Here is a 142,250-nt window from a genome sequence, read left to right as displayed (position 1 = left end):
TATTTCATTATCAAACATTTTTGGGTCTCTGTCACAGTCTTGTGTCAGCTATGTTAAGATACCTCAGGCTTGGGCCATCATCTTTTGAATATTCAATGCCTCCGCTCATGTGTTTGAACACTTGGTCCCCAGTTGGTGATGCTACTTTAGAAGGTTGTGGGACCTTTAGAAAGTAGAGCCTTAGCCAGGCGATGATGGTACACGCCTTTTAATCCCAGCACTCGGGAGTCAGAGGCAGGCCTCTGTGAGTTCAAGGCCAGTCTGGGCTACAGAGTGAGTTCCAGGACAGGCTCCAAAGCTACACAGAGAAACCCTGTCTCAAAAAACCAAAACACACACACACACACACACACACACACACACACACACACACACACAGAGAGAGAGAGAGAGAGAGAGAGAGAGAGAGAGAGAGAGAGAGAGAGAGAGGAAGTAGAGCCTTGCTGGATGAAGTAGGTCATTGAAGGCAGCCCTTCAGTTTTTATAGTCTGATCCTACTTCCTGCCTATTGTGATGAGCTATCTCAGGCTCTTACCACTGTGGGTCACTTACCCGGACTGTATCTTCCTTCTTACATGGTGTTTCTCAGTTACGCTGTCACCACAATGACAAACGTCATGGACCACAGAAAAGTGTTGCCCACAGTTCGGGAATGCTGGAAGTTTGAGGTCAAGGTACTAAGTCACTGTCTGTGGAGGAGGAGGTGCTTCTCATTGGTGGTACCTTCTAAAATGTCCTTACACAGACTAAAGGCAAATATGCTCCCTCCTAGGTCTTTGCATGTGCATACACATGAGTGTATGCACCTGCATGTGTGCAGGAGCATATGCAAGTGTGTGTGTGTGTGTGTGTGTGTGTGTGTGTGTGTGTGTGTGTGTATGTACATATGTGCGAAGGAATGTATGCATATGTGTGTGCTAGAGTGTTAAGCCCAGAGGTTTGCTTTCTGGGGCAGTTTGTCACTGGTCCAAATAAAAGCCAAGTGGACGAGGCTGGATCTACCTGTCAATCTTCCTAATGCTTAAGATTACAAGAGGATGCCACTATACATAGCTTATGTAGGCGCTGGGGATCAAATTCAGGTCCTCATGCTTGTGTGTGTGACAACCTCTTTACTGACTGAACTCTCTCTCCAGTGCTCCTCCCATCTCTTACCTAAGAACAAATTCCAATCACAAGGGCATGAGCCCTCATGGTTCAGTCACCTGCTAAAAGGCCCACCTCTTAATACTAGTGCATTGAGGAGGAAGTTATCCACCTCCTCTCAAGCTTTGTACTGGCAGCTTGAGCTGGCAGTAGAGGGGCCCTGGCTCCGGACCCGAGTAGGATGCCCCCTGCTGTCTCTTGCTGCAGGGTGAGCAGAGGGCTTAAGTGGTTTTCTACCTTCCTAATGCTGTGACCCTTTAATACAGTCCTTCATGTCGTGGTGACCCCCAACCATAAAATTATTTTGTTGTTACTTCATAGTTGGAATTTTGCTAGTTAGGAACCAAAATGTAGAACTCTGATATACAACCCCTGTGAAGGGGTTGTTCCACCCCCAAAGGGGCTGTGACCCACAGGTTGAGAACTGCTGCCTTCAGGGAAGTCCCCAATATCCTGCTTTGACCTATGATTGAGATGTGGCAGGTAAGACACATTGCTTTTCTCCTGGTTTTGTTTTGTTTGTTTTGAGATGGGATCTCACCATTTATACCAGACTCCTTAGACTCCCAATCTTCCTGCCTTAGCTTTCTGAACACTGAGACTACCGGCCTATGATTAGGTCTAGAAATTTCTCCTTAGTTCAGAATGTCCAGGCAGACAGTGGTCTGTCAGGGTGAGAAGTCTTGCAGATGTGGAAGAAGCTTACACTGTTCCAGAGCCCCAAAGATGCTTGATACCTGATTTTAGAAGTAAGCCCCAGCCAGAGCTTTCGGCTTTCACCCCTCATTTGTGCCCCACCCCCACCCCAGCCTATTTGCTCAGTATTAAGTGAGACTTCAGTTGTTTAAAGCTTCCAGCTGTTTTAAACTGGGGAAGAGGGGCATGGATGGAGGAAGTGGAGGGCATGGGCGAGCTTCCCCAGAAAAGCACCCCAATCCAGTTGAGACGCCTGAGGGAAGGCATGGCAACACTGTGTTGAGATGTGCACCAGATGGGATGGGCAGGCCGGGGGCATCTGCCATCTGTGCTGGGAGAGGTTCCATTAGGGGGTGAGGCTAGGAGTGGAAGACCACTATTTCCACATCTGGGACTTAGCTAGAACACAAGTTTGCTTTTGCTAGATGAAACTATCATTGTGGGGAAGGCCATAATAAATGTAAGCCTGTCAGGATGTAGTTCTAAAACTGTTGAAGTTACTCAGCCCTTACTACAGTGGAGAGGCTGTGTGGAGGCACCCATCATCTCTGTATACTGGTATCTAACCCTTGATGTAACCCCTTTCCCTTGAAATGTAACTTGCTCCCAATTAACAAAATCGCAGTGTGGAACACAGTGTTCAGACCAACTCCCAGATAGGTACAAACTGAGAGCCACCAGCTGATACGGGAAGCCCTGGGTGGGCCCATGCCTGCTTTGCCATTTGCTTTGAGTTTTGGGCAAGTCACTTCGTATTTCTGAACCAGAGATTCCTTCACTCACAAAGTGAGTATGATAGGAGAAGGGGCTGGGCTTGAACTCCAAGGTGCCTTCTTAGGCCAAGTCCTATGTTGACATGAAGTCACAGACACGAGTTGCCGGTTCCCCAGACTGCTGGGAGCTGATGCTTGCATGGATTACTATGAGGCACTGAGGTCACGGATGCTCAGGATAGGTTGTTACCAGGTAGAAAGGAAATTATAAACACATTTAAAAAATGGTACTTAAAATCACACCAAGCATGTTTAGGGAACCATGCCTAGGAGGACATTATGGTAAGAGGGGAAATGCAGGCGAGGAAAGGTTTGGAGAAGTTTTAATTCTCATTAAGTGATGGTTTGGTGAAATGGCTCAGTGGGTAAACGGAACTTACCACCAAGCCTGACAAGCCAGTTTAATTCCCAGGATCTACACAGTAGACAGTACCAACTCCCACAAGTTGTCCTCTGACCTCCACACATGCACCATGGTATACACATGTGTGTACACATAATAAACATTTAAAGCTGCTTATATCAAGTAGTGGGTATATGGGTATTATATGCAATCTCATTGTTTAGTGGCGTGACTTACATGCTACTTAGCGTCACAAAGGCTATCTGAAGACATTCACTGGGCTGTGTTCCCATCTGGGAGCTCGATGGGGCAGGCACCCACTTCCAGACTTACATAGATTGTAGGCAGAAGTCTTGCTGTCATAGAACCCAGGGGCCTTGGTTTAATAGGATGTTGGTGGAGGCCATCCACAGCTACTCAAAACTGCCTTCTGTCTTCATCACACAGATTTTCCAACATGGATGCTTCCCTTTTCAGGCCCATAAGGAGAATTTCTAGAGGGAAATAGATCAAGCTCTACTCAACCTGATGTCATGAGGCATCTTATCCCCCTTTCCCGATTCTATCAGAAGCAAGTCAGAGGCATTGCCTACATTCAAAGGTGGAGGCCATTATACAAAGTCATGAACACCAGGAGGTGAAGATCACAGGGACCCCTACACCTCCCTTCACAAGGTGTTTTTATGTCACTTTGCATGTCTGGATGCATAAAAATCACCGACAATAAACAATTGCTGTATTCTGTTCATCCTGGCAGAACACAGAGGAAGAGTGCTCATCTCTAGCTAATTCTTAAGGAAGCTTCGAGGAGGAGAATACATTTGAGCTAGTAAAGTATGGGAATTGTAAGATTATAGTCACGGGGGCTCTTCCTGACACCTGGGGTCCACATGACACTTGGCTGAGCGATCCCCACATCTGATCTTTCTAAATGCTTTCATGACATCCATGACACTTAGAGACACAGACACATCCAACATGCACACTCACAAACACAGATTCCCCTGTCTGGTGCAGCACCTCAGACTGTACAGTGGGGTTGACATTGTAGTCTGGTTTGAAGAAGTGAGCTGAAGTTCACTTTCATTGTCAGGGCCAGATCTGGCCTTTCTGGTTCAGGCTGCTGGAACTGAGGTGACCCAGTCCAGCCCAACCCAGCCAGTCTTGTCAAAAGATCCTGTGCTACACAGTCAAGGACACAAAGGGAAGACTTTGTAGAGCTAAGTGAAGGAACTGCTAGAGCTATAGAAATAGGTAGAATAGTTTCTCTCTCAACAGCGGTACAGGGTACAGTCAAGACAGAAATGTCCCGTGGAGACCCAGGCATGTGAAGGGTGTCACACCTCTACAGTGGTCCCAGCTGGACTTTGCCAGGTGCCTATTCACATATATCAGCTCACACATGTCTGCACATGGAGCCCCTGCTCTGTGCACACACATTCTCAGAGGTGTGACAAGTTTGCTTCTGGATGCCTGGCCTGGCTTGGCTCATTATTCTTGTGCTCTGGGCTGGGGTTGGGTGGCTGCCAGTCTGTGGCAGGGGAGTGGCCAGAGGGCAGGCTGCCTTGGATCCTGCTGCCAAGCCAGCTGTCACTCACTGAGGTGGTTAAGGTGGAAACTGTTGCCAAACCCAGGTCCTGGTGCCCTCTGGAGCAGATGGTCCTCCCTGCTGGTCACCTCCCACTCTGGCTCCCTTCCTTTCCTGGGTCACCTTCCCTTCTCCTGTCCTTTCCGCTTTCCTTCTTGGACCTCTTCTCTACCACGTGCACATGCTGCTGTCCCCTTTGACCCCATCTGGGGCCGATTCGACTGCACTCTGTGGCATCTGGGTGCTTCCTCCAGCTCTTTCTGTTTCTTGCATCCCTTTCCACTCACTCCTGCTTACCTTCTCTTGCTTCCCATCTGTTTGAATCCATGTAGTTACCTTTCTGTTAAATATTGGCATCCAGGCATAGCACGCATGCCTGTAATCCCAGTGCTCGGGAGGTTGAGACAGGAGGATTACTGCAAGTGTGAGACTAGATTGAGCTACACAGCAAGTACTAGGCCAGTCATGGCTTCTGACAAGACCTCGTCTCAAAACAATAGCAACAATAAAACAATAGCAACAACAAAAGACAAAATAAAACAAACGGAGACACTGCCAGTAGCAGCTCTCTCTATGCGTCTCTTGTTTATTGCCCTAGACTTTTTTTTTTTTTAAACTTATTTACCTATTTATTTTTTGGTGTTTTTGAGAACTTGGCTAGCCTGGAAGTCACTTTGCAGACCAGGCTGGTCTCAAACTCACAGAGATCTGCCTGCCTCTGCCTCCCAAGTGCTGGGATTAAAGGCATGCATCACCATTGCCCAGCAATTGCCCTAGACATTTTTAGGGCTGGCAAGGCCAGGGATCTGGAACGTATTACCTTTGTCCCTGACCCTCTGCTTCCATCAATGTCTGCAATTCTAATTCATAGGCATATAGACCCAGCCTAGTACCAGGGTGCAGTGAGAAATGGTTTCTTTTCATACATACATATGCTTGTTAATACATCCCCATCTCCAGACATCACACACACACACACACACACAAAGGGTACAGACATCTGCATATACAAGGTCTTCACAAACAGCCTTGTGTCAAGATGAGCAAGCAGGCAATGAGGTGAGAGTCCCCGGCAATATTAGTCAGTGCACCTGCATGGAGAGAGCCAGGACAAGCCATTCTCCAACACAGCAGCCAGTGTTTTCATCCGGGGTTCTTATTCCCTCCTCAGCTTTGCTCTGCTGGCCTTGGGTACTCTCGTTTTCTTGACTCAATTCCTGGATCCTTCCTACAGGCCTGCTTGGCTCCAATAGGCTTCTGGGTTGTAAATCCCAGTCTAGAAAAGCCTGTAACCTGAGGAGTCAGCAAGAAGCCCCAGTCCCCTGAATGGCTCCTACCTGCCCCTCCATTCCCTCTGACAGCATTTCCCATCAGGGTGATTTAAGGGCTCCCAGGCTGCCTTTGGCAGCTCCCACTGCCCTTGAAGAAGGGTGATAAATCTGAGGTAACTACTGTGGGCCGCCTGGCTATAAACCTGCCACAGCCCACTGCAGCAGAGGCGGGCCGTGGGGCTAGGCAGGTCTACCTTCTCAGCCAGCAGTCTTTGGATGGGTCCCCCGGGTGCCTGGACCTGGAGTATTATTTAGGAGAGTCTCAAACCCTGGGATCAAAGCTTCCGCCCCTCCAAGAGGTCAAGGCTCTGGCCCGTGAAGCTCCCCTATGGGCCTTTCCTCTCATCCAGACCACCTCAGGCCACCAGTGCTGCTTAAAATTGAGCTGTAATACACTGGGAAAAACCTCAGTCCTCCTGGGTTCTCTGAGTCTCTTCCATTTTATTTCTTTTTACCAACTCTAGGTGCATCCACCTGCACACATGCATACAAGAGCACAGACTCTGTGGAGCTTTGGTGGTGGGGTTGCGGGGCCATGGCTCTAGCTGGGGCAGCTGTAGTCTGGCTCATCAGGCCCAAGGACTTGGTCTCAGCAGGTCTGTGGCTGAACTCATGGAGCCAGGTGTTATGCTCATCTTATGCTGAGTGGTGGGGGGAATCTCTCCAGACTCAGCTTTCTGTATTGTCTGAGTTCCTGGAGCCATCTTGGTCCATGCCTTCTCTTTATGCATGAGATGGAAGCCCATGGGGCAAGCAAGACCAGTGGGGTCAGAGAACAAGTCTAATCTTTAGAGTTCACCTGGAATCCAGGACCTGAAGGCTTATGATTCTGTCTTAAGATGCTTCCTGTTGGTGAGACTTTGGTCCCCTGCTCACATGGACTCATCTTTTTGATAAAGACAACACTACTCCTGTGGGGTAGTGAATGGAGCCCATCAAAATGAGATGTGTCAACATTTTGTAAATTCTAAAGAACAAGCAGAATTCAGAATTTTTGTTCTCATCCTTCTAGCCCCATGGGTCTCTATTGCACTTAATAGAATCCACCCTGTCCAAGCACATAAGAATCTATTGCAGAAAGTGGTGGGTTATAGGGTCTGTGATGGAGTCAAGGATCTAGGCTTGAACATTTACCTGGATCACTGTGGCTATGAGAAATACTGAGACATATCACTGCCACCCTGCTTGCTGCATAGCCCCTTCGGTTCCAGAAATGAGTTTCCTAGACTCCCATTACCCAGGAACCCCAAAGTGCCTATCATTACTCTGTAGACACATCTGTCATAATTTCAACCTATAAATCATATGAGTGTGTTTGCTTTGATGATGCCAGTTTGTAGTGAAATCTTACCTGAAAACGAGTCTTGAAGAAATATATTCCAACAGTTTTTTTTAAAAAGATTTATTTTTTATGTATACAGAAGAGGGCACCAGATCTCATTACAGATGGTTGTGAGCCACCATGTGGTTGCTGGGAATTGAACTCAGGACCTCAGGAAGAACAGTCAGTGCTCTTAACCTCTGAGCCATCTCTCCAGCCCCATCCAATAGTTTTTATAAAAAGCAAGATGGTTGGATCAATTTAAACAGTGACTCGATATTTGATGGTACAGAAAAATCAGTATTGATATTTAAACCATGAGATGATACTGTTGTGGTTATGCTTTAAAAAGTCATCCCTGGGGTGAGAGGTGGTTCAGTAGGTCAAAGGCTTCCTCTGCAAGCATGAGGACCTGAGTTCAGAGCCCAGAACCTATGTAAAGAGCCAGCCATTGTTGGGGGCCATCCCTTACCCCCACATTTCCCCAGAATGTTCTTGAGTAGAAGCAGCAGGAAATATTAGTTAGAAGGCTAGAGGGGAGAGAAAAAGATAGAAAATATAGGGTAGCCTTGAGAGGGCCTGGATCCTAATCCATTGGGCTCTGTCTGTCTCTGCCCTAGAGTATTTAAAGGAATGCCAAGGGGTGGAGCAAAAGACCTCCACCAGCACAGCCAAGTGCAGACCACCTCAGACACCTGCACTCGGCCCCGTGGTCCAGTCATCCTCTTTATGCAGACCTGCTGGGTAAAGCCTAAATGGGCTCCAACCAACCATGACATCATGTGCCTATAATTCCTGCTCTGGAAGACAGAGACAGGAAGATTCCAAAGTCTCACTGGCTAACCAATCTAGCCAAATGGTTATCTCTGTGTTCAGTGAGAGAGCTGGTCTCAAATAATAAGGGGGAGGGCTACCAAGATGGCCTAGCTGGTAAAGGTGCTTGTCAAATCTCATGACTTGAGTTTGGTTTCCAGGACCCAAATGGTTGAAGGAGAGAACAGATTCTCAGTTATCCCTTGACCTCCACACATATAGTACAGCACATGCACAGACAGACAGGCACACACGTACGCATGCACATGTGCATGTGCGTGTGCGTATGCGCGCGTGCATACACACACATGACATTTTTTTCTTTCCTTTTTTTTTTTTGGTGTGGCATGATAGAGGAACACGTCTATCAATCTCTGGCCTCCACATATATGCACACACACACACACACACACACACACCACCCCCACATGCACACATAAAAAGCCATCCTTTAGCAATGCATAGTGAGGTGGTGATGCATGGGATGAAGTGATGCATTCCATTTCCTTTGGAATAGCCCAGTGAAGTGGGAGGAGGATGGGCTGGCTACAGGCCATGCTGAATGGTGATGCCATTACTGGAAACTGGGGCCTGGGGGTTGCTCATTACTCAATTTTGTGTTTGTTTGAAATACTTCATTATAGTTTCCTAAAAAAAAAAAAAAGTTTACTTCAACAGCTGCTCTCAGTGTGCAAACACCTTCCTCCAGTGACAATTATATGGTGGCCTCAGGTGCCGCAGGAACATTCGTCAAGATGAGCCACCTACCTCCTCTGTTGCTGGCCATTTCACTGTTGCCTCAAAATGCTGAGAATGAGTTCCAGATCCTCATTTCCTTGGGGGCTTCTTGCTTGGAACCTCTTCTGATCTGAATTACTCTTCTAAGTTGGGAGTGACAGATGCCATTCTGGCTAATGTACACAGACAGGAATTTATTAGAGGACGTTACGTTGTTTCTAGAACTTTCTGAAGTGCCAGGAGATGCATGGTTTGGAGACAAATACCCTAGAGAAATCCCACCAGAGGGATCTGGGAAAACCATTACCCTGCTGCCCATACTCTGGGGACACTAAAAACCTCAATAGCTGGCCCAGGAAACTCATCCCCTCAGCCTGTCTCTAAGGGTTATGTAAGATCTTCCTTGTGAAGCTGGGTCACATGTGGATCCTAGCTGTAAAACAGTTGGTCTCGTGTGCTTCCTAGTCTCTTCCCCTCCCCTCCCCTCCCCTCCCCTGCCTTCCCCTCCCTTCCCCTCCTCTCTTTGCTTTTTGGAACACTTTTTCTGTATAGCCCTGGCTGTACTGGAATAGCTCTGTTACAAGACTGGTCTTAAAATCAGTGATCTTCCTGCCTCTGCCTCTTGAGTGCTGGGATTAAAGGCATGCACTACCATGCCCAGCTCACTTTCTAGTCTCTTTAACACAAGAAAACAATCCCCCCTCTCTGTCTCTCTCCTTCCCCACTCTCTTCAAAAAATTTCTCTGTTTCAGGGACCAGCATATGCTTTCTGAATGTTCAGTGGTATGGGAGACCCCAGACTCTTTGCTCTCCTTGGTTGGGTGGGCAAGGAGGCTCCACACCAAAGTTAAATTCCCTCTGGGTGGGTAGGATAGAGGCTTGGCATGGGCTACATTTAATTTGGAAAAAGAAATGTTAACAGCTGGAGCTGCTTGCACAACTAATCACCAAGCTGAGACAGGAGGATTGCAGGTTCAAAGCTAGCCTGAGTGACTTAATGAGACACCATCTTAAAGTTTCAAAAAGGGTCGAGGATTCAGCTTAGCAGTGGGAACTCACCTAGCATGTGCAAGGTCCTGGTTTAATCCCCAGTACTGAAAAAAGAAATGTGATTTTCTTTTATGTCATGGGATTTGTTAGGCTAACATGGCCTCAGAAACCCAGGTCTCTTCCTCTGGCCTTTTCTGATGTTCAGCAAGAGGTAAAAGGTCTCCTGTCCTTCTTCCTCTTAGCAAAATCTGCTTTGTGTGAAGATATGAAGGAGTCAGGTACATACCAAGTCAAGTCTCAGCTGCTTGTGAGCTTGAGTACGTCACCCCCCCCCCCAAAAAAAAAAAAAAAAAAAGAAAAGAAAAGAAATGGCTAGATAGGTGGGTTGGAGTTGGAGTTTAGGAGTTTGCTGCTCTTCCAGAGGACCCTAATTCAGGTCCCAGCACCTATAGTCGGGCAACTCACAACTACTTGTAACTCTACCTCCAGTATATTCAACACCCTCTTCTGACCTTAGATTTCCCCCTCACACATGGTACACACACACACACACACACACACACACACACACACACACACACATAGACAGAAATAGAGAGACAGAAACAGAGACAGGGAGACAGAGACAGGGAGACGACAGAGAAACAAAGAGGGGTGGTAAGTCTTAAATATTACATTTTTGAGTGAATTAATTAAAATCCCTACAAATAAGCTGCTATAATGTTTGTGCAAAATGGTGGCATTCAATTGATCTTACAGACTGTGACTCAGCACTCCGTGTGACTACAGGTGTCTTTATGAAGTGGGTATGTGATGGCTTCACTGATGTTAGGCAAAACCACACTCCCCAGAATTCCCTTTCCCATGTGGTTTCACAGATAGTAGGCAAGGTGTGATAGACTCTCATGGGACTTGGGGGACACAGCAGCTGAGTCATTTGTCTCTCACACACACATACATGCGCACACACAGTTTATTTTGTAAGGGTTTTGTGCATGTATAGTTTATGTTGAGTGTATTCTCTATCCAACTTTCCTACCCTCCTTTTTATACCTCTCCCCTTCCCAGTTAGTTCTCTGTGGCCCCCTGACACTTTTATTTCTATTTCTTGTTTTTGTTTTTTTGTTTTGTTTTTGTTTTTCGAGACAGGGTTTCTCTGTGTAGCTTTGCGCCTTTTCCTGGAGCTCACTTGGTAGCCCAGGCTGGCCTTGAACTCACAGAGATCCACCTGGCTCAGCCTCCCAAGTGCTGGGATTAAAGGCGTGTGCCACCACCGCCCGGCTTTTTATTTCTATTTTTATGTTACATACATATATGGTTTTATGTATCTGTGCAAAATATAGGAACCACAGATGAGAGAAAACACACAATATTTGTTTCTCTGGATTGACTTAGATCACCTTAGAACATTGTGGGTTGATTGATTTTAAATTAGGGAAGTTATCTTGAGTGGGCTTGACCCAATCATTTGAAGTTCTTTAAGAGAAGGTGTAGGTGTAATTTTCTGTCCCACCAGCCAGCTCCTGAATAACCATACAGAGACTTATTATTAATTATAAATGCTTGACCAATAGCTTAGGCTTGTTTCTAACTAGCTCTTAAGACTTAAATCAACCCATTTCTATTAATTTTCTTGTTGCCACATGGCTCATGGCTTATTACCTCATCTTGTATACATCCTTCTTCCTCTGGTTCTGACTGGTGATGCCCCCTTCTTCATCCCAGCACTCTCTCCCTGTCCAAAAGTCCTGCCTAACCTCTTCTTACCTAACTATTGGCCATTTAGTTCTTTATTAAACCAGTGAAAGCAACACATCTTCACAGTGTACGTACAAAAAGATTATGCTACAACAAGAAGGCTTCAGCCTCCCTCGAGAGGGACAAGTACCTGTGAGGTTTCAGTTCATGACTTTCCCGCCTTGAATGCTGCACAGCCAGGTCCCACTCTGCTCATTACTAGGTCTAACCCCATGGACCTCTGCAGGTGCTGCTTCTCCTGGATGCAGTGCTGGGGATACTGATGCCATGCAATCAGCTGTGTTTGGTGGATGAACCCCCTATCTCCTTTAGGGACAGAGGTAGACACAGTGCATCCTACCTCTGTCTGCACACAAGTGGCATTTGTACAGCTTCCTCTATCTGCTGGCTTAGTGTTGTAAACACAGGGTCATTTTAACAAGTGGGTGAGATATATGGCGAACTCTACTTTTCAGATGAAGAATTGGAACTTGGTAAGCCCAGACACTAGTCCAGGACCTCTCAGATAATTAGGTGATAGGTGGTAGAATTGAGATCCATTGACTCCAGGGACCCTCACAGCCCCCAGCTGCCCTTTCTACCTTGTCAGTTGTGTTTATGTTGGTTCAGAATCTGTATGTCAAGGGTCTCTCTTGGACCAGTCCCTGAATTGGGGCTAGGAATCAAGTAGGGGCCAACAGATTCCTTCCTGCCCTTCTGCAACATCTCTTCGGGAAAGCCTCTTGGGGCCCATGAGGCTGGGGCAGAGTTGGTGCTGAGTTACAGGTAAGCTGCAGTTTGCACACAGTGTTCCCAGGGGAGTCTGGTTGCCCTGGGCATCGCACAGGCTCACAGCCTTGAGGGGAAACCTCTACAGAGGAAGGTGTTCCCTTCTGCAGGAAGAGTGGGACCTCTCAGCACACCAGTCGGGCCCTGGTGTCAGTCCCTCGGGGTCTCCTGGGCCTTGTTAGAGGCACAGATGTCAGCACTAATAGGTGCTATCCAGAGGGAAGCAGAAAGGGAGAAGGTTTTCAGGCCTAGGGGAGCACCTTCTACCTGCACACTACCACCGAGACTGAATCTCTCATGCTTCATTCAGCTCTGGGTGAGCCTTCCACAGATGTGGAGGGATGAAGGCAGGTGGATGCTCCATGTCAGCCACGGTGACAGATCTCTATATGCCACAGACCCTGGGAAATAAAAACAAAACCAAACAAAAACAAAACAAAAAATGTCAAAACCACATCCTACAGCCAAGCTGGTAACTTAAAAATATTTGGGTGTAAACCTTTTAAGAGGTCAACTTCTTCTGGCCATTTATGCAAACCAGACCAGTTTCTGTACCCTCCCTACATCCTAGGCTATGCACAAACCAGCTTCTTGCACACTAGTTCAATTAAATTGCTTAAGGTGCCACCATATGTCCTGCACTCGACCCCACCTCAGGCAAGGTCCTCAGAACCAGCTGAGTATCTTGCTGAGGGCAACAGGAACACATACCTGTCGTGGTAGAAGGTGGTTAAGACACCCACTATGGCTACCTGGTCAGTTGTAGAAACACCTGTGTATGTTTATAATTCCCACCAATCAACGTTTTTAAATCCTTACCTCTCTCATTCTCCCTCCATCTAATACAAGATACCTGCCTTAAGGTTTCTATTGCTGTGATGAAACAGCATGACCAAAACAACTCGGGGAGGAAAGGGTTAACTTCGGCTTATACTTCCAGATAAGAGTCCATCACTAAAGGAAATCAGGACAGGAGCTCAAACAGGACAGGAACCTGGAGGCAGGAGCTGATGCAGAGGCCATGGAGGGCGCTGCTTACTGGCTTGCTTCCCCTGGCTTGTGCAGCTTGCTTTCTTATAGAACCCAGGACCACCAAGCCAGGGATGGCCCCACCCACCACGGGCTGGGCTCTCCTCCATCAATCACTAATTAAGAAAATGCTTTATAGCCAGATCTTATGGAGGCATTTTCTCAATTGAGGCTCTCTCCTTTCAGATAACTCTAGCTTGTGTCAAGTTGACATAAAACTCTCCAGCAAAATGCCCCATTAGGATTGACTGTATTTCTGAAGCTAAGTTACAGGATTTTAAGTAGGAAGAGTGTGATTCAATTAGAAGAATGAATATCGAGCATGAATTTTCCAACTTTATTGAGCTTACATTCTAATGAGGAGAGAAGCAAACAAAATACATAGGCATTAGTTATGGTAACTAAGGGAGGAGGGAGTAAGCGTACATGTGTGCATATGTGTGTTCTACATATGTGTGCACATTCGTACAGGTGTATGTGTGTGAGGGGGGAGTGTGTACTAGGCCATTCAGAGACCTTGGGCCTTTGTGTTTCCTGGGATAAAGGAATGACTAAGGAGAGCCTGCAAAAGTAAGTAGGTGGAGAAAATGAGGTTGGAAAGGAGGTTCCCTGAATAGCAATGGATGTCAGGGCTTGGTATGGCCAAGGACCTGCACCCTCACCTCTGGGCCTCACATCTGGGTTCTTTGGGACTTCTGAGTAAGGTTTGGGAAATCGAGTCCTCACCACACTATGGCTCAGCCAGAAAAGTTCTAGATAGGCCTCAGGGGACGCTGGATCCAGGGTTACTCCCCTCCCCCATTCACCCACTGCCTTTCAGGGTCAGGCACAGGTTGCTATGAGGAGTGTGTGCTTGTGAGGAGCTGAGGGAGGGACTGCAGGTGGTCTGTCCAGGGCAGTCTCTGAAGTGTGAATAGGAATTTCTCGGCAAAATTCTAGAGGCTCTGAGGCTCTTCCTGCTCTCCGGAGACTCTAAAAAGCTGGGACTTACGTCCCTTCCGTGCTCCCACGTCTCTGTCTGGGGAGGGCAGCTCGGTTTTCATGGGCACCTCGTGACTTTCCAGACTGTATTTTCAGCCTCGGTTTGACGTCAGGTTCGGGCTTGATCCCGAGGGATGGGCTTTGTACATTTCCAGGCTGGCAGGGCTGGAGCCTCCTCCTATCCCCTTGAGCCTTTCATGCGGTCCTCACTGCTAGCTCGCCAGCTCCCTGGGTGGTGGACCGGAGGAGAGAAGCCCCGATGAGCAGGGATATTTTGTGAGCCAGACAGTTGGGAGGGGGTAATACGGGCTGCATAGAGGGGGTGGAAGGCAAGAGGCAGGCAGGCAGCCAGCCAGGCGGGCTGCGATGTGAGGTGGCACGTTTGTCTCCCGCCTGATTCTCTGCAGATGCTGCTGGGAATGGGCTCTGTCTCAAGGTCTTGGAAGGTGGCAGAGCTTGTAGAGAGAAAGGAAATAGAATGGCATGTGAAGGCCAGCAGGTAGTGGCAGAGACAAAGGAAGGAATAACGGGGTGGATCCATGGGGCAGCTTCCCGTTTACCTCCTTAAGCCAGCTACCTTGGTTTTTCAGAGAGAGAGAGAGAGAGAGAGAGAGAGAGAGAGAGAGAGAGAGAAGAAGAAGAAGAAGAAGAAGAAGAAGAAGAAGAAGAAGAAGAAGAAGAAGAAGAAGAAAAGAGAAGAGACAGAGAGAGAGGTGTCTCTTGGCTCTCCGTGTCTTAGTCTCAGCCCATCTCTGCCCAAACTTCAGTTTCACACTTGAAAGGCCAAAAGCTGAGTGCCTAAATAAAGCAGGGACCCCAAACACTGACCATGGCCTGCACTTAGGAGCATCTCCATCCTCATTCCCCTCCACTCGGTCCTTTTTGAGACAGGGCCTCACTGTGCAGTCCCGGCTGGCCTTGCACTGCCTATATAGTCCAGACTGGCCTCAAACTTGTGATTCTCCTGCCTTAGCTTCCTGAGAACTAGGATGACCGGCATGTACCATCATGCCTTGCTTTCATCCTCTCTTGGAGTCTAGACCAGGATACCATCAGTGCCAGACTCTGCAGATACAGTCAGAAGACTCCAGTCCCCATTTCTGCCTTGACCTACTTTTCCTGTGACTCCACTGTGATCATCATTAGTTTCTCTGGGCTTCAACTGATTCATTGTTTTGATCCCATTAATTTAGTGTTTGCTAAGCTAAATATGGCTTTTCTCTGGTCCCCATGGGGGGGCCCAGATCCCTTCTGGTCATCATTCCTGTCTGGTTAATGTGGTCAGTGCTTATTCCAGACCTCAGCCCAGTCAAAGACCATTGCTGCTGATAGTACTTCTGAAACCTTAGGGGACCACTGCCCTCCTGTGTGTCCTTTGGTCAGGGCTGTAGGTACCTTCCTGGCCTCTGTCTGGATGCCCTTCACCCCTACAGTTCATTCTCTGGCTTAAAGTCTCCCAGTTACCCATAAAGGGCAGCGGTGGAGGGATGGAGTGGACCAGATGTAAAGCCTTGTTGTTGGTTGCTTCCGAAGAGGAGCTGGTTCTTTTTCTGGTTTGGGTTCCACTCTCCTCCTTTGTAGCATATCAAATGATGTGACATATGAACAACTAGCCACACAGTGGGTTTCCTGAGTCCCCTTTTCACACCTTCCAGTGGGTGAGAGCTTTAACGCAGTTCCTGCCATTCGGTTTTCACCATATGGCTTAGGTTTACGCGACAATGTAGGGCTAACCATGTGGGGTTTTGCCTGCAATCTCTGATCTGTCACTATCTAGCTGTGCAGCCGGGAGTAAGTTACTGAACCTCTCAGTGCTCAGCCTCCTCACCTGTAAAGCAGAGATGATATCAGGCACATGTTTCATTGGCTTGTTATGAAATTAAATGAATCCTACATGTAAAGTTCTAAGAAATGGTGCTTGGCAATGGAACATTCAGCAATACTAGCTTTAATAACTGCCTGGTCTATAGTAATAACCCCTTATGTAGTCTCCTCACTCCCCATTCTGTCACCTGCAACATATCCTCTCCTTAGAATCCAGAGGACTTTCTCTGCCACTTCCATACAGGCTTGCCACATGAAACACAGGATGTGCAATTCCGGTTCTAATTTAACTGGACGTCTGGCATTCTCCTTGCTAAATCTGGCACCTCTGCTACCATGCCTTCTTCACCACCTTTAAAATAAAACATTCAAGATCTCAGTGATTCAAGCTATTGCCCTTGAGGTTTAATCATTCACCACCCTATTTCTGACCAGCTCCAGCCCCCTCATCTTATGCTCTAGGCATCTCTGTCTCTTTGGAACCCCAGTGGGTGAATCTCTTATCATTTGGGGGCTAGGTAGAACATTGCTGCGATTTCAGATGAGAAAGTTGGGGGTACAGAGGTTTTAAGGATCTGTCCCAAACCACAACAAGTAGGAGAAACCTTTGGGATCAGCTAAGGTGGCAAGTTTTGATTTTGAAATAAGAAACTCATGCTGGGCTAGAGGAGCAGCAAACACAGAGTCAAAACCCACAGCCCCAGAATCCAGGTGCTTTCAGTTAAGGGTTGGAGCCAGTTAACTGGCTTAGAACCATTTCTGGGGAATGGCATCATTCGGAAGTTTATAATGTCATAGAGGCTTTGGAGGGGCAGGAGAGATCCCTGGGAGGCTTGGGGGCTCAGGTGCAGCTAGAGCACAGCAGAAATGATGCCTTTCCTGGGGCTGAAGGAGCAAGGCCATGTTTTCAGATTGTACTTAGGGTTTAGTTGGGAGTGAAAACTTGTTTTCTTAATTCCAGGTAGCTGAGAGCAAGGATGTATTAAGCTGGGGGTTTACAAAGCATATATTTTTACTTCACTTATTTTGTGTGTGGGGGGGTGGAGCTGTGCGTGTATGCGTGCCATTCCGAGAAAAAGTTGTGAGAGTCATTTCTCTCCTTCCAACACGTAGGTACTGGAAATGGAACCCAGGTTGGCAGACTTGGTGGCAAGTGTCTTTACTTGCCGAGCCATCTTTCCATCCTAGAGTGTTGATTCTAGAATGTGCTAAATATTCCCAATCGATTCAGTGCTTTCTGGTGACCTCAGAGGAAAACAAAATAGAGGCCATCATGATGGGAGTAGAGGCAGGTCTCACCTCTCCTCATGACCCAGAGCATCAAGCCCAAAGCAAATACAGTTTCCTAGCTGGATCCCAGAGACTGTCTGGCTCTGTTACAGAAACACTCGATGAAAATATCTTTGCTCAGTGCTGAAGCCTTGGTCTCGGTAATTGACTTGTATAATGTCCAAAGATTCTGTGCCTGTAACCAGCCCCAAGTGATGCATCATCTTTAGCAGAAAGATTTATCATGGAATCCGTGGCAACCGCCCATTTGTCTGTAGCAGAAATAGGAATGACTGTCCTTGCCAGGACTCATCCTTTGTCTTCAAAGCAAATTCCTCCATGGTTGGAGGCTTTCTGGCCAAGATCCCACAGTCCTAGCATCTCTATCCCAAGGATCTCAGCCATAGGCAGCAGGGAGCAAGGGAGAAATTGAATCTCTGGATTCAGGAGCCCTGAGCAGTAGGACCGATGGCTACAAAATGGCCTGTGCCTTGGGCAAGTCTCTTGATATCCTATGTTAGAGGCTGGACCACAAATGTTTCCCCAATGGCACAGTTGGTAAAGTCTAGCCTCCAGTTAGACACTGTTGGGAGTTGTGAAACCTCTAAAAAGTGGTTTTAGTGGGAAGCCTTCAGGTCGTTGGGGGCATGCCCTAGTGGGGAATTATGGGGCCCTAGGTTTTCTCTTTCTCACTCTTGGTTTTTAAAATAGTTTTGTATTACATTTATTTATTTATTTATTTATTTATTTATTTATTTATTTATTTATTTATTTATCTATCTATCTATCTATCTATTTATTTGTGTGTGTGTGTGTGTGTGTGTGTGTGTGTGTGTGTGTGTACACTTTGGTGTACATATGGAGGTCAACCAATAGGAGTTGGTTCTCTCTTATCATGTGGGTTCCAGAGATCAAGTCAGGCTGTCAGACTTGTTGGTTAGCACTGTTACCTTCTGATCCATCTTTCCAGCCCCTCCCTGAGCTAGGCAAAAGAGTAGAGCTGGCCCTGGTGGTGTGAGTGTAGGAGAGCCAGACCCAAGGGTGTGAAAGCAGGAGAACTACCCCTGCTCCTTGCTGCCTGCTGCATTGGGTGAGCTAGCTGTTCAGTGCTGGAGAGCTCACCCTGGTGGTGCTGATGAGGGAAAGCTGGTGGCTGACCAACTCAGCTACCATTCAGGCCCAGAACCAGGCCCAGAACCACCCCAACATCCACCTCATCTATGAGCTGCTGGAGCATGTGAAGGGGCCGGACCTGCAGATAGATACAAAGCTACAGGATCCCCCACGATACAGGACAACAACAGAATATCCAGGAGGAGGCTCAGTCAGGGCCCAGTATCAATAGAGTAGCAGAAGCTGGAGGCCCTGAGTCAGACCAAGGATCCATCGCAAAGAACTCTTACAAGTAAGGATATATGGACCAAGGGGTACACTGTGTGACTCACTGGGCCACACCACAGCTTCCACACTGAGATTTTCTTTCTTTCTTTCTTGTTTGTTTTTAGGATATGCTTTAAAATTTTGGGTTTTTTTTTTTTTTGGTGGGGGGTGGTCACAAGAGCAGAGGGCAGAGGTGAAAGGATGGGGAGATGAGTGGGATTGGGATGCATGCTGTAAAAACCACAAAGAATCAATAAAGAGTTAAAAAAGTTTGAACTATCAAAAAAAAAAGTTTCTTCATGTGAGCATAGGGTCCACTAATCATGGCCTGGAGGCTCCAAAACCTAAACCAACAAAATCCTTTTCTTTTTTAGCTGAGGACTGGACCCAGGGCACTCTACCACTGAGCTAAATCCCCCCCCCCCCCCCCTTTTTTTTGAGCTGAGGATCGAACCCAGGGCCTTGCACTTGCTAGACCAGCGCTCTACCACTGAGCTAAATCCCCAACCCCCCTTTTCTTTCTATATGATGGTTAACACAATATATTGTTATAGTTACCAAAAGCTAATGATCAGACTCTCTGGCTTTCTCATGAGATAGAATCTGGGATCCTGCTTGAACTTCCTCGAAGAAGAAATGCATGAGGAGTCACCTGTAAGCCCCAGACAGTAAGTCCCAGGAATCGTGGTTTAGAAGCTGAGCTTTATGATCAGATAGATCTGGGGCCAAATCCAAGGCCTGTTCATTATTTGTATTTGGTTAACACAAGTTTCCCAGTCTCCTTGAACTTTGCCTTTGTAGAGGAGATGCCAACAGTATGAACTTCTTCAAGGTTATAAGAGACAAAGGGAAGGGTACATGGGAGCCTTGAAGATGTCGTTTGGAGAGCGCCTCCCTCTGACCTGCAGTTTTCATTACACACAGCTGCATAGCAACAAAAAGGATAGATGGGTAATGCTTACTATAAGACAGGCCCACTATAAGACAGTGGCATATCATTGCTTGTTTGTTTACTTAGAAATAGTGTTTCATACATCCCAGGTTGGTCTTGAATTCGATGTGTAGCTGAGGATGACCTGAAGAATTCTGCCTCCGCCTTTACCTCCAGAATGCTGGGATTACAAGTACATGCCACCAGGCTGAGTTTTTGCAGAGCTGGAGATTGAGACCAAGGCCCCAGGCATGTAAGGCAAGCACTGTACCAGTCAAGCCATATCACCAGCATTGTGATGGTTAATATTGACATTAACCGGACCCTATGTAGAATTACTTAAAAAAGAAGTCTCTGGGCATGCCTGTGAAAGAATGTCTAGATTGCTTTAGCCTCTGGCTATGACTGTGAGGGACTGTTTTGAGTAGGTGATTGAGGTGGGAAGACCCATGCTAAAAGTACATGGTACCATTCCCTGGGCGTGGATCCTAGACTTCATGAAAAGGAGAAATCTAGCTGGGTACAAGTCTGCCTCCTGACTGAGGGTACAATGTGACGAGCTGCCTTAAGATCCCACCGCCAGGGTGTCCTGCCGTGATGGACATATCCACAAACTGTGAGCCTTTCTCCCTTAAGTTGCTTTGATGAGCTATTTTATCACAGCAACTACAAAAGTAACTAAAACAAGCATCTTTTGAGGGCTTACTTGGTAGCTTAGGCTGGTCTGCAACTCACTGTTCAACCCATGCTGAACCTTGAACTCATAGCAATCCTGCTTCAGTCTCCTGAGTGGTGAGATTAGAGGCACGCGCTGCAATATCTTATCTTTTAAAACCTCGACAACTCTAAATGAGGAGAGCAAGATATGGAGAGGTAAGGACCGACTAGGGTCAATCCATTTGAGGTGGAGCTAAGCTTTATACCCAGTTCTGGCTAACTCCAAGGTGTATGGATTTTTTGGGTCATGCCCATGGACAGCACAAGCAGCAGTGAAGGACAATATGCAGCAAGCTGTGGAAATAGGTCAGCTCCTTGGGTTTGAATGGGAAATGTCTTCCACAAGGCTCAGGGGTTTGGCCTTTGGCCCTTAGCTGGTAGCGCCATTTTGGGAGGTGATAGGACCACAGGGGTGTAAGACTTAGCTGAATGAGGTGGCCACTGAGGATGGGCCTTGAGAGTGATATGCCCACTCTCCTTCCCGTCTAGGCTCTCTTTTTGTGTCTCTTATTACCATGTGAGCAGATGTTGAAAGTTCCACCAAAAACCTATCTACTTCCAATTGTTCGATCTTTCCCACCATGATGGACTGCAACCTCTGAAACGTGAGCCCAAACAGACTTCTTCTCCCTCTAGTCGTCTCTGATTGATAGTCTACAAAAGTAACTAATACAGCGAAGGTGGGCTCATATCACACCTGCATTACCTTTCAGCTGCATGACTATGGACAAGTCATTTATTCCCATTGTCTCATCTAGGTAGATGCTCAGTAAATGGGGTTCATAGGATAATTCTCATTGTCACTGCTATTAAAGGTAAGCTGTGTTGTGCACCTCCTCAGAGGGGGTTTCATGGTCACTAAAAAATGCAGGCATAGTTGACTGAGGGACATCAGGGAGGGCTGGAGGTAATCAGCTAAGACAGAGAAGGATCATGGTTGTGGGGTGTGTCTTAGTTAGGGTTTCTATTGCTGTGAAGAGACACCATGACCACTGCAGCTCTTATAAAGGAAAACATTGAATTGGCTGGCTTACAGTTTCAGGTTTAGTCCATTATCATCATGATGGGACATGGTGGCGTGCAGGCAGACATGGTGCTGGAGCTCAGAGTTTCACATCTTGATATGCAGGCAACAGAAGCAAACTGAGACACTGGCTGTGGCTTGAGTATATCTGAGACCTCGAAGCCTGCCTCCACAGTGGCACACTTCCTCCAACAAGGTCATGCCTCCTAGTAGTGTCACTGCCTTTGTGGCTATTTTCTTTCTAACCACCACGAGGGGTGGGGAGTGGGGGGTGGGTGGTGGTGGTGTGTGTATGTGTGTATGTTGTAAGTATGCGTGCGTGCGTGCATGCGTGTTGTGTGTGTGTGTGTGTGTGTGTGTGTGTGTGTGTGTTTACAAGTGTGTGGATGCACAGTCTTCCTTCCTCCATGTCCTGTGGTAGAAAAGAAGCTCTTGCCTTATCGGTTCTCTTTCCTGTGCCACTGTGACTGCCATATCTCACCACAACTTCTCTTCAGGGTAGGGACACATCCCTTTTTACAAGGGAGGCAACTGAGGCTCAAAGACTAAATAAGCTCTGAAGGCCACTTGAGTAAGGGACACAGCTGGGACTCAGATTCAGGCCTGCCTCCAAAGCTGAGCAAAACGTCAACATGTCCCAGGCCTTCCTGCGTGGATGTCCACGCCCCCTGTTGTCAGCCAGAGGAGCATTTTAGACACTAGTGCAGCAGAGTCTGGGGACTCCAGGAGCTGCCGTCCTGGTTGGGTAAACACAGGTGGCAGTGCGCAGCACAGATGAAGCTCCGCCTTTCTCAGAGGAAAGGGATGCTTGGTCCCCTCCAGGTTGGGAAGCTAGCTGTTGGAGTCCCTCCATTGGCTGGGTAACAGAGGTGGGTGGGGACAGGAGGGACTGTCTGATTCCTGTCCTGAGCTATAGGAACATGACAGGAATGAAGAGAGGCAGAGCCTCTGAGCCTCTGCCTGGGTTTCTCTGGGAGCTGCTAAGCTGTAGCACACACATGGTTGTGTGTGTGTGTTTGTGTGTGTGTGTGTGTGTGTGTGTGTGTGTGTGTGTGTGTGTGTGTATGTACCTCCCCAGAGCCTGCTGAGCATCTGTCCCAAGACCAGGTGATGACAGAGCCTGTAATTGCTGCTGCTGCTCTTCCAGTCCCATGATGATGTCTTCATTTGTTCTCAGTCCCTTTCAGGAAAAATTTAACACAATGTTTCTTTGTTTTATCTGGATTCATCACCTCCCAGACCCTCGATGGTGCTCCTACAGCCTGTGTGAGGGAACCATGTGAATTAGCACATGGCCAGCAGCTAATTCCTTTTCTGAACCTTGGTCACCATGGTCACACTCTCTCCTCTGCCTTAACTACCCAGCCTGTCTCTGCCCTAGAACATTTCCTCTTGTTCCTTTCAACCCAAGTTTCAGGCTATATTCTCTTCTTCACTTCCTAGAAGCCCACTTTGACTTCTGTGGTTCACCCTACTTCCAGATCTGAGAACCTCCCTGGAGCATAGCTAATGAATTAGCAAGAGTCTCTTCAAACTGGGTATGGTGGTACATACCTGTAATCCCGGAATTTGGGAGGCTAAGATAGGAAGATCAAGAATTTGATCAAGAATCAAGCGGCATTCTTTCTCTTTAACAAGCTGGCTGAGCAGACATCAACATGCAGATCTTCGTGAAGACCCTGATGGGCAAAACTCTTGAGGCTGAGCCCAGTAGCACCATCAAGAATGTCAAGGCCAAGGTCCAAGACAAGGAAGGCATCCTACCTGATCGGCGGAGGCTGATATTTGCTGGCAAGCAGCTGGAGGATGGTGGTACTCTGTGGGACTACAACATCCAGAAAGAGTCCATCTTGCATCTGGTGCCCTGCCTGAATGGGGCATTGTCGAGCTGTCCCTTGCTTGCCTAGAAGTACAACTGTGACAAGATGATCTGCCACAAGTGCTACACATGTCTGCACCCCTGGGTAAGAAGTGTGGCCACACCAACAGCTTGTGCCCCAAGAAGAAGGTCAAATAAAGCTGAGGCCATACCTGGCCCATGACCCTGGGACCAAATAAAGTTCCCTTCCACTGACTGGAGTAGAAAAAAAAAATTGAAGACAGCCTGAACTATATCCTGGCTCAAAAAAGAAAGTCTTTGATTTGCTTACCCCTAACACCTAAGCACAGTGACTGTGTGCTCTGTGTGGAAAATGTTCATTCCATGTCTCTTCATTTCCCTCCAGAATGAAGCATGGGCAGGTGCAGAGCAGGGTGGTATTTGAGAGTCCCCTGGATGCAGTTCTGAGACATTTTGATCAGAGATCTCCATAGCTGACCAAAGCTTTTTTTTTTTTTTTTTTTTTTTTTTTTTTTGACTTGGCTTTCTTTGCTAATTGCAGCGGGACTTTTCGTGGTTTACGTTAATCATTCCCTCCCACATTTATCAGTCAGGGTCAGGGCTGATCTGGCATAGACTAAATGAATTCTGTGCTCACTCATGGTTCCAGCCAGGTCCACTAACACAGGAGCAAAGGAACCCCGTGTCCCGATCATCAGAGGTCATACTTAGATCTCTACAGGCCACAGCACACCTTACACAGAGGGGAGCCCTACTTAGGTGGAGAGGAATCAAGAATGACATGCAGCTTGGTGACTGTTGTCCCAGTTCTGCAAAAGACTTCCTGTGTGACCTTGTAGAAATTGCCTCACCTTTCTGGGCCTTGTTCTTCATCTATACCAACAACAGTAATGGAGGATTGTTTCCAGCTCTGAACCTTTGATTCTCTGACTCAAAGGCAAAGATATTTACTTCGACCTGAATAAAATTGTTCCTCCTGTGATAGCAGCCTGGAGAGATCAATAATTCTGTCAGAGCATCCTCACAGTCAGGCTGGAGCACGGCCGTCTCCCCCAGGACCGGAAACTTCTTCCTTACTCATTGTTCATCCCTGTTCCCTTCCCCTCTCCTTGGTCCTCCTTCTGCCTCCCTTAATCACCCCACCCTCAATCCAGGACGCAGCAACCTGCTATGAATGAAGACTGGCTGGTCACGGGGCCAGTCACCATGGTGACGGATCCCCGCAGCTGAGGTTGGCATCAAAGTCACATGAGAACCCCGGAAAACTGGCTGAGGTATTTATAGAAACAGCTGCTGATGCTTTTATGGAAACGGGTCTATATTTGAAGCTGGGCCTGAAACCTCCATGCCTTTCCTGAGCTGAAGGGAGGCGGGTTTTGTACCTTCAGTTCTCCTGGTGCCTGGTGGGACAGACATCGCCCTCCTATTCCAAGAATGACCTGGCACATCTTCCCAGCCCCCTCCTGGCTGATGCTCTGGTCCCACTGAGCATTATTTACATTGAATGACAATGCAACCACCAGGCTGAAGTCAAGGCAGTTGGAACGCCTTTTTCTCCTCCTCGGGTACAGAGAGGAGCAATGTCCTTGCTGCTAGTAGAAAATATTGCTTGCTGTTTCTCTTCCTGAGCCTAGGGAGGGAGTGTGTACATGTGAGTGCAAAGTTCAGTCCCTTCTGTCCTTCCTGGCTTTGTAACTGTTTCCAGAAAGGCTGTAAGCAGTAATCGTTGTTTACTGAGTGAGAGTTGTGTGTGTTTTCTTATTTACTCCTCACCAGCTCCTGTGGCCTCTCCGTCAGCCCCACTGTGCAGACAAAGATGGGAAGCTCAGAATCAGAACCCAGCTGGTCTGTCCCAAGCCCATGCTCTTCCTACTTGGCCCAACCACTGAGTAGGACCTGGAGGGACATTATGGTTGGTTTAGGGGGTCACTTCCTTCCGCTCTGCCATGCACACAGAAGCCCACAGTGATCTGTGGAATGTGGTGGTGGAGACATGGAGAACACAACACTAAAAGGCAAATCTTTATCCCACACCTGCCCCCGTTCACACAGTGCCTTGGCACAGAGGAGGCGTGATTATCAAACTGTCATGAATTGATCCAGAGATATCTCTGGCTCTACAGGCATACACAGCCATGCCCTCTTTATCTTTTCTGCATTTAACAGCCCATCTTGGAGAGGTTTCTAGGTCAAACCATAAAGAGCAGCCCTGCTCGTTTGAATGGCTACTAAGAATGTCACTGCATGGAGATGCCATAAATTATCTAAACAACCCCTAAATAGTAGATAATCAAGATTTTTTTTTCCTTTTTATCTATAACAGACAGTGCTCAAGGAGTATCTTCAGTTGAGTGTCTTTAACCAAATACCTCACAAATAAATGAGTGTATGTCTTCCTAATTTTTATAGACATGGCCTAATGGTCAAGGGATACACGGCACTGGAATTTTAATAACTATAGCCTAATTCTCTTCCACTGAGACCATACCATTTAGGGTCTTCTGCTAGCAACTTGAGTGTTCTCAGCCCTCTTCCCCATGTTTAATTATTTGCCATCTTAATAGGGAAAGTGGCATCCCATTGTTTTCAGATTGCATTTCTCCTATTACACATGGAACATCTGTTTACATTTGTAAAAAGTATCAGAGGCAGTTAGTTACATTTTCATTTTTAGGATTTCCCCAATCACATTCTTCTCTATATAACCATACATTTAATATTTTCCTGCTGATATTTAGAGACCATGTAGTAAATCAATCAACTGATCAATCAATCAACCAACCTCTCAATCCATCTCTCTGGCTCTCTGTCTCTCTGTCTGTCTGTCTGTCTGTCTGTCTCTGGCTCACTCACTCGCTTGCGCTCCTTCTCTCAGTGATGTGGAACTCAGAATCGGCCCTCTGCCCTCTGAGTGCTGAGTTCATGGCTGTGTGATGTCATCTGGCAAAGATCTCTGCTGTGCCATTGCTTGTCCACATCTTTCCCTTCTCATACTGTCTCCAGTGTCTCCTTCCTTCCGTCTGTTTGGGTCCGCTTTGTAGTTCTTTTCCTTGGGTTTGAAGTGGTTGCTCGCTTCATTGATTTCCAGCCTCCCTTCTTTACTAATAGATCTATTTGAGGCTAGAATATCCCTCTCGGTCCTGCTCATGATGTGCTCCTGTGGCTTAAGTTTTTACAATCATCAATATTGATCCATCTATTATTTATGTTGATATAGGAATCAAGGTAAGGATTCAGATTTATTTTTGCTTCAGATGGCCAACCAATATAATTTATTAAAATCTATTTCTGTTTTAAATACAATCTTTACTATAGCCTAAAACTTTTTACCTGAGGTTTTCTGAGCTTTATCTCTGCCTCATGTATTTCTCCTGATTAGGATGACATTCGTTTCAGTAGTTTTAGAATATGCTCTTGCTTGGGGGCTAATTCTTCCATTTTCATAATTTGCCTGGCTAATTTTGTTTCTTCCTTTTTCTCTCTGAACCTCAGAATCAGATTGTCAAGAAAAAACATTGTTTTTTGTATTGTAGTTGTTTTTAAATCAATTACTTTCGAGAGAATAAACATGCTTGCTATGTGCTGTCTTCCAGAAACATTTCTTTCAAAGACCAAGGTCTTTTGTTATTGTTTGTGTTTTTGAGACATTGTCAATATGTAGCTGAGGCTGGTCTCCTGCCTTTGGCTCTGCTTCACTACCTCCGTAGGTGCTGAGATCAAGGATGTGGACCATTCAACCATCCAGTCATTTCCTCCCTTACAGTCAAACCATCTTTTGAGCCTCTCAGTTGTATGTGGACTCTTTCTTCATAATGATTTTCTATGTATCTTTTAATTTATATTCTTGTGTTTCTTTTTAATTGTTGTTGCTATGGTAACAGAATTTTTTTTTTAAACTCTCTGCCTGGTGGCTGTGTATCTGAAGGTTACACACTTTCAGTTTGCTAATTTTTATAACCAAATGTTACTGAATTGTTTCTATTAGGTTTCTTAGTTATGTTACTCTTCAAATGAAGCTTTTAGCCTTCAAGGGGAGCATTGCTGTACATTTTAAAACTCCCAGAGCAAATGGCTACTCAATGATTTAATGAGTTGCTACCATTAAGTGTTAAGTTGCCCACAGCAGTGCAGAATGCATCTTATAGGCTCCTACTAACAGCAGCTGTGGCAAACTGCCTTGAGTTCACGCACTTCTATCTTCCCTAATCCCTACAGCATCCAGGTGAACTCAGAGAACAGATAACTATTTCCATTTCTTCCTCATTATGTGTGCCCATGCCCATGAATGTGTGTGTGTGTGTGTGTGTGTGTGTGTGTGTGTGTGTGTGTGTGCCTGCGCACATGAGTGCACGAGTGCCTAGTGCTCCTGTTGTGTGTGCAGGGGACAGAGCAGAGCATTGGGTGTCCCTGTCCTGTCACTCTCCACCTCAAGTTCCCTTGAGAACTTGCTGGCCAGTCATCCTCCAGTCTTCTGTTCCTCTAAGCCCTGGCACTGGTTTCTGGTGTACATGTGCCTAGGTTTTATGTGGGTACCCCGGAACTCAAGCCTTCATGCTTTCACAGTATGTGCTCTTAGCCACTGAGCTGTCTCCCCATCCCATTTCCATTTTTCACATAAAGAGTCTGAAGGTCACAGACATTGAACAATCTGTCAGAGATGGTCCAGGCAGTGTTCAGGTAGTGCTAGCATCAGAACCTCATTTTACCTAGCTTTTCATTGCAATCTGGGGGAAGGGAGAGCGGAGCAGGTCCTTTCCTGCAGTGAAATGTTTGCCTAGAATCCTGCCCTAGAATGTTTCCAAAGGTCTGCTCTGGGTTTGGTTACCGACCTTGATAGTGGCATGTTGAGTTGGGATGCCTACAATGCCCAGAAGGAACTCTCTGGAATCAGGTTCTCTTGGAGTCATGTTTTCTGCCATTGAGTTCCAAGACACAAACGAGCCAGGTCACACAGCCTGCGTGGTACATCTTGCTCCTGTGAAGGGCTGTGCATTCATAGTCTCCATCACCAGCACAGTGGCCTTGTGTTGCCATGGGAGACAAGGAACAAAGCCATTCAGAGGCTCCTCTGAGTCATGGGTGGAGGGATGTGAAGAGGCAGGCAGGAAACAGAGGCCTCCATTAGTTCTCTGTGTGTGTCATCCTCTGCTGTCTTTCTCTGTTCTCAATTCCCTCCCATTTCTCTGCCATTTGCCCCACACTTGTTTGCCACTGGAGTCCATTGGTTTTAGGAATCTTACTCAGGCCCCAAAGTGAGGCTGTCATGAAACATACAAAGCCAGCAATGAAGAACTTCCTAGAAGCAACTGAGTGGACTCTAGGACTAGAAATTGATCTCTCTTCTAAAAAAGCAGGATATTTCTGAAGGCCTCTGGGGTCACCACCTCTAAGCCTAGATAAGTCATTGCCATGATGCCTTTTACTTGCTCTAAAACTTTTAATAGCTCTCTATTATCTTTTGATACTATATCAAAAATATCCTCTGTGGTAGTTTGAATGTAATTGACCCCTATAAGCTCAGAGGAGTGGTACTATTAGGAAGTATGGCCTTGTTGGAGAAAGTATGTCACTGTGGGGGTGGCATCTGAGGTCTCGTGTACATATACTCAAGCCACACCCAGTACCTCAGTCTACTTCCTATTGCCTTCTGATCAAGATGTAGCCAGAACCATGTCTACCTGCACAACACCATGATAATGGACTGAACCTTTGAACTGTAAGCAGCTACCTCAATTAAATGTTTTACTTTATAAGAGTTGCCATGGTCATGGTGTCTCTTCACAGCAATAGACATTCTAAGACATTCCCTTTGTGTTTGTGCGTGAATCCACACGTGGATGGTGTATGTGTATGTGGTATATACACATGTGTACATGCTAGTATGCTCATACAGAGTCAGAGGAGGTCAAGTGTACAGTTGTACCAGTCTCTCTTATGTTTCTTGGAGACAGGGCATCTCATTGAACCTGGAGCTAGGCTAAAGGCCAACACATTCCAGCAGCAATCTTTTGGCCCCAATGCCCATAGCTCTGGGCTTACAGGCATATGTGATTTTTCAGTGGGTGCTAGGGATTTGAACTAGGGACCTCATGCTTGTGTAGCAAGATCTCATACCCAGTGAGCTATCTCCCTATCCCCTAAGCAGAAGCTTCTAGGCCTGACATGTCACATTTCTGTATTAGAGAACTGACTTCATCTTCCAGCTTTATTGTCTGCTTGTTCCTTAAGCCAAGGAATGTAAATGTCCCCATTGGACCCAGACCTGCCAGTGAGTTCAAGGATGAAGTTGCTGTGGAATAATCCTTTTTTATACTGTAAACACCTATCACTTGAATTGGTTTAATGAAAAGCTGACTGGCCAGTAGCCAGGCAGGAAGTATAGGTGGGACAATCAAACTAAGGATGCTGGGAGTCAGAGGAGATGTCAGCAGATGCAGAGGAAGCAGGATATGTAGAAAATGAGGTAACAAGGCATGAACCACATGGTAGAACTTAGATAAGAAATATGGGTTACTTTAAAAAATGTAAGAGTTAGCTAGTAACAAGCCTGAGCTGTTGGCCAAGCATTTACAATTAATATCAAGTTTCTATGTCAGTTATTTGGGAACAGGTAGGCAGGAAAGAAAAGTCCACGCACACAGAGTAAATTCCTTATTGCACTCACTTGTGCTTACTTCCAGAGACAGACACCCAGGAGGATTTGTTCTACCTCTGCCTTCACCTGAAAGTCATAATTACACTAAGAAGCTCAGCCATAAGTAGTTACGTGCTGTGGTTTGCATTTGGGATACCCCTCCACCTCATAGCCCAAGTTAAAGGCCTGGTCCCAGCTGACCGTTGCTGGGAAGTGATAGAAATTATGAGATGGGGTCTAAGTAAAGAATTACAGGTCATCTAGGTGTGCCCTTTGAGGGATCTATGGGACCCTACCTAGCCGGTTCTACTCTGCCACAGTTTCCTGCCTAGATGCCATACCACAGGCACAAAGTTATGAGGCCAATGGACCATGAGCTAGAACCTCTACAAATGAGCCAAAATAGGGGTTTTTGACTTTACAGGTTGATTATCTCATATATTTGTTATGCTAATAGTCATATGGCTTGGCACTGTTTTATCAGATGTTTCACACCATTATCTTTTTTTTTTATTTAAAAAATGTTTTATTCATTTTACATTCCAACCACAGATTCCCTCCTCTAGCGCCCCCCCCTTCTCCCTCAAACCACTCTCCATCCCCTCCTCCAAAAGAGTAAGTTCTCCCATGGGGGGATAGCAAAGTCTGGTACATTCAGTTGAGGCAGGACCAAGTCCCTCCTCACTGCATCAAGGATGAGCAAGGTGTCCCACCACAGGTAATGGGATCCAGAAAGCCAGCTCATGTACCAGGAATAGATCCTGATCACACTGCCAGGGACCCCTCAAATAGACCCAGCTGCACAACTGTTTCAGTATGCAGAGGGTCTAATCCGGTCCCATTCAGGCTCCACAACTAACACCGTTACCTTAGCTTTTATCTCAATATAAATGAAGACTCTAGGTTTCCATGTTTATTTTCATGATCCATGCTGCTGCTGACATCTTCGGCAGAGGTATTAAGATGACTGCAGACGCAGAACTGAGAATTAGAGACACTGAAGGCTTCTGTGCCAACCTCCCCTACCACCCAAAAGAAAATAGTCCACATATGAGCTATTGAAGAGAGTCCTTAAAAACTGTGATAAATATGCAGAAGTGTAGCTCTTCACAGCTGATGGCTTCTGGTGGGGGTGGGGTGGGGTAGGGAAGGACTCAGTGCTCTTTAAGGGGATAGTCATTGGGAGTTTGACCATGCTCCAGTGAGTATATGGGCAACACAAATTGGACTTGATTTTTTCTTTTTGGGGGAGATGGGAGTGAGGTGGGCTGCAAAGATGGGACCTGGGAGGAATGGAAAGCAAGAGTGTTCAGAGTGCATTGTATGAAATTCCCACATAATTACTAAAAACATGATATGGGGGCGGGGAGGGAATAAATAAACCCTTTCTTGCCAATCCCCTAAGATTCTAGGTTCCTATTTTCTCTAATCTTAGCTGTTGAAAATTTCAGAGCATGGTGGTGACACTGTGGGACTAACTTATACATCTTTGCTTGGGAGGTGGCTCCAAGCTCCCTAAGAAATATCACGATTTCTGAGAGGAAATCTCAATTTCTATTTCTAGGTTCCACCTTAAAGAGAAGGGAAAAAAGCCTCTAGCGGTGGTTTGTTTGTTTTTTGTTTTGTTTTGTTTTTGCATCAATAATGATGGAAACAAGAAATATCAAGGGGAGGGGAATGAAAATAAATCAATTAGATGTCCTTCTGAAAAAACAGTACTCAGAACAAGGGTCGAATGGAACACCCTGCCCCGACCACCACGTGCTGACAAATACCCTGTTTCCTGCAACTGGAAACATTGCCTCTCTTGCATCTAGGTGAAGTTCAGCATTGTCTTCCCGCCACACAGCCTGCTTTGGGACATTTACAGAAGGAAGCACCCCAACCACCTCCCGGTTGTTTCTGGCTGGCGTGTAAGCCATTTTTTGAGATATGCCAGAAACTGAGCACATTGTCTGGCAGAGAGATTTTCCCCAAATGCAGTTTATTTGCGTTTGAAACCCAGAGTACTATGTGGCAACAGGAGAAGGTAAGTGTTGAGCCATAGGAAGAACTGCCATCCCCAAGGTTGGTCCCCGGTGGCCATGTGAGGAGGAGTAAGTAGCTGCCGCTCTATGAAGTGCCCTTTCAACTGTGGATAGGTGGCCTTTGGAACATTCTGGTGTACAGGCCAAGCTCTCTCCCCTCTCAGAATTCCATTCCATGTACACAAGGTCACAGGATGAAGAGCATCCTCACTTCTAGACCCTACCATGTGCTCACCGTATTGCCACCCCTGCAGCTGCAGCATCTCACATGTATGGAAGCCTCACGATGCACCCACTGCTGTTAGAAATGTATTGCTTGGGGGAGATTTCATTGACACCCCAGCCAGCTATGAAGGGGACAGTAGTGTCATCGCCATTTCATGAGCAAGGGCATTCGGATACTAACCCTCTGAGTCCTGGAGCCAAGTTGTTGGTTTTTTGTTTGTTTCTTCTTGAAATGGGGTCTCATCGTCTTTCTGAGTCCTCCCAGTCTTCTGGGCTTAAGCATTCTTCCTGCCTCAGCCTCGTGAGTTTCTGGGACTACGGTCTGCCTCATTGGCCCTTGTTAGGTGGCCAAGTTTCCCACTATGAACTGTGTGCTGTTCCACACCTCCATCCTCTGTAGACTGAGAACAGGGACCTGGTGACTCTTTGGTTTCCTTCCCAGGCTGAAAAACTTGCTTCATCTCTTCTCTGGATTCCAGCTGATTCCTCTGTGAGAGGGTGAATCCAAGGTCATTAGGCATTGTTGCAGGTCATTAGGGAGAGTGGCTAAGGATGGGCAAAGACAGGGAGTTAAGGAGACCAAGGTGCCTCAAGCATGAGTTATCCTGAGGGATACATGGAGTTTATGTTTCAGGGCCCAGTGTCTATAGTCCCATGAAATCGCATGACATTCGCCTTTTCCTTCAGGTGAAACATCACATAGCCACTAAGATTGGCTATGTCTTCTGAAGCTACAGCAGGATAATCATCTTCCAGCCCAGAAGTGTAGCATTTAAATTTTATTTTACAGGTTCAATGACACAGTAACAGCAGTAGAGAGAGACATCCTTATTAGCTATGCTTTAGATCTAAACACTACTTGTGTGAGATTTGCTAATCTTTACCAACTAAACTTAATCTGAGGGGATGAGTTCCTATGGAAGAGGCCCAATTTACTAAGTCGGGGTGAAGGAGTTCCCTAAATCGAGAGTAGCAGGTAGATGACAAGTGGTCACTGAACATCTACCTACTTTTATCCACACATGTTGATGATTACATGGCTTTTCTGGTTTTTTATTGTTGCATAAGAAATCTCCCCCAAGTGGTTAAGAGCACTGGCTCTTGTTCCAGAGGACCTAGGTTGGAGTCCCAGCATCCATAGGGCAGCTCACAACTGTCTGTAACTCCAGTTCCAAGGGATACTATACCCTCTACTAGCCACTGTGGGCACCAGGCATGCATGTGGTGCACAGACATATATGCAGACAAAACACCCATGCACATAAAATTAGATAGTGAATGAATGAATAGATGAATGTAACAGCTTAAAGCATTTGTCTTTTCTGTCTCATGAGTTCCGTGGACCAGGTGTCTGGGAATAGCTTCTCTGGGTCACGTATGCTTTGTGTGGAACTGACACCAGGATCTAGCTGGAGTCTGGAAGATCCACTTCCTGGGTGATCTGCTCACTTGGCTGATAGGGTGTGGGTAATTTTAGGTCAAGAGTCCAGTGAGGACTGACTGGGGTCTGGGGGCTTCAGCTTCCCCAAGGGTGGGCCTCTCTGTGTGGGCTTCCTCACAGGAGGATGGATAGTTCTAGAACAGGATTCCAGGACAGAGATAAGGGTGGCAATACGTTCTTATAGCCTTTATTTAGAAACAGGCATGATATCACTACTCTTGTTTAAGCTGTCATGGAGCCCGGATTCAAAGGGAAGAGATACAGACTTCATCTCTTGAAGAAAGTGTTGTCAGAGGATTCAGGAGCCATATTTTCAAACACTTGTATATACCTTTCTGACTGTAGAGAAAAATAATGCCAACCTCTTGGGTGGATTATCTTGCCCTCTGAGCTTTGTCACAACTGTGGTGAGGTATTTAACAGTGTGACTGGCTGCTTGGGGGGGGGTCCCCTTGGTTGATGTGGAAACTCCACAAAGGCATTGGTCATGTCAATCATCAACACATGATGGAACCTCCACAAATACTTGCTGGAAGAATAGGAAGGGGTGCTTAGAAATATGAGTGAAAAGGCCAGGCAAGAAGATTGGAGACCAATTCAGAAGTCCTCACCACAGAAGATATAGCTGAGACTATCTAGAGGAAGGGATGGTCATTTCCAGAAAGGGAAATGACAGTAATTGTGTCACTCATAACGAAGGAGATGTCATTATCTTAGTATCTCTGTGTCCAACATACTCAGAAGTTACATACATGAAAGGGGACACACAATACAAGTCCCTAAACATCAACAATGAGAGCAAAAGCTTTAAACACGGGATGAACTCTGTATAGTTAGGTGGACTGACTAACCACACCAAATCTTAGCTTCCCCATTAGGAATAGGAAGGCACTAGTCATACCATCTTCAGAGTATCACACAGTCTAATTTTAATACTATGCTATGTGTTACGTAAAAGGAAGACTTTATTCAGGATGATCAGAGGAGAGATGGCCATTGAGAAGACTCCATGGCGCAAGTCTACGGCCCATTTCCACCTCAGCACCTGCACTGTGCCTTCCTGCCATGTTATGAGCCTGCCCACCAGTGATACATGCCAGTGACACCATGGATTCGCTTTCCTTCTAGAAACGTCTGTGACACACACTGTTCCCCCAACTCTTGCCTCCCTGTCTTCTTTTCTGACCCTCCTTGCTCTTGCCTTAGAAGTCAATCCTCCCACTGAAGCTTTCTCCAGCTCCTCGCCACTTTTCTGCTGGATGGTCTTGGCCATGTCTTCTGTGGTGAGGACTTCTGAAGTCATCTCCAGCCTGCTCTCCTGGTCTTCCCACTCATATTTCTAACCACCCCTTTCTATTCTTTTAGTAAACATTTGTAGAGAGTCCATCATGTGTTGATGATAGACATGGTCTCTGCCTTTGTGGAGTTTCCACATCAACCAAGAGTACCCCTCTCAAGCAGCTAGTCACATTGTTAAATATCTCACCACAGTTGTGACAAAGCTACAAAGGGGAAGAAATCCACCTGAAAGGCTGACATCATTCTTCTACACAGTCGGAAGGGTATGGAGGATTCTGCTGAGTGAGGGATGAGGAGGAGGGGCTTTAACTGATTCCTGGCAGAGGGGGCAGATGGGCCGAAGCTTGAGCCAGGAAAGCGTGGGAAGAGTGGGGAGAGCAGAGAGAAGGCTGAGGGAGCAAGCAGGCTGTAGGAAAGTCAGAGAGGGAGGAGTGGCGGATGAAGCTGGAGACGGGAAAGGGCCTCAGGGCACCATGGGCTTGAGAAGGGTACCATTACGTTTTCACTTGTAAAAAATTCCTCTTGTAGCCAAGTGTGCTGGTGCACAACCTTAATCCCAACACATGGGAGGCAGAGGCAGGCTGATCTCTGAGTTCGAGGCCAGCCTAGTCTACAGAGTGAGCTCCAGGACAGCCAGGACTACATAGAGAAACCCTATCTTGGAAACCCATTTAAAAATTGCTCTTTTGTGGGGAAAGGGAGTGAACCTGGAATTTGAGTCATGAGATTATGAGTGTCCAGGTGAGTAATGGTTATTACTAATGGTTTGTGTTGAGACTGTGACAGTAGAATGTAAGAGAAGGGGCAGTTAGGAGCTAAGGCCTTCAGGATTTCTTTAATGATGCGTATCATGAGGGGATGCAAAGGAGGGGGTTGCAAAATGACGATTGCTTTTCTGAGAGGGAACTTAGACGTGGAACAGAGAGAAAACTGTTGACTGTTTTGCAGGATGGGTTTCTGGATAAGAAGGTGGTTCTGAGGGGTCTCTCTGGACAGGTGGAGGAAGTATTTGAGTGTGCAGAGCTCAGGAGACTATGGAGCGAGGATAGCAGCCAGAGAGAGGGTGGTGTAGAACAATCACAGTGACAGAGACAAGGATCTGGGAAGTCCAGTATAGAAAGGTCAGCAGGAGAACTACAGGGATGACTAGAGGGCAGAGGGAGACAGGGAGTGGGCACTCAAAGAAGGAGAGAGGTCCAAGCAAGCGCTGTAGAGGGTCAATAACAGGAGGACTAGGAAAACGTCCTGCAGGGTTAGTGACTCAGAGGTCAGTGCTGAGAGCCATCTTGACATCATGAGAGAGCAGAGGTGACTAGGGAGTGAGGGGAGAGGATGATGAGCTAGGAGAGTCTGGGGTGGTTGATGCTGTCTGAGGCTGTCATGAAGGTGTGGGCCAAGGGACCAGGGCTGAGTAGGGCCTGGATTCTGACAGTAGGAACTGGAAGTGGGAAGAGTGTAGATGCTCAGGTAGGTGTAGATGGGCCGGTGCAACTGCTCTGGGTGAAATTCAAGGAGCTTCTGAGGACTGAGGCAGTTTCTGAGAGACCAAGGAGGTAATGGATAGGCCAGAAGAATGGTTGAGAGAATAGAAAGTTGGGGTGGCCTTGGCTGGAGAGAGGGATAGATGGATCATATAGCCACATAGAGGCACTGGGAAACAAGAAGCCCATTCAAGTCTGGTGACCGTGAAGACAGAAGGAAATGGATTCATAATGTGACTTTCCCCCCAGAGAACTGAGTTCACTCAAGATTCGGTCTGTCAGCCAGCAGATGTGATACAAGGACCTTCATACCTGATAGACATGCTGTTTTCAGTATGCCTCAAATCCAGGAGCGCCTTTCCTTCGTTCCCAAAGCTCCTCTTTCTAGGTTGTCTTAGTGACAATACAATTACCTAATAACAGTCATTTATCAAGGGTATGTGATATCAGATAATTTAAAACAATCATCTCATGTGATCACAACTGCATAGAATATGTATTTTCTGCAAGTGTGTACCTTTTTACAGATGTGGAAACTGGGGCTCATTGGGGTATAGATCTTATTCCAGGTATGTAAATAATGACAATCTAGAAAAAAACTTAGGTTCACCAGACTCAAAGTTCCCTTCCCATCACGACACCAACTCTAAAGCCCATTTCCTCAAGACCATCTACATCTGAGGCTTTCCTTCCTCTCACCCCTTACAACACATCAGCTGTCACACTGTATTTATTCACCTCCACCATAGCTCTTATATCATCTGCTCATTTCCTGGTTAAGCACACCAGGATGTAAGTTCCATAAGGGCAGGGATCATGATGGGTCTTGTCTGTTATGTCCGCAGGATGGTAATAGTGCTCAGCAGACGGTAGACTTGCTAAATACTTGTTGACTAAAAGCATCATCTATGGGAAGAGATCATTCTCAATGGGCATCTTGCCTTTCCAGATGTCTCATAGGCAGAGGCACTGATGGCTTCTTGTTCCAATCTGGTTCGGTGGATCTTTGCATAGTAAACTGCCTCAGAAAACGGAGATAGTGGAGGGGAATTTTGTTTGCTGCCCATTATGATAAAAATTCTCTTGGTGCAAATCACCAGCAGGTTTTCTTGCTATGAAACATTAGGCTTCCCTAAACTTGAAGCTCCTCCCATATGACTTGAGGTTTAAGAGAAATGCTCTGAATATGAAGTGTACAACTCACTGTGTCCAGAGTAATGCAAGTCCATCGTCTCTGGCTCTGGAGTTCTGTCTCTTCTGTCAACATCCATAAAACTGTTGCAGGACAACTGGTTAGACTGTAAGTACAGAGTCTCAATCTCTTCCGAGTTCTCGATTCTGGTCTTTATCAACTTCAGCTAGGATAATGAAGATGATCTCACCTTCTCCATCTCACCCAAACAGGTACCTGCCTGTGATATACCCAAGGTCCCCTAGAGCAGAGACAATCATTTCAGACTCCCCAAACAACACTTCCAGCCAGCCAGCTCCCATCACCATGTCTGACTTCACCTCTTGTCACCCTCCAGCCCTGCTCCAGCTCAGGCAACCACCTGTCGGCACACATTCTGCACTCTTGCATCTGTCCTGGGCATGCTGTCCCCTTCACAATGGCTGCCCTCTGTCCTTGCGTCTATACATTATTTAAAGCCAGCATCCTTCAACAACTTTTTGGTACCCAGTTATAATCTCCCCTCCCTCTCGCTGCCCCCCCATTTCACTCATTTGCCAGGGGTCTGGGAAACTGTTGTGCAGGGGTTGGCCTTGTACGGTGGTAGGATGGAAGAATGCTGGAGGAAATGGGCAAGCCAAAGGAATAGAGGCAACATCCATATAGGGATGCAAAGAATAACCACGGGGTAGGATTGGAATCCTGAAAGAGGGTCAAAAGGAGGTGACTCTGTAAAGACAGGTGAGGTCCAGGGCTCAGGTGGCCTTTGGCCATCAGGGCCATTTTCGCGAGGACAGATGCCCTAAGGAGAGAGAGCACTCAGGTCTCAAAAGGCTGCTCCCGGTAACCCTTCTTCTGCTCCCTGCCCACCCCTCTGCTTGGGTCGGCCATCTGAGCCTCGCTCACGGTCCAGGAGCTTGACGCGGGCCCGCGCGTGAGTCAAGCCTGCGTCACGGCGCCCCGCCGCCAGGGTGGCCTTTCGGAAAGCGAGGGAACAGTGCGCGCCGCGCTCCGCCCAGCTCCGTTCCGCTCCGCAGAGCCAGTGCGGACAGGGCGCGGGGAGGGCGGCAGTCGGCCGGGGCCTTCGCAGCCACGCGCTCCCTCCGCTGCGGGACCTAGGCCCCGGGGTGGCTCCCTAGAGCCGCGAGAGGGCGAAGGGCGGGAGAAGGGTTGGGACTGACGGCGAGGGAGGGGACGAGAAGCCAGCTGAGCTGCGTGCGCCGGCGCGCGCAGCTCCGGGTCCCCTAGCCCGGGCCCGGGCCCGTCGCCGCTTGACTCCAGTTGCCCTCGGGAAGGACGGTGCACCCACGATCCGTCGGGGACCACGCCACTCGGCGGTAGTCCTGGGGCCGAGTCCACGCGACGGCCCACGCGGGACAGGTGAGTCGCCGTCTGCTCCCCGTCTGGCGTACCCGAGCCAGCCACGGCAACTTTGCCTGCTGCGGCCCCGCCCCAGCCTGGAAGGCCGGAGGCCCCTGGTGCGTGGCGGCGCTCCTCCTGGTCCGCCCGACCCTGCGCTAGCGCGGGGGCTCCTCCCGGCGCTCCAGCCGCCGTTGCCTGGCGACAGAGCCCAGGGGCGGCGATGAGCTGGCGTGTCAAGGGTGCTTGGCAGCTCCTGCACAGGTTGGACTTGGGCTTCAGCTTCTGGAGCTCAGGATGCCCCAGAACTCCGGAGGTAACAGGACAGCTGCAGAGGCGAGAACCAGCGGAGGATCAGGGAGGCCAGCTCAGTGGGTCCCTGTGCCTGGAGCGCGCCCAGGGCGCAGCTCAACCAGGAGGCTCCGGCGCAGCTGGGGACCCCAGCCCCAGCCACTCGGCCTTGGGCCCGTGACCTTGACGGTAACATTGGCTAGAGAAGCAGTACGTTCGCGCCCGAGATAAATATTTAATTCCCAGTCCTGGCTGCTCCTCAGTGAATTTGGAGTTAGAGTGGAAGAGGCCCTTCCTCCCCCGAGGGAAGCGCATCTGGGGACCGAAAGACAGAGATAGGAGGCATGCACTGGGGGCCACAGTCTAGAGGGGCCCGCTGTCTGGAGAGAGGCCTCTGCCACATTTATACCTGTGCAGACGCTATGAAGGGATGTTCGCAGTATGCCACGGCTGCTCCCCCAGGGGCGCGGCCGCCTTGGAAGGAAGCCCGATGCTTCAGTTCTCTTGAAAGCCCAAATATCTCTGCCAGGGGTTCAAGTTAAGAAGTTCTGAGGCTACTCGGACCCAGTTGCTGTCAAGTGGGCTTTATTCTTTGAAAATTTCCCTTCCTCCCTCTCCCCCCACCCACCCTCCCTTCCTTTCCTCTCCCTCCCTTCCTCCTCCCTCCTCTCCCTCTCTCCCTTTCTCCCATCCTTCCTGTCCCCTTCTTTAGAAACAGTTTAATGGACCGTATGACTTAGGAAATTTCTAAGTAGAGCTACTTTGGGAGGTAGTTTAGCTGTGAACAAGAGGCAAGTTGGGTTGGGTTGGAGCAATGAGGATGAAGAAGAAAGATTGCCATTGCCCATTGTTCATTGTTAACAAGAACTTCCAGGGTCTGAGACAATCCTGGACCGGCTCTATAGTATCTGTCGAGCTTAGTGGGTTTCTGACTGGGTGGAGCGTAAGCATCTTGTACAAGGCCTTCAGCGGTTCTCACATTGTATCATGTCCAGTAAGGTAGATCCATCTCCTGGGAGAGAAGGACTTTCAGGTCACACCTGGTTGCCCTTGGCTGTGGACAAGGCCATCAGAGGTTGTGGCTCCTGTGTTGTCTTTTCCTCTAGTGGAGCAGCTGAGGCTAAGTAGGTGGTTGAGTTGAACAGAGAATTTCGGCAGCTTAGCCTACAGTGACTCAGTGCAGGAGGTGAATCGTGCCCACCAGCTCTGATTGGAGTGTGCTCAGCCTGAGTCACATAGAGTCGTGTGTCAGCTGTTTGTGAGTTCGGTGCAGTTCTTCAGCAGGACTCGTGAGCTGGAGATGCCTGAGCTTTGAGTGACTTGGGGGAAGGGGGGAGGGCTTGAATCTTCGGAGTAGATCTTAGTTTGCCTGCTATCAACAGGGGCTGTTGAACTCTGTCCTCATGGGGATGGCCAACAGGGTGAGGCTGCAGAGGGGGCCCTGTGTTTGTCAGTTTGGCCTACTGCTCCATCATATGCCAGCGTGGTGATCTTGGGCAAGTCACTGCATCATGGACCATCTGTTTCCAAAGTTGTTAAGAAGGATGCCTTTGGTGCCATTTTACACAGTCTTACTTTGTGACCAGTGCTAGACACAGCAGGTGCTGCCAGAAATCGGGTTCCCACCTCTTCTGTTGTGGATCTCAACCAGAGATGATTTTCTCCCTCTCCCTGCTGTGCTCCTGAGCATGGTGATGTGTGTGTATGTGTGTGTGTGTGTGTGTGTGTGTGTGTAGGCATAGGCATATGAAGGAGGCCAGATCCTGTATGACTGAACCCACAATTCAGCTTCAAATGGACCTAATTCCAACTCTCAAGTCTTCCCTGGATGGGGAAGCTGGAACAAGAATCAGGCTAGTGTCAGGTAAGTGGTATGGCCACTTAAATAGCTTCTGGATAACTCCAACAGCAAGATCTTGACTCGCTGGTATTTCTTATGACTGTGGCCTATCCCCAAGCTGGGACACCTGCTGAGTAGATTTCAGGGGCCCTTTCTCTTTGAATGGGTCTTGCCATCTCCCTGTCCACCTGCCCCATCTGTCATGGAGTTGGAAGCTTCAAAAGAGCTGCTCAGTAGAGCTGTTGCTGGCTTTTTCTAGAGAGGAAAGAGAAGAACGGGTCTCCAACCTTTTTGAGGGATTCTGGACTTCTTGTCCTTCCCCTTTGTAAAATGTCTAGATCTAGGACTTATCTAAGGTATATTGACTTCAAGAATCAAGAACATAAGATTCCCCCAAGGTAGCCAGAAAAAGTCCAAGCTGACCCATGGGACTCCAGTTGGCTACTATGAGAAGGGGGGAGGGGTTTACACTGCGTGTTCACTCTGAAGTCAATGCCTTCCCTATTTTATCTGGAAACATATTCCATGACCAATAAAGACGGGGATGAGAGGATTCCAGAGCAGGAGCACCACAGAGCAGGAGCACCTGCCTGGTGCTCCCCCCTCCCCTCAGGCTCTCCTGTCCAGTTCTGCTGCAGTAGGAGGATTCATCATTAATCCCTCTAAAACCGCTAAGATAAGCAGAGAAGAGTTTAAAAAAGAAGGTGGATTGGACACCCCCCCCCCCTCACTCCCAGGCAAAGTCTAACTTATCACTGGCTTCCAGGCTATGCTGCAAGAAATCCTGACAGCCAAGCATCTGAGAACCAGGGTGGGAAACAAAACCAAACCCTTGCATCTCAGACCCTGTGCCAGCCTCCCCTGAGCAGCATCCTAGGCTATTAGAGGTCAAAAGCACAATCCTGGATTGCTGGTGCACTATCCCAAACACAAGTGAGGCAGTGCTCTGAGGGAAATGCCTCCTACATTCCAGTCCCTTCCAGTCCCTCCCTCCCTCCCTCGTTCCCTCCTCCACCCGTTTTCCCCTCAGATAGTGTCTTAGGTAGCCCAGGCTGGCCTCCTTACTCACCTTGTAGCTGAGAATGACCTTGAACGTCTGAGCCTTCTGCATCCCAAGTGCCAGGATTACAAGTGTGCAGTAGCACACACATGCTTTTAGCAGAGGAAAATGCAGTTCTGGACTGCACACTTCATACTGTGGCTGGCACACATAGATAATACCCAGGGTTTTTTTTTTTTTTGTTTGTTTGTTTTTTCTATTGAGGCCTCTGTGCTTTGCTAAGTACTCTCTAGGCAATCTCCAATCATCCCTGTGATCCCAGGAGATAGATATTGCTATCTGTAGTTTATAGATGTGGATTTTGAGGTTCAGAGAGGTTAACTAATTTGCTCAAGGTCACTCAGATTAGTGATTGCTTCTGTCTGACTTCAAATTCCACGTTCTTAACCACTTTGTGATGCGTTTCCAATAACAAGTTCTTAATGAATGTGGCTGACAGTATAGGCATTTATCAAAATGAAGGTTTATTAAAATCGGGGGGCTCTGCTCTTCAAACTGGTGTCCTGGGAATGGGAAAATCAGATCTCTACCAGTGGAAAACTGGTAGAAAATGACCAGACCCATGCTGCCAAGGTTTAAGGAAGATGACATTTGGTCCCTGGTGAGTCAGAATACAGAAAAAGACCCTCGACTCTATCTTGGTGCATTATATCTTATTCCTGTCTTTCTCTTCCTGGCTCTACAGCTCCAGATTTCACTCCCTTCAAGTTTGTCCACTCAAGGCTGGTGCCTGGAGAAGGGAGGGATGAGGCGGAGGAGGTCAGATGCTGCCCTGAGAATCTCTGCATCTGCAGAACCAAGGACAGCCAGGAGCTGATGGGAGCTCTGGTGTGTCAGGTTTCCCTGCTGGATGGTCTGTGCCAGGGATTTGCAGTCTTTGATGAGGCCTGGACCCCAGAGCCAAACTGCTGGCATAGCAAGGGTATTTACTGTAGGTGCTGGCAGGGGCTGGTGAGGGGGGTGCTGCTTGTTTCCTCGTCAGATCCCACGGAGACTCTCCTCTTATCAGGCTTCTACCACTTGTGTCCTTGGCTGTTCTGGGAAAGCTGGCATCTGGTTCCTCTTGTCTGTCTGTCTCTTCTCTCTCTGAGAAGTTGTCATTCCCAGAGGAAAAGGCCTATATTGTCCCCGCCTGTCTCTTATCCCCAAACCACCAGAGACCTTGAAGGGGGAAGTTCCTGTAAGTAAGGATAGATAACTGAAATATAGGCATTAATGGTCCCCTGCCCCAGCAGACAGAAGCTACCCAGAAACCTTTGCTTCAGGGGCAGCCATTTTGTGGAGATGCAATCTGCTGATAATCATTCTTTCTATCCCTCTTTCCATGAGTAGTTTTTTTTTTTTTTAAATACTAAGGCATTCATTTATTTAAAATTCAGTTATTTAAAAACACATGATCAGATATCACTGTGCACAGGTGATGCCCTGAAATGAATGTGGAGCGAGCACATGGGAGAACATAGGCTCAGAGGCAGTATGAATATTACTGTGTCACAGAAGTATTCTTATCTCAGAACAGGGTATGCTTTGTTAGGGAATGGTTCTGGGCCCAGTGAGTATCAGGCTGCCTCAGTCTACATACAACTTGGAGTTGAGGTGTAAAGACCTGTTTCTATTGTAGTTCTTGTGGGATGGGAGTGAGCCATACTAAGGGCCAGAGGAACCTCCGATCTAAGCCCTGGCACTGAGCTTACCCAGCAGTTCATCTGAAGATAGAACTCCATCACTTATACTTACTGGTTTAACTAGAATTTCTTATGTGCTACTGATTTGCCAAATATTCTTTTGCTCATAAATAGAATTCACTGGCCCGCATCCCCAAAACTCTGTCAATGATACTTTTCTCTGTGTAAGACTCCCAGACCCCTGTCATTTAAATACTAGCAGGAGCTGTAAGCAGAGAAGGGCTGCCCACAAAGGATGTGAACGTCATCCAGTAGGTGATCCCAGCAGGTGCTGCCAGGTGAGAAGTCAGTGGGGATTTAGATTATCTCTTCTTGTGGGATCTAAGAGAAGGAGAGTTTTTTTCTGCTGAGCTGCTGGGCTGGTTTCCAGAATGGCTGGTGGGCGCTGTCCACGGTCCTGCCATACCGGGACACCAATTGCCTGCTGATAATCTGAGACTTCCTTATAACAGCTAGGAAGAACCTGCTTGACCAGTGTCCCAAGAGTAGTATGCTATTAGTTTTGGAGAAGAACCCAAGGGAGTAAGGAAGTTCTTGACCTCAGGGAGAGGCCATGGTCCGTGAAGTTGTTCTACTTAGCATGTGGAGGTGGATTTGGGTGCACCATTCTGCAAGGCAGCAGGACACACTACAGATCTTCCCAATTGGTGCCAGAGGGTGCATGCGATCCAGAAACCACAATGCCCATATCTCTTGGAATAGCTTGGGGGTGGCCCAGGGTTGTGAAGCCTCCTTCATTTACCATAGTATTCCAGACCAGTATTAATTTTTCTCTATACCATGATTTGTGAACAGTTGGAAAATATCAGCACATGAGAAAGAGTCTTCATTACAGAGCTTGGTAGATTGCAATTTAAAACTCAGCTCTTGCACTTAATGGCTGGGTAACCTTGTGCAGGAAGTTTAGAGTTTCTTTGCTTTGGAATCTTCATTTATCAAACAATGATTGCACTTTCCTTAAGTCATTGTGAGCATAGTGGGTCTTAGTTGTGACTTGTCCCCAGTAAGGAATACTTTCTTGCCCAGCTATCCAGCAAGCTGCACAGAGAGCAGGCAAGGAAAGAGGTCCAACCCTTCTTGTTCCCAGGAAAAAGACTCCATGTGGAGATCATAATTAAAGGTTTCTGATTACTATTCCTTCAAGTGCTCTTCAGAACTCTGCTGGCTAACTCAGGTAATTGGACACTTAGATCCTTCTGTGTTTCTTTGAAACAAGAGAAAATAATGCATTTATGGAAATCCAGGTCAGAAGATTTGGGCAGATGCTAGGATACCCATCTGCCACCATCCTGAGTCCCCATGGGTAAGGAAAGAAGAGAGTAAGGCCTTCAGTCAACCACTTTTGTTCTCAGATCTAATTTTAACCTTTTTCTTTCTTAAAATTGGTGTACACATAGACCTTTTCTCTGGGGCCTGGAGTGTCCTCCACCAGTCTGGCTCCCTGTTTTCCTCTCTTCAATATGTATACCTCTGCAGCAGCCTGGTCCAGGTCACCACCATCTTTCATCTACCCTCCCAGTTTCTCTAGTTGTTAAATTACAAGCAGCTATTGATCCATTTGAAAACAATTGTGTCAGATCCTATCTCAGCTCACAAATCTCCCAGACCTTTCTGCCAGCCTCAGAGAAAACCCAGATTATTTCCCATGGCTGTGGGTCCTGCCTGCTCTGGACATTGCCCATCTTCTGGCCTCAGCCCCTCTCAACTTCCCTCACTGAGGGTGCTCTGGTCATAAACCTTTCTGTTGCTTACAGTCACCAAGCACCCTGGTCCTGTCTCAGAGCTATTGTGCTTTCTGGCTCCTCTCTCCTGAATGCATTCCCGGGATATCTGAATGGCTCATTTTCTCTCTGTTTAGGCCTTTGTGTTATCTTATCTGAGTGTGTTGTCTTAATGCCTCTATATCTCATAACATCCTTGCCTCCAACTCCACCTCCTCCTCTGCATACTTTGTATTATATATCATGTATTAATTTGTCGTCCCCCCCCCAACAAATGTGAGAATATAAATCTCACAGGGCAGGAACATAATTTCCTCTGTTTTGAACAGGGCCTGGCACATAGTGTATAGTGTATATTTATTGAAAGAAATAAAGGAAATGAAGGAAACAAAAAAAATAAGAATGTATTTTCAGTAGTACTTCTAACTTATAGGAATCTGGGTTCCATTCTTCTAGACCAAGAGGACAATGGGAAATCATTTTAGCAATGAGCACTTACTTGTCTCCACCAGCTCACCATGTCAATGGCCCCTGTGTGCTTGTTCCACATTTATTCAGGGCATCATAGAAATGCAGGTGGATTTTCCTGTGGGTTGAGCCAAATTCCTGTATTTTCTGAACTAAAGGAGGTGGCTGGTGTTGGATTGGGGAGGGGGCTCTATTGACCACAGTCCTTATGTTTTTATACACATGAATTAGGAGTTTTCATCCCCATCTTTTCAGGTCCAGAATCAGGAATCATAAGAGGCTACATATTCTCCCAGAGATTCACTGCTGATAGATGGCAGAGCAGGACATATAGTCGGGTTTACCTGCCTCTAATCCCATGTCTTCCTATGATTGCAGCCAGGTTGGGAGTCAGGCCCTGGAATCAGACCATGGTAGTATAGATCCAGTGGCCTCCACTTTTGACCTTAAACTAGTTGCTTTATTCAATGAGTTCCAAAATACATGTTTATGCTCACTGATACATCTTAAAAGCAGGCCATAATGTGCAATCAATGTCCATTTCAAAATGGCAGCTGGTCTGTGGCAGAGGTGACCTACTTCCATTGGCCTAAGATCAAAGGATCCTGAGCTCAGTGAAACAGAGGCAATTCCCCCATAGCCTGTACTTCTTCATTCGTAAAATGGGAATACCAGTGGTATTTTCCTGCTGTAACTATGGAGGGATTAGAGGAAACAATGGCTGAATGGCGTTAGCACCCTGGCTTCCACAGAGGTGGGACTGAAGCCTGTGTGCTGCAGCTGTTGATGTTACTGCTACACCCTGCTCTATCTTCAGAAGTCCCCCAGAAAACAACTCAGCACCAAATGCTGTCAGAGTGCACTCACGCAGAGACACCGCGCCATCCATCTTACATACGGGGCATGCATTTCCCCCTCATATGAAATGGTACAAAGGAACTAAAGGATCTTGTTTGCACTGACCACGCCTACATCCTCCCGTGCCAGTTCCTCCCGCTCTGGACCATCTGCCTCTTTTCCTGCTTCTTTTCTTTCTTGACTAAGAAGACAAAATATTAGCCACACAGAACACATTCGGCAAATATGACAGGAAGGAGGGGGGAACACTGCAGGAGTTACAGTTGACTCCTCAGCCTCATTTGTTGTTGGGGACCATCCTCCTCCTACCCCCACCCCAGCATGTCCTGTGACACATGGTGCCCATCCACACTTACTTCTGAGATGAGGATGAATCCCATTTGTGAGATAGAGAAGGTGGAGCACTAGTCCTGGCTCTTTGAAAGAGGAGAAAGCCAACGAATCATAGTCAGGCTTCTTGGTGCACCTTAGGTTTTTTGTTTTTTGTTTTTTAGTTTTTTGAGACAGAGTTTCTCTGTGTAGTTTTGGTGCCTGTCCTGGATCTCACTCTGTAGACCAGGCTGGCCTGAAACTCACAGAGATCCGAATAGTTCTGCTTCCTGAGTGCTGGGATTAAAGGCATGCACTACCACCGCTCTGCACACCTTGGTTTTTAAACTACCACCTGAGGACATCCTTGGGCCATGACATCAGAATATTACATCAGAAAATGGAAAACTATTTAAGCTAGGAAACTAAGTGCAGGACTGGAAAAAAATTAAGGGGCATTTAAAATGCAAGTTCAATTTTTTTCATAGCATATTTATTGAACATGCATTAATAGAAAAACATCAGAATTTGGTCTTGCCAAGGAAGAGACCAAAACACAAACCCAACAAGCCTGTGAAATGGAATGATCAGAAAAATCACCATTCCTTGTATTTGACTTCTCAAGGAGTTTCTGCTCTTTTTTTCCTTCTAGCCATGTGGTAGCCAGATGCAGTTGGTAGGTAAGTGGTGTTCTCTATTATTTTACAGATGAATAAGGAACAGAAAGCTGGCTTCTGAGTGCTGGGTCCTCCCGACATGCTCAGAGAGCTGCACTTGATTAGTACCCTGGCAGGCCCTGCAGGCTTCTGGTCGGGCTCCGTGTTTACCTGCTCAGCTCTGCTCACTCTTCACCCTGCCTCTTTGTTTTAAAGGCAGCAGTTGAAAGTTCAACATGGAAAGAAGGTTGTTCTCGGAGGGTGGGAAAGCAAGGACTCCAGAAAGTCCATGTTTCACCCACAGAAATTTGTAGGAGAACCTGTGGGTAACAGGCAGGCGCTGTACAAGGAACAGCGAAGGTGGACAAAAAGCTACACCTTGGTTCCTGCTTTCGAGGAATGTCCTGTTTGGAAAAGGAATGGAGCATGTGAACAGCTGACTATCCTGGGAGCCAAGGTAGCCTTACAGAGTATGCCGAGGCGGGAAGAGAAAAGGGCCACTAGTGCTTACACAGTGACTTATAGAAGGTGTCACTGAGGTAAGGTGAAGAGGCAGACATAGAAGGCTTCTGGAGGCTGAAGACACGGAAGGGTTACTGTAGAGGGAGGAATTGAAGGCCAACATTTATGTGGATGTAGAGGGGATCAGATGCCGTAAGAAGAGCTATAAGGCTGGGCATGGGTGGAGCACGCTTCTAATCCCAGCGCTTGGGAGGCAGAGGCAAGTGGGTCTCTGCGAGTTTGAGGCCAGCCTGATCTACAAAGAGAGTTCAAGGACAGCCAGGGTTGTTACACAGAGGAACCCTGTCTTGAGAAACAAAACAAAAAACAAAAACAAAGAAAAGGAAGACGAAAGAATGAAGGGCTATGGGTGGGTTCTCTTCAGAGGGCTGTGTGTTTCTAGCAGGTGCTTCTGAAGGCTACATGTAAGGGCCAACAAGATGGCTCAGTAGTTAGAGCTGTTTTCTGCCAAGACTGGTGATCTAAGTTTGGCCCTGGAGACCCACATGGTGGACAGAAAGCACCAACTCCCACTAGTTGTCCTCAGACTTGCACATGCATGCACCCATACATATTCACACATACTAACACAAACATATACGTATATAAACAAAAATGTAACGGCCATAAGTAGGATGGCTAAGATAAATGAATAGGGAGCCTACCAAAGGTTCCTCAGAAAACAGAGGGCCTGAAGCAGAGCAGGGTGGTGGGGTCAGGACAGAGATGGGCACTCCTGCAAGATTTCATGACCACTGGACGGAGTGAAAGAGGGAGGAATTCAAATTGGAGCTGGGGTCCTTGCAGGTGCATCCTGGGAGAGGAAGTCCAAGGGAAGCTGCCTCGAAACCATGCAGGGCATGTCGGCTTACCTTCGGTGACTGTCAGACGTTTGGAGACAATAATTAAAAATAACTTGGAGGACAATTGTGTTTCTGATAGCAGTCCAACATGTTTTGAGCTGTGTGAAAGCCCCGAGGTACTGAGGAAAACTGCTGGGCTCACACCCTCTGTCACATGGGAATCAGGAAGCTACTACGCATTCTCCAAGGGAAGGGATCGAGCCACATTGTCTTTCCACCGCCAGATAATCTTGAACTGGACCTTGGCCTTGAGGCCAAGATGCTGGAGCTCTCAACTCCTGCTTAGAGTATACCTCAGCTTTTCTTCAGAATGGCCAGGTCACAGGATGATTTCCAGGGCCAGAAACTTTAGGGAGCAGAATTGGGCACACCACAGATGGGAAAATGTGTGCACTGTAGTGTGAATAGTTGGGCTAGCTGCCTGCTTTCCCAAAGATAGCATCTTGTTCACTCAGCTTCTCTGGGGAGTCCATGCCTTAAATGATCTGATACAAGAGATACTCCAGATCCAGAGGACCTAATCTATCATTCCAGAAGAGCCTTTCCTCTGTATTTAGTAGCTTTGGGGTAAGGGAGTCTGGGCGTGGCCCTGCTCACAGGGTGAGAACAGCCATGCCCTGCCTATGGCTGATTACCGAGGTGTTGTGCTGAGCATTTGTTGTGGAGCCATTAGAGCGCTGGCAGAAGATATTTTTTACCTGTCTGCCTCTTAGTCTCACTATATATTTTTTTCTCTCTCCTTTAAAGAAGATTCACAGTTCACTGCTCAGCCCTGCTTTTCTCACATGAGCTATTCTGAGCTCCGAGCCACACACACACACGGGTTGCTAAGTGACAAGCTGGCATGGAGGTTGCTCTGCGCTCCAGCCCCTCCCTCTGTGTTGTGCTTTAAGTAATGGAGGCGTTCCTTTCAGAGTACCACGCCACTTCATCGTCTGATGTGCTGCTCGTGAAAGACTTCACAACCTACCCCAACTACTACAGGGGGGATAACTAGAGTATAGTTAGGCTGGTTGTCAACACCTCCTCACTACACTCCAGCAGGATCTCAGCTGATGGAGAGTGGTAGGACAGACAGACTGCAGAGCCTGCGACACCCAATACCTGAGTGGTCATGCTTTGTTCATGCACGTGGTGTGCAGGAGGGACACACTCTGGATGTATGCTGGGAGGTTGCACAGATTCTTCATTTCACACAGGGAAACTGAGGTCCTGCAAAGTTAGGGTGCTGGTCACATATCTGGCTCATGGATGGTCCTCTGGGATGTAAAGGCAGAGCAGAGAGATGTTACCCTCTCAGGATTCTAGTATCCTGGTGTTTGTCCCAGGCCGTTTTAGAGCCATATGCTAGGTAACTGCAGATTTCCACATCCTGGTCTGAAAGCTGGCAGTTAGCCATAGACAACAAGCCAGAACATGGTCTCCAGACTCGGGGGCAAGTTATGAGGGCTAAAGTTAAGAAAGGTCATGTCAAGGGGCTGGTACCACCTTCCTTTTAAAGAAGCTGTACAAGGCTGCTGAAATGGTTCAGGAGGTAAAGGCAATTGCTACCAAGCCTGATGACCTGAGTTCAATCCACCCTCACGGTGGAAGGAGAGAACCAACTCCCACAAATTGTCTTCTGACCTCCATGTGTGCTGTGGCACACACACACACATAAATGCAATAAAAATTTAAAACACATTAAAGACGGGAAATAGCCCAGAGAATGAACAGGTAGAGGAGTAGACCTGTGGGGTGTGATCTTTGCTCTGCACTACTCCTTCTGGGTGCTCCCGTGTGTAGATGACATGCATGCAGTTTACTGCCTGTTTCTTTGAGCTGGAGTGGAGCTCAAATGAGAACCCACAGAGAGAAGCATTGGGGAGAGCCTCTTAGTCTGTGGCTCCTGTCCTGCATGATGTTCTCAGTGTTGTGAGGGGTGCTTTAGAACATACCCGTGACAGATGAGGGAACTGAAGCCCAGGCAGTTGATACACAGTGATGCTGGCATTTGAATCCAAGTCCAGCATAATCAATACCCCATACTATACCAGCATGGTGTGTGAAAAATGGTTTCAAAATTACTTTAAATGACCATAAATGCTATATATGAGCTGCTTTTATTGTTAATAACAGTGCTTAACTTTTATAAATAGTGTTGCTGAGGTTTTGGATCCATACCTGGAGCTGCATACTTGGTTCTTCTGGGCTCTAGGGTGTGTTGAGTGTGGTGCTGGTGAGAAGCCTTAGGAGGGTATAGTTCTTGCTATGAAGAATGAACATTTCTGGGCTGTGGATGTAGCTCAGTGGTAGAGCACTTGCCTGTGTTCACAAGGCCCTGGGTTAGATCATCAGCACCACAAGAGAAAAAAAGGTGGGCATTTCTGAGGTGGCCGAAATGTTCCTCTCAACCACCTGCCTCCACTGGCACCCCCTGCTCACTCTGGCTGGCTGGCTTTCTTTTCTTTTCTTTTCTTTTCTTTTCTTTTCTTTCTTTCTCTTCTTCCTTCCTTCCTTCCTTCTTCCTTCTTGCCTTCCTTTTTCTTTTCCATTTTCTTTTTCATGTTTTGGTTTCTCTGTGTATCTCTGGCTATCCTGGAACTTGCTTTGTAGACCAGGCTGACCTCAAACTCATGGAGATCCATCTAACTCTGCCTCTTGAGTGCTGGGATGAAGGCATGCACCATCACGGCCCCACTACTCTGGTTATTTCTGAGGAGAAAGAGGGGAATCATATAAGCAAATATACATGAGAACTTACATAGTTTAGTGTACAGTGATGAACACTGCCAGGCCTTCAGGCTGCAGCTGTTGGCAGCTGGATCCTTCCTTTGTGCCTCCTCGGTGCTGGGCACTTCCTTCCAGACATGGGCTGCATCTCCCAGCAGATTTCTGGGAGAGGGGGCCTGTCATTAAATAGAACCATTTTCATCATGAGGAGATCAGCCCTTGGGTAACAATGGGTCTTTTCCAGGAGCACACAGCTGGTATGTGGCCAGGTCCTCCAGTGGTCAACACCTCATCAAGAATGCCCATCCACGTCCTTGCTCCCCATCATGCCTTTCCTGCTCTTCCCCCCACCCCTTGCCCTGACCATTTAGACCCCATTGCTGTTCTTGAATTACTAACACTATTTCCTTTCATAAGTGTGTGTGTCTGTGTGTGTGTGTGTGTGTGTGTGTGTGTGTGTGTGTGTGTGAGTGACTCTTATCTCTGCTAGTGTTCTCTCCTGTCATTTAGGCCTCTTCATCCACCGATGCCGTTTCTCTTTGCAGCACACATCACCCCTGGCCATTACATTTGATTTTTATGGCTTTAGTATCTAGCCCTCTGAAAGAAATGTGAACTACACCAGAGGGTCTGTTTTGCTCACTGCAGTATCACTTTCCCAGAACAGATCCAGGTATGCCTGGCTCCTTCCTGCAACCCCTCCCCCCAGATCAACAGTGTTGATCCTGACAGGAGGACTGAATAGGCTGGGTAATTGATTTCCTTTCTCTGAGCCTTAGTTTTCACACACACACACACACACACACACACACACACACACACACACACACACGCATGGACCCACGCTTATGTACACACACATATATATATATATATATATATTGGGTGACATTTAATCTTTTCCGAATATGCTTCTGTCATCACCTGAAAGTATCACTGGATTTAGAACTTCCTGATTGCGGTTTCAGCCACCACTGCAGCTTGCAGACTCACATCATAAGCTTGCATCCTGCAGTCGCAGTGGTTCAGAGGTCCCTGGGCCCCTGTCCCATAGAGTGGAGGACACTCTGAGTAAGTGACATCAGGAGGGGAAGGCCATGCAGCACTAGTGTGGCCCTGTGGCTGCTGGGCACACAGCTGTGGCTGTCCTCTGGCTTTCCAACTGTGTGCTGCCCTTGTCCTTGAATGTTACTAGCTGAAAGTGGTGGTGCTTTTTTTTTTCCTTCACAATAGTGACTACAGCTGCTACTCACCAGGTGTTTATGGGGAAACATGTGCTCTAGTTGGTCAGCACCTAAGTGGATTCTGCAGCTGGTGGGGATCTCCCCTGGCTTTCTCCACTTTGAGCTTAATGATCAATAGATCAGACCTAATGCACTGCAGAACGTTCTGTGAAATCCTATGTGGGAGAGGTAGCTGGAGAAAAGTCTAAGCCAAGGCATCCCAGTGATTGCAGCCTTCAGACCCCCAACCATATCCCTGGCTCGAATCTGCAGTAAAAGCTTTCAAGGTTAGCTGCAGGGGAGGAGCAGGTTTCCAGACAAGGAGCTCTTGTGAATGCCTTAGGCTTCCTCCATTTGAGTGCCATGGGGTCAGACACTTCTGCATGTCCATGACTCACCCTGACATCCCAGGCCCAGACACCAGCCTCCCTATTGCATAACTCCTAGAATGCCCTTCACTGTGTAGCATGGGCCATACAGCAGCTGGGAAGAGAGCCCTGAGAGCTCAGGAGCCCTCAGACACACAAGTGCCACCCTGGATACCCTCTGGGACACAATGGGATGTTCAACTAACCCACTGTGCCAACTTGGGGCATCCTCCAGGATGCAGTGGAATATTCAGCTAACCCACTATGGAGTCTCAACAGAGTGTCTTACTGGGAATTCTGAGATCTTTTAGGCAGGCTGACTCTGCCCTAGTTCCTCCAAAGCCCAAGACCTTGATGTCTTGTTCCTGGGGTGGAGAGGACAGTTGCAAAAGATTCACTGCTGTTCTTGAACAAAAAGAGCAGGTTAATGTCACCTGCTGATGTGGCCCACAGCCTGGTCTGGGTAGAGCTAGCCAGCCCCTCCCCGTCATATAGGCCTCACAGCCTTATCACATTTTTAGTAGGGATGGGCTAGCCAGTCAGGTCCTAGCTGGAGTCAGCCAGAGGGGTTGTACCAACTCCAGAAGCAAGAATGCCTTGTGCCATTCTGCCACACAGTGACCTTGCCTGTGCTTTTCAGGGGGCATAGACACATGAGAAGAAGAGCAAGCCTGGCTCAGAGACAGCTTGTTCCCTTAATAAAGTAATTACAGAGCTGGCTAATTTACATCCCTAGAAAGATGCAGGGCAACGGTAGGCTGGGGTGTGTGGATAAGTGTGTGTTTAATTTTAAATCTTCCAGCCTCTCCTTAATGAGGAGGTGCCTTGAGATACAGCAGAACACTGGGATTCTTCAAAGCACTCATTTTCGTGGTGCTTTCTTTCTTCAAGGGAAAGTGTAAAAGACAAATGAGGGAAGGCAGCAGCAGGGGAGGGTTAGCCTCCCCCCTCCCCACCCCTTGTTGTGCCGACATTATCTGCCATAAAGCTGTCACTGAAGGATGGAGAACCAGCTCTTGGCTGCAGTGGCCCTCAGATAATGTCAGTGCTGAGCAATGACCCAGGGTTTGTTGGCACCAAGAAAACATTTCTAGGGCTCTGGTGCCAGAATCCATAGCTGAGCCCGGGCAGCTTTCCTGCCAGGAAAATGAAAGGAACTTAGTAGCTACTGTCCAGGAGCCCCTTTGTGAGACCCAGGGAGTTTTCTAAATCGTAGGTGGGCTCTCAGTTCTACCGAACTCCTGGTGACTCTTTGGCCCATGGATTATGTTTTGAACAGGAAGAATTTGGAGAAGCCAGACGCTGGCTTCCTGTATATATTAGTTACTTTCTCATGGCTGTAGCCAAAGACCTGACAAGAAGCAACTTGAGAGAAGGACGACTTTGTCTTAGGGTTCCTGTTGCTGTAAAGAGACACCATGACCATGGCAACTCTGAAAAAGGAAAAAAAAAAGAACATTTAATTGGGGTGGCTTAAAGTTTCAGAGGTTTAGTCCATTATCATCATGGTGTGACATGGTGGCGTGTGGGCAGACATGGTGCTGGAGAAGGAGCTGAGAGTCCTACATCTCAACCCACAGACAACAGGAAGTGAGTCTGAGTCATTGGGTGTGGCCTGAGCATATATGAGACCTCAAAGCCTGCCTCTGCCATCACACACTTCCTCCAACAAGGCCATACTTCCTCCAACAAAACCACACCTCCTAATAGTGCCCTTCCCTATGATCTTATAGGGGCTAATTACATTCAAACTACCACAGTCTTCTTTTGCCTTATAGATGAAGGAAACACAGCCTTCATTCATGGGGAAAGCATGGCGGTGGGGGCAGCTAGGGGCACTGGTATAAGGAACATGAGACTGCTTGCTCAAATCTATCTCCACAGGCTAGGAAGCCCAGAAGGGACTGCTAACTTATTTTCTCCCTCTTACCCTTTTCACCCCATCCGGGTCCTCAGCCCATGGGATGGTAGGCACACATTCAGGGTAGATATTATCCCCTCCCTTCCTCCTCTCTGGAAACGCCCTCTTACAACACTCAAAGGTGTACTGCATGAAGCTATTCCTTAATTTAACAAGTTGACAGTTGAAATTAACTACCATCCCAGGGTCCCACCAGGTGGTTTTGGCTAAGTAGAACACAGCAGGGGTAGGTGTGAGCCACAACCACGCTATTTCAGAAGGGGAAGGGTATGGGTATCCCCAGAGGTCTCAACTACTCTAGGCTATGCATTCTAAAAGATGGGTGCCATGGCAGATGATCTGTATTTGGGTTTGGCATATGGTTTTGCTGGTTCTGCCCCATTAGATTTCCAGCACCTTCTAGTGGTGCCCAGGTAACACCTATAGCAAAACAATGTGTGTTTACTTTCAGCTCTCCAATGAGCATCCTGGTGGGGACAGAGGTGAATGCTTGGGAACCTGGGGCCAGTATGGGCTTTGCACCAGGGTCTTGATTTGGGTTCTGTCTGTCTACTTCGGGCTTGTTATTTCTGGCATTGCCAGCCGATCCTCTGCTGCTTATCTGCTTTCACAGGCCTTTGGATGAGAGAGAGCTGACAGAAGCCGATCCCCACCTTCTCTGCGTGCTGGGGAACAGGGCTACACAGCCCCAGTGGCACCCATGCCGAAGAACAGCAAGGTGACCCAGCGCGAACACAGCAATGAGCATGTCACTGAGTCCGTGGCTGATTTGCTGGCCCTCGAGGAGCCTGTGGACTACAAGCAGAGTGTACTGAATGTGGCAGGCGAGTCAGGTGGCAGGCAGAAGGCAGCGGAGGAGGAGCTGGACGCGGAGGACCGGCCAGCCTGGAATAGCAAGCTGCAGTACATCTTGGCCCAGATCGGCTTTTCTGTGGGCCTGGGCAACATTTGGAGGTTCCCCTACCTGTGCCAGAAAAATGGAGGAGGTAAGAGGTAACCAGGATTGATTGAGGGTACCTGGAAAATGGGTTGGGCTGGGAGAGAAAGCACCATGCCTTTGCTGTGGCAGAACTGGAGTCCTTGGAGATAGGAGTGCAGAATTCCAGAACAAGACTCATAGAGTCACACAGTGGCTTGTAGGTATAAAAAGTCTGGAGGTCATGATAGGAGTGAGCGTTCTGGCTCCAGGCTGCCACAGTTCAGAACCTACCCTGGCCATAGCCAGTCAGGCCTGGGATCTAGTACAAGCTGCTGGACTTCTGTGCCTGTCACTGCTTACTCTGCAAATTGATTGTAAGAGCACTTCTTGCCTACTCGAGAGTTGGAAGGATTCAATGAATTTTATACACTGCCTTGATAAAGAACAACTGTTGGCTGTTACCATCAAACACTTAGGAGATACAAAGCACTGGGGCTTTTTGTTGTTGTTTGTTTTGTTTTGTTTTTTGTGGGTTTGTTTGTTTGTTTGTTTGTTTTGGTTTTTCGAGGCAGGGTTTTTCTGTGTGGCTTTGCACCTTTCCTGGATCTTGCTCTGTAGCCCAGGCTGGCTTCGAATTCACAAAGATCCGCCTGGCTCTGCCTCCCGAGTGCTGGGATTAAAGGTGTGAGCCACCACCGCCCAGCACAAGGCACTGTTTTAAGTACTTAAATGGATGTTGGGCTCGACTGCTTGAAACTCCTGTTTGAACATCTTGGAACAACGAAAGCACCAGTTTCACATAGTTCACCAGTGGGTTCCTCCCAGTAGCCTTGTTTAAGGAGAAGGTCGTTGTCTTTACTTCAGAGACTATAAAACTGAGGCATAGATAAGTTGGGTAATTTTTCCAGGTCATGTGACATGAAGATTTAATGCTAACGATGGGGTTCCACCTGGTGGGTGTGACCTGTGCACTTCATAAAACATGGCTGGCTGCCCGTATTGGATCCTCACGCTGCACCTGGATGCAGATTCCTCTTGAGCATATGCCCTGCTATAAAACTGTCATGAGTGCTGACAAAGCACCCAGAGTACATAGATGTCCCTAGGTACTATCTCTCAGGAGTATGGAAGTTTACCAGAACTTTCCAGAGGCAGACTGGCTTGAAATGATGGGAAAAATTACAGAAAATAAAGAAAACCATAGTAGGCTTGTGTTTTAGTTTCCTTTCTATGGGTGATAAAATACTCTGACTAAAAGCAACTTCAGTGAGGGAAGGGTTTATTTGGCTTACACTTCCAGCTCACAGCCCATCATCGAGAGAAATCAGGGCAGGAAATCAAGCAAGAACTTCTCAAGAAATCATGGATAAACACTGCTTGCTGGCTTGCTCACGGTATAATGCTTAGCTAGCTTTCTCATATAGCCCAGACCACTTCCCCAGAGAATGGTGCTGTCTATAGTGGGCTGGGCTCTTCAAGATCAATTACATATCAAGGAAATCCCCAGAAGACATGCCCAGAGGCCAGTCTGATCTGGTCCCTTCACCAAGTTCCCCTTCTCACTATAGTCCCCCTGACAGTCAATGTTAACAAGGGAAGCTAGAAGCTGCATTTCTAAGACCACACTTGTGTTCCTGAGAAATCCCTACACCATGGAACTTCATAGCTCCTGAACCCCCTGCTCTGGGACCACCCCACTCCAGCTTGTTGGATGGCTACAGCTTTCTAGGCATTTTGACTTAGCTCCTTCCTGCCTTCTCCAAGGGGTTCCTAACATTGTTGCCTCTCCCAAAATTTCTGCTCCATTCAGAGAGGGACACCCCACCTTTGGATTGGTTACTTTTTCCGTTACCGGAACAAAATAGCTAGCAGAAGACACTTGAGAGAAGCCACACTGAGTTTGGTTCAGGGTTCCAGGGCAGCTCAGTCTGTCAGGGTGGCAATGTGAATGAGTGTCTGGAGTCAGGGCAAGCACACTGGGGAGCTCGCCCTGAGGCAGAGCAGCAGGAGGCAGAGAGAAATACAGAACCAGGCACAGGCTGGAACTCTCAAAGACCCACCCAGGACTCACTCTGCCCTCCATACCTCTTCAAGGCTGTGCAGCAACACTCTTCCTTAGTCTCCCTGTTCAGAGCAACTCACTCCTTCTTCACAGCACCCTTTGGAGAGTGGAGGAGGGCGAAGTGACATTTTGGTAAATAAAAAATGGGTGCCTATCAGCTGTGTCCTTTGGTTTTGTCTAATATTTTCATCCTGTCTACATAGATGACAAAGTAACAGCAAAGAGAGATCAAGTAATTTGTCCAAAGGTGCAGAGTAGGTGGCAGAGCCCAGATTCCAGTCTTGATCTGATTCATGAGTCTGGTCTCAGCTCCTTTTCAGTCCGTATCTCAATTAAAAGGGGCCAAAAATGGGCTTTTAAGCCCCAGAAATAAATGGGCCGTGCCAAAAGTCAGGTGTGGTGTATAGACAGGGATCTGGGAAACTGCAGAGAGCCAGGCTCTGCTCACTAGGGCTGCATTCTGCTAACTGTCCTGATGCCCTGAGTGATGCTCCCAGCTGCTTAGTCCTAAGACTCCTGAGAGACACTGAGGCATCAGAAGAAATCCAAGTCGTGTTTTCCAAGGTGGAAGAGGGTGCTGCATGATTTCAATGATTGACTCACAAAAGTGCCTTTGATTAATCATGAATTCAGCTCATCTAAGTGTGCTGGCTTTAAGCCCTCTGGCCAGACTAAACTTCATGTGGTCATGACTTGCAGTCATTCATGACTAGGACAGAAGGAACCTGGGCCATGGGAGGCCAATCCACAGTCTTTTGGCCACAGATCACTTTTAGAGGATCTTCCCCAGGTTTGGGGAAGAGGAGAGACACATTTAAAGGAGATACCAATGTGTTCTGACACCCTGACACTCATCTCCCTGTACATCTTGTCCTTCCCAAGAACACTGTGGTAAAATTAAAAATGAACAAACAAACCAAAAAAAAAAAAAAAAAAAAAGCGAGGCTTCTGTTTCTCTCTAGCAAAGACCAAGACCGACCGGCAGGGGGGGGGGGTCCCATGCCCATGATTCTTTCGGCTCCCCCTTTTCTGAGCACTTGATGGGGCTGCTTGTGAGGAATAAGATGAACGAGTGGATCTCTGCACATGCCTCCATGCATGCGTGCCTGCATGTGTGCATGTGCATGTGTGTTTTAAGATGCGGCTGCTCTATGAGGCTCAATGGGAAACTTCTCTTGGAAGGCTCTCCCCATGAGTTCTCTCAGCAGATGTGTGCTCAGGTGGTCCCCTGCGGTGTGACCAATCCAGGATGTGTGCATACACATGCCTGCTGACATTGTCTAAATGAACCTGAGGAGCATGCCTCCCACGAGGTCTCCCAGGATGGCATCTGGGCCTTCTGTTTCTCCTGCATCCCCCAAGGCCTGAGTCTGCCATAGAGGAGACCCATGTTGCTGACTGACAGATCTGGTGTCCAGTAGTATTGCCTGACCTCCAGTGTTCATTGGCAGATTAGGCATGTGCCTGAGAAGGGTGAGTGACAGGGGACAGAGCAGTGTAGCTGAGGCTTTTGGGGACACCTCTCTTGAGAGGGTTTCCCTGAAGGCGCTAGGTAACCCAGGAGACAGGCGCCAGCAAGACAATTTGACAGGCAGGGCCTGGCCGATAGTGTTGCTAACGGGGCTATGTTCTTGGCACAACTCTAGGTGGGGTGCACTCATCCATGTCCAGCCGCAGCTTTAATTCTCTTGCTAAATGCCCTGTCACTTGGAATTGAGATCCTGTCTGCAGCTAGGTTTAAGACAGCAAGATGAATTTGTTATCTGTAATCTTTAGCAAGATCATTCTATCCTTTATGATCCCCTTATCACGCTACCCTGAACAACTAATTTCTCTTCCATTCCTCCCAATTAGCTGCAGATTAATGGTGCTGCTGATCAGACCCTCTCTCTCCCTGGAGAGTTTCCAAGCTCAGCTCCTCTAGAGTTGCTCAGTCTGCTGTGTCAGCATCTGTCTCAGATGCCAGCAGGCTGGACCACAGAGTGGGAAGGTGGGTGGGAGTGAGCCCTTGGGAATGAGGGAGCAGGACCTGTGACATCTGGGAGGGTTGTGGACAGGTGTCCACAGAGTACTATGTGAGGCCAGCGTCTGTGACTTGACATGTGGCTCCCTGAGAGGCAGGGAGGTATCTGCTTCGCCTTGAAAGTGGAAGGCACTGGCATCCATATGCTCCTCCATTTCACATCTCAAGTCAGAGGATCAAGGAGAGGGAAGGTCTGAATGGGCCAGCATTGGAGAGATCACAGCCATGAGCCATACCATTTGCAGAGAAGCTCCAGATGGTCTAGGATGTGGCTGAGTCTGTTGAACATGGCTGCCACCCCTTCCCGTACATTGTTGTCACTGCCCACACACTATAGCTAAGACTGTAGGGCATGGCTGCCACCCCTTTCCTTTCCTCACACTGGCACACGGATCCAGACCTTCTCTAACAGCCTTTCTCTTCTCCGTGCAGGTGCCTACCTGGTGCCCTACCTGGTGCTGTTGATCATTATTGGCATCCCCCTCTTCTTTCTCGAGCTGGCTGTGGGCCAGAGGATCCGCCGTGGCAGCATTGGTGTGTGGCACTACGTGTGCCCCCGCCTGGGGGGCATCGGCTTTTCCAGCTGTATTGTGAGTTCAGAGCTGGGGGCTGGCACTGTGTGGGAGGCAAAAGGGCCACTTTTGGATAGTGTGGAGGAGGTCACAGAGTCCTGGGCCAATGCAAGGGGAGCGAGAAGGAACATCAACAGAATAACTTACAGCTGGTGTTTCAGGGCCATAGTCACCATATTTCCTAAACTGAAAGTTGACACTGCCAGAAACCATATGTGACATTCATAAACAATGCAAAAGAGGGAAAAAAGCGGGGCCATGTTCACAGCGATATCTCAGTCCTTATTAGCTGGGGACAGATGGACTATCCCAGGTCCCCACCACTCCTTACCAGCCTTCTGCTCCTCATGAATTCTTCTCCCTTTCCTTGGGAAGTGAGTTTCAAATATCTGTGGTTTAGGACCCCTTGCTAGAGTGCCAAGCAAATGAACAGCTGAAATATTCAGACAGGAGCCTAATGGTCAACCTAGGAGGCATGAGGTTTTGGGACTTCCTGGGCCTGGGGTGGGGACTTCTAGGCTCATCTGTGTGGCTGTAGGTGAAATAAATCTTGCTGAGAACTATATATGGCTGAGGAAACTGAGCAACCCTTAAAGGTGAAGCCTGCAGGTGCCTGCTCTTATACTTGAGGTAAAAACTGGAATTCACTTCTGGAAGGGACTGAGGATTCTATCAAACACGGTGGGAGGATTATCCTAAGTCTGTTCCATCCTGTTGTCAAATGAGGCATCACCTTTGCTCAGCTTACTGAGGTCAGCTACAGTGTAACTGCCAGGCTGGTCGTGTGTGCACATGAGGGAGTAGGTGAACCCTCTACTTGGATCCAAAACACCACAGTTAAAGAAATGGATGCTTCTCAGTGTGTTTATTCCAGTGCAACCCCCTCCCTCGTTCTCTCTGTGTTTGTGAACACATGCTCCTTCACACAGTTGCTCACAAGAAAGGGAAGAAATCAAGGCCCTCTGCATTCACACTAATGAACAGTCTCAATTGTCTGGGACAGCCAGGCCTCTGGAAGGGACCCCTGAGCAACAGGGGCAGATGCAGCCGAACCCTGTCTATTAAACATTGCTTAGACCTCCAATTTTAATAAAACACTGCCAAGCTTAGTTGCTGTGTCTCTAGGGGTGGGCTGCTTGCAGTCCCAAAGAAAGAGCAGCACCCGAGAGAAGAGCAGAGATGGGAAAACCAGTGAGCCGTACAATCTCAAAAAGCACCACCATCTGGGCCTGTAAGGACCAATGCTGTGGTGTGTCTCTATGATCCTGGAGGGCATCTCTAATTAGAATCCTGAGTCATCAGGAAATAAATGATGGGGGAAGGGCTTCAAATGTCTTACAGGAATTTTAAACTGGAAAGGATTAACATTTTAAGAGTTTATTGCTTAAAGGAGAAAATTTTAATATCCCAGGAATTCCTTTGTGGACTGCCTGAGTACCAGATGAATGGAGAAGGACTGGGATCAACCCCTGCCCCCACTCCATCTTATCCCATACCCACACCCCCACATCCTCCATCATGGCTGGTTTTGAGCTGCTGGGCCTTGGATGGAGTGAAGTGGGGAGGGGGTTGGCTTTTCCTTTAGCCTCCTCCCTGATCTTAGCCTGACGCTTGTCCTCAGGTCTGCCTCTTCGTTGGGCTGTACTACAATGTGATCATTGGGTGGAGTGTCTTCTACTTCTTCAAGTCTTTCCAGTACCCCCTGCCCTGGAGCGAATGTCCTGTCATTAGGAATGGGACTACAGCAGGCAAGTGTGGGGCCCCTGAGGAACCCCAACTGTGGTCTCCAGCTAGCCCTATCCCAGGAAGGAGTCTAAACTGTTTAGTGCTAAGATTTGGGGTTTCATTGGTTCATTGAGTTACCTTGGAGAAATCACTTCACATCCTTATCTTCATTTTTTTTCCTCCTTCTCCTAAGAGAATGACCTACTGGTCTCCTGCTGGCCTAGCACACACAGGTCTCAGGGACTGAATTTTGTTTAGTTATTATGAACTACTGTGTTACTCCAATAGCATGTGTTTAAGAACAATTTTAATTTGTGTGCAGCAGACTGTCCCAATCCACAGATGGGAAAACAGATCCTGAAGCTGCTTTCTCACTCTCAGACTGTCCCTTTAACCAGTGATCTGAAATCTGAGTTTCCAGCCTCTGTCTCAGGGCCTCCCCCAAGAACCTTTAGACGAGTTTGGCACTTCTTTCTTTTTGTGAATTAATGAGCAGGAGATGGTCTAGGTGGGAACTCAGCCACGTGATTGTGGCCCAAAGCCCCATAGGTCCCATCAGAGACTCAGGATTCCTCAGGATCTGCCAGATCATGGCACAGCTCACCCTCAGCTACCCACTCACCCACTGCTGCCTGGGCAGGGTCCCACACAGGAGATGGCCCACAGGGCTGGAAGCTGAGGCCCTGTGGCCTTTGCTGTGGTTTCAGTGGTGGAGCCTGAGTGTGAGAAGAGCTCAGCCACTACCTACTTCTGGTATCGAGAGGCCTTGGACATCTCCAACTCCATCTCAGAGAGTGGGGGCCTCAACTGGAAGATGACACTCTGCCTCCTCGTGGCCTGGAGCATCGTGGGCATGGCAGTAGTCAAGGGCATCCAGTCCTCTGGAAAGGTGAGCTGGGAAAAGGCAGCAGGGACCCAGAGAGCAGGAGCTTGGATCCCAGGCCACCAAGGAAGAATACTTGAGTGACAGCATTGGCCTCTTGGGAGGGGTAGGAGCATTATCACCACAGACAGTCCAAGGATGAGCTTGCTGGAGAGTCATTCCTGGGACCCCTATGTGCCTTGGTGCTCACAGCTCAGGCCTGTTCTGCAAACATTAAGGAGCTAGAGGTGTTGACCTTGGGGTGCCACCTGTCTAGGTAGTGTCTCCTTAAGTTCTCGAGACAAAGCCCTTGCATCGGGTAGTCTAAGAAGCTTATGATGAAACTCTGCCCAATGCTGTCTGCCAATAAAGGGCTGTTAGAGCAGCTGAGAATTTTGAGGGCCCCAAACAGTCCAGTCAACGAAGCCGAGCCCTATCCTCCTTTCCCAGCAGTTCCAATCTTTATTATTGATGACCTAGCTGAATTCTTGGACTGCCAGGGATAGAAAGGATGACAGACATCCAAGAGCCCCCATTCATGTTCTAGACAAGGAAACTGAGGTCTATATAGGGGAAAGTGCCTCATCTAATGTCTTATGGCTAGTCAGTCTGGGCTGGAACTGGAGCCCTGGCTGGTTGGCTGAGGCTCTTGGTTCTTTGTCAGATGGATGAGTAAGGAAGCTGAGTTGTAGAAACACCAGTGGCACCATCTCAGCCTCCAACCTCCTCCCTCTCTGGAAGCCAAAATAGCAGCTGACACTTCATGGCATTTGTCAGAACTGTCACATTTGCACATCCTTGGCTCTCACCAACATGATAAGTTAGGAATATTACAGCCCTTTAGAGATGGGGAGATGGACGCATACTAAGTGGGTAGCCTCAGGATTCGGTGATGGTAGCTGAAAGGTCAGTACTCATGCAGATAGTTCAGGAAGCATCCTCTTGGCCTTTCTGCTGTCCTGCCCGTCATATCCCAGAATTTATTTCACTGCAGCCGAGGTCCCATGATTCAATTCTTTGTGTATGGTTCTGTACCAGGCATAGGGGCTGTAGAAAGGTATGTGACATATACCAGCTGGCAAGTAGTACATAGTTCAGGTTCTGGATCTTTAGGAGCTAGGCCCTCTTCTGATGGGTTCTGTTGGGGAACAGTGTCAAGACCTCCTAGATGCCTTCTGCTATAGGACCTCTAAGGACAGTTTGATCCTGGAATGGTCTACTGGGGACATGAGACCGGGACAATGAGGAGGAAAGCATAATGTTTGTTTTACCTCATAACAGCCCTTACAAGTGTGGACTGCTGGTTCAGTCCCGCCAGCCCTTGAAAGGCAGACCAGTTCCAGACACAGCCATGCTGACTCCAGCTTGTTCTGCTCCTGCCTGGGCCAGATGGATGGTGGGTTTGGCTCAGTGCCTGGGGGCTCCAGGCTCCACGTTCTGCTGCCTGATATCAGAGGAGGATCATGGGCACCAGCTGTGAGCCAGGAAGGGGTGGGGTGCCAGCTGTAGGAGGGTCTCTGCCTGACAGGGGCCTCTGTCTTCTCTGCAGGTAATGTATTTCAGCTCCCTCTTCCCCTATGTGGTGTTGGCCTGCTTCCTGGTTCGGGGGTTGCTGCTGCGAGGGGCGGTTGATGGCATCCTGCACATGTTCACTCCTAAGGTAAGGGTCTGTGGTTTCCACATGTGGGGGAGCCCTGGCAGATCCACTGGGCCTGGTCAGCTTCATGCGCTTTTACACCCAAACCCAACTGTGTGTCAGGTGCTTTGCTAGCCCCTGTAGAAAGGCACAAGAAAGGGGCATAGGCTCTGCCCTCATGTTTCAGGGAGAGGGACATTGCTTCAATCTGAGTAAAATCAAAGGCTCCAGAAAAGAGGTGGCATCTGAAATGAGCCTTGCAGAGCAGAAAGGGCTTCAGTGAGTACCAGGATGATTTATTAATCAAAGAAACCACGTGAGCAAGGATGTGGAAAAGCACTGAGCATGCTTGCAGCAATGGCAGAGGCATATTCTGTTTAAATGTGAAAAGGGAGCTTTACTCGTTCATTTGAGAGGTAGCTTCATTCCGTGTATCTGTGACAACAGGCGCCAAGAAGATGAACTCTGCTCAGGAATTTCAGTTTGTGCCCAAATCAGGAGAACAAGGAACTCACTCAGCCACTCTCCTAATCCAGTGACTAGCTTGGGAAGGGGCTGTGGGGGATCTTTGTTCCTAGAGGATGCAGCTGAGAAACAGGTGTCCTGAATATGCACACTTAGCCTTCGGGAAGGTGGTCTGTCCCCATCTTATGGCCATGACCATTTAGACCACTGGGCACAGCTATGTAAGTCAGGCCACTGGGGAATAATAATTTCAAATTGCCCTAAACAATGTACATCAGCGCCTCCAGCTGGTGAGGCTGAGAATTTCACCTCCAAATTCCCCTGATAAGTAGCAGCCAAAAGGAGTCTGCTAAGACTCTAGCCCACTGGCTCCAGGTCAGACTGGGCCAGACCAGCTTGAAACCTCAGGGCTCAATAGTGCCACCATACATGTGCATACAAATGCACACACGCACACTCCCTTACACAGGTAGTTCACATGGGGTGATAAAGCAAACCCCAGATTATTGTTTTATTTTTGCTCTTTTGGGGGCCCCACCCCAGATCCCACATGAATCACACACAGAGGCTTATTATTACTTATAAGTGTCCAGCCTTAGCTTGGCTTATTTCTTGCCTGCTTTTCTTAACTAAATTATCCTGTCTACCTTTTGCCTCTGGGCTTTTCCCATTCTCTTACTTCTGTAAATCTCACTCTTACTCTGTGGCGGGCATGCTGTGTGGCTGGTGGCTGGCCCCTGGGTCCTCCTCCTCCTCTGGCTTCTAGCTCTAGCTCCTTCCAATTTTCCCCTTCTGTATATACTCTCTGCCTGCCGGCCTCATCTATGTCTCTCTCCTGCCTTACTATTGGCCGTTCAGCTCTTTATTAGACCCTCAGGTGTTTTAGACAGGCACAGTAACACAGCTTCACAGAGTTAAACAAATGCAACATAAACAAAAGTAACACACCTAAAAACAATATTCTACAACACCAGATTCCATGGAGTTTGAAGTCCCCAGGTCTCTGACTCTAATGCCCAGCTATTATGAGTGTGTGGAGGATGGCCATGGTTAGGACCTAGACTACCCATAACTGCACAAGGATGCCTTGGCATCCTTGCACAGAACAACCAAGATTTCTACAGACATACTCACAAAGACTCGCCTTCTAAAGCATGAAGTATGTCTCCTAAAGCAAACCATAGGGCTGTTAACATGTGACATCTGATAAGAGAACCAGTCTGCCTCCTCTGGGGTGAGTGATCATGAGAAGGCCATCAGCCTCTGTGAACTACCTCAACAGTCATCCTAGTCACAGAAAAACCTCAGATGTCTACTTGAGTCTTTGAGTTAGACTTCACTGAGCTATAGGAGGATATTATATGCTCTGACGATGCACATGAACATGGAGACTCACATGTCTCCAGAGAGGCTACTGATGGACTTAAGAGTCATTTGTGTGAAGATCCTAAAGTTAATGGCAGAGACTCACTGGGCTTGGCTACCAGCCCCAGCGCGCACAGAACTTCAATTTACCTCATTGGATTCAGACACCCATTACAATGTCTCTTTAATTCTGAAGTATCTCAAGCTTATAATTACATATCTAGTAGTGTAATAGGCATTTTAGAGAAGTAAAACATAGCAGATGCCAATCAGGTGTCTTTGAAATGCTTTGTGATATCACATTCCTTTCTCAAAGGCAGCCACTGGCAGTCTGCTCTTGCCGCTATAACAAAATACCTTAGACTAAATAATTTATAAGCAAAAGAAATGTGTTGCTCATAGTTCTAGAACTGGGAAGGCCAATTGAAGGCACCAGAAGATTCCATTATGAAAGGGCAAAGGAACCAGCTTCAGCCTCTAGTGTAAAGGCCCCGATCCCATTCACAAGAGTGGATTCCTCACAGTTTAATCACTCCCAGGGAACCACTCCTGAGTATTAGTTTCCAATATGCAACTTGGGGGTTATAGAAACTGTTATCCTGAATTTGGGATTTATCTTGCTAATGCATTCTTTGAGATGTTAGACATATTTCTATAAACAGTGTATAGCAATTGTACATCTTAAAGTTTATGTGTATCTTTACAGGTATCCTTCTATGACTTGCTTTTGATTTTTAATGACACAACTCTTTCTTCTTTCTTTCTCCCTTCCTACCTTTCTTTCTTTCTTTTTTCTTATACTGATATGTAGGCTATAGCATATCTATTTTCAGTGTGGTATAATATTTCACCACAGAAAAAACTAAAATGTTCTCTACTTGGTGAACATTTAAGTTGTTGCCAGTTTTTACTATTGCTGATAAGGCTATGTTCTGGTTAGTTTTCTTATTGCTGGATAAATAGCATGACCAAAAACAATTTAAGGGGAGAAAGCTGATTTCATCTTATACTTCCAAGTCACAATCTATCACTGAGGAAAGTCAGAGCAGGAACTCAGGCAGAATGCTGCTTGCTGGCTCAGAGTCATGCTCAGTTGGCTTTCATATTTAGCTCAGATCTATTTGCCTGGGGATGGTGCTGCCCACAGTGGGCTGGGCTCTTCCATATCAACCATTAACCAAGACAGTCTCTTATAGGCAAGTCCACAGGCCAATCTGATATGGGTGGGATTGAGATTCCCTCTTCCTAGGGGTGTCAAGTTGACAATAAAAATGAACTAGCAGAGGCTACAATAAACATTATTATACAAATCTTTGTACAAGTTCCTCTAGAGTAAATACAGTAAAAATTGAAATTGCTATCTTAAAGGGTATGCATATCTTCAGCCAAAATACTTTCCAAGTGGTTGTATCCGTGAACACTCACACCAGGCATATAACTCTCATCAATCTGCATTTGACAGGCTTCATTTTTGCCCATCAAATAGATGCATATAGCTTATGTACTCATTGAACAGCAGGGACATCTCCTTTCTCAAACCATTTACAGAAGCCATGTAATTCTACCTTGGCATTTTTAGAGGCCAGAATTGTCTGAGTTGACAAATTAAACCTAGAAGCCCCTAGAGGAGCCACGTCCCTAAGAACCAGCACGGTACAGCTCATGGCTCATCTGACTCATTGGTCTCCAGGTCAAGCCTTTGTGACCCATCTTGACATTATGTCCACTGAGCAATTTCATGGTACAGTTCTTGCCCCTGACTTTGGAGGATTGAATTGAGCAAGGGGTGGTGGCTAACAAGACTTGAGCACTCCCATCAGGGGCACCCAGGCAGCCTGTGCCACTGTTCATCTGGAGTGTGGTTTCTATTTACAGATCCCTCCAGATACTGGGCAGAAAAAATGAATCCACTCTCACAACAGCCATCTTATAGTCCATGGAGGCTGAGGACCATTGCAGAGAAGTGACTGCTTTAGCTCAGGACCAGGAGATATGCAGTCTCTGGGGACATTTAAGAGTACTAAGTGACTGTCCAGAGTTTCCCAGGATGGACATTGTTTTATTCGTACAGGCTACAATATTAATAATATCCTAAGGGGTCATGCCATTCCACATCCTGAACAGAATCCAAGGAAATTTTGACCAGGGCATCTCAGACTCTTTTTCAGACTATGCTAGATGATGTGAGAGGTCCTCCCTCCTTCCCAGACTTCTTTGAACATCAGAAAATAGCCAAGCTATAGGACTATTCTTTCTGTCCATGTCTGCAAGCAGAATGCTAGTGGATCTGATGTGCTGTGTGACCCTGATGCTATGATGGCTCACTAGTACCCCTGATGGGATAGCAACTGGTGTTAATGGCTAATGAACTACTTGAAATTCCCAGACAGCTTTTCCTTATCATTTCTTCTATCCAATTACAAAGCCAGATCATCATGGGATGCCATGCAATTCTCATGTAATTTGCCCAACATATAATGGTGAATTTTGCAGGGTTTTTTTTTTTTTTAGCTCTATAAGCTCTCAAGCAGTCAGAATTATGAACATTCATGTCCTTTGGCCCAGCAATTTCCCTTTGGGTATTTTCCCAACAAATGCAGTAATATATAAACAAAGTGGTTAGTACTCAGTATTGGTTGCTACAGCATTTGTTTTAGTAGCAAGACTGGCATGCTCCAAATACCCAAATGCCCATCATTCATGTTTGCATTCATCCAGCAAAGACTCACTAGATGCCTAGCACTGGTCTAAGACCAAGATTCAGCCCATGAATACAGCAGACAAATTTCCCAGCCCTCAGAACGGACGATGTAAGAAAAGATGAAGAATTGTTACTGACCAGTGTGACCGAGGGGAAGAAAAAAGCAGAAAACAAAGAACTGAGGTATCTAGGGAGAAGAGTTGCATTTTTGTACAGAGTGGTCAAGGAATGCCTCATTGAGGAAGGACATTTGAATGGCAGCTCTAAGGAGGTGCGGGTTCCTGTCTATGCAGATCACACCTTCCATTATAGACATAGAGACAAGGAGTGAAAGGAGCTTGAGGCTGGAGCAGCCTGCAGATTCTAGGACGTGAGCTAGAAAGAATGGAAGGGAGGAAGACAGGACTGTGGTCTGACTGGGCTCTGAGGGCCTGGGAGGCCATAAAGACACTTGAACATTTCCTGTGTGTAAACTCTGGCCAGTGGGAGGTTATGGACAGAGGAATAAGATGATATGGTCAGCCTCTTAGGAGACTACCATAGGGAGTCTAAGAGGAGAATAAAGAGATTGGCTGTGCGGGTCACTGGGTGAGAGGCAACTGTGAGCCAAGTGGCGGTGGAGGGATAAGAGTTGGTTGAGTTGAAGAAACACTTAGGAAAGCAGACTCAAGAGGGTTTGTTGTGGTTTGGATATGAGGTGTGGGAGGAGTCAAGAGTGACTCCAAGGTCTTTTGCCTGAGCAGCCAGAAGGATGAAGATGACATTTATGGAGATGGGAAGGACGGCAGGAGAAGCAGAGTTTATGCACAACACCCAGAATATTGTTTGGGAAGTAGCAGTTTTAAAATGTCACATAGGCAGGTGGAGAGGCTGTGTGGCAATTTGGTCTATAAATCAGGAAGTAATGGGTGAAGGAACATATTTGGGAGTTCTGGGGAGTGGATTGAAAGCTATGGCGTAGTTTGTAACTCCTGGAGAGCATTGTCAGGAAGGAGGACTCAGCTCAGAGCCCCAGTGCTTATAGGTTGAGGGAAGGGTAGCAGGTAAGGGAGGCAGAGGAGAAGAAAGAGGCATACATATCCAGTGCCCCCAGGCAGAGTGGGGGGAATGTTTGAATAAAGGCGAGATGGGCAGATGATGAAGATGGCCGATGACCAATCATCTGGCAACAGAAGTGTCATTGGTGACCTTCATAAGAGATGTTTTTGTAGAATATGGGGACAAACTCTAATAGTAATGAACTAAAAGAAAATGCAAGGTGATGCATTAGAGACAAGTAGGAGGAGCATTTATATCCAGTAGTTTCACTATAAAAGAAAACAACAAAAAAAGGAGAAATGCAATACTAAGTGGAGAGGGCCCTTATGTCAAGTATATTATTGAGAATTTATATAATGATGAAAACAATTTGTCAAACACTGACAGGCTAGAATTGAAAATGATGCAAGAGCTTTGAAAAAGCCTGGTGTCTCTGTAGGATGCAACAATTCTGCTCTTAGACTTGTATCCCCAAAAACTCAGAATGTGTATTCATACAAAGTTTGAACATGAATGTTCATAGCAGCATGGTTTATAATAGCCCCAAAGTAGAAACAACCAAAATGTCAATCAGCTAAGAAATGGAAAAACAAAAGGCAGTAAGTAGGTGCATCAAATGAAGTAGTATCCAGCCATAGAAAGGCATGATGTACCAGAGCTGTGATAATGGCACGGTCAGCATAGTGTGTGCCACGCAAGCACGAGGACCTGAATTTGATCCCTAAAACCTACATAAAAGAGACAGACATGGTGGAATGTCCCTGTAACCTAGCTCTGTGGATGTGGACAAGATCCCTGGGACCAGGTTCTATTTAAGTTCTATACTAGCTGTCAGTGTTCAATGAATTAGTAATCCAGTGAGATACCCTGTCTCAAAAATAAATAAATAAATGGTGGAGAGCAACTGAGGAAGGGACTCAGGGCTAACCTCTGACCTCCACTGGTGGACACACAGAAATAGACAACCCTCCCCCTATGAACATATATATGCAGCACACAAGAATAGAGTACTGATCTGTGCTACAATGCAGAAGCATGGCTGCACACTGGAAAACATTAAGAAAATTGAAAGAAGCCACACACAAGAGGCCACAGAGCGTGCAATTCCAAGCATATGAAATGTCCAGAACAGGCAAATCCATGGAGATATCACACTAGTAGTCACTTAGGGCTGGGCATGAGGGGACTTGAGGGACTGTTAATAGAAACGTGCTTCTTTTAAGGGCAAGGAAGAGGCTCTAAATTGATAGTGGTACTGATTGTTCAACATTTATGTGCTAAAAATTGTTGACCTGTACACGTTAGGAAGATCCAGATGGCATCAGAGAGAGGCCCAGGGTCCTTGAGGGAAGAGTTGGTGTTAGCTGGATCCACACACACCCACAAGGGAGAGGGCAGCCCCTGGCATGGTGCTGGCAGAAAGAAGCTGTGGGGAGGGATTCTAACAGTGGGAGTTCTCCTCTGATGGTGGCATTTCTCAGTGAGGTAGGAAACCAAGTGGTCAGCTAAGAATAAGAATGAAGGAGAGGCACTGAGGGCTAGGGAGGTGTGAGTGTGAAGTCACTGCCCATTTGGGAACAGTAGACAGGCATGGCCTTAAAAGCCTTAAAAGTAGATGTGACTCTGGAGTGGGCGTGGCCTCAGTAGCATGGGTCACCCCTAGCTCTCAGCAATCTGAGAGGCAGCTTTTTGCAAATGAACATTCTGGGAGCACATTGCTTCCCCTGTCAGTGAGGTGTTATACTCCTCTTGTATACCAACTATTGACACCTTCTAATGCCCTTCAGGGCAAGTGTTCTTATTACTGCTGTTTTCTAAAGGAGGCAAATTAACTATGGAGTGAGGCTGTGAGTGGAAAGAGCAGAGCAGCTCACTAGGCACCCTGGGACTCTTTGGGATGCCACACATTGAGGAAGTATGGAGACTAAGAGCAAGATGGTGTGCTCCAAGAATGGGAGAGCTCCATACACGTGTCTATATATATATGTTGTAACATGAGATGTCTATCTCATGTGCTGGTATCTGTCTAAACCTCACTGGAAGAATACTCAGGAAGCCAAACCACAGTTACTTATTTCTGGGAAAGCAAATTGAACTTCTGGGGTTGAGAGGTAAAGAAAAGGAGCCCAAGGACCATGAGTATATATATATATATATATATATATATATATATATAGAGAGAGAGAGAGAGAGAGAGAGAGAGAGAAAGAGAGAGAGAGAGAGAGAAAGAGAGAGAGAGAGAGAGAGGGAGAGAGAGAGATTAACTCTCACAGAAAAGCAGAGAGGTTCCTGAAAGTTCTAAGATCCCAAGAAAACAATATAGTCGTGGGACTTCTTGACTCCCATTTGAGCAAAGACCTCTTGAAGAAGATGCCCAGCTTTGTGACCTGTGACCAGCTCATCCCCCAGCTTCCACTGGGGAGGTTCCTTAACTCTTGGCGTCTACTTCCACAGCTGCAGGAGAGAGTGCAGAGTGATACCCCTGCACAGAGCTGTCAGCGGAGCTCAGAACTGCTCCTGGCAAGTGGGGAACACACGGCAAGCACAAGCTATTATTGTCCCTGTCCCTGGTGAAGGTGACACTGTTCTTCGGCAGCGGGAACTCGGCACTCCAGTGCCATCTGGTGTCTGTGGCTCAGTCTGGCTCTGCCGTGGCAGGTGCTAGAGAAGCACTGAGAAGCAAGGGTGGGTGCTGCTGCCTCACGTGGGTGCTGCTGTCTCACGTGGGTGCTGCTGAAATGTGTCACTCAGGCTGGTGCTCAGCAGCTGCTTGTGCATTCAGAAAGCATCTTCTATGCTGCAAAACACCTTGTTCCCTTGGCAGGAAGTGACTTAGACTCCATGAAAAAGAAACAGCAGGAAGCCAATGCTATTTCACACTGGGCAGGAATGGGCTTCTCTCCAGAGTAGAAAATCCCTTCCCACCTCTCCTCTTGTAGTCTTATCCCAATATTTGGAAGGGACATGGAACATCCCCTCTCGATTGACTTCCATTAGCACATCTTGAAACCACATACTGTCATCCCATGAAGCCTGACAAGAGCCTTCTTTAAAGTCAAGTAGCATCCGGTGTTCTGTACTGATGCGTTCACCTCCAGATTGGCTTTGGAAATCTGTTCATCTCCATCAACAGAAGTGTCCCCATTCAAGCTATGGACCAGAAGCAAGGGTGTGGGAGAACACCCACACAGGGCAATCTCCCCTCCAAGGGTAAACTCTACTGTTAAGTGATTTTATGGGGCCTCAAATATCAATGTGTAGCTATCAGTCTGCTTCAAAGTCATCTAGGGCTGGAAGTGGAGGTGGGGATTTGGAAGAATGAGACTGGTCCCCTGCTGATGGTTTCTGAAACTGAGTCACGGCTGCAGTGGGGCTTGCTATACTGCACCTCTGTACTTTCGTTCATTTTATAATATATGGGCCATATTTAAAAAGAATAATGATAGCTATGATCTTAATAAAAGAAACAATTGTTTCTAACCAAAATAGTTACATACACCTCAACTCTGCCCTGTTCTTTGAGATGTTACTCAAGCTATTAGATCAGACTCACTAGACAGTTTGGGACTGGGCTGTCTCCCTGAAATAGCTGCTTTCACTTAAGAAATTTAGACCTAAACAGTGATGGGGCTTGGCGTGTAACCACTTCTTGCTTTAGCTTCAGGGGATGATGGGAATCCTAACAAAGTCCCATGTTTGGGTCTCAAAGATAGGCGAAACCATCACAGTGGCCACCAGGAAACGCCAGTGATGGCCAGCATGACCTCAAAGTATATGTAATTGGTGGTGAATTATTGTGTACTCTAATAAAATTACCCAAAGATCGGAGGACAAAACAAGCCACTAAATTAAACATAGAGGCAGGCAATGGTGGCACACACCTTTAATCCTAGGACTCAGGAGACAGAGATCCGTCTGGATATCTGTGAATTCAAAGCCACCCTGGACTACATGAGCTTGACACAGTCTAGGAGAGAAAACAGCCAGGCTTCGATGGCACACACCTCTAATCCCAGTACTGGGAAGCACACACCTTTAATCCCAGGAAGTGATGGCTGTGTGGAGAAAGGCATATAAAGCGTGAGGAGACAGGAACTAAAAGCTTTTCAGCAGAAGCATCCCTTTCAGCTAGAGGCTTTTTCGGCTGCAGCCCTTTTGGTCAGAGCTCTTTCTGGCTGAGGAATTGGTGAGGTAAGAGGTGGTGGCTGTGGCTGCTCTGCTTCTTTGATCTTTCAGCTTTCACCCCAATATCCGGCTCTGGGATTTTTATTAAGATCATTTAGGAATTTGTGTTACAGTAATCCCGCAACCCATTTCTGGGTTTTGGAGAGTCACTGAAAATCTGTCGCCTGAGGGGGTAGGGGAGGAGTGTGTCCTTTCTCAGAAGTAAATGACTGTTTTCTTCTCCTCTTCCCTAATCTCCACTTCTCTATCAGGCCCAGTAAAGGCCTCCATTTCTTAATGCCTTAAAAAAACACGCTTCATTTTGCTTTTTGCTTTGGTTCCTACAGAACTCCTTTGGAGGGAAAACAGCCTACACAGATGCCAGGCTATTTATAGTCTTTATTGATTCACTTGGTGTGAAGATTCATATTGTGTTGCTGAAACCCTGAAGTGTTTGATTACAGGGTTCTGCCCTGAACCTTGCTAGGGGATGTTAATATGGCTGTGTTTCATAGCACCATATTACTGTCTTAAATTAAAATTAGAAGCAAAAGCCTCAAATCCAAACCAGTTTGGCCCCAAGGTTTTACATAGGAGCCCTGGCCCTGGGTTACTTCTGTAAGAACAAAACACAAAACAAAACAAAACTAAAACCTTTCATCTTCCAGCAAAAGCCAAACCTCAGTGTTAGGGATGAAGCTCAGAAGTAGAGCAGGATTCTAGCATGCAGGAGGCCCTGAGTTCCACCCCTCATGCTGTGCATTTATACACAGACACACACAGACACACACACACTCACGCACGCATATGCACACATGCGTGCTCACACAGTGAAAATGTGTTGGACATGATAGCGCACACAGGAAAAGCATGAGCTCTCAGCAAGTCTGAAGTACACAGTGAGACCCTTTCTCAAAAGACAAACATCAGCAGAAAGCAGACCTTCCCCTGTACACATGTGGTGGCCCACAGCAGTGCAGGAAACCCCGTCCCTATTTCCTGGACTATTTGTCTCTCAGGCTCCTCCATGACCACTGATACAGCAGCGTCTATGCTTCAGCACCCTCCCTCTTCCTTTTCAGGGAAAGCAGGGCTATCAAGTCATGAGCCCCTCACATGACAGGCAGAAACTGAATGTATAGACCAGCTTGCACCTGTCCTGTCCTTCACCCTCCTCCATTGCCTTTTTTTTTCATTTTTCTTTATTAAGAAATATTCTACTCACTCCACATACTATCCACAGATCCCCCCTCCTCTCTGCTCCCACCCCCAGTTCTCTTTCCCAAGCCACCCCACATCCTCACATCTCCCAAATCAACGTCTCCCATGGGTAGTCAGCAGAGCCCAGCACACTGAGCCTAGGCAGGTCCAAGCCCCTTCCCACTGCACCAAGGTTGCATAAGGTGTCACACCACAGGCACCAGATTCCAGAAGCCTACCCATAGATGAGGGACAGATCCTAATCCCCCTGCCTGGGTGCCCCTCAAACAGTTCAAGCCAAACAACCGTCTTCCATATCCAGAGGGCCTAGTCCAGTCCCATGGGGGTTCCACAGCCACCAGTCCACAGTTCATGGGCTTCCACTAGTGTGGCCAGTCATATCTGCACATCCTCCCATCATGATCTCAATGTCCCTCACCTGCAGTATCTCTCCTCTCTCTCATCAATTGGATTCCCGGAGCTCAGCCTGGTGCCTGGCCGTGGATCTCTGCGTCTGCCTCCATCTGTCACTGGACAAAGGCTCTATGATGACAATTAGGTTATTTGCTAGGCTGGTCACCAGAGTAGACTGGTCCAGGCACCCTCTGGACCTGCCAGCAGACCAAGGTGGGGTCAACCTTGTGGATTCCTGAGAGCCTCCCCAACACCCTGTCTCTTCCTGTTCCCGGGATGTCCTCATCTATCATGGTATCTCCCTCCCTGCCCTCCCACTCTGTCCCTGTTCCAGCTTGACCCTCCCATTTCCCTATGTTCTCATCCCCCACTCCTTGCCCTCTGCCCCCTTCCCCTCCCCCCACACCCAGTCCACTCATGTAGATCTCATCCACTTCTTCACACCCCCTTCATTTCTAATGAGTAGTTCAAAAGGCTCTTGTGGAAGATAACTCCATGCCCTATCCCTACATCCCTGCATCCCTACATCCCTACATCCCTGCATCCCTACATCCCTACATCTCTGCATCCCTACATCCCTAAATCCCTGCCCCCAACTAGTTTGTGTATCTGGATATCAAGCCTTAGTGCCTGAAACAAACAAACAAACAAAAAAATGACAATATAGAAAAACAACATTGATTTCACTGACTTTTCCCAATAATGCCCTTTTGGCTGCCCAAGGCTGGCCTCTCCAAGGACCAGCTTATATGCCTGGACTCTCTACTTCTTCCCATACACTTCCTGCCTCCCTCCCTCCACCTGGCTCCAGGGCCTCTGGATCCCTGAACAGCTAATCCTACCTGTGACCTCCTGACCTCTGACTTCCTCTCTGGGGATCTGTCCCTGGGAGCACAGATCTTCCTTCTACAGTGTACCACCCCCAGGATTTCCCCCTTATGCATCTCCTGCTCCCTTTGAGATGACTTCCTCTCCCCAGCATGAAACTCTAGAGATGGAGCTGGCCTGAGGATCTGTCCCCTCCTCACACTCTATCTATAGTTTTACTTCCTACAGGGACACAGGATAGTCACAGCCTCCATCTCCAGCTGTGCTCTCTGCAGCAAAACAGTCCAGCTCCCTACTCAACATCTCCCAGCACGTTAAACTCAGTCTCTCTAAACCTGCTGTCGAGACCTGTTCTGCCCAGCACCATGGACCTCCTCTTCCCTCAGCCCCATCTCCAGGCACACCACGAACATGGCCTCCCAGTCTAGCATAGCCATCTCCAGTCCACCTTTAAGGTCTTCATCTCTCCCTTTTAAATCTCTCCCTCAGCACCATCTGGCAAAGCCACTATCACATGCCATTTGGACCTCCAGAAGGTGTTTCCTTGCAGCTTCCTGGCTACATACACCGGTTTCTTTTGCGAAGCATCTAACAGCAGCCTTCTTTCTTCAGCCCCTTAGTGTATCCTGGATCAAGTGTTTCTTAGGATGAATACAGAGATCTCTATAAGCCTTTGACTCTGGGTTTTCTCAGCACCACTTGTACTAGCCTATCCACACTATCCCACCTGTATCTGCCTCACCTGTGCTGCCTCACTGTCCCTCCCCAAACACACCTGCTGACTTGTACTATCTCATAAGAACCACCTCACCTGCACCACTGTATCTGCATCACCTCTCCTGCCTACATCATCCCACCTGTACCACCTGATCCATTTCACCTGCATCACCTCTCCTGTCTACATCATCCCACCTGTACCACCCTACTTGCTCACCTCACCTTTACCCCTACCTGTGCCAACACATGTATACCACTTCATCAGTCCAGCCGCACCCCCACACTGTGTAACCACCTTAGGCACTTCCACGTCCCTTTACATGCCACCCTATGCTCACACTGACCCCTCTTCCTCAACATTCTTCCCACCTCTGCCGTCATGGTCAGATGACTGGCTTGAGGATTCCCTGCCCTGGGCAGCATCCCTCACCTCCTGATCTTCCTGTCGCAGGTGTTCTGAGCACTGAGCACCTGACTGTCCAGACCCTTGCCGTATTTGCAATTTTGCAGCTGTTGGTGGGATCAGTTTCCTAATGTCCATCTCTCCAACTAGACCACAAACCCCAAGGATTCTGGAATCCTGCCTATTTTGTTCTCCTTGGCTCCTACCTTGAAGAATGAAGAGTGAAAGAACATTTGATTTGAAAAAGGCTTTGGAAAGCTCCATGCCACCCCAATGCTCTTACAGTTTACTTCCTGTGTAAGCACTCAGCATTTTCAAATGTTTGAGGTTGACACTCTCATCCGTCCTTTGCACTTGAGGAGGCTAAAGCTTGGAGGAGTTAGGTGAATTGCCCAGAATCTCACAGTCACAGATACTTAGTACCAGGCCATATTGCATCAACTCTGTTGAGGCTGAGGAAAGGATGGGGATGGTGGGCACATGAGTAAAACCATCATCTCTTTGTCTTTTTCTTTGCTCCCATGGTCACCCCGTAGCTGGACAAGATGCTGGACCCCCAGGTGTGGCGGGAGGCAGCCACACAGGTCTTCTTCGCCCTGGGGCTGGGCTTTGGAGGTGTCATCGCCTTTTCCAGCTACAACAAGCAGGACAATAACTGCCACTTCGATGCTGCCCTGGTGTCCTTCATCAACTTCTTCACCTCAGTGTTGGCCACCCTCGTGGTGTTTGCTGTGCTGGGCTTCAAAGCCAACATCATGAATGAGAAATGTGTGGTCGAGTAGGTGGCATGGCCCCACTGGTCCCTCCTTTTCCCTGCCTGCCTCACACAGGGGTAGCAGGTGGGCCGGGCAGGATGACAGGCCCCCTCCATCCCATAAGGGACGAGATCATTATCTTCCTCAGCCCTGGCCCACAGTGGCCTATGGGTGCCCTGCCTGGGTTTCTGGGAGGGGCCTCTCGGGTCCACTCCTACCTTCTTACCTGGTCCTGCCCTCTTTACCATGCAGGAATGCTGAGAAAATTCTAGGGTACCTCAACTCCAACGTCTTGAGCCGGGACCTCATTCCACCCCATGTCAACTTCTCACACCTGACCACCAAGGACTACTCAGAGATGTACAACGTCATCATGACTGTTAAGGAAAACCAGTTCTCAGCCCTGGGCCTGGATCCCTGCCTCCTGGAGGATGAGCTGGACAAGGTACCAGAACAGACTGCCCTTCCCAGGATAGGCAGGAACTCGAAGATAGGCTTAGTGTCTGGAGCTTGGGAACAGGCTGTGAAAGCCCATAGAGCAGTGATTTTCCACCTTCCTCATGCTGTGACCCTTGAAGACAGTTCCTAATGTTGTGATGACCCCCCCAACCATAAAATTATTTCTCTGCTACTTGGTAACTGTAGCTTTGTTACATTTGTGAATCCTAATGTGCATATCTGATGCACAGGATGTCTCACATGTGACCCCTGTGAAAGGGTTGCCTGACCTCCAAAGGAGTTGCAACCCACAGGGTGAGAACCACTGCCATAGGGTCATTCCTTTACTAACAAGCGAAGAGTCACTGTGTACACAGATGGAGAAAGGCTGAAAGTGTCAGCCAAAGCTGCCCAGAGGGAAGCTTATGATTAGATGAAGGGCCAAAGGAAACACTGAGATCACAGGAGCCCTTGTCAGCTTGAGTCAGCCTCCACATTTATTGAGCAGGCTTCCTGTACACAGGGCCTGTGTGTACAGTTCACTTAGAGCAGCACTTGGGAAACAGGTAAATGCTACTTCCCTCTAGTTCCCATTTTCTTTTACCCTGAGGCAGCTCTGAGTCGAGTAGGAATATTGTTCCCATTTTTTCAATAAGCAGCCTGTGGGTTGGGGGAGGGGGTTAATCAGGTTAATCAGCATCTCACAGCTAGTTAGTGAGCAGGAAAAAAAAAATTCCAGGACTCTTGTCCTAGAGTCCTTGTTCTGCATCACCTCACACCTTGAAACTTCTGCCCTCACATCCACTGCCACAGCGACACTTAGCTCCTGGGCTGAAGCAGAGGGTGCTGCCTCCTCAGTAATGCTCAGGTTGAAGTGGGGTAACTTCCCCGTGTTTACATTTGCACCTCTGGACACTTCCAAAATGACTCTTCAGCTACAGTGGTAACAGGAAACAAATCCACAGATCCTGGGACTCTGGCTAGAGCCAAGGCTCATGTTGGGGATAGCAAGCCCCATTAGCCCCTGAGTTCTTCATGAGACCAGAAGCTTCCTGTAGAGGTGTCTGAGCACCATATCAAAGGCTGCTCCATTGCTTGGAGATGCAGGTTTGTTGGTAGAGTGCTTGTCTAGCATCCATGTGGCCCTGGGTTTTATTCTGTGCTCTTAAAAAAAGGATTAACAGAAGTAAAGCATAAAGACAGTTTCATTGGACTATGGGAGCTGCATCCCACCATCTCTGGCTTCTCTCCTGTGGTCAAGAATGAAGGAGCCCAACTAGCCGTTCCCAGGCAGCATCCTCTCCTTCCATGCCCCATTCTCATGGGCATTATCTGATCCTCTGAAAAAACTACATTGTGTGAAAATACAGCAGGTTTTTCACACAATGAAACCTCAAGAGTATCTAAATGATAATTCAGGTGGGATCATGTGTTCCCTTCATATCACAGGACAGTTATAAGTGACGTGAGCAGGCAGTGTGTGGGCAGGTGTCTGTGAGAAGAGCCTCTGTATTAAAGCAATGGCTCCCTACTTGGGCTGTCCATGAGCACCCCCCCCCCCATAGCTGTATAAAACCTCACTCCAGCTTAACCCTAGACCAGTGAAAGCATTGTCTCTGCAGGAGACTCTGACATGGAGCGAGTATTTAAAGAATCCAGTTGCTTCCATTGGACAGCTGAGCCTGAGTGTATTGCATTAAGGTCTGGAGTTCAGCAGTTCAGAACCGGGAGTGGTCATTGTGGTTACATCATCAATGAAGATGATGTCTTAGATGTATGGAGTCTCATGTTGTGTGTGTTTCTAGATTGGAGCGTCTTCAGCTGGATCACTGGGGTCCTTAAACACCTGTAGATTCTAGGTCCCCCAGGGAAACTCTCAGGGACTTAAAAAATTTGTTTTGGTTTAGTTTGGTTGCTTTAAGACAGTCTTAATCTGTAGTCCAGGTTAGCCTGAAACTTAATGTGAAGTCCAGACTGGCCTTGAATTTATGGTTCAGCCTCCTGAGTGCTGGAATTACAGGTGTGAGTCACTACAGCTAGCTTTCTTCAGAGATTTTGATACTCACTAAGGTTTGAGATCCATTCTCTCAAGCTAAAAGGGTTCAAGTGGCAATGGGGATCCCTATGAAAGAGGGAACAGTGATTCCCATTTCTCCAGAGGGAAAGGAGGCAGGGGACTTCTGGAGTAAGGGTGGCTCCCATTCTCTGCCCCATCCTCAGTCTGTGCAGGGCACAGGCCTGGCCTTCATCGCCTTCACTGAGGCCATGACACATTTCCCGGCCTCCCCCTTCTGGTCTGTCATGTTCTTCCTGATGCTCATCAACCTGGGCCTGGGCAGCATGATCGGGACCATGGCAGGGATCACCACACCTATCATCGACACCTTCAAGGTGCCCAAGGAGATCTTCACAGGTAACTAACTCCCTGTTGCTCTGCCAGACACCAGCCCAGCATGCACATGACAATTAGGTTCTGAACTGATTGGGCAATTCAGCACCCCATCTGCAGAAGGCTCTTCCCCCTGACTGTAGACAGTTGGACCTGAATGTGCCATTCAGCTACCCACACTGTTAGGATACTTGTCTACCTCTTCCCTGCATCCCTGGGGAGTAGGAGTCTGGTAGAGTATCTTCCTACTCTCAAATGGGAAAACTAAGGTTTCCTGGGGAAGGATTGTAGGACCAATCAGTTGAATCATCTCAATTCAATTCAGTGTTTAAGTGGAGCAGCTCTCTTGAGCCTGGGGCTGTGCCAGGAGCAGGGAGCATGGGGGAAGAATACAGAGTTTATGCCTTCCTCAAGAGCCTCCTGCCTGATCTAGGGGAGCTCAGAGCCTCAGCCTGCACTCTCCTTCAGGACTGTGTCTGTGGATCATAGCGGAGGCAGGCTACAGGCCTGCTTGGGAGCAGTGTGGTGGGAGGTGGCTAGGTCTCCCAGAGTCCCCAAGGCCCCACCCACCCTGCACCTGTGCCCCCACACCGGCCTCTCGGCTCTCTGTAGTGGGCTGCTGTGTCTTTGCATTCTTCGTGGGGCTGTTGTTCGTCCAGCGCTCCGGAAACTACTTTGTCACTATGTTTGATGACTACTCGGCCACCCTGCCACTCACCGTCATTGTCATCCTTGAGAACATCGCTGTGGCCTGGATTTATGGAACCAAGAAGTAAGGAGGGCATAGAGGAGTGGTGGGGACAGTTGGGAGGGGGGCTTTCTGGGGAGTCCTGTGTTCTTGTGGCTGCTTGTGAAAGGGGTAAGAGATTATGGGCTATCAGAGCTAAAGGACCCCTTGGCACTGGGAAACTGAGGCCTATAAAGAGGACATGAACATTGGAGACTACTTTGGCTAGTAAGAGACAGAGCCATGCTAAGGACCTTGGGAATCCTAGGTTCAGGTCCTGATGTCAGCCTAAACAATTAACTTCCACAGCCCTTTGCTGAATGCCAGCCTTTTGATGACCACTAAGCTTGTTTAGCACTTGGTTGGGATTCCAGGCCCCTGCCCTCAAGAGTCGGTAGACTTCAGCAGCCTGCTTTATAACTTTAAGGTATGGTTTTTTGGCCTCACGGGGAAAGAGGATTTAGCAATAAAGTCAGATCTGATTTCAAGGCCAAGGCAGGTCCCCACTTACTGTCAGCTCTTGTTTATGGTCAACTCTGCATTCCCAGGGACTTCCGGGACTGCCAGCTTTCTACTTTCTTAGTGTTTACTGTGTCCACTGTCCTTGTCCTCAGAGGGACCCAGCCTTCCACTACTCACTCAGCATGACCCTCCTGGTTGTCCAGATGGGTTTGGAATCCAGCATCTCTCACAGGGGACATGGGCTTCCTGGGAAAGCACACACAGGAGGAGGGGCAGGAAGCTTAAGAAAAGGAGCCCCCAAGAAGGTGTGATGACAAATGCCTATTATTCCATCACATGTGAGCCTGAGGCAGGATTGCCATGAGTTTGAGGCCAGCCTGGGGTACAGAGTAAGCCCCTGTTTAAAAAACAACAACAGAAGGGAAGGAAGGAAGGAAGGAAGGGCAAATGGGAAGGAGGGGTGAAGGGAAGGAGAAGGGAAGGGAGAAGACTCCACATGCACCCCACAAGCCAGGGCTGGAAGGCTCTGCTGGAAGGACTCTGACTGTGGGCGCCATGGACTCCTGTGCAGTTTGTGGAAGCCCCCCTGCTATTCTCATAAGTATTACTTTTAAATGCATATGATAAACCATCTATACATAATTCTACAGAAAGCTCATTGTCCTGAAAACTGACCGGATATTGTTTAGTGTGGTTTAACGTGTGCTCTATTTTTACCGCCATAAGTCTGGAGATCTAGTTGTGGGTCTAGTCATAACTGTAATTTAAAAGCAGTGATGGATAGAAGTGTTTCTAGGTATCTTCAATAACTGGCATATGATAGGAAAATGTCTGATTCAATGTACTGATGGCAAAGTCACAAGTACTGTTTACACTCTTGAGGTTGCTTGCACTTATAATAGAAGGAATGCCCGGGTTCAGTTAGTGCAATTGAGGTAAAGATGAGTTTTGTATAGCACACACATAGCCTGCCTGCCTCCTGGAATTCTAGCACTGAGTCTGGTTTAGAGATCCTGGGGTTTGGAAGCTTCTTCCTTCCCATGCTAGGTAGGTGCAGTACTGCCTCTCCTCCAGCAGAGGGAGGCTTGAGCACAGCAGGTGGGAGGCGGCTGTGCTCTGAGCATTCAGGGCTTTCTGTCATCTATCCACTGGTCCTGGGCCCGTCCAATGTACCAAATCTGGGGTGTGAAGTAGGCAGAGCAGAGCCTCCTGGAAACCACTAGAGCGTCACACTGTGAACACTGAAGGTAAAGGCTGGCAGAGCCCAGGATTGGTCAGAAGCCGGTCACGGTAGGGGAAAAGGAAGGCTCAGTGGCGAAGGTACCAACGGTTGTTGTCTTCTGCTGTGCCTGGCAGGTTCATGCAAGAGCTAACGGAGATGCTGGGTTTCCGACCCTACCGCTTCTATTTCTACATGTGGAAGTTTGTGTCTCCCTTGTTCATGGCTGTTCTCACCACAGCCAGCATCATCCAGCTGGGGGTGTCGCCCCCAGGCTACAGTGCCTGGATTAAAGAGGAGGTGAGTGGTGGCCCCCACAAACCCCAGAGTCCCTTGTATCTTCTCGGGCCTTTAGCATAGCAGGTGACTGGAGCAAACCTTTCTAGGACAGCTGCTCTGTGACAGGTCTCGCCAGGTGCCTTGCACTCCTTCCTAATGTACAGTCTTTATGAGAACCCTAAGAAGTTCCATTATTCCTCTCACATAAATGGGGAAACTGAGGCTCAGCAAACTCAGCACACTTCTTGGGTGATCTAAGGCAGTCTCTTTCCATATCTGTGGAGTGGAATTTCCTGCCCTTTCTACAGATGTAGACACTGAGGTCCCCTCTAACCAAGGTCACTTACTGAACTCAATTGCACTCCCCGGGGACACCATCATCTTCTGCTGCTTGGTCAGGGTGGAGGGAGGAGAGGAAGGGAGGCTATGGGCAAGGGTGGGAAAAGATCCCACTTGGGGGCGGGGCATTGTCTAGTGCCCTGCAGCATCCTGCCCGCTGTCAACCTTAGGCTGCTGAGCGCTACCTGTACTTCCCCAACTGGGCCATGGCACTGCTGATCACCCTCATTGCTGTGGCCACCCTGCCCATCCCTGTGGTGTTCATCCTGCGGCACTTCCACCTGCTCTCCGACGGTTCCAACACCCTCTCTGTGTCCTACAAGAAGGGCCGGATGATGAAGGACATCTCTAATCTGGAGGAGAATGATGAGACCCGCTTCATCCTCAGCAAGGTGCCCAGTGAGGCACCCTCCCCCATGCCCACCCACCGCTCCTATCTGGGGCCTGGCAGCACATCACCCCTGGAGACCAGCGGCAATCCCAATGGACGCTATGGAAGTGGCTACCTCCTGGCCAGCACCCCTGAGTCAGAGCTGTGACCACTGCTCCATCCTGCCTGCCTCCCCTCAATACCCAACCTGCCCACTTGGCTGGGCCTGGCCTCTTCCTCCCTGGTAGCCACCAGACCCAGGCCAATCCAAGGAGAGAGGATCTGCCCTGCCTTGTTCCCCACCCAAGTCCCAGCAGACTCCCTGCCTATGAGCAGGGGACTGGGGACAATCCCATCCCCTATTCCAGGCCTCCAACCCATGTTACTTTTTGAGAACTCTTGCCAAGTTGCAGCCATGTAACCACAACAATCCCAGTATGTGGGAACTTCAAGTGGGCACCTTAGGAGTCACCACCCCCTTCTCCCTGTAAACCTACCACTTGCAGTTCTCAGGTCTTGATGGGGGGGGTCACTTTGTGCTTTGGTCATGGTGGTGGTGGGCAGAGGCCTTGGGGCTGAGGGCACAGGAGGCAGACTTTAGCTCAGTCTGTTGTAAGAACAGGGTGCATCATCTTGTCCAACCCAGCGTGGCTGCTCCTGAGCTAAGATGGCGGATAGGGACCCGTGTGTCAGGACTCAGGCTTTGACTTGGCAGGAGGTGGACGGAAGCTCCTTGATTCTGTCTTATGAGATAGGTGGTACCCTCAGGCTTGAACATGAACTTTGGCATTGTGAAAGGAATGAGTCCGCAGCCAGCTCATGAGATCTTTGAAATGTCTCTGTTTTCCCTGCTGGGGCAAATGGGGTATGTTCCTGATTCTGCCTGGGAGCATGGCGAAGGGGGTCACCTTAAGTAGGGTTTAGCCATTTTTCAATCTCCGCTATCCAACCTGGAGCCAGGGGCAGTGGTCTTTGCCTCTGTCTTGGAGAGAAAAGGGGCAGTGCACCGTAAGGTTTCCAGAGCACACTTTGAAGGTTCCCAGCACAATCTAGGTTTGGAGCACAAGTGAAACTCTCTCCCGCTCTCGTCGGGAGCTCGGATTTTCTCTTTAGTGGCAGCTTCTCCCCTGGAATAGGGGTTCCTGGAGTTCAGGGCCCTGTCACCAGGAACTCTTGTTTGTAGGGGAAGATGGGTAATTTCACTGCCCCTTTGGGCTGCCACTCACTCTCCTTGCTGCACAAGCACAGCCACCAGTGTGCATGTCATTTGCACCTTGGAAACCTTTCCCAAACTCCCTAGCCTGGTCAGAGAAGTGGCACAGGTTAATTCTGCGCAGGAGGCTACAGGGGCGGGTTGGGGTGGGGGTCAGGAAGGTGGGGGCAAGGCAGAGCCTCTGGTCGTAGGCCCTGAAGGAAGATGCAGCCTCTGGCTGTGTCTTTGACCTTCTTTCAAAGCTCCCCCGGGAGAGGGGCTGTTTCAGAGCAGCCTGTAAGGACTCAGAAGCTGACCGGAGAATCTGAGAATCTCCAGAGTATAACCTCAGAGAGACGGTGTATGAATATATATAGCCGGCAGACTATGATGGACGGATGGATGGGTAGGTGGATAGATGTCTCTATCTTTGAAAGTTCTGGTGGGCAGCAACAGACCTGGGCACCTTTCAGAGTTTCCTGGGTCATTTTTGTGGCCCTGAGTTCCCTCAGTACTGAGGGGCAGTCTAGGACCATGTGCCCACGTTCTGCTCCTAGACATACTGGTAACCTCCCTTCCTAGCCTGAGAGGTCCCCCGCCCCCCCATCGGCCTGCCGGCTCTTTTCCCTCAGTTCCTCACATCTTCTCTCACTTCTAGCCTGCTTAGTCCCATCTGTCCTGGTCTTTAAGGTGAGAGGGAGTCCGTATCTCCCTAAAGAGATGAGCTTTTGGGTCACAGCATCCCCTTATCGGCCCCCTCACCTGACAACACCTCCTACTTGGCCCCATGCCTAGTCCCAAGCAGAATTAGAAAACAGGAAAAGCAGGCCCCAAGCCGAGACTCCACGATCTATACTCCTCTCCATGCTATTTCTATTGTACATTCAATCTGTACATGTGGGTGTAAACGCTGTGAAATGACAAGCCCAATATTATACTGTGGCTGGTGGACTATTTTCATCCTCAGTGCTGTACAGATCTATTTTCATTGTATATTTGATATATTTTTAATTTTGTAGCGTGGCTGGGCCAGGCCCCCAGCCTGTGAGCTTGCAGTGAGTGGGGGGAGGGGGGCTGAGCTAGGGCTGTTTGCGTATGCATTGTGGGCTCTGTAGTCTTTGTTATAGTCTTCTGCAGTAGGCCAGAACCTGCCCCCCCCCCCTGCACCTTTGCTGTGAGTTGGACATAGGACCCAGCGCTCTGTGTGTGTGTGTGTGTGTGTGTGTGTGTGTGTGTGTGTGTGTGCAACATTGGTAGGTGTGAGTGATAAGGTGCTGATCTGTGACACCCCCCCACCCCCCACCCCCGTGTTCACTTCTGAAGACCCGGGTCTTTCAGCTCTCTGGGGGGAGGCCTCAGGACAGGTGCTTCTGGGAGACTAGCTGTGGGGAAAGGCATGTGTTTCTTGCAGGTGACTCATTGTCACTATACCTTTGGTGGGAAGGAGGGCCTTGGGTGGGGAGAAAGCCCCGTGTATTTTCCAGTCAGCCTTCTGTTGCCCACACTGGAGTCACACAGTCTTCGGCAGACAGCACTGGGTAGCTCTGGGCCCTTCTGCCCTGCATTTCTCCTGAAACAGTCCTGAGCACCCAGAAAACAACAGGGGCTCCTTAGACCTCTGCCGGTTCCTCTGGAGAGATGAGGAGGAGCCAGCAGACCATTGAAGACGGAGCCTCCATTTCCTTGGAGGAACTGGCGGCGAGGGCCGGGTCTCCAAGACTTTGCCAAGGGTCCCCACTGCCACCAGTTGATGCTGCCCATACAGTGCCCACCAGGAGACAAGGGGTTTCAGGGGCTGTGAGTCAGTTGAGCTGGGGCAGGGCAGAGATACACCTAGGGATTCCTCGTTCTGCCTGTCTCCCAGCCCCAGTCACCAGCCTCTTGCTCAAGGAACCCTCAGCCCTCTTCATGAGATAGCGTGAAGCTGGAGGCCCAGTTTGGGTGGTGGCGGGAGACACGAGGCACAGGAGGTAATGTGGGTGAGGTTGGCTTTTGCCATCAAGCAATAAATCTTCAGGGGCTGCTGCTTTTTAAGTGCCAGGAAATGCCCTCCAGAGGCAGCCTGTGTGAGCCCTGTGGCTGTGAGCCAGACCCCATGCAGGCCTGCAGTATTACAGGCAGGGACTGCCCTTCTTCCCTTCCTCACCATACCCCTCCCCCAAGCAGCATAGGCCCCACTGTGAAAAGAGCAGTGTGAGAAGAAAGCAATACACCCGACTCTGTGCACTGCTGGGTCCCTCCTCTTAGGTCTGAAATGCAGGGAGCGGGGAGGAGGGTCCAGGGTCATTTCTCATGACAAGTCCTGCTCTGTACAGACCTATCAGGTGGTCACTTCAGGTCCTGGCACAGGTTCAGAACAGTTAAGTCCATGTGTCCTGGATTGGTCAGAGCCCTGAGTCAGGATACTCAGCCCAGGAGAGGGGATGAGTCCTTGTCACCCCAGGGCCCCTCCTCCATCTCCCCTACCCTGGTGTACAATAAAGTGTCAGTTCTTACCACCCTCTCTTGCCTTTCTTATACTTACAGGAGTGAGGGGAGCTGAGGGAGGTTTGGGACAAAGCTTGTTTTAGGGTGGGGTCAGGGCAGTATTCTTGTGGGTGCTGGCTGAGAAATTGGGGATGGATATACAGTCAGTTTCCTAGGTATTAACAATGTGCACACTGTGCTTGGCCTTACTGTGTCTCAGCAACTCTGGACATCTGAGATCTTTTCTGTGGGGGAAATGCTTGGAACCTGTTTTTCCAGGTAAGAAAAGTGAGGCTCCGTCTACTATGAGGATGGTGTTTGGTGTCTTCTTCCAGGGCTTTCCAGGAGCCATTCCTATCCTGCCTGACTTCAGGAAAATACTATATAAGCCCACTCTCCAAGGATGGGGTACCAGAGGTCCGTGGGGGAACACAAGAAAGACAGAGGCCTGACTTGGTCCTTAGGGAAGTGAGCTGGTTCACAGCAAGTTATGTTCTAAGTTCTGAAAGAGTTACCCTTCACTTCAGATGTTGTCCTTTGGAATCTCCAGCTCAAAGTAAATTGTAACGTGTGATAACCCCAAGTTTTGATGCATAAGTCCTCACTGAATGCAGGGCCATGAAGAACAGGGTGAGCTGGTGGCAGATAAGCCCTCTTCCTGCCTCCACTAGGAGCGTAGTCTTCAGAGGAGCCTCACTCTTATCTCTCCCCATCCCGGTCTAGATCAACGCTGTGCCATCTCAGGCTCATTAGAACCTTCCATTTCCTTCCCTGCCACCCGTTGTTCCAAGAGCAGCCACCAGGTGGCAGGAACCCCTTTCTGTTCACGCTTTTAGCCTGGGAAACCCCCTCTTCAAGTGTTACTTATTCTGGGGGGTATTTACTGAACCGACATTAAGAACACACTGTGCACAGTCTCCATATTAGCCATAGGCACCCCCCAAACAGGCAAATCAGCACCCAGTGGTGCCCTGAGTTTGGCCAAGGGAGGCACCTCTCTTTCCCATCAACTCCCTCTACTTCTCTCAAACAAGGGAATGCCCTAATGCTGGACAAATCATCCCGTATACAGCTACTCTGTTTTTTGGTAATTTTGGCTGAAATGGAAGTCATCCTTCTGGGAGGGGTACGTAGACACTAAGACACAATATAGTAAGGGCTTCACGGCAGTGGCGCTCTGAAGCCAGGTACTCCTCAAAGTCAAGTTTAAGTTCAAGTGCCAGCTGGGTCTTGCCTTTCCTGAGAGACCTTAGGAATCTCTCTGAGGGGGGGAAAGGAGGGGGGAGAGAATTGTTTGAAGGAGATAACACACCCCAAACCAATTATTTCTTGCAGTGTTTCAAGTCAGTCCAAATGTTAAAATAGCCATCGTATCATGATTTCTGTGAGTGAGGAAGTCCAGTATGGACTGGAGCAGCAGATCGGGAGCCTAAGGTGGTGTTCAGTTGGTAGGAGAGCTGGTGTGGAGTCCCAAGGAGCTTTTCTCACACTCATTCAAATATCTAGTTCTTGGGTGAAATGGGTAAGAGTGGGGTTCAGCTGGGCCTGCTGGTCAGAGTGAGTTTCTGTAACTGACCTTTCTAACACAGTTTATTTCTAGTGACCCTGACCAAGTTCTTACCCCGTGACTCCAAGTGCCCAGGGAGACCCTTTCAAGAGAAGAAAAATGGAGGCTAAGCCAAGAGCTGCCCATTTCTTAATGCTGGGGCTGGGGACTATATCACCTCCACCATAGTCTATGGGTCATCTGTTCACAGGACACCCAGACCTCACTATAGATTGGAAATGGGAGCGTGCCCTTAGAATAAACCCATTCTGTTGCATTGGATGTCTCCATCCTCCACCTTTGGCATCTTTGTGGAGCTTTTCCTGAGAGGATATCAGCTTTGAAGCATAGCACTGAGACACACACTAAATCTGTTCTAATGAGGAGGTGAGCGGCCTGAATGGAGGCAATAAGTAGGCAAGAAGATGGTAAGGCCATGCTAAAGGACATGAGAGACATCGTCTGCCTCATCTCACCCCAGGGGGCAGGCAGTATGAGGTTGTTTCAATCATGACTCTGTCACCAGCCTTGGGGAGGCCACTTAACCCTCTGAACGTGTACAACAATAAAATCTCTTCCTTGAGATGCTGGAAGGAATAGATGAACTCCGGAGGTACCAGGTGGAGCCTAGCATAGAAGCTTTTCCACAGGGGATCTAATATATGCTAATTAGGTATATAATCTAATATATGCTAATTAAGTTTCACCCATGTGATGAATCAGCACGCTAGGACTATTGTTAAAAGACAGTCTCAGCCTAACCCGAGAAGAAGCCAAGGAAGGAAGAAAGAGAAGGTCCCCTTTCCAGAGAAGCAGGTGCTCAACAATCCAGTCACTGTCCTGTTTCCTCCTTAGCCACATCCAGACACAGAGCTTCATCCAGCCCTAGCCACAGGCAGGGGCTAAAGAAGTCTATAAACTCCAAGAATGTGGTGGTTTGTTTGTTGGTGAATTTTCAAAGGCAACTCCTATTCTTTAAATCTTCTCCCATGGGGAAGATTCTGTCTTTCCTCTTGAACCCCGGCAGTAAATCCCTCCTCTGACCAGCAGAAGATGGAGGAAGGGACGCTATGTGACTTGCAAGGAAGGCCACGTCAACATGGGCAGTGCTACTTCCTCCGAGTGTTCTAGGGATAATAGTTTTGAGGGGGGTTACCTGCTTCGTGACGTAGCCCAGGTACCGGAGACTACAGGGCTAGAGGCTGCTGCGTCTTTGCCCTTCTGCTGACAGCTTAGCCGACAGCCTGTCAACCACCAGAACGCGATTGTGCCATATTGAACATTCAGCTCAAGAGCCTCATATATTTGCAGTACCAATGGCCGTGTGGTGGCAACTGCCTGAGTTCCAAGTACTGCTCCACTGAGCCCTTCCTAACTTCCTGGTCCATAAAGTAATGAATGAAAGAAAATGATGGTTAAACTTACATTTGAGGGTCAGTTCGTTTCTCGGTAAAAATAACCAGGAAATGAAGCTGAGGGCTGATCTGACCTAATCACCTCATGGAACCGCTGAGGAATCAGAGGCCAGGGCTAAGAATATCTACAACCAAGCAGAGGGGAAACCGTGGCCAAAACCTGGTTTCCTGACTTCCGATCAGTGTATTGTGTACCACACTGCAAAGCCCCGATGGAAAGGACCCCAACTGTCTCCTCCTTCTAACCTTCCCCCACTAATTCCTTGCATCGAGCATGACGCAGGTTTTCAGAGTGTCTAGAACAGTGCCAAACACTGAGAATCCGCATAAAGGCTCAGGTCAGACAGAGTTCCTTGTCTTGTACACAGTCACAATGAGACTTCGTGTGCCCACCTCCCGGTGGGGCCAGGCACACTAGCTTAGGTGGGAAGGAACCTGGAAGATGGGGAGAAGACAAGTGAGTCAACCGAAAACATATCGTGAATGAGATCACTCCGTGTGTAGACCGAGTGCTAGCTGCAAAGCCAAAGGACCTGGTAGGGGTCTCCTCTCGGGCTCCCAGGGCCCTGGTTGGCAAGATAAAGTAAGTGCCTTCCCTCTTGTCCAGAGCTAACCTAAGAGGAGCTGATCCTTGCACTTCATGATTACCAAACAAAAGCCTGGGTTTGAGTTGCCTCTCCAGAAGCTGCTCCCTTTTCTCCGGGATCCTGCTGGAGGGGATAGGACCCATCAGTACTAATTAACTACTCTACTGGAATGAATCTGGTTTTTTGGAACTTAGCCCAGGTAGGAGGAATCTGTACTTTTCTAGATGGAGAAATGTTGAGTGCCAAGGAGTCATGCCAGCTGGGCCCTGCATTCTGTGTGTGTGTGTGTGTGTGTGTGTGTGTGTGTGTGTGTGTGTGTACACTCCTCAGCCCCAGCTGCCTCCCAGAGCCCAACAACCTTGAGGGAAAAATGCCTATAGGGGGTCCCTTAGGCTGACTCCCCTGCCTCCGTGATTCTCCAAAACACTGTCCTACATATGGAGACCACATGAGACTCCATGTTTTCTCTGTTCTTGGCCCAAACCCAGCTGGAGCTTCATCTCCAAGGTTTGCTGCTGCTGCATAGGCCTGAAATCTCCTAACAGGAATATGCCTGTGAGGTAGCACCAGGTCCCTCCCAGCCCTATGACTCTAAGCCACTCCTTCCAAAAGCCTGAGTTCTGAGCCAGGCCTGAGCTTTCGATCTGCATCTTTTGGCCTCTCCTTTCTTAAGAGATAGAAAGGCATCAAAGGGCATCTGGAGTTCCCTGAGATTTTGAAAGCAAAACAACCCTGACTGTAGCCCTTGTCAGAATCAGCAAAGCTGACCTCCACATTGCCCATAGTGCTCCGGGCCATTGTCTTAAGTAGATCTAGAACCTTCCTGGGACAGCTCTCACATTTGATTTGGAGCCTGAGAGTCTGGGGGTGAGCGTAAAAGAATAAAATGAGCTGTTGAGCAAACACAGTCCCAGTCTTCTCTTGCCCACCCTCCTCATCCTACACAGAATAAAAGGTCTACCACATGTGCCTGGTGATGAGGTCCGATAAAGCAATTCAATTTGCCGGGCTGAGAGGGAGCAGGGTGTGCTGGGAAAAGATGCTGGCTCCTTGGCCTGGATCTGAAGGAGGGGTTGGTCCCTGGCAGAATCTGGAATGCTAAGAAAGAGGTGTGGGAACCAAAGGATATAACTTTGCCCCAATAGCCACAGGCCAGCTCCTTGTCCTGGAACCCCTCAGAAAAAGGGGATCCCAAAGGAGTGTGGAGAAGTGATAGAATAGCTCCTGCCACCCTAAAGAGGGAGACCACATACATGCCCTTAACAGGGGAAGACTTTAATTTTAGCCTTCAGCTTCCCTTTGGACTCAGGGAGAGGCTTCTTCAAGAGCCCTACAAGGGAGACAGGACCCAAGAGCCTGCACCAGCAGCACTCTAGAGTTCAGCTTTGCTTTCTGTCCTTCTTCGGCTACCCCCTTAATTCTAGCTAGGAAACTTAATGATATCTCTAGATGCTCTTGCCTACCTACACCCCCGCCCCCCAGGCAACCCCAGGTGAGAAAAGTAGAGAAAAGATGAGGATGGGGAGAGCAGCAGGGTTTGGGGGTAGGCTTGCTTACTTTTTATAACCTGTCAGGATCTTGGGGAATGGAGAACGGAGAGAGTTGGGTTGGGGCTAAGCCCTGAGGTCTAGGAATCAACAGGAAACCATGCATCAGCTGCTGTTAGGAACCAGTAGCAAGCCGCCGGTTTTCTACACGCCTAACTGCATGGAGCAGAGGACAACCCAGTTAAGAACCACCAGGGGGCAGCACCCACCCACTCACAGTAGGGCAGGGGGGTCTCACATTTTCCAGAAGTGTGGGTTTGGGAAGAGAATAGCATTACCTCACTCACAGAGCTGAGGGCAATACACCTCGAAGTGCCAACCTTAACATACTTACTCTCCCAGAGACAAAAGGCCTATGAAGCAGGCTAGTTCAGAGCTTTAGAATAAACTGTCAGTAGGAGCTGGCCCTCCTCCTCCCAAAATACCGTTACCATTTTTTCTCTTGAACTCTTCTTGGGAACCCCCCCCCCCCAGTTCCAGACCAGCTTTCTCATCTCCCTCCCTTCTTTCGTGGCCTCTTTTTTTGTTTCCTCCCGGCCCCTGATTCCTTCTGCACTCTCCCCAGACACTCATCACCACCCCACCAGTATTGCAGAATAAAAGCACAAACTGGGGATAGAGACGGGGGTTGTTTTATTGACGGCTGTGTGTCCGGTGTCTGGAATAGCTCCTGGAAGGTAGTGTGTGTTCAATGAAGAAATGGATCAAATTTGGGATACCGTGCTGTGTTTTCTTTCTGCCTCACACCAGGCCCATCCATGTGCCCATTTTCTCAGGGTGAAGAATGGGAAGTGAAGAGACGTTCCGAGGGTTTGCCAGGACACAGTCCTGAGAGAACTTGAAAAGTCATCATGACAGTCCGTTCTGTAATGTTCTCTTGGTAATTCTTCCTTTCTCACTCTGGCCCTGGCCAGCCCTGGATCTTCTCAGTCATGTTGCAATATTTCTTTCTGCTGCAGCTAAACTCTGTAATACAGACAGCATGTCTAAGGTATAAAAGGGTGCATGCGCACAGAGGATGCCCACAAATGAGTGTTTCTAACTATAGTTAAGATGGTGGTCTTCCTCTGCATGTTAGTACAGACCATCAAAGATTATCATTTGGTTTGGTTGTTTTTTTTTTTTTTTTTTTTTCCACTTTATTCATGATGAAACCATTGGCACACGCCTTTAATCCCAGCATTCAGGAGGCAGAGGCAGGTGGATCTCTGTGAGGTCGAGGCCAGCCTGACCTACAAAGCGAGTTCCAGGAAAGGTGCAAAGCTACATAGAGAAACCCTGTCTCGAAAAACAAAAAACAAGACAAAACAAAATCCCTTGCATTTATGTTGGACTTTTAACCTCTCTCTGAGGAACAGGAAAGCCCCAGCCTTGTGGATAGTTTGTTGTTTTGTTTGCCCAGTATGGATAGGTGCTGCCTAATCCAGAAGTCAGATGGTACACAAGTAGTATCAGGTATGATGTGTCAATCACCTTGTACTTCTGTTTAAAAATCCTCTTTCTATCACCCAGAGTGCCTGAAGCAGAGAGAGGCAAAGGAGCTGGAGAGGGAGGGTATTAAAGATATAGGTGGTTCTGGGCTTTAAAATAAAAAAGCTAAAAACTCATGAATCTGGACATTGCTTTTGGGACATGGCCAGTAAGATCCAATGCTTCATGTTTTGGATATGGCAGCTTCTCAATTACTTAGCAAATGGGTCCTCAGAGGCGCGCACTGTGGGTGTTATCAAGATGAGAAAACACAGTGCAGCCAAGAAGAACCCAGAGTCAGGAAGAGAAGAACAGCAGGAAAAGACAAAGTGCAAGGAATGGGGCAGTAACAGAACCATAAGATGGCACAAGGCAGGGTGCGGCGCTTCCTATGTTCCCTTCATGGCAACAGAGAGCCAGGCCTTCAACCTGATGATCTTCTGGGCCATAGAGCCACACACAACACATTTCTCCGCGGAGAGCCGCAGGTCGAGGGCTTCCCTCCACTTAGACCGGAAGCACTTCTCTGCCCAAGGCCATGCTGTCCTGGCTCCAAGGTGGAGGCTGTGATGACTATGGCAGCCAAGATATGACCCATGGTAGTCAGAAGGCCCTAACACTGTTTCTGGAGGGGGAGAGGACAGCCTCTTCTTTAATGAGGCTTACCACTCTATTCCATCCTGGCTTCCATTCAGTCACAATGAAGCTTTGAAACCGCAACGATACGACCGGCTTAGCTGCAAGGGAGACACAGGTTAGGTTCTGGGTGAAAAGGCTTAGAGAAAGAGAGAGGTTAGAGGTCAGGAGTCGAGAGCTCTTGGGTGTCACCAAGGGCTGCAGTGGGTGGAGCTGAGGGCTAGGGAGAGGCGGGGAGTGGGGCCGAGAGGGGATGGCGGCGGAGGCGCGCAGGGGCGGCGCGCGGCGCTGGGCACTAGCTGCGAGCGGGTTACGCGCCTCGGCTGGTTTGGGATGCGCGGATGAAGGCTGACCTCCGCCGCCCCAGCTCCGCAACGCACCTAAACGGCCAGGCGCCGCGCCGCGCCCACCCCGCCCCGCGGAGGGCGCGCCGGGGTCAGGCGGGGCCGCGAGGAAAAGGCGCCACTTGGAGCGCCGCATCCGCTGCCATCGCGGGAGGGAGACGCAGAGCCCTGGGAGCCCTATTCCTCTTTCTCTGGCTTCCAGGCTCTCCCTCCCCTTAGACCACCTCGCGCCCGCCCCTAACAGCGAGCCAAGGCCGGCGCCCCGCCCGGAGATGGGCAGGCGCGTAGATGGCGCGGCTCCCGGCGCCGCCAGATCGCAGGAACCCGGCGCCGGGGCGCTGCGCTGAGGCTCCCTCTTGGCGCGGCCCCGGATGCCTGCAGGTGTCCTTGGCTATTCGGCCGCCGCCCGGGATACTCCTGCGCCAGCGCCCGGTGCTTGGCTCTTCAGAGCAGCCCCGCCCTCCAGGCTCTGCGCTGCGCAGGACGCCCCGTCTGAGCCCCCCCCCCCCCCCGTCCCGCCGCTGCCCCCGCAGCGCGGCACCCAGCCCCGCGCAGCTCCCGGCCGCGGACGCAGGACCGGGGCTCTCTGCTGCGGGCGTGCTTGTTTTCCTCCTGCTGCCGCCTGGTCCTGCACGGCCCCCGCCCGCTGGTCCCTCTCGCTCGGATCAGCCCCGCCCGCCATCGATGCCCCGCGCTGGATTTATGAATGGGGGGAAGAGGCCACATGCAGCCACCGCCGCCTCGAGTTGACCGCACACTGCCCGGCCCCGCAGAGCTCCGACTACCCTAAGAGCATCCGCCTGGCCCCGGGTAGCCGCTCCGAGGACTTGTTGCTGTTACGCTGCAGCCGCTGCCGCCGCTGCCGCCGCCACCGGGAGAAACCCAGCCGCCTTCAGGCTCAGCGCGGTCTGGGAGCCAAAGGGTGGCCCGCGTGAGTGGGAGCGCGCGCGCGCCGCGGACCCTCGCAGCGCTCTGGGACTGTGCGCTTCTCTGTCTTTCTGGGGTTGGGGGGCGTGTCCCCGGCCCTGAGCATCCTTGTGCTTGCCCCTACCTCCCGGGACCCCTGGCTTGAGTCCTCGACCCTGGTCTCCACTTCCTGCCTCCCCTAGGCTCTGCCTGCCCAAATCCCAACCACCTGTACACCAGAGAAACCCAACTCCTCCTGCTCCGCGCCCTGGGGGGGAGGGGAGGGGGGAGGCAGGGGCAGAGCCACGCCGCAGAAGGGGCCGCCACTGCCTCCTGCCTCCTCCTCCTCCACCTCCTCCTCCTCCTCCACCACCTCCTCCTCGTCTCCTCCCCCTCCCCGGTCTGACGCTGCCTCCTTGGGAAGGGTGTTTGGAGGGCAGCGGCCGCCCCAAGCCGGAGCCCCGCAGCGCTTCTTATGATCAGCTCGGTGTGTGTCTCCTCCTACCGCGGGCGCAAGTCGGGGAACAAGCCTCCGTCCAAAACATGTCTGAAGGAGGAGATGGCCAAGGGCGAGGCGTCGGAGAAGATCATCATCAACGTGGGCGGCACGCGACATGAGACCTACCGCAGCACCCTGCGCACCCTACCGGGCACCCGTCTTGCCTGGCTGGCAGATCCCGACGGCGGGGGTCGGCCGGAGTCGGATGGCGGCGGTGCAGGCAGCAGCGGCAGCAGCGGCGGCGGCGGCGGCGGCGGCGGGGGCTGTGAGTTCTTCTTTGATCGGCACCCGGGTGTTTTTGCCTATGTGCTCAACTACTACCGTACCGGCAAGCTGCACTGCCCCGCCGACGTCTGTGGGCCTCTCTTCGAGGAAGAGCTCACCTTCTGGGGTATCGATGAAACTGATGTGGAACCCTGCTGCTGGATGACCTATAGGCAGCACCGTGATGCTGAGGAGGCACTGGACATCTTCGAGAGCCCGGACGGGGGCGGGGGTGGCGCAGGGCCCAGCGATGAGGCTGGCGACGATGAGCGGGAGTTGGCCTTGCAGCGTCTGGGCCCCCATGAGGGAGGCGCGGGCCCTGGTGCTGGATCCGGAGGCTGCCGTGGCTGGCAGCCCCGAATGTGGGCGCTCTTCGAGGATCCCTACTCATCCCGGGCAGCCAGGGTGAGTGTCAGAAGCCAGGGTCTCCTCATCTTGGTATCCAAGGGGTTCTTGATGCTGGTGTTGGTGGGTTGGATGGTGGGTGGGGTGGAAGGAGACATACCTGGCAAGCTATACCTGCCTACCTCCCAAATCCCTCCTGGGCCCTTGGAAGTCACCCCCTCCCCCCTTGCATGCTCCATCAGGAGATTGCACACACTTGACTTTCTACTTGGACCTAATCCCAGCTGTCTGCCTCTCCACATAACCCTCAGTGAGTGGCATGCTTCAATTTGGCTTTGCTCCCTCCTCTTTGGTCAGCACAGTTTGCCCTGAACAGGACCATAGTCCTGGAGAGCTTGAATTTGGTCTTTTGCAGAGGTAAGGCGGGATGAGGAGAAGGAAATCTTGGATTGTGATGGACACTTACCTGTTTCCATCTCGCCAGCAGCTCTGTGTGCAGGCAGCTGTGCATTTCATAGAAGGGGCATAGTTTCCATAACGCCCAGCTCATAAGAGGCAGAGATCCCCAGAGCCCAAGCCTCCCTTCCTGACTGAGGATCTTTCTTCCAGGGAGCAGGCCATGTCCCAGAGCTTTCTGTACCTCTGTCATAGCCTGGCCTCTCTGAGATGATGTGGAGAACTAGACAGGAAAAGCCTACTGTTTCAGGCTCTTCAGGATCCCAGGACACTGGCCAGCTACAGGCTTCCTGGTGATGCTCTTTTCTTTCTGCTCTAGCACAAAGTGGCTTCCCAGAAAGCCCTGGTTCAGGTTACACTGGAAATGGATGTGTGGGGAGACGGGGAAACAGGTTGATAAGACCTAGTCCCTACCCTGAAGGTCGGAGGGAGTGCTGGAAAGATAGGTATTCATTCACTGCATCGTGCTTGGGCAGCTAAAACCCCCGAAGAAGGCTTTAGAAATTTAAAAATAGAAAAGCCTGCAGGCTGGTATCTGCTCTCATGGCCTTAGCCTAAAACCTGGTGGAGATCTGTCTAGGAGACAGGAGAAAGAAAGAAAAGCAGTGTGATTTGCTGTGTTTGAGGTCTGCTTCTGTGAGCTGAAGCTGGACTGATTGGTTCCTTTGGCATCCCAAGTTGTCATGCTAATGAGTCTCAGAGCCTTGGACTCCATCTCTCTTCAACACCCCATGGGCTAGTCCTCACCCTAGTCATGAGAGAAAAAGTTCCACTTCCTACCCAGGGGAGAGCGAAGGGTTGAAGAATGCAGTGAAAGGGGTGGCTTAGGCTGGTATAAATACCAAGCCAGGGCAATGCATCTCCTGCCTGGAAGAGAAAAGAGGCAGAGATCTTAGCAAGAGGTCCCACGAAGGGCTGCGACTTGAAGTAGCCACTGGAGATCCGGAATCGTTTCCAGGCCCTGTCTAGTGTAGCTGCTTTGGCTTAAAGCTTTGTGGTCCTGAAAACCAGCTAAGAAGTAGGGAACACAGTAATGCCCCTGGCCAGTGCACCCCTGCTGTGAGTTTATTAACCTCGATGGCCCTTAGCTTGTCTTCACTAGGGAAGAGAGACAGTCACAAGTCATTGAGACTTTTTTCTCAAAGTTGTGAGGTAGAGAGGAGGCAGAAAGGGGCCAAAGGAGGGAAGTGTTATGGAAAGAGGTGACTGAGGGAACTAGGCCCTATTTCTGAACATTCTGGGGGCCCCTGCTTCCTTTTTCCCTCTGGAATTGCGAGAGGCTCTACCATCAAGTAGAGGGTTAATTCTCCCAGTTAAGTAGGGAAGGAACCAGGATTCAGACACAGTAACTGTCTTGCCAAAGCCATCCTCAGTTTAAATCCTTAGGATCTGGACAACACTGTGGAGCTCTGGCTGGCACGTGTGCCAGAAGACTTGCCCACACCTAAGGAACACAGGCAGAGACCAATTCTGAGCTGTTCTGGTCACAGAAGTGGGAATACACAATTTATTAAAAAATTAATAACGACTCTTCATTGAGCATCCTGTACCAGTCCTTTGCCAGGAGGACATTACATCAATTTCTCCTCTTCCTAATGAATTTGAAACAATGTCCACTTAACATATTGAGGCTGGGAGCAAGTAAACCACTGGCCTGGGATTACAGCACTCTGGCAGGGCTTTGAATCAAAGCTGGGGCTTCTTCATGCCTAAGCCCTCACTCTGTAACTACCATGAGCTTTCCCCACTGGATGAGGCTATTTGCTGGGTGGAGAAGTAGCTAGTTTCCTTGCTCCAACCTGTTTGGAGTCCTTAGGTTCTTCTCGTCTGTGAATAAACACAGGAAACCCAGGAACCAATGGAACTCAGAAGTCCGAGGGGACATCAGAAGGGATGCTTACCCTGTGACTCCTTAAGACCTGAGGGCCCAATGCCACAGAGAGTTCTGAAGCTGCATTTGTTTTCTCCACTGACCCCCAAGTTAGCAGAACTGTCCCCCCAGGAGCTCTGTACTGTTGGACATGTGTGCATACCATCCCAGTCAGCTGCAGTTTCCTTGGAAGGAGTTTGTGACCCTTAGGGGTTTATAGACTCACCATGTCACCTAGGAGGCCACGTGAGGGCAGAGGAGCTGTGCTCTCGGCCTTGAGGCAGCTCTTCCCATACAACAGTCCCGTCATTTGAATAGTATGTTTGACAGGAGCAAAGCAGACACACAAGTGAACGGAGCTAATTAGGAGAGCCTGTTGCCTAGCTACTGGCCAGGCTATCAGCTGGACCATTCAGGAAGGCTCCTAGGCAGGATGATCCCCCCACCCCTCCCTGCTGCCTTCACTGTAGTCAGGCCGCTCCTGCAGGTCTGTGCTCAGCCTCTTATGGACACTGCCCAGGGGCAGAGCAAAGACTCCCTTAGATTGTTGTATAACCCAGGAGAGGCCAGGAGGGACTTGGGCAGCACTCAGATCTATAGAATCTTTCCTTGTTCCTTCTGAGAGTGAACTAGAGGCCTAAGGGGACCCTGGGCTACCTTGCTTCCTTGCTCTGTTCTTTAGAGGTCCCAAGCTGAGCTGACTTTAATTCAGCTGTCAGCTGTGTAAAGGGCCACGGCCCTTCTCTTTTGGCTAAGGTTCTTAGAGGGATCTTTTTTTCTCACCACGTTTCCCTTCAGAATAGAAGGGGCTAATCACAGGATTCCCATTGCCTCGGGAGGGCAGCTAGAAATGAACGTCCCTCTTCCTCAGGCTATGCTGTGTGATAGGAGCTTGACCTGGGCTTCCTTCTGCTACCTCCTGGTCAGGAGAGGGAGGAATCATTCACCTCAGTGAACAGAGAAGAACACGGAGCCATAGTGACACCCGTCCAGACAGCACAGCCAATGGCACTAGGATCCAAACTCAGGTCTCATGAGTCCACACCTGCTGCTACTCTTGCCTCTGCAGCTCCAGCTCAGAAAGGGTCTCTGGCTTCTGGAGGCTCTCACTGGAGAACCTCCTCTTCCTCCACTCCACTCCTACCCCCTTCTTTATTTCTTTCCATTTCTACAATTGCCTGGGCCTGACCCCTCGCTCTCACCTGTTCACCGGGTGACTTTGAGAAGAACCAAGAGGCCAGACTTGGTTACAAACAAATACTAGGTTGTGGAGCAGAGGCTGGAAACTTACGCCCCTCTATAGGTCTGACATGGTTGATAGTCACAGTAGTCAGGACAGGCTTCAGAGTGAGGGCCAGCACTCGCTGAGGCTGTGCCCTCTGAGCGAGGGTGTAGGGCGAACATGAAATGTGAGTCCAGAAGGGTAATGCCAGCCCACCCTGGACAGCCAAAGGCTGCAGACTCCCTGCTGATTCGGCCTCAGGCAGCCTCTCAGGTTCCTCCTAGAAGCTGTTTCTCTTTCTCATTCGGAATAGATCAACATTTGCCTCAGAGCATCTTGTCTCTGGATGATGAGTTGTTTCTGTTTGTCACCATTTTTGTGAGAATGTGGAGTGGCGGAGGGGAGTGAAATTCAACGGGCTGTTTTGGAGATCTAAGGGAAGAGCAGGCAGGAGCAGAGTTAGGTACTGGGCCTTGGGAAGAGCTAGCTCCTTGGTCCTTCACCTCCACAGTGGACATTGTTAGTCTAATTGCCTAGGCCCAGCCACTCACAACACCCCGGCTAGTACCAACATGCCATGATGGCCCAGCTCCCCGCTGTTTTTCCTTCTGGTTGTGAAGTGGTCACCTGGTGCTTAGCAAGGAGCCTTGTCAGAGGCAGGGTTGGCCCACTCTAGCGAGCTGTCAAGCTCCCTGGTATCTGGAGGTAGTCCTGGGCATGCCTTTGTCAACTCTAGTCCCAGCCATGTAGCCAATGATCCCTTCTCCTAACAGCTTGCCAGTCCTGTGAGAAGAGGTTCCAGCTACTTCTCATCTAGAAGACACCTACTGAGCACTACATGATAGATGCTTCGTGCTGGGTTCTAGAAATGTAAAGAGTCAAGTGATCTGCGGAGAGCTAGAGACATTAGTGACCAGGAGTAGCAGCAGTAATATGGGGGGTGTTGTGATGGGTGATGTGGTACTTGTGAAAGATAAAGTCCAATAGGCAAAGAGGAGTGACAAGTCCCACCTCTAAACAGGGTGGGGCTTCTGGGAGGAAGTAGAAAGTTGAGCTGAACAGGCCTTGTAGGACAATGACTTATCTCCTTGAATAATGGCTAAATGAAGGCATTGCTGTAAAAACACACAGTGCCCAACTATGCAGAGTCAGGGACAGGATTGTCTGGCCAGGGAAGGCAGGTGTGTATGGGACCTGGCAGGAGGAACTTGACCAAGGAGAGAGGCTCTTGGACAGTGACTTGGGCTGGATCAGATCCCGTTTGGTTGAGGACTCCCAGTTTCTGGACAGGCCAGTGACGCCCATCCAGCAAAGGTGAGCACAGGTGAAGGGGTGAAGGTCAGCACTAGTTGCTGGAACTGGGGTTGCTGACTCACAGCCAGGTGAGATAAAGGAGGAGTAGCCCTTAGCTAGGATAGGGCCTCATGTATGTCTCTCTTGGGAGCCAGGAGCTGCTTGGAGCTGCCTTTCATGGCAGGCCCTGTACTTTCCTTCCTTTTCACCCCAGGGCACCCCTGCTCCCTATCCAGCACTGCCTGGGTACTAAGATCTGGCTTCACCAGGAGGCTCAGCCCCTCACCCGATCTCCACAGATCTTCCTCTGCAAGCATCTTTGGCTGTGTTCTCAATTTTTCCTTCTCCTACACGTCTTCCTTAATATAGGTTTTGGGCATGAGTCTCCTTATGTTTATCTGTCCATCTGTCTCCCTGGCCCTCCTTCCTTGGACTCCCCTCCCCAGCCCCCAATGATTGTACTCAGTTCCCATTGACTAGTGTCTATCACCTCTCCACTCACCCAGCCTATGCCAGATCCCAGCCACTCTATAAATGCAGATTCTAAGGCTAGCTGGGGCTAAGGAATTCACAGAAGTCTCATAGGCAGTTGGTAACAGAACCCAGTTTGAACCCAGAAGTATGACCTTTCATCTGTTCAAAGACAGTGGAGTTACTAGGAAAAGCTGGTGATTGGGCTGATAGTTGCAACACTTGGGCCTTTAGAGATGGGCAGGTCTCTTGAATGCCATAATGGCCAGTGTGTGTGTGTGTGTGTGTGTGTGTGTGTGTGTGTGTGTGTGTGTGAGGGGGTGGGTCTCAGGAGAACAGGGAACCAGTAGAGTGCTGTCCTGACTGCTGGGGGTGACCTGTCCCAGGTGCTGAGGCCCACCTACCTCCTCTGGCGGCACAGCCAGTTCACACCACCAGTTTTCTGCCTGGGGGTGGGGGGCTAAAGTTTAAGCACAGTGACCCCTTGCAGGGTGCTGTTTCTGGAGCTGCTGTCTCTTGGGATCCCTTTTGTCCTGGGCAGCCTGAGTCAAGGGCCTTGTGGGAAATGAAACAGTATCCCTCCCTCAAGGATGAGGCGAGGCAGAAAGCACTAATTACACCAGCGGACCGCTTAGGAAACAATTGCCTGAGAGTAATGTAGAGGAGAGGAATACTGTAGGTCACTACAGGTTCTGAAGAACCTATAAACCTTATGGCAATCATGGGACCACTCTGTACTTAAAAAAAAAAGCCAAGGAGACCACAGGAGTTGGGGTTGTTTTTGCCCTGTGTGAAGGTGGTCTGGGCCTGCTGTTAATACCTGTGGTAGAGGCAGCTGAGGAATGCAGACTGGTGAAGGCTGGACACCTCCCTCTTGCCTCTGCTCCCTGTGCTCAGCCCCTTGGCAGCTCTGTCTGACCTTGTTTTTCCACATCACTAATTAACCTCACACTCAGGTTCCCAGGTGGGCCGGCTCTGCCAGATAATGGTCCCTGAGAGAGAATGAGAGAGAGAGAGAGAGACAGAGACAGAGACAGAGAGACAAGAGAGACAGACAGAGAAAGAAAGAGAGAGAGAGAGAGAGAGAGAGAGAGAGAGAGAGAGAGAGAGAGAGAAGGCAAGCTTGGGCTTCCATGCCTCCTGGCAAAGCTAGGAAGTGCTGTCCTAAGCCCTCACTGGTTCCTTCTGCTTCTTGGAGCACAGGGTGGAGAGCCAGGACCCTGGATTCCCAACATTGCCACAGCCACAGGCAGGCACTGTCACCACCAGCTCATAGCTCATGGCCACAGAGAGCCTGCAACAGCCTGTGTTGTCTTGGCAGCCCATATCTCAGGGGAGAAAAAGTGAGGCCAGAAAAAGCACTTGGAACTTACTGTCCGGGGGAGAAGTAGGCAGGAAGTGGCCCAGGAAGAGCTGTAAAGTAAGGAAAGAGCCTATAGGCCCTCTTCCCCAACCTGCTCCTTTTCTTCACCGTCGGTGATCAACACTGTAATGTATGATGGGAGACCTGTCCGATGAAGGCACACATCCTCTTGTTGAAATAGCAGGCATCTGGGAACTGAGGCAGCTCGGTAGTCAGGGCCTGAATTCCTGGGCCTTGGAAGTGACTCTGCTTGGGTGACAGTAATGTTGGTGTAAAGGAATGTACAGACCACATGACTTGGGGCCATACCTGATTCTTCCCTGCTCTGGGCAGTGTGGCCCCAGAAGAGGCACACAACCTCTCTGATCCTCAGTTCTTCCTATGTGAAATGGAAAGATGAAATCTGCCTGCCATATCACTAAGGAGATTGAAGGCAGAGACACACATAGGGTGCCTACTAGTCCCAGGGAGAGAAGAGATGGTGAATATCATGGTCAAAGTTCCTTCCTCGACTTACTTCTATCCCAGAGGGCCTTGGGGATGTGATGCCTTGCCTGGCTTTCCATGTTTTCTGTTGGTATCTTACTCCTTTTTCAGTGCAGGTACATTGAGGAAAACCCCTGACAGGCAGGTCTGAGTGCTCACTGCATGGGGATAGGGACAAGGCTAGGTAGAAATTGGAGAAGGTCAGGCATGGGGTGGTCAAATGTGCAGCCATGGGCCTCCCTCAGTAGGTTCGGTCCTCCACCTGAGGTGGGGGGAGGGAAACCAAGCCCCATCCACCAAGCAGGGCCAGTAGCAGGAGAATGGCCCTTGACAGTGAACGTCTTGACAGTGCTGGATGGCATGGCATGACTAACCAATGAAGGCTCTGTAATTGGTGCGATTACACATGAATCTCATCTCCATTCACAATGACTGGACACTTAGTGCAGCCGTTCCTCTGCCGAATACTGCTGTCATCCTTCTGTCTGAGATCCCCATGGCTGTCAGATCAGCTGCCACCATTCTGATCCTGATAAGTTCAGTTCATTGGCTCTGAAGCTCAGTGTCCTGGCTAGCATCGGTTTGCAGAAAAGGAGACAGACATTGGTTGTGCTGAGGACCCCCCTCCCCATCACCTGTCATAGCCCATGTCTTAGGGTTTCTATTGCTGTGAAGATCTTGTAAAGGAAAACATTTCATTGGGGTAGCTTACATTTTCAGCCATTTAGTCCATTATCATCATAGTGTGGCACAGTGGCATGCAGGCAGACATGGTGCTGGAGAAGTACCTGAGTGTCCTACTTCTTGACTTGCAGGCAACAGGAAGTGGTCTGAGATATTGGGTGGTGTCTTGAGCATGTGTGAGACCCCCAAAGCCCGCCAGCACAAATGACACTCTTCTTCCAACAAGGCCACACCTCCTAACATTACCACTCCCTTTGGGGGCTATTTTCTTTCAAACCACCACAGCCCATGTTTGTCTTCCTTCCTGGTTTACCACGTAGGCTGAAGGTGGTTCTAGGTGGTAGGTGGGGTCATGGAGGTAGGTCATGTTAATGGGGTCAGTTGGCAGAAAGAGGTTGTTCCTCAGCCCTTGTCTCTGGACATCCCTTAAAGCAATGGACCTTTATCTTGAGTGTGTATCAGAGTCACCTAGATGGTTTACTGAAGTACTTCTTGGGCTGTGTCTCCTTCAAGTTTCTCTTTCAGTAGGTTTGTGGTGCTAAAAATTGCATTTCTCACCTGTTTCCACACACTTAATGCTTCTGGCTTAGGCCCCCACTTTGGGAGCCTGATTGTGCCAGGTGTGATGTGTGGACTACACTTCACCTGGGAGCTTGTGAGAAAGGGTGGGAATATAGACCCTTCCCTAACCCTCCTGAGTTAGCCACACTGGAACAGGTTTTTCAACTGGTTTGTCCACACACCACAATTTGAGAATCCTTAAAGCATAAATTGGGCAGAGCTGTTGTAGGCAGGGCCAGGCAGCTATGGTACCCTGACTTGTGGTTTCCAGCCAAAAGCAGCCTCTGTCTTCTGAGAACCCTGACAAAGATCAGGGGAAGCATTGCTCTAGAGTGCCAGTGCATACAGATCCTCTCATCTCTCTGCCTTAATCCCACCCCTTGACTAGCAATGGACTAGTACCTTTATGCTCATGTTCCATGAGTAGCAGTCACTGTTTCCAGTGAGGGCAACTATTGCTGATTTGACAGCCACTCCCTATTCTCCTGACCTACAGGTGGTAGCTTTTGCCTCTCTCTTCTTCATCCTGGTCTCCATCACCACCTTCTGCCTGGAGACCCATGAGGCCTTCAACATTGACCGCAATGTGACAGAGATCCACCGGGTAGGGAATATCACCAGCGTGCGCTTCCGGCGGGAGGTAGAAACAGAGCCCATTCTTACCTACATCGAGGGTGTATGCGTGATGTGGTTCACTCTAGAGTTCCTGGTTCGCATTGTATGCTGCCCGGACACACTGGACTTTGTCAAGAACCTGCTCAACATCATCGACTTTGTGGCCATCTTGCCCTTCTATCTGGAGGTGGGATTGAGCGGCCTGTCATCCAAGGCAGCTCGAGATGTGCTGGGTTTCCTGCGTGTGGTACGCTTTGTACGCATCCTGCGGATCTTCAAGCTCACGCGCCACTTTGTGGGGCTGCGTGTGCTGGGCCACACACTCCGGGCCAGCACCAATGAGTTCCTGTTGCTTATCATCTTTCTGGCCCTAGGTGTGCTCATCTTTGCCACCATGATCTATTATGCTGAGCGAATTGGGGCTAGGCCATCTGACCCAAGGGGCAATGACCACACCGACTTCAAGAATATCCCCATTGGCTTCTGGTGGGCCGTGGTTACCATGACGACACTTGGCTATGGGGACATGTACCCTAAGACATGGTCAGGAATGCTGGTTGGGGCACTGTGTGCGCTGGCTGGTGTGCTAACCATTGCCATGCCTGTGCCTGTTATCGTCAACAATTTTGGTATGTACTACTCCTTGGCTATGGCCAAGCAGAAGCTGCCCAAGAAGCGAAAGAAGCATGTACCGCGGCCAGCCCAGCTGGAGTCACCCATTTACTGCAAGTCTGAGGAGACTTCGCCCCGGGACAGCACCTACAGTGACACCAGCCCCCCTGCCCGGGAAGAGGGTGTGGTTGAGAGGAAACGGGCAGGTGAGTAGGGCTTAGGAAGTAGTCAAGTAGGATTCCCAAGTAGTCAAGGGAGTTCCCTTAGCCCTTCAAATTTGGGTCAAATTGCTGTATTGTGCGAGCCCTGCTGTATGTAAGGTGTGCCTCTAGGAGGGCCAAGTATTAAGATCAATTGTTTTGTCCTGTGGTTTAATGATCTTGGTGAACACCAGGGTTCTGTGGAGTGAGTTGTCCTTCATGGGACTGTTTGTTAGAAGGGCTGATTTCTAGCCCCCCCCCCTTGGCCCTCCTTGTTTTGTTCCCAGAGGCCAGTCCCATCCCCTCTAGGCACAGCATATCAATGGGAATGACACATCAATATCCTACCCCCTAGACTCGGATGAGACCCAAATGAGTGGTGGATGTGCTGCGCTCTGAGGAGTTAGAACAAATGCCAGCGCTCATATGATTAGCCAGAGATCAGGGCAGCTGTTCCTCCAAGGTGCATCAACACATGAGTCACTTCTTTCCCAACATTCACGTCTGCTGTCTCTTGGCCTAATAGATGTGATAACGTAACAGCAGTGGGAGGCTGCCTTCTGTTCAGCTAAAGCTGGAGTGAGTCCTGGGCTCAGGGTTTGACATGGATAGAAGGGAACCAAGGAGGAAGTAGTCCAGGGTCTTGGAAAAAGGGTGGGGAATGGAAGGAGCCTCTGCTTGTGTCCTGAGGGGAGTAAGAATGGGCATCAAATTCCAAGAACATGGGAGGAGGTCAGAAGACAGGAAAAGCACTATCAGATTCAATGGATGGGACTCCCAGGAATGGTAGAAGCCCAGGACTGGAGGGTGACTGTCAGGCCACTGAGGCTGGGCTAGGTAGGGCTGGGAGACTGAGGCAGCAGCTCCTGGTTAAACTCGAGAAGTTGTTCTAGTCCTCCAGAGAGGTGCCTGAGTTCAGACACTTACTTGTGACCTCTTGGCATGTACCCATCACACGTGTTGGGGCTCGTTGCTCTCTGGAATTAACTGGGGTCTGGATCTTCCTTGTTAAAGAACTTAATAGACATGCTTCCTCTGTTCTCTACCACAATGGTACCCCTGATCCTGTTGGGAATCTAAGATGTGCTCTGAGGCCCAGTCAGACAGAGCTCAGAGAGAATCCTTGTGTCCAAATACAGAGGGCCTTAGGCAGCCTCCTAGATGCGCACAGCACTGAGGCCCTTATCCTGCTTGACTGACTAGCCACACTGAGGTCTTGCACGGCCAGTACCAGACGAGTCTTGAGGCCAGGTTAGCCCCGCCATATACAGTCAGGGACCATAGTAGCTGAGGCCAGGTTAGCCCTGCCATATACAGTCAGGGACCATAGTAGCTGTGCCCTTTTTGACAAAAACAAGGTGTTCCCACAGAGAAGAGTTGAACTGGAGCCTCTTCCCTATACCTTCTCAGATGTGAGAGCTCTGCCCAAGCCCTTCAGCCCGGGTGCCCAGGGAACAGAATAACTACCTTAAGTGGTGCAGGGAGGAAGTCAGAGACATGACTGAGTCTGCCTGGTATTCGAGCCACCACCATTCCTACCAGCCAGGTATCCTCTAAGGAACGCAGACTCATCTCAAGCCTACCTGAGCCAGACCAGAGGGGAAATAAGAGTCTGTGCCTGCAGGGGTTGATCTCCTGGGACATCCTCGCAAGCCCATTTGGGAAATACTGCAGCTGTAGGATGTCTATGCTGTATTCCAACCACCACCCCACCACCCACCCGGAGGCTCTAAGCCAAAGCTGAGAGAAAAGCCTTTAGACCAAGCACAGCCATATTGCCTTTGCTTCCTGGACCTGGGGTCTGAGAGGCCCCAGGTAGCTCCCTTAAGAAGGCCCCAGTAACCATCTTAGCTTTCTTTCTCTCTGTCCCCTTCAGACTCTAAGCAGAATGGTGATGCTAATGCGGTGCTGTCTGATGAGGAGGGGGCTGGCCTCACCCAGCCCCTGGCCTCAGCCCCCACCCCTGAAGAGCGTCGGGCCCTGCGACGCTCAGGTACGCGAGACAGAAACAAGAAGGCAGCCGCTTGCTTCCTGCTCAGTGCTGGGGACTATGCCTGTGCTGATGGCAGTGTCCGGAAAGGTATGGCTCCCTGGGCTGGGCAGATGGGGAGTCCCCCCAGAGCTGAGTCTCCCCAGCCCTCCCCACAGAGCTTGAGGTCTCCTCCTCCCCTGAGCCCATGGCCACCATCTCCTCTGCCTTGGGTGCGCCCTCGATTTTAGAATGGATGTCCCAAGTACCAGTGTCTGGATTAGAAAGGTCTTTAGTATCCTCTATGAGTCTATGGAGCCCCTCCCTTAAAGGTACCCACCAGGAAGGGTAGTGCTAGACATTTTAGGGGATACTCTATTACCTCCCTGCTTGGTCCTGCAGGCCTAGCCCTCAGGGTCATACCCACTAGGTCATTCCCTAGTCCTTAACACTGCCAAAGCTTCCCCCAAGGAAACACACTTAGGGATTCCAGGTCCTAGGTTTTCAGAGAGCCCACACAGGTCCTGTATCTCCAGTTCTTCACCGGGGGGGCCTGGATCCCAAGGTGGACTGATCCATGTCTACAAGCTGCTGGGTGTGACGGTCATGGGACAGATCCAGGAGTGGCTAGGAGTAGGTGTGCAGGGAGCATGGTTCTCTCTGAGGAGTCATCTGCAGGATCCTCAAAGTTAGCCCCTTCCCTGCCTGTCAAGGAAGTCTGGAATTCTGTCACCAGTCTTCCAGCATACAGCAGGGACAGAGCTGAAGTTGGTCTGGGCAAGTAGGGATTCTTAGGCTTAAATGAGAGAGGGAAACAGATACCATTAGGTGACAAGGGCCAGTGATGGCTGAGAACCAGACCCTGGTCCTCCCTGTTTCCTGAGCCCACTTCCCTTGTCTGTCCTGTGTCCTGACCTCTGCTAACATCCTGCCTATTTCCAAGAGAAGCTATGCTTCTCCCTAAACATGTATCATCCCCAAGTTCTCTCTCTGGCCACTTCTTGACTAGCAAGGTTTCACACTCTCAACTTCCTGTGGTCCCAAATCTCAGACAGACTGGTTTGAGTCAGACAAGGGTAGTGGTTGCTGTAGGACAGCCTGAGATGCCTCTGGGCCCTAAAGATGGCCCCTAGCTACCTGGTCCAGGCAGTCTCCGGAGCACTTCCCATGTGATTCCTAGGCACTCTGGCTTAATAAGCTCTGAAAAAAATGGGCATCCAGCTTTGCTGGGCCCAGATCTTAGTGGGTGATAACAACAGGAACAATAGTCTGGTACCTGCAAGGATATGGCCCAGAGGCCCCAGCCAAACGGCTGTAGGTAGGTAGAGTGCTCAGAGCTCACACACCCTCACCTGTGAATCCTGTACTCCAACCTTCAAACCCCGGAAATGTCTTTCTCTTTTGCACCCCAAGAATGCAGTAGTACCACTGCATCCTTTTTCACACCCAGAGAGCCTTGCTCAGGCTGCAGCCTGCTAAGCAACGGTGTAAAGTGTATCCCTCACTCTTGTGGACACAGAGCTGAAGGATGGCTTCCCTTCTGCTGCTGTGAAGTGCTTGGTGAAAGCAGAGTTGAGGAAGAGGCCGTGAGCATACACGTTACGAGAGCCCCGAAGGCAGGTGCTCTCACATCTACAGGCCCCATGCCAAAGAGCCTGTACCCCTCCACTCTGCACCCCTGGGGTGCCTTTGGGGCCCATCTGCTCTATTTTCAAGATGCCTCCACACTGCTTCTTGGCAACAAGCATGTAGCTCAGCCAATTAGAGTGACCTTCGAGAGGGAACAGGTGGGTTGCTGGGAAACAGGCCCTGCTAAGCAAGTGTGGCAATTAATATCACCAAACTCGCAGTGTGCACTTAACAACTTGCCCCACACCATACCTCTCCACAGTCATCTAGACCTAGGACAAGGAGAGGCTGAGTCCAGGCCTGTTCCAACCACCAAACTGACCCCTTCACTAACCAGTGGTTTCCAATGAGCTGGGAGCATAAGTGACCTAGGTGCTCACTGGGAAAGGTAGGTGCTGGGGTGCTGGAAGCTATGAAGTCTCCGTGCAGCTGGACCACCAAGGAGCTAGACAGGAACTTAGACCTGAGACAAGACAGGACACAGGTCAGCTGGGTGTAGGTCCTATGTTCTGCCCTCAGGAGCCCAGGAGACTGATGGCAGGAAGAATCAAAGCCACTCCCAACAAGGAGAGATGCCTTCACCCCAGTCTGGGGCCATTCACCCTACAGTTTCTTGAAGTAGCGTGGACTCCATGGAGCTCCCCCGGTGAGGAGATGCTCTCCCCTTTGACCCATGTGCCTTTTCTTCACCAAGGCTGTGAAAAGTCCCGGAGTCTAAACAACATAGCAGGAGCGGCTGGAACCAGTCTGGGGCTGTCTCCACTGGCATCGCGGTACAGCTCGCCCTATCCTCCGAGAAAGCTCCTGCTCCCACACCCCTTCCACCCTCTCCCCAGCCCCCCACCTGGTCACTCAGGTCCTTAGCTACACCTACGGCCTTCCTCAGCTTTGACACTGGGACGCATAGCCAAGCAGGCACGTTTACATGCTATCCCAGCCCTTATCCCTCCTGAGGTCTGAGAAAACAACAGAAGGAAACTTCAGTCAGGATGGAGAATTCCAAGCCCTGAGCCTGCTCTACACAGCACCTGGCTCCCCCAAATGTTCAGACATGGAACCTGAGTGCAAAGGGGAGATATTCTCAGAGCTTCTCCCTGAACTAGGTGCTGGCACACTCAGGACCTGTGTCTCTGGGTTTTGCCTCCAGCTCAGGATCCTATAGGCCAGGGGGTGCGTGGTACATGGAGTATCTGGAACTCCTCAACCTTGCCTGCAATTCAAACCTACATTTGTATTTTAATCACAGAAATTTCATTTGCATTCCTTATGCCTTTAACCAGTAACCAAACAGCTTGTCTGTCTGTCTGTCTCTCCACCCCACACTAAAATCAGCAGGTAACAAGGCTGTCTTATGGGGCATCTCTGCTGGTGTAAAGGACATTTGACTCCTTGGAAGAGCAGCACCTGTGGTCAGAGCTGCCCTGGGAGCGGGACCCGGTGTTTTCCAGCTGCGACTCGGGGCGCAGATGGGAGTTCCTAGAATCTAAGCCCCAGGCTTGGTGCAAGCCCTGGGCAGAGTGTCTAAGTGCAGAGAGGCCCTCCTCCCTGAAGCCTGGGCCCAGATTCAGCGGGTGACACCCAGCGGTCCACCCAGCATCCCATCTGTGCCCTGCGCCTCAGCATCTCTCTCCCCATGCTGCTTCCTCTGCTTCCGCAACAGTTTGCTCCCTCTCCCGCTCCCTCAGATTCCCAGCCCTGCCTCTGAGTCACCTGCCACTCCCACCCAGCCTCTGCTCTGTATTCCTGCCAGAACCGGAGACTCATCTAATTTCTATAATTAAGTGTATTCATTTACCTAACGAGCCCGGGAGCACAACAGGTTTGTGAGTCATTGGGTGAGCAGGGGTACACCTTGCGCAGTGACAGCTGAGGGGAAGTAAGGAGACAGAAGCTCTCCTACCCACACCTGCCACTGGCCCCACCTGCTTCTAGTAAGCCCCTCCCTCAGCCCAGGGCTAAAGGACAAAACCCTCAGTCAAGATATTCCCTGTTTCACCTGATGGGAATTGACCTGACAGCAGAGCCACGTGCCTGGCAATTTTAGAGTCGGATTATGCAACTTTGGAAAGGGAGTGACTAAGGAAGGTCCATATTTGCTCCCTACAGGGCAATGAAGGGACCTGGTGAGACCGCTTTAGGGACCTGGCAGGAAACTGGGAAACCAGGGGCTCAACTCAAAAGGTGGCCCAGGCATAAATAGATGACCCTTTGCTGGGGTTGGAGTGCAAAGCATGTGACAAGCTCTGTCAGCACTGAGCAAACACTAGATGATCTTCTGGAAGTTCTGTCAGGTCAGGCCTCGGGACACTCCTGCCCAGCCATGCTCTATGGGCCTGCAGCCACCTGCTCACAGAAGGAGGTGTATTTTGAGAGATGAGAGGAGGGGATACAGGAAAGCCTGGGAAGCAGGGTAAGATGCTGAGTCTGAATCTAGCCTCCTTATGGTAGGTTCGGCCCCACCCAGCAGGGTTCCTGGCAGCGGGAGACTGTGGTCTGACAGATTCATGATGAGCCAGGTGTCCAGTTTAGCATGGGTACCACGGCTATTTTCTCTGACTTGCTGTTCTGGTTTGGGGAGCTGAGGTAGCTATTTCTGTGGCATCCCTCAAGTTGTCAGGAGCCCAAGTTTCCACGGCACCCACCGCCTCCTCCCCTCTTCCCTCCTACGGGGATGGGCATGCTCACAGCACCCCGGTGAGGGGCACAGATGTCCCTGGGCAACACAGTGCATCTGCCAGGCTGAAGCCCCTCGTCTTTGTTGGAGGGATGGGTTCCTATACCCACCCCCAGTCTCCTAGCTCCATAGAGAAGAGACAGGCTCAGTGGGCGGGAGAACTAGGTGAGTTATCTGCCCTCAGCTACCTCTTAGGACTTTTGTGTTTGCCCAGGGGCTTGGGAAAGAATAAAGACATCATTTACAGAATCTCCATGTCTCCCTGACAGGCAGTGGTCTATACAAGCCTCAGGCCCATCCAGGTGTTGAACGTCCTTCGCTAGGAGAAAGGTCTCTCCCACCGAGGGCATAGTTCAACTTTTCCTTAGATTGGACTTGGAATTGGACCTGTTGCTTTGGCTTTTAGAAACCTGGCCCTGTAGCCTGGGAGCGCACCCCCACTTAAACAGCAAGCAGGCAGCCCAGAATCAGACTCCTAGTCTTACCTTCCAGACTCTGCCAGGACGACTAAGAACCCTAGAGGTGGCTGTGCAGACCACTTCTAAGACAAGTGACCATGAGGCGTCACCAGTGGGAAGGGGCCTGTCCAGCCTACAGCTAGGTCAACAAGGAGTTAGAAAGGATGCTGAGTACTGGCCAAGGCTCCAGGGGGCACCCATGGGCCAAGACTGCCCTTCACAAAGCATCAAGAGAGTAGGCCTCCCCTGCCCTGATCAGTCTCTGTCTGAATTTCCTGCCTCAATCCTAGTGAGTCATGGAGGTTAGAGTCCAACATAAGATTCCTAGAAAGGATCTCCCCAGACCCCAAGGGTGTAGAACATAGAAGCCATTGACAAAAGCCACCTGAGGCCATTCTTTCCCCAGTCTTAGGATCTCGTGGCCTAGATCCTGCCCAAAGTCACTCTTCTTTTCTGGGTGAGTAGGGACCAATGGCTGGGTCCTTCTGAATGTGCACAGACAGAGCAATGTTAGACATGCAGAGCAAAGGTTAGCTCTGTCTTGTCCTCAGAAATGGAGCTCCAAAGAATCTTGGGATCACTCCTATGGTTTCTTCAGGAACAGTACTCAAAGGCCTAGAACTCTAGAAGGCCAAGGGACAGTGTTTAAGGGGGCAGTCGGGGCCACAGTCTTAAGGAGATGGCAACAGGTCATGCTGAGATAAAAACATGTTTTTATCAAAGAAAAAAGCTTTTGAGCATGTCAGGGAACCCTAGAGTAGAAGCTGTGAGGCTTGGATGCCAAATGGCATACCCACCTTTAACTGCCCGTAGTCCACATTAATGACTGTACTAGTCAGTCTGTGGGGCGGGGTGGGTTGAAACTTCTACCACACTATGAGTCCAGGCTCCCTGCCTGTCTAGCCAGCACTGCCACTGGGAAATAGGGAAAAGGACCCAAGCCTCAGATATCTGAAGCTTAGGGCATGGGTTCCTTAGTAAGATGCTGTGGGCCAGCCTGCTCCCCTGAGACTGTACCCTCCATACCTCGTGCCCCAGGACTCTGCCTATCACTTTGAAGTCAGGGGCTGGGTGTGACATGGCTCCACACTCTAGAGCCATCTTCACTGGCTCCTGGGGATGGTGAGATTGTCCATGGTGAAGGGCAGATGGAGCTATTTGGAGGAGAGCACAAATAGAGTAGAGAACAGCTTGAGTGATGGGCCATGAGCCATAGTCCACATCAGGGGTTTTCCCCACTGCCTCCCTACTAGACTATATGGAGTTTGCTATGGTTCCTTTCCTTGCTGCATTAGAACTCTGAAGACCTGGAAGTCTTGGAAATGGTTACCTGAGCTCCACCATCACCTGGGTCTCCTTGGCCTGGAGGCGGGTGGGCTGGCAGAGGAGAGATGAAGGTCTCACTCCACTCCCTGTGCCACACCAGCTCTCTTCCTTGCCTCTCAGCCCTGGGTTCCCTATGCCTTCCAGCTCTGCTCTTGGCTGTTCCTTTGCCCACAGCCTACGGGTCAGCAGCTGGCTGGCTTCCTTCTAACATCTTATTCTTTGTCTTTCCCTTTCTTTTGCTGAACTCTTTACCCCCCCAGAAGGCAATGTTGAACTGAAAGCGTGCGTCCCAGTGTCTCACACCTGTGCTCTTTAAACACAGAGACCTGCCAAGACGCCCTCTCGTCCAACTATGCCCACGCTGAAGTCCTCACCCTCTCTTAACGCGGCACCAACGTGAGAAAGACAGGCAGACAGACAGAAAGCCAGAGGCTTAGGGAAACTCTGGAACCCATGCACGAATCTTTCGCTGGGAAAGACTCAGATATCCTTGTTTGCACAGGACTGGTGGAAAAACCTCCCATGTGACTCTCGGGGCCCAGAGCCATCTGGGTCTGATACTCTGTTCTACTGTACATTGAAGAGACATATATGCACATATAGTATCTATATTCATACATACTATATAACTCTTGTGTGTAGTGCACGTGCTACTGGTGGTCTGTCTTCATTGTTAGGCTGTGTCTCCCAAGTCCTCTTCCCACCCTGTCCCCCCTCTCCTCTTCCTTCATGGATTGTTTCTTCTGACCATGTTGTATGGATTGTCCCAGGAAAAGTGCACCTGGAACCTGCTCCTCCAGCTGGGTGGTCCCAGGCTGCTCTCACGTGGGGGTGTTTCCCCTGCCAGCAGGTGGCCTGTGGAAGTCTGTTAAGGCAAGGTTGCCCTCCAGGGTCACTGCTTCACTAGCCCAACCCCACCCCAGATTGGGGTTCTACCTCCCACCCCACACCCTGGTTTGTGGGGGCACTTCCAGGGGTTCTGCAGCCTCTGTCACTCCTTCCAAGCACCCCTTCTGTGCCTTTGACAGAGGGGAGTTTCATTTCTAATGTGTGAGTCTCCTTTGTCCACTTGTTTTCAAAGATGCTGCTGGGCAGGTGGAAGGGGATCTGTTTGCCCATCTGGCTCAGGGGTCTGAGAAGGGGACACTTTCGGCGAGAGGAGACTAGTTGCAATACTGTACTTCCTGGCCGGTGGCCAGAGGATGCGTGCAATAGCAGAGGCCAGGTGACCCCTTCAGCCTTGGCCTCTGCCCCTCCCTCAGCCCTTCCTGCCCACCCTTGGTATCGGTCAGTCCTTTTCTAAAGCTGTCCCCTTGTGTGTGTCTGAGGCACGTCTAGGCTGGGCCCGCTGTGCCCTGTCTGCATGCCCTCAACTGTCATGCTGTGCTCAAGCACCAATAAAGACATCCAAGTGTCCTGCTGCTCCTCTGTGAGCCTCTGCCTCTGTGACTCTCTTTTCTGGCTGTGGGTCTGTGGGGGATCTCCCTGAGTTCCAACCAACCTACCATCTGTGTCTAAGGAATGCAAGCACACCTGAGCCCCTACCAGGGATCCTCCCTGTGGCCCAGCTCCTGCATTTTACAGCTAGCAGTAAGTACTCAAAATTGTTCTGCTCAGGGCAACAAAGGACATAACCCTGAACTCCTGGGCAGTGTCCTGATACCCCTGCTGCTACCACCTGGCCCCCCTTTCCCCCACATAGCATGGAGTAAGTCTCCCTTGTTTAGGGAAGTCCAGGGTATGCCTGCTTGTTTGCACAGGGACTTCCCTCTGCCTTCAGCGGCATCAGTGTTAAGTGGGCCAAGGCCCTAGGGAGGCCAGCCATTGCGAGGACTGCATGATGGCTGAAGGACTGAAGCCAGCACTGGACTGGTAACACCACCAAGGGCCTCGTGGGGATGGAGAAGGAACATACTTGGGGTACATGGGCCAGGGAAGTGGCAAGTTCTCATACACTGGTGACCCTCTGTTCCTTTCACTCTCACAGCTGACTTTACGGATGCGCAGCCCTGCAGTCACCCAGAAGGGGCCCCATACTGTCATCGCAGTAGAGTTACTAATCCTCAACAAGATTTGTGGTTTCATTTGTACTGGACTCTACAAATCACATAGCCAGGTCCAGGTGCATGTTCTCATCTCCTTACTCCTCACTGTCTAAACAAACTGAGCCATAGGAGCCTCCATTTAGTCTTGATCTGCCACTTATTAGCTATGTAACTTGGTGGGGGGGTCAACTCCTCCAATCTGTTTTCATGCCTGTAAATACAGCCTGGCCCAGGGTCAGGGGTCTGCACACAGCATGCAGGAGACAGGAGATCTCCCATAAATGCTAGCTCCCTCCTCACCCTTGCCTGCAGCTCAGGGTTTTTTTCTGCAGATTTCTTCATGTCCAAACACACTCAGAAAAGACAAGAGCACACTCGGAGCTGTCTAGGGCAATACAGAATGGCAGGGTGAGGACCGCAGGGCCCTGGGGAAGGAAGAAACAAGGGGAAGCCTATTCCTGAAGTGGCGTGGAAAACCAGCCACGAGCCTGGGCCAGCAGCAGAGGCTGGGCGGTGGCAGGCGGCCAGTTGTCAATTAAAGATAAAATCTCTCCTCCAACTGGAGGGCAGATAGGGCTATGCCCCCCCCCCCCAAGAGAAAGCCATTTGCAGCCAGGCTGCTCAGAGAAGCTTGGCCAGGCGATAATGGGATGGGATGTACTGCTGGCTCCCTAATGACATTATGCATCAGGGCCCACATCCAGAATGGCTGTTTTTTAGTTTAGCTGGGTTTTTTGTTTTGTTTTTAACATAAATATGAAACCATACTTATGGGCTAAGAACCTAGCAAACAGCTTGTGAGGATTGGATGCCAGGAACACCCTAAGGGGATCTATGTGAGGATGCACAGTGACACCTTCAATACTCTGGAAAGGGCAGGTGCAGAGTTGCCTTGTGTCCCAGAAGCTGCACCATGAAGGAAGACACACTGTAGGTTCCTGCTGTCCCTGGGGCCAGAGTTGAGTCCTAACTTGGGAACTGTCTTAGGGAATAGAATAACGGTGCTGGGATGGGCCTTTAGAGTCAGAGGGACTCAGAGGGTCATCCCAGATCTGTAACTTCCTGGTTGTGAGTTACTGGAGTAACAAACAATAGGTGTCCTGAGCTGTAGCAGGGTGATGCAAGGTGGTGCCAAGGAACCTTTCTGCATAGCATAATCATTGCATAACAGCGCTAGCAAGATGGCTCAGTGGGTAAAGACACTTGTTGCCAGGCCTGGCAACCTGAGTTTGAGCCCTCAGGACTCACATGGTGGAAGGACAGAGCTGATTCCTGCAAGTGTCCTCGGACCTCCACATGCACACAAATCAATAAAATACTAAAAATCATTGCATTTAAACAAATATGGATGGGAGGTTACTGTGGAGCAGATGCCTTCACTTTTCAAAAGAAGTGCTATGAATTAACTCCATTTCAGCGGGGCCCTTCTGACATAGGAGAGAGGGGACTAATTAAGCAGAATGCATGTGTTTCACCTGAGACATGTATGTAATGTGCATGGAAATGCATCTGAAATTGGTGTGACCCTTTGCTCTACAGAGAAGAAAGTGCAGCACAGCACATAAGGTCATTCCTCCAGAGTCACAGTCCTGTAAAAAGCAAAGCTGAGATTCAGGCCCAACAGAATGGCTCTACTGTCCCAGTGCCTGGACAGCATCTAAACCCAATAAGGCTTGGGAGGGGAAACGCCTGGTGTGGAACTTCTGGTTTCTGGTTTCCATTTCCTTAATCTCAATTGATGCCTTTAGCCAAAGTATTGGTTCCCTCTTAGAAGATAAGAAAACCAGGGCTTGGGAAAGTGGGTAATTTAATTCATTCTCTCATGTCTGTGTAAACACACACACACACACACACACACACACACACACACACACACACCCCTTATTTTTGTTTCCTTCACAAATTTAGTGGGAAAATGTTAGAAAATATTCCACACCAACTCAGGAGAGAAGCCCGGATCTCCTTCCCTGTATTTCACTTCCCCCAAGAGGTGGCACTGTGAACAGCAAGCTGGTCAAGGTCTTCCAGGCCTTTCAAAATCAAGCTTTCTAAAAAAATGACCAAAGATTAGGAACAGACCCGTCCCCATAGGTTGAAGGGGAATGCCATTCCTAGAAGTATGAGGGGACACCAGTAGCCAAGTGCTGGTTGTGGGAAGAATTTCTGCTTGGTGTGCAAGGTGGTTAGACCTCTGACTGGAAGGCTGACTCAGCTGGGGCAGGTCCAGAACTTAGAGATTCAGGGAAGATTCAGAGGAGCTCCTTTTCTGATAGTACTTTTCCAAATTCCCTGCATGGCAAAGAACCCCCGAGGCACATCGAGATAGCGATGACTCAGTAGACATGAGCTTGGGTTGCCATGTGACCCAGCATCAACCGCCAGGCATCCCTGTGACATTGTTACAGTGAGCACTTGTGCTTAGAGCTCCAAGACCTTTGTGCATGACTGTACTCACACACAAGCTGGCATGTGAGCTAGCCCAGTCCCTGGGGGCTGTAGTCATCAGACTCAGGCTCAAACAACATGCATTGCTCCCGAGGACTGTCGAGGACTCTTGAGACCTGGCTATCCCTTAAGTACCCCAGTGGTACCTCCTGCCAGGTGTCTGCTTGACTTTCCAGGGACTCCTGGCAAGGGCATGGTTAAAGTATGTGTGAGAGTCATTTGGGACTAGATTACTGGAAGTGCAGAGTCCTGCTTTTGGTTGAATTTGGGGTCCCTGCTACCTAATGCAACAATCCCTGGTTGCTGGGAGGGGCCCTTTCTCCTCCATACAGTCTCCTAGGTGACCTTACCCACTCCCATACTTTAAACATGTACAGATGCTGATAAGATCCCCATTTCAGAGATTCCCTCTCACATGCGTTCAGTCAGTCATTCAGCAAGCACATAGTGGACCCCTTCATCCCCATGCTGCTCTCAACACTGCCTGCTTGGCTCTGTCACGGCATTTCCCCTGCTACTCCACAGGCCTTTGATTTCATCCTCTGCTTTCCTGCTCTCTATCCACACACCCTAAAGCTGACCAGAAACAGGGTGGTCGAGTGCATCCAGAACCTCTCCTTCTTGCTCACATATTACTTCACTCACTGTTTTCAAACTCAAAATTGTTAAATGCCTGTGCTGTGTCCTGGGGAAAGAGTAGTAAACAGGACCCTTGCCCACATGGAGCTTGTGTGCTAAATGGGGAAACAGGCCAGACATTCTATTTTTCTGCCTTGCAAATGTATATCAAATATTCTCTTCCTGCTCCCTTCCCAGATTGGTGCAGTTCTGTCTGAGGTCCCCAGCCTGGTCTTTTTTGCAGGAGACACCTCCCAGGCCTCCTGGTACCCCTTTGCTCCTCCATCATCATCACTGGTCTCCACCCAGCAACCAGAGAGCAGCTGAAAATGGAATTCAGATCCTGTTACCCTTAAGACCCCTGGTGGCTTCATTCTCCCTGCGTTTCAAATAAAATTCAGAGTCTTCAAGGGGGCTTGTGGCATGGCTGTTTTTCAGCTCCTGTCTCTACCCCAGCCCACCTCCACCTCTGCAGATATTTGGCTCCTAAGGGCCCCCAGCTTTGGCTTTCTCTCTCTCTCTCTCTCTCTCTCTCTCTCTCTCTCTCTCTCTGTCTCTCTCTCTCTCTCTCTCTCTCTCTCTCTCTCCAGACTCCTGAAAATGTCCTGACACATGCTGTTTCCTCCCTCACATGACCAATTCTCTTTCCCGCTCCCTTCGCTTGGCCGAGTCCATCTGACCCTTTGCATCTGGCAAAATAACCCACATTCTCAACTTCAGTGTGCCCTCCTCACCTGGTCCCAGCCGTCGCCTGTTTTCCGTATGTATTTGTATAGTTTTACTTTTGCCGTTTCCTTTTCTATGACCACTGGCGCTATAGCAGTTATCTGCATTTATTTGTGTGACGATGTGTATGTAGATGTTCCTGTTGCACATCATGCCATGCCCTGCATGTGGAGGTCAGAGAACAACTTTCTAAAGTCAGGTCCCACCTCCCACCGGTTTCTGTCACGGCATGGCATGCTCCAGGCTAGCTGACGCATCAACTTCTGGCAGATAGATTCCCCTGACTCCTCTTTCCATTTTGTAGGAATGCTGGGATTACATTGCATCAGGCTTTTTATGGGGGTCCTGGGGATTAAGCTCAGGTTGCTGGGCTTGTACTCGTGTGGCAAACATCTTTAGCTGCTAAGCCATCTTCTAGAACCTCTCCTTTTTGAAACACTCGATCTGGGTCTCATCCATTCATCTAGACTTGACTGGCCAACGAGCTCCAGGGGACCCCCTGTCTCTGCTGCCCCCCTCTCCCCAGTGCTAGGGTTAAAGGTGGGTACCTCCCTACCTGGAATTTTTTAAATGTGTGCTGGGGAGCTGAACTCAGGTCCGCACACTTGTGCAGCAGCAGACACTTTACCAACCAAGCCATCTGTCTAGTGGAGCCCCAGCCCTGCTCCCTGCTCTTTTCTGTCACGGCCAGCTCTTGTCTTCATGCTGCACATCTGCCTCCTGAATTTCTAGGGCCTTAGCACAACCCTAGGGGCTCAGGACCTGTTTTATGAACGAATGAATGAACGAACGAATGAGTGAATGAGCAGGAGACCAGCCTGGCTCACGGCCGCTATGCTCAGCTTTGCCTCCATTTGGCCTGTGCGCCTCACTTCTAGGACATTCCTGGGAGCCCTTGGGGAACATGTGAAAGCTCTTCTCTTTCCATTATGCATTTCCTGCCTGAGAAGCTGTCAGAATAATGAGAGAGAGAGAGAGAGAGAGAGAGAGAGAGAGAGAGAGAGAGAGAGAGAGAGAGCACAGGCACAACAGTTCTTCATTTCTCTGTTCTTCAGAGCTCTCCGTTTTCTGCCTGATTTTTCTTGGCACTGGTGGAGTACCCCTACCCTGCCACAGGCTTCTCAAGAGTGCTGACTCCTGGCTTCTCCTGCATGGTAGATGTTAAGTGAAATGTTTAACTGAATGAATAAATAACAAGAAAGAAAGAAGCAAGCAGAAAAAAAGAACAAGCTAGAGCTGGAAAGAAGAAAAAGATGTGAAGAATTGATGAGAAGAAAGAGGAGGGCTAAAATGAGGCTGGGAAATGGGAAGGAGGACCCAGCCACCTGGCCCAGCATCCACCTCCAGTCATTGCTCCCAATAATCCTATTCTTCATGGAACCTCAAGCCCATGGTCCTGCCCAGGCCTCAGGTGGGATGATAGGGCTCTTTGATCCACTCATGAGAGGGGCTTTCTATGCTGTGGGTCACATGCCCTGGGGTTGCAGAGTGTGACTGCCCATGAGGAAAAACATTTGTAGGGACAAGAGACCAAGATTCCTTAACCAAGGCTCAACTCCACTCCTGATTTCCATGACCCTCTTAGCATCTCATCTTTCTGTCCTTTGTATCTGGTCCCCTGGTCCAGTGACGTTCAAAGTCCTTATCGGTCAGTGGTGAATGTTCAGAACAAACCAACCACCAACAGACTTCTTTGCAGGCTTTCAGACCCAGAGGCTAGGCTGAGAGCAGTGACTGCCTCCACCTCTTCTTTGAGGCCTAGATGAGCTAGCCACCCTCAGGAAGACCAAGGGGACAAACCCAGAAGGCCTGGAGGCCCAGAGGCTCCTAGCTGTTCTGCAATAGCTGTTGCCATAGTGGATTCCCTGGGGTGGCAACTCCCGAGTTGCCATGGAGAACAGAAGTGTATCATTGCACCATCACCATCATGGCTGCCTCTGTGGAGAAGCAGCACCCCCCTGAGCCACTAGCCAGTCAGCCGGTGACTAGTCAGTGTAACCTTCCATGTCTGGGGAACAGAAGTTAGGCCAGCCTTCCCCTGACATCTTGTGACACTGGTGTGGTAGCAGACCCTCCCACCCCCTTAGGGGACAGCACTGTTTATACTCCTGGCAAACTCACTGGGGATGTCATTTTCTCTTAGGATCCCACTAGAGGTAGCAACCAGTTCCCAGGAGACCTGAGAAGGATGGGGAGGGGAATGTACAAAGGCCCCAGGGTGACCATTCTCTCTCTCTGGACCTTAGTGCTGGATTGTGACAAACTGGATTTCCCTACACAGGTCTGAAATGTTGGTTTCTAGACTTCTCCGTTTCTTCCCAGCCACTTCCCACCTCCTAGCCAGGACACTCTCACTACTCTCCTCTTGCTACTGCCTTCTCCATGCCCCTGCTTTTCCATCCTGTTCACTCGAACTTCGTCATGTACTCTAGGAACAAGAAAAAGCCAATCAATCATCCACACTCCAGTGTAAATCAGGGTCCATGCATGTTTTATTTCCCAGGAGATAAAACCATAAGACCTCTCACATTTTCAGAGCGAAAGCCTTGTTCTCTATTACAGGAACTTGTAGCACCAAAGAGCCCTAAGCAGGATAGTTTTTGTTTGTTTACTTGATTTGTTTTGCTTTTTAAATCTAGAGAAGAAGGCAGATCTTCCATGTGTGGGTAAAATTAGATGATAGGGCTCTACATGGAATTCTCACCTGGCTCTGATTAACCACAAAGCAAATGAAGGTGCTTGGGCTGTAGTTCAGTGATAGAGTGCTTTCACAGCATTTAAAAAGGCCTGGAGTTCAATCTCGGCACTAAAGAAAACTATCAGAAATGCTATGCATTGGCATTGTCTCAGTCTAAGAGATCCTTCTCCTCTTTGCCCCTCCCACACCCTAGTATGGAGTCTTTTTCCTGGTAAACTTACTCATCTCTCAAGGCCCACTCAAGTATCACCTCTGAGAATCTTTCCTGAACTCTCCCAGGGAGAACTCCGCTGTCCTTCATTATGCAAAGTGCACAATAAGCCCTTTGCCTATTTATCACAGTGATGACTTCTGGCTGGTTTACTCAGCTAAGCCCCTGCTCGGTGCTCATGAGCTCCAAGGGAAATGGATAGACGGATAGGGAATGAGTTGGCCACCCACTGTTGACTCCTGTCTTTCTAGCCTACATCCGAGTTTCAGAATTTGTTCAGAACAATCCCCTGGGATGCTATGCCCTACAATCCCACCACTGAATCTCTATGCCCTCCCCCATCCACAGTCCCCACCTAGGCCCTCCAGCTCCCAGGCTCTAAACAAGGCTTTTTCCTGGAGTTAGTGGCTGTGGACCTGCACATAGTCTACCCTGGACAGCCAGGCTTGTGTACTGGGTCCTTTCCCTTCAGCCTTCTTCCTTCTCAGGCATCATGAAGAGTGCCCTGCACGTCTTTCCCTCCCCAGGTCTCACTCAGTATGTGGTTTGTGCTCCTGGACAAAAATCCCTGCTGTAGAAGGGAGCCACAAAAAGAGAGGCTTGGAGAGGGAAGCAGTGTTCCATAGAGTCCAAGCCTGGCCCCTGATACTGCTGAGCTCCAGCCTCTACACATGTGAAATGGGGATGAACCGACACAAACATCACATCACCCGAAGGTGTTGAGGGGAAATGAGACTCTGAACAGGTCCTCTGGGACCTTGTAAAGCAGGAGCTGGGGTGAAGGGCTATCAAGCCCCTGCCCTTGTAGGGATGTGGGTGTTCTGCAGTAAAGGCAGTTAACTCAGCAAAGTTAGAGAACACGGCTCCCTTTGATACGGTACTTGCAACAGGGCAAAGTGAGCTAGTTCCATGCTCTGGGCAGTCACTCATCAGAACCCATTACAGATGAGGGAAGCAGAGGAGAGGGAATGTTTCAACAGAGACTGCAGGTAAATTTCATGGACATAAGCCATTCGGGCGGTTCTGGCCTTGTGGGTTCCCCACTGAGACTATGACCAGACCTAGCCGTGGGTCTCACTCAACACCACAACTACTATCAATTCACACTGTCTATATTCAGCTAATTCTAGCTGCCACTGTTTTTACTGTTTGGGAACTCCATGGCCTTGGGTAAATGACTTAACCTCTCTGAGCTTGGTTTCTCCTCCAGGGAACGGTACATCTCAGATTCCATTGAGAGTAGAGAGATGAGATGTCTGAAACTCCAGACAGACCCAGCCAGCTGAACAGTGATCAATTTATGTCCTTGGAGAAACTGGCCAGGGGATAAAGTTTCAGGCCTGGTTTCCACCATAGAAAGTAACAGAATTCATAGCCCTCAAATTTCTTGCTAAGACCATTCACTGTGGGATGATGGGATGGTGTGTCTCCGGCTTGAGGCCAGGTCCTAGGATATTAATACTCATGAGACTCTTCACTGGTACTTCATTTCCCTTTCGGTGACCCAGAGGCAGGACAACATGTGTTTGCTGCCCATGAAGTAACTCAGCCCTTATTTTAACAAGTTGCTCTTTATCTCTCTCCCAAGACCCAGGACTTTTATACACACACACACACACACACACACACACACACACACACACACACACATGCCACTGGAAGTGGAGTCAAGGAGACAGTGGCATGGGAGGAAGCACAGAACACATTGGAATCAGATGCTATAGTTTGGGTCTTCAGTATAGACTTGGTCCCGTGTTCAAGGTGCTATTGCAAGGCAACAGAACCTACAGGATCCAAGGCCTAGTAGAAAAAAGTTAGGTGGCTGGAGGAGTGGCATTGAGAGGGATATTGGAGCTCCAGTCCTTTCCTTTCTCTTTGCGCTGGGACTCCATGAAATGAGCAGACCTAACCCCTCATTCAGCACCACCACTGCTATCAATTCATGCTGCCTTGCATGGCTCTGTCTGTGTTCCCGCCATGGTGTACTGTTTATCCCTGGGCCCCAGACAACAGAGTGACCATGGACTGATGTCTCTGAAACCGTGAGACAAGTGTCTCTCCTACAAAGCTGATTATCTCAGGCATTGGTTACAGTCACAGGAAGCCGACTAGAACATCAGGAGTCTAGAAATGGAGGAGGAGAAGAAAGGAATGGGAAAATGGAGGATAGAGAAGAGGGGGGGAAGGAGGAAAGGGGAGAGAGACAGAGACAGAGAGAGAGGAGGGCCTGACTATTGAAGACCAAAGCTATGAAGCCTAAAATGAATCAAACAGGCTAGAAATAGAATCACTGAGCAAACCCCACACATTCATCTGCTGAGCAAATGCCCAAATGGACAGAGCAGGCACAGCAATTCAAGGAAGACGAGGATTGTTTCACCTCAGAGGTAGGTCAGTCCACAAGATGCACATTCCAGTCTGGCATGAAGTAGTTAAGGTTGTTTTTCTGGGGATGTTTTCCTCATTTAATCATTACTTTTAACAGGCTGGCCTAGAAGTGAGTTAGCCTGACATCACCTATCTTTGGCAAGAGTAAAGTTACTTTGAGACCAAGACTATTCTGGGTTCTTATTCTATGTATGGATGCTGCTGGCTGCAGGGGAAAGTTTTTTTTTTTTTCAATGTATTTTTGTTTTATATGTATCAGTGTTTTGCTTGCGTGTGTGTGTGTGTGTGTGTGTGTGTGTGTGTGTGTGTGTACCATGTTCATGCCCAGTGCCCACAGAGGCCAGAGGAGAGTATCAGAAGACAGCGTTGGATCCCCTAGAACTAGAGTTACAGACAGCTGTAAGCTGCCACGTAGGTGCTAGGAATCAAACCCAGATCCTTCACAAGAGTAGCAGATGCTCAACTTGTAGGCAGCACAACAGGTTAGAGTGTCCTTTTTAGGTAGATCTGTTGGTCTGAGCCTTTCCTAGGCAGTTCAGCTGGTCTCTCCACTTCTAGGCAGCTTGGCTGGGACCTGCTTCTTACAGGTTGCTCAGCTGGTCTGATAATATCTCTCAGAAGTCCTTACTGTTTATATACATACTTAGGGAAGGAGGGACCTAGTGAATCTGATCAGTTTCGCGGACTTCCTGAGCTATTTTGATTGTTTGTTTTGGGTCTTAAAGAGCTTCCCTACAGGATGGAGTGTTCTCTTCGCATTAGAACTTCCCTATTATTTCACCTTCCTGTGAGCATCCTGTGTCTTAACTAGTTTCTCTCCAAAGTGGAAGGTTTTAATTTTAGAAGATACTGCTGTACAACACCAGGACACCAGCAAGCTTCATCTTGAAAAATGCCTAGGCCCTTAACTATTGCATAGTTGACTCCTCTGGTCCCAGTGGCATCCCTATGCTCCTTCTCCTCCCCTGCCAAAGCACTGCCCCCACCCCCTGCTACCTACAGCACTCATTTTCTACCAGAGCATCCATCCTGTAGACTCCTGGTCTTCAAAGGAAGTTGAATGACTCCTAGAGCCCATGAACTTCCATCGTGCGCAGCAAAGGTTGTATGAATCTATGGTTTAAAGTACACTTTTCAGAAAAAAATAAAGACCTGGAGTTCCATTAGAGTCTCAGTGGAGTTTGCTCCTTTCCCACTGCACTGGGAGGAACTCAGGCTTGAAGTTATGCATTCTATAGCCAAGGAGATGCTCAGCAGGTAAAAGCACTTGCCACCAAGCCTAATGACCTGAGTCTGATTCCTGGGACTCACATGGTGGGAAGAAGAGAATGGACTCCAACAAGTTGTTCTCTGGCCTACCTACACACGCCATTTTGAATGCACATGCACACACACACACACACACACACACACACACACACACACACACGTGGAGGTTATTAAAAAATTGTAAAGGGTTATCCACTGTGTAGACTTTGAAGACAGCCATCCCCAGCTGATGCTTTTCCATCTTCCAAGAAGTTTTTGTTTCTTCCTTGGTTTTTTTTTTTTTTTTTGGCTTGTTTTGTTTTTTGTTGTTGTTCTTATTTTCTACAGTTCAGATCAGGGCTCTTTGGACCTGATTGTGAACAGGACCCGAGGATCTTAGCTTAACTTGTCTGAACTGCAGCTCCCACTTGTTATCCTTCATGGATAGCTCTGTCAACCTTCCTAGGTTCTTGGGGCTTGACTAAAATCCCATACCTACTACTGAGCTCAGAAACTGATGAAGCTTCCTGTCCTTCTCACATCTTTCCCTTCTTAAACTGGGGCAGGGTGGCTGAGCACAGCCAGCCACGGCCTCTCCTGGGGTCCTGGGCTGGATGCTTAGATCTGGCTGAAGGTGGGAGATAGAGAGACCAGAGGTCTCAGCAGAAGTGCTGGCAGCTGAGGTGGCTGGTAGAGAGACAACCCAACGGGTGTGTGATATTTGGAACACAGCTGGAGATCACACTGCATTTTGGCTTTAACCAACTATTTGACATTTTATGGAACTCATTTCTAAACATGGAGCTGGGAACTGGCAGGCCTGGCCCCATTCCCGAGTTCCAATTCAGTAGCCGCGGCTGCTTGGGGCTTTAGTCTTCTCTCCTCTCACTGTCTTCGGGAGGCATTCCTGTGAAACCCAGCAGCGATCAGTTCATAGCCAAAGTGTGGAAAGTGAACCAGAAGGAGTCTTATCTCCAAGGAGATGAGATCAGCATTTCCCTGATCCTACTGGATGGTTAGTCTTGCATATGGTAATTTCACAGCCCCAAGTGGAATGAGGACTCTAGCTAGAGTCTGCTGCCTACCAAACACACCAGCTCTCCAAGAAGCTGGCTTAAGACCCAGCCCTGTCCCCACGCATGAGTGTGCAGGAGAGTCAGCTGACCGCAGAGCATCGTGAAATCTCCCCCACACTGCCTCTTCCCTTCCTGGCAGCTACAGACTCTCTGCTCTACATGCTTGTTCTGTGCCCATGTACTGTTTCTCCTGTAGAACTAGCAGTGAAGCGAGCCAGTTTCCTCCTGACGTTGATAGGGTGGGGGACCCTGGAGGAGATTTCCAAGAACTGAGTCATTCTCGGTTCCTCTTACTCTGTGATCTATCCCAGCTTTACCTACTCCCTTTTGGCCTGTTTCTTCAAGAAGCTGAGACCAGTGACTTAGAGAATGCTTGCAAAGGACTCTGAACTTCTCACAGGGAAAGGGCAAGAGAAATCAAAGTCACCGCTTTATCTCCCTCCAGATGATGGGGATGAAAACTGTCCAGCCCTGCCCTTTCTCGCGCACTTGGCCAGTGGGTGAGTTAATGCCAGGCTTGGCTATTCATATCTCCTGTGAACCTGACCTAAAGGCTGCCTGAGTATCAGCCATGAAGCCATCAATCCATAAATCACCGTCTAGCCTCCCTTATTCCCAAGAGTCTTTGTTCACTGGAGACCTTAGAAGTCACTTTGCCCTGCTGTACCAATGCTTTCATTATCCTGGGTGTGGACATTATCTGTCATCTGATGGCTAGAAAAATATTTTTAGCTACCAAGCATGGTACAAATTTTATCTCCATTCACAGTGGTGGTAACTGGAGAGAAAGAGTTGGAGAAGACTTGACCAGCTACCAGGCTGAGCTCCTTGAAGAAGCATACTATAAGACACTTCATTTCCTTTCTGCATGTAGATGAGATATGCTACCATGGCTTCTCCAGACCCTTGACTTCAAGGCCTGCCTACCAGACCTTAGTCTGTCCCTGCCCCTCCTCCCTACATCCTGTTCCCAGCCACAGCCCCACATCACTGTTCTCTGAACTTCTGTCTTTCCCTGCATTGGGCTCACTTGGCCTTCTGCTTAGAGTGTCCCTCCACTATGCAAACTGACATCTGTCCTGATCCACTACGTCCTGTCCACAGGATGTTCTGTCTTATAGCCCTGCACATCCACTGCTTTGCACAAGCCCTATTAGGATCCAGAATTCAGAGTCACATTTCCTGGAGCCTTTGCTGGGCCATAGGCACCTAAGTATCTTTGTTAAAAAGAATGATCTCAAGTACAGATGAGACCAGGTGGAGGACATTTCTTCAATGTCATATGGAAGCTTTGTTTAACACATCCACACAGAGTATTGAATTCTCTAGAACTGTAATCCACAGATGGCTGTTGAGTTCTTGAAATGTGGCTAGTGCCATATGCCAAAATGACAATATTTTGGACTTGTCGGGTTAAAACATATTATTTGAATTACTTTTGAGTTTGTTTTTGCTTCTTTTGTGTGTGGGTTTTGTTTCTTTAGAGGTTCACAATGACTTCAAACTCAAAATCCTCTGTCTCAACTTCCTAAATGTTGGGATTGCAGGTGTGTGAGCCACACCTTGCTTTTGGTTTTCTTTCTTTGTTGTTTCCTAAATAGGTCTCACTATGTAGCTCTGATTGTTCTAGAACTTATTATATAGGCCAGACTGGCCTCGGGCTCACAAGAAATCCAACTGCCTCTACCTCCTAAGTGCTGGGATTAAAGTCATGCACCACCACACTCAATTTAGGATTTTATTTATTTTCTTTCTTTCTTTTTTCTTTTTGGCTTTTTGACTTTTTGAGACAGAGTTTCTCTGTGTAACCCTGGCTGAACTGCACCTGGCTCTGTAGACCATTTTGGTCTCTAACTCAGAGATCCACCTCCCTCTGCCTCCCAAGTGCTGAGATTAAAGGCGTGCACCACCACCACCACCACCACCACCACCACCACCACCACCACCACCCAGCTTGCTTGCTTTCAAAATTAACTCTATTATTTTGTTTGTGTGAGCGCTCTGCCTGTCTGTCCATCTGAACACCATGGTGCTCTCAGAAGCTGGTGCTGGCCCCCCTGCAATTGGAATTAGAGATGCTTGTGAGCCATCATGTGGGGCTGGGAGTTGAACCTAGGTCCTCTGAAAGAGCAGCAAGTGAGCCATCTGTCCAGCCCCATGGTTTTATTTCTTAATGTGGCTACTAAGCTGCTAAATCATACTCAGGGTGCATAGCTATTAGACGTAGCTCTAGAAGGCAGCCCGTCATTTATCATCAGTATTGACTGCAGATCCAGGCTGTGAAGGTGCGAGTTAACTTGAATCATGTCTTCTTGGTTAACCAATGACTCCTCTCCTGTATGAAATGAACTCAGTTTTATTGCCCTGCCATTAACCAGAGTTGTCTTAAATGTCAAAAAGAAAAGAAAACAGGATCTTTGTTTTTCTTTTAAATGCTGCTCCTCAAATGGTCTTTAAACCAACATTGTCATTTTATTATTAATGAATTCAATGAAACTTTTTGTTGTTGTTTTTAAATTAATATTTGGGAACACCTAGATTCTTTTCTTTTTTAATTCTTGAACAATTTTATACAGGTATATAATGAATGTTGGTCATTTTCAACCCCTATTACTCTCTCTCTCTCACAGCCCTCAACTGAAATCTTCCTTACCAAATCTTTCCATGAGACTCATGTGGTGGTATTGTGTTCCCCGAAATATTGTGTGTTCCTCGAAATAAATTTATCTGGGGTCAGAGAACAGGAGGGCCACAATATTAAACATGAGGATAGGCAGTGGTAGAACACGCCTTTAATCCTAGCATTTTAGAGACAGAAATACCTCTGGATCTCTGAGTTCAAGGCCACATTAGAAACAGCCAGGCATGGTGACACACACCTTTAATCCCAGAAATCCAGCCTTTAATCCCAGGGAGTGACGGCAGAAAGTAGAAAGATACATAAGGCGTGAAGACCAGAAACGAGCAGCATTTGGCTGGTTAAGCATTTGGCTGGTTAAGCTTTTAGGCTTTGGAGCAGCACAGTTCAGCTGAGACCCATTCAGATGAGGACTCAGAGGCTTCCAGCCTGAGGAAACAAGACCAGCTGAGGAACTGGCGAGGTGAGGAAACTGTGGCTTGTTCTGCTTCTCTGATTTTCCAGCATTCACCCCAATACCTTGCTCCAGGTTTGATTTTATTAATAAGACTTTATAAGATTCCTGCTACAGACTCATATTTTGTTTCCTTTTTAGAAATTTTTTGGAAATTATACTTTGAAAAAAAAAAAACAACAACAACAAAAGAAGATTTATGCTTTGCTAGGTCTTTGTCTCTGCCCAGCTTTCAAATGAAAACTAAACTGCCAGCATGCCTAACATTACCTCAAGACTCATAAATGAAAGAATAAAAAGTGAATAAAAAGCACTTGTTTGGGATTGGGCCTTAAGTTTGTGCCGCCAGCCATGTCACCCAGTAGGATTCCTGTAAGCAGCAGATCTAAGCGGTAGAGAGGCAGAAAAAGCGTGCCATCCTCTTTCCAGACCCCCAGACTCTAGGTTGTTCTTCGGTTCCTGAGGCCTGTGACCCCAAAGGGAGCCTGGCCAACGCAAGTTCCGCAGGAAGTGAGAGCTAGCTTGGCCGCTTACCCTCCCTGCCCCTGGCAAACTGAGTACTTGCCAATTCTAGTGCTTCAAAGATTCCATCAACCAAGCCTCAGCTCCTCCATCTAGACCCAGGCATTTTTATTGGTAGAGGTTGGTAGTGAGGTCTAGTAGCAATGCCCACCTCGAGAGCCACGTCATATGGAAGTCTTGGAGAAATGTCTCTAGGTCCCGAGTCTTGGCCAATAATTGGAAAAATATGTCTCTTTCTCTTTCTCCTCCTGGGCATCCTCACAGTGAAGCCTGGCTGGCAGGCAAGGTGATTACCCATTCCTTGAGGACAGATTTTTCCATTTGCATGCCTGGCACCTGGTTAGCACATGGCCTGATATGCAGTGGATGTGAATCTGCCTTCCCCTCCCTCTGCCCCGCTCCAGCACAGAGCCAGTTTCCAATGAGCCTCATCTGTAGACTTCTTGGCTTGAACAGAGTGCCATTAATCAATGCCCCCTCTGGGAGTCTGGACAGGATCAGCTGATAATTAGGTATCAAGCTCAGGGCTGGTGACCATTCAGAAGTGTCACAGTGATTCTTCCCTTGTCCACATTCTTCAAGAGAAAGGAGAAATTGGCAAAACCTTTGCTTCTGGAGTGGAGTAAAAGCAACAGTATTTTTTGAATTGTTAAAACAATGACAGCATAGATTTACTGTTTTAACCATTTTTTTTGCACCAGTGACATTAAGTCCATTCACACCACTCACAGCCATCACCATCATCCATCGCCAGAACTCTTCCTCATCTTCTCTAAACGATTAAACACTCAGTCCCTAACCCCACGCCTGGAAGCCCTCCTTCTACTCTTTCTCTGAGGTCGACTACTCAAGCACCCCACCGAAACAGAACTGTACAGTATGTGCCCTTTGAGAGCAACATTTAAATTAGCACAATGACTTGGAAGTTCATCCAGGTAGCACGTGTCTGAATTTGTGTGTGTGTGTGTGTGTGTGTGTGTGTTTTCTACTGGGATGAAATGTGCTAGGCAGGTAGATTCCCTACCACTGAGCTGCACACCCAGCCCTTTTTAAAAACTCTCTTATTTGGAGATAAGGTCTCACTAAGTAGCCCAGGCTAGCCTTGAACTCTCTCTAAAGGCCAAGCAGCCCTTGAATTTCTGACCCTCCTGCTTGAGCGTAGGCCTGCACTGCCAGGCCTGGATTGTCTTCCTTTTCAAGGCTGAAAAATAGTGTCATATGTGTAGAAAATATTTTATTTGTCTTCATCTATGGCAGGCACTTAGTTCCTCCCATCCCCTTGGCTTAATGTGGATAGCATTGCCGGGGACACGGGTGGACCAAGATCTGCTCGAGTCCCTGTTTTCATCCTTTGAGGGAGTACACTCACAAAGTAGAACTCTGGGACCTATGGCAATGTTATGTTTAGTTTTTCAAGGTAAGAGCAGCATGTCTGAGCTATTTTATGCTGGCTCTAAGGTGCAGTCACAGCATCTTCTTTAACCAGCACAACAGCCCTAGAGATGGAGATGATTGTCACCACTTTATAGAAAGTGAGGTTTTAAAAAAGCTGACTTGCTTCAGTGACTGACAGCAAGTTTTGAACTCAATTCTGCTTGATTCCAAAGCCATTGTAGTGGGACACTGAGTCATGGGAATCCAGTGTTTGCAGCCAGTAAGGCTACATTGGGAGGGGGAAAAAAAGGAAAGAAAAAAGGGGGGAAAGCCTTTAAGAAGGGGTCCCACCTTGAGACCATTCTAAAATACCACCTTCTCTTTTCTAACAGCAACACTTTCACAGGGGATCAGTTGTTGACAAGAACAGGCCACAGCTCCCTCTTTTCTTGTATCAAATGAAACAGTCTCCCAAAGGGTTTCCAGATCCAGCCCAGCTGTTGCACCCCAACCTTTCTTCCTCCTAGTGGGCAGGGTACCTCCCTAGCCTGGCCTCTTAGCCAAAACCTTACCTTCCCCTAGAAAATCAGCTCTACTCCCCCTCCACACACACAGGGGACTCTTCCATGTTTTCCTGTGCTCTGGGCTTTCCACTGAAGAGTCTCTGTCCTTCTTGCTTCCTATACTAGCTCCCTGAGGTGTAGTTCACATCACACCTTCTGTATGGTTCACATCAACCAATGCATCCTGTGACTGATGGTACCAAGAAAAGGCCAGATCTACTAAAGAATCTGCAAGACAGATGGGCTGACTAGAACTTCGTGATGGTGGAGAGTGGGAATGATGCATTTTCAGAACCAAATTATCTTGGGCTATCTTTTGCCCTCTTAACAACCATTCATTGTCCACCTCTGTGTCTGATCCAATACCCTTGTGACCATTAGCTAAATCTAGACTATGTTAACTTAACAGAACACTAGCTTGCACCAACCCCAAAGCTGAGAAGGCGGTCATCATCTGGGTCCTGAGATGTGCTTGCTGTTACCCACTCACATAATGTCTCTACCAATGGAGCTGAAGATGCCTGGATGTATGGCTTTCTTTTGTTTTATCACTATACAAGCTTCATGAATGGTTTCCATCGCTCATGGTATTGGAGAAACCTGTATCCATGTTTCCAGGCTATCAAATCAAGAGTAAATAAGCATTCAGTTTCCCTAAGGAGAGAGAGCTTTGTTTTGTGTGCATGACCTGATGCTCTGAAAGCCTTTGAATCACTCAATCGGTGGCATAGGGGAAGAAGGAAACGAAGGAGAGCCAGATTTACCCTCCTCTACCCAGGATTTGTGAGAGATCTGGTTGTTGGGCTTTCGGTACACTTCCTGTGCCATATTTGCTATCAGAAGCCTCAGCTGTTTGTGGTGAGAGATTCTTGAGGAATGGGGTAAAATTGCCCTGACAAGTGTGTCCACACAGTTGGTCTAAGGGTGTGACAGAGGGGCTTCTGACTGGGGGCTGGAATTCCTGTCAGGAATCCAGCAATCCTGAAGGGACGGTTTGTTTCTGAGACCTCCACAGTCATTCCTTCCTGCTTTCATCCAATCATCCCACAAACCCACAGTGGGTCTTCACTGAGGGAAACAACAAAATGAAAACAGGAAAGGGAGACTCTCTGCAGGATGACTGTAAGATGGGACACAGCATCCTGCCAGGAAAGGACCAGCAGCCTAAGAGAAGCCCTGGCTCCCACCCTTAGGAGGCCCCTTAAGAGAAATGGGGAGCCAGGAAGCCCTGATCTGACCTTCTGCAGGCTCAGCTCCTGCTTTGAAGTCAGTGCTGGGGGAAGGGAGGAGAACCATGGCAGACAGAGAGGAGAAGGGGGTTACAGGCACAGAGAGAAGTAGCCAGGTTTCCTGCATAGCAGCTGCTAATACCCAGCACTTCATAGGGGAATGCCTGAGGGGTGTGGGCTCGCAGGCTAGGGCCTACACAGGAGAGGCCCATGCTCATCCTCTACCCCTGAACTGTTAGAGCATCTTGGAGCACTTCAACTCCATGGGTCAAGAGCATGAAGTGTGTAGCGGAAAGACACAGAAATGGAATTTGTTCAGAAGTCAGGGATTGGGGATTATTTGCCCAAGAGAGAAGGAGGCACTCAAGTGAGTGGGCTGTGGTTAATTATAAGGTATTGATCTGGCAGCTCAACATGGTCCTTGACTCAGATGGTCCTTACAAGAGCTCTTAGAGATGAGCAGGGCAGACATAGAGAGATCCTATTGTGCAGGCAAAGAAAACAAGACACCCAAAGGTGAAGGCCCTTTGGGCCACTCATCCATCCTTAAAGCAAATGGAGCTCAATCCCAGTGTTTCTGTCCTTAGCCCAGGCCCTTGATCCTGTAGGCGTGAGTCCAGTGAGTTACACATTGGTTGGACTCTGGGAACAAGCCCACACTGGTGAGCTGTCCAGCTGCTCCAGTTAGCTCTCTTGAGGACTGACCAAGGAGAGGGGCAGAGGTGGAGACAGATTATGAGTCACCTTGGCAGCTCACCACAAACCACCTCCACTCAAATCAAGGTACCTAGAGCCCACTGGCCATGAGCTTGAGTGCATTTATCTGATGAGACCTTGGCAGGGGTGGCTTGAAGAGCTCAGAGTCTGCATGACTAGAAAAGGATGTCCAGGTTCTGTGACTCAGTATGCCTGCAGGAAAATAAATCCACTAAAATGATTTATTTTCCCTTCCATCAAAGAAATGAGGTTCACAATGCATCCCTGGCCACCAGAGGAGAGCTGTTTCCAAATGCCTGAATGACCCTGGTTCCAGCTATGGAATTGGCCACTGGGGTTTTTGGAGATGAAAGGCTGCCTGGTAAAGTGGGTGTGAGGCCTGCTTCACTTGCTAGCTCCAGTATGGGAGGAGTGGAAGCAGAAGGCTTTGCCACTCACTGGGTTTTCCCTGCTGGGTACAGTTACGTCTTATTTGTTGGAGTACTCTGAAATGTTCCCCTTGGTCACAGGAGAGTGTGGATGGTCCAGATGGGGATGGGAGGGCCATCTTAGTGTGGAAACTGTCACTTCATTGATGGCCAGGGTTGACTCAGCAAATCTGGAGGGCTAGGCAGATGGCCCCTTTCTACCCCACTGCGCCATGTGCATCCCTCTCAAAGTTGTGTGCTCAATGTATGAAGATGACCTTTCCTGAGTGAGGAGGCTAGTTCTTCAGTGTCTGAGGGTCTATGAGTAGCAGCTTGCCCCTTCTAGAACCTCTAAAACAAGCCCTCAAGGTCTGTTTGTAGGAGAGTTAAGCTTCCAAGGCTCCAAACACAGCCAAATGAGGTGCTACATGTGGCAGCCTGTCTTTCTTTTTTTAAGTTTTTAAGAATGTTATACACAAGCACTGAATCACTCTTTTCCCTTCCAAATCCTCCTGTGTCTTCCCCTCTCCCTCCAAAATTCACAATATCTTTTTGTTGGCAACATTACATGCATATACATTTGTGTACATGTATGTATGTATGTGCATATATGCATATACAACTTCTTGAATCCATTTGGCCTTGTTCATGTGTCCAGGGTATACCTCTTGGGACTGGAAAATCTATGAGGGAGTTCCTTCCTGGAAGAAAGTGGTTCTCCCTCTCTCAGAGGAAGCCATTGACCATCTAGGGGTGAGACCATGCAGATTTTTCCCTGTCCACATTCAACGGGTGTTGTCATTATGCTGGTCTCGTCCAGACAGTCGTATTGTTGAGATGGGTACGTTTTCCCTGCCATATCTAGGGAGTGCTATTTAGCAGCAAGTGTCCTGGGCCTCTGGCTCTTGCCATCTTTCTACCCAGCTATTGTGCAAATTTCCTGGGCCTTAGTTACAGGGGTTATGTTGCAGATTTATCAGTTGGGGTTGGGCATCTCACAGCACCTATTTTGACCAGTTGTGGATCCCTGTATTCTTTGTCTGTTGAAAAAAAAAAAGAAGAAGAAGAAGAAGAAGAAGAAGAAGAAGAAGAAGAAGAAGAAGAAGAAGAAGAAGAAGAAGAAGCTTGTTTAATGAGAGGGAGTATCTGTGGGGATAAGGATAAGTATTTAGATTACAGTCAGCAATCATGTTGGTTTAGAAAAATGGCAGTAATAGGTTCTCCTCTTGGGTCTATGACTTCTCTAGTTATGAGGAACTGGCTGGGTTGACTCTACTATGGATGAATTTCCTCCCATCGAATGAGCCTTGAGTCTAATTAGATAGCTGCTGGTCAAGGCAAAAGTGCCACTATTAATTACACGTTGTGGATGTTATGCCAGTCCAGTCTTTGTTGTGGTTTGTAGGCTTTACAGTTATGTGGGACTACTTACTGTTTGCTCCTTTCTCTTGGCAGCTTGCATAGCACCTCTGATACCATGAGAGCAACTCCTCAGGGGAAGAAGATTCCAGATCAGTTAGCTCAGTTTCTCTAAGTCCTGTGCTCAAAGTATGTGGTGTCTTCAATAGGGTCTTACTTTCAAGTCCTGGAAGGCAACCAGGGGCAATGGCAATATCCATTGGAAGACTCTTGCATTCCTACTACCAACAACTGAAGGTTGCTGCCTAGCACCCTGGAGGGGGGTGTTAGATGTGCATGTTTCTTGGGAGGAGCAGCATCACCCCATGTGGCATAATATCATATGTGGAAGAGATGATGTTACCACTCTAAAGAAGAGAGACATGGGGTGTCCAGGGAATGGAACTTGCTGGGTTGGATAGCTAGTGAACCACAGACCATGGCCTGGATGCAGCATCGTCCTCAAATAGCTGCTTCCTATAGATGTTGTCACAAGCTTTTCACTGCTGAGGAAAATTGAATCTTGGAGCTGGACATGGCCATGGATTTGGAAGCTGAGCCAGGAAGAGAACCATGATTTTAAGGCTAACTCAGCCTATATGGTGAGTTTAAGGCTATTTAGGATTATATAGTGGGATCTTGTCTCAAAACAAAATAAAACATAAAAAGAAAAAGGAAAGAAATCAAGACTTTGGAAGGTTAACCTCATTTGTCCAAGGTAAAGGACTGCGAAACAAGACACAGACAGAAGCCATGATACTGGAGGCCAGAGACCAAGCCCTGGTTAGAACTGCACCTCCTGCTAGCTCAGAAGGAAACCAAACCGATGCCAGGCCAAAGGCTCCATCCTCCTACAGGCTGGATCCTCTCCACTCTCCACCGCAGCCAATGTACTCAGCTGAAGCCCAGGAAGGCAGTCATGGGTTGCTTAATAAGGGATGTGTTCTGAGGAATGTCTCCTCAGGTGGTTCCATGGATGCGTGTCCCTAAGTGTGTTCAAACTGAGATGTCTGTGATGCTGCTAGGTGACAGAATCTCATGGGAGCACCGACAGATATCTGGCTCTTCACTCATGGAAACATTACAAGGGGAACATGGCTCTATATCTTCACACCCCAATTCACAACTTTCTTCATGAAGGCTCCCCTGACACTCTGAGCCTTCCCATCTTCACCTCCTTTTGTTTCTTGTTGTGTTTACTGACCCCCGAAGCCCTTTGTCATTGTCTGTCTACATGTCCTCCTCTTTCACCCATGTGTGCCTTCCTCCTATGTCCCCTAAAGAGCAGCCACCAACTATGCTAAAAGTCACATCGTTCGCAGCCCTGAGAGGTCCATTCCAGAGCATACAACTTCTTCAGGGTGGAGACCACCCCTTCCCCACCTGCTGCCATGCACAGCCAGGGTCAGCCATATAGAGCTCAGACACTCCTCACAGCTTTACATTCTGGTTCAAAGCCTTTGAATATGCATTGTCCCAATGGAGCCTTCTGAAACCTTTGACATGGGGCAGGTTCTGAGGGACTGGTGCTGTATGTAGCTAAGGTGACTAGCTATGTGTAGGAACAGAACGACAACAAACCCCAAACCTCTTCTCTGCAGAAGCCGCAGACATATAATGGATCCATTGCCTCTGTCCACTGGTTTTCTCTGCTGCTTCTCCTGTGACTTAGATCCTGCTAGGGCCTCGTGAAGGGGATCATCAGGCTGGCTGAAGGCAACACATGTTTGGGGTGAGGGGCAGGGATGAAAAGCACATCAGGAGAAACCTGAGGGAGTTCATCCCCCAGCCATGCTGAAGTCTGTCCAGAGATGACCTTCCTGGTGTCTTCAAAGGGTCCAGTTAATACTAGTTTAACCATCTACAGGGTCTGTGCCCCACACCCTGACCACAGTAAACCTCCAATGGAGGCAGCTGATGGTTTCCAGACCAGGTTCCAAGCAGCCCCAAGACCCTTCCTCCAGCAGGAATGAAAGGGGAAGCATCCAAGAGGAAATAGAGCAGAAGGAAGGAATGAGCTCTGGTCTTAGCTGCAGGGTTGCAGAGGGAACCTGAAGTAGCTCTGCTGTGCCCTCCTTCCCCTCCCCACAGGCATCCCTGGAGCTGCCTTGCCAGGACTGGGGATTAGGTAAGCTCATATTCCTTCTCATTCTGAGCAGGACTAAGGAGGATCAGGAGTGCTTCCAGGAACCCAGCCCCTTCTCTGTCTCTGCAGGGTCGGATACCCAAGACTCGATACAACATTGTTGGGTGATTTGGGGCATCATTTGTGCCATAGTTACCTGCCCATGCTGGGTATCCAAGAACAGTCCCCAAAAGCTAAGGTCATGCTCCATTTTCCCATCTGTGGCTTATCTGCCTGTGGAGGAGGCTGGAGCTGCGGCTGGAGCCAAGTGTGCATGGCACCTGTCTTTTTTTTTTTTTTTTTTTAAAGCAGTCCTGGCATGGAGTGCATGCTTTAAACTCTGCACAGCCTCCTGCTCTGGGAAATGCAGAATTAATTGAATGACATGTGCAGTGATTACGGGAAGAAGGAGATGGGTGGAGGGAGGACTGTCTGTAGATCTTGCCAGAGAGACTAGGAATTAATTCAACCTGTCACTTTATAGTGAGCTCCCTTAGCAGGTGTCAGCAGAACGGTCACCTCATTTATCCCCAATACAGTACCTCATAGCCTGAGCATGCACTTTGCAGAGCCAGCCAAGCCTCATGGAGGCCCAAAGAGAAGCTACAACACTAGGGTGGAACAGGCCACAGCTGGAACCACAACGACTTTCTATTCTATCCCATCACATCTAATCCCATATCAGTTTACTGCCTGCTACGTGGTGGAAATGGTTGGTGCCAGGGTTAGATGCAAAAGAATCTTCCAGCCAAAGCAGCTCATTGCCTGCAGATATGTCAGCCAGATAGATACGTAGTTTATCTAGACTTCCACAGCT

General features: G+C 49.0%; 2 protein-coding genes and 1 pseudogene across 8 annotated transcripts; all 3 read left to right on the top strand.

The window, feature by feature from the left end:
• Positions 1-23,072: 23,072 nt before the first annotated feature.
• Positions 23,073-23,437, top strand: LOC118586355 (annotated as a pseudogene).
• A 15,083-nt stretch (positions 23,438-38,520) lies between these two features.
• Positions 38,521-89,135, top strand: Slc6a17 (solute carrier family 6 member 17). 5 transcript variants are annotated; one of them, XM_036191489.1, is made up of 12 exons: positions 38,521-38,918; positions 55,987-56,359; positions 60,810-60,967; positions 62,571-62,697; positions 63,382-63,563; positions 65,086-65,196; positions 79,004-79,245; positions 79,475-79,667; positions 81,881-82,073; positions 82,662-82,821; positions 84,595-84,757; positions 85,246-89,135. In XM_036191489.1, the coding sequence occupies exons 2-12, from the start codon at positions 56,074-56,076 to the stop codon at positions 85,612-85,614; spliced, it is 2,184 nt and encodes a 727-aa protein (XP_036047382.1). In that variant the 5' UTR covers positions 38,521-38,918; positions 55,987-56,073; the 3' UTR covers positions 85,615-89,135. The 5 variants fall into 5 exon arrangements, with proteins under 5 accessions (XP_036047382.1, XP_036047386.1, XP_036047383.1 ...); XM_036191490.1 differs by lacking the exon at positions 38,521-38,918 and adding an exon at positions 39,047-39,213; XM_036191492.1 differs by lacking the exon at positions 38,521-38,918 and adding an exon at positions 39,225-39,377.
• A 7,867-nt stretch (positions 89,136-97,002) lies between these two features.
• Positions 97,003-117,984, top strand: Kcnc4 (potassium voltage-gated channel subfamily C member 4). Of its 3 annotated transcripts, none has more exons than XM_036189915.1 (4): positions 97,003-98,722; positions 107,565-108,501; positions 110,372-110,575; positions 116,874-117,984. In XM_036189915.1, the coding sequence occupies exons 1-4, from the start codon at positions 98,030-98,032 to the stop codon at positions 116,933-116,935; spliced, it is 1,896 nt and encodes a 631-aa protein (XP_036045808.1). In that variant the 5' UTR covers positions 97,003-98,029; the 3' UTR covers positions 116,936-117,984. The 3 variants fall into 3 exon arrangements, with proteins under 3 accessions (XP_036045808.1, XP_036045809.1, XP_036045807.1); XM_036189916.1 differs by having other exon boundaries at positions 116,812-117,984; XM_036189914.1 differs by lacking the exon at positions 116,874-117,984 and adding an exon at positions 112,788-116,802.
• The last annotated feature ends 24,266 nt before the right edge of the window (positions 117,985-142,250 follow it).

Source organism: Onychomys torridus, chromosome 6 (genome assembly GCF_903995425.1).
Source record: "Onychomys torridus chromosome 6, mOncTor1.1, whole genome shotgun sequence".
NCBI classification, from domain to species: Eukaryota; Metazoa; Chordata; class Mammalia; order Rodentia; family Cricetidae; genus Onychomys; species Onychomys torridus.
Note: the sequence above shows the minus strand (reverse complement) of the source record. Positions and strands in the feature narration are given on the sequence as shown.

What these genes read in the sequence shown, in the direction of transcription:
- Slc6a17 (XM_036191489.1), top strand. Translation starts at nt 56,074, where the DNA reads ATGCCGAAGAACAGCAAGGTGACCCAGCGCGAACACAGCAATGAGCAT. An exon ending in TCGGCTTTTCCAGCTGTATT is followed by an intron (nt 60,968 to 62,570) that starts GTGAGTTCAGAG and finishes GCTTGTCCTCAG; the next exon opens with GTCTGCCTCTTCGTTGGGCT. An exon ending in TAGGAATGGGACTACAGCAG is followed by an intron (nt 62,698 to 63,381) that starts GCAAGTGTGGGG and finishes CTGTGGTTTCAG; the next exon opens with TGGTGGAGCCTGAGTGTGAG.
- Kcnc4 (XM_036189914.1), top strand. Translation starts at nt 98,030, where the DNA reads ATGATCAGCTCGGTGTGTGTCTCCTCCTACCGCGGGCGCAAGTCGGGG. An exon ending in ACTCATCCCGGGCAGCCAGG is followed by an intron (nt 98,723 to 107,564) that starts GTGAGTGTCAGA and finishes CCTGACCTACAG; the next exon opens with GTGGTAGCTTTTGCCTCTCT. An exon ending in TGATGGCAGTGTCCGGAAAG is followed by an intron (nt 110,576 to 112,787) that starts GTATGGCTCCCT and finishes TTCTTCACCAAG; the next exon opens with GCTGTGAAAAGTCCCGGAGT.